This window comes from Phyllobates terribilis, unplaced genomic scaffold (assembly GCF_046119375.1).
Source record: "Phyllobates terribilis strain yellow unplaced genomic scaffold, ASM4611937v1 Scaffold_118__1_contigs__length_5260490, whole genome shotgun sequence".
NCBI classification, from domain to species: domain Eukaryota; kingdom Metazoa; phylum Chordata; class Amphibia; order Anura; family Dendrobatidae; genus Phyllobates; species Phyllobates terribilis.
The window spans coordinates 325238-469416 of NW_027362878.1; positions in this window are offsets into that span (position 1 = coordinate 325238).

Sequence of the window (144179 nt, forward strand, 5' to 3'; positions counted from 1 at the left end):
TTATTAAATTGTATTTATGTTGTTTTAACCTATGCTTTATTAAATTGTATTTATGTTGTTTTATCCTATGCTTTACTAAATTGTATTTATGTTTTTTTATCCTATGCTTTATTAAATTTTATTTATCTTGTTTTATCCTATGCTTTATTAAATTTTATTTATGTTGTTTTATCCTATGCTTTACTAAATTGAATTTATGTTGTTTTATCCTATGCTTTATTAAATTGTATTTATGTTGTTTTAACCTATGCTTTATTAAATTGTATTTATGTTGTTTTATCCTATGCTTTATTAAATTGTATTTATGTTTTTTTATCCTATGATTTATTAAATTTTATTTATGTTGTTTTATCCTATGCTTTATTAAATTGTATTTATGTTGTTTTATCCTATGCTTTATTAAATTTTATTTATCTTGTTTTATCCTATGCTTTATTAAATTGTATTTATGTTGTTTTATCCTATGCTTTATTAAATTGTATTTATGTTGTTTTATCCTATGCTTTATTAAATTGCATTTATGTTGTTTTATCCTATGCTTTATTAAATTGTATTTATGTTGTTTTATCCTATGCTTTATTAAATTTGATTTATGTTGTTTTATCCTATGCTTTATTAAATTGTATTTTTGTTGTTTTATCCTATGCTTTAATAAATTGAATTTATGTTGTTTTATCCTATGCTTTATTAAATGTTATTTATGTTGTTTTATCCTATGCTTTATTAAATTGTATTTATGTTGTTTTATCCTATGCTTTATTAAATTGTATTTATGTTATTTTGACCTATGCTTTACTAAATTTTATTTATGTTGTTGTATCCTATGCTTTATTAAATTTTATTTATGTTGTTTTGTCCTATGCTTTATTATATTGTATTTATGTTGTTTTATCCTATGCTTTATTAAATTGTATTTCTGTGGTTTTAACCTATGCTTTATTAAATTGTATTTATGTTGTTTTAAACTATGCTTTATTAAATTGTATTTATGTTGTTTTGTCCTATGCTTTATTACATTGTATTTATGTTGCTTTAACCTATGCTTTATTAAATTTGATTTATGTTGTTTTATCCTATGCTTTATTAAATTGTATTTATGTTGTTTTATCCTATGCTTTATTAAATTGTATTTATGTTGTTTTATCCTATGCTTTATTAAATTGTATTTATGTTGTTTTATCCTATGCTTTATTAAATTGTATTTATGTTGTTTTATCCTATGCTTTATTAAATTTTATTTATGTTGTTTTATCCTATGCTTTATTAAATTGTATTTATGTTGTTTTATCCTATGCTTTATTAAATTGTATTTATGTTGTTTTAACCTATGCTTTATTAAATTGTATTTATGTTGTTTTATCCTATGCTTTATTAAATTGTATTTATGTTGTTTTATCCTATGCTTTATTAAATTTTATTTATGTTGTTTTATCCTATGCTTTATTAAATTGTATTTATGTTGTTTTATCCTATGCTTTATTAAATTGTATTTATGTTGTTTTAACCTATGCTTTATTAAATTGTATTTATGTTGTTTTAACCTATGCTTTATTAAATTGTATTTATGTTGTTTTATCCTATGCTTTACTAAATTGTATTTATGTTTTTTTATCCTATGCTTTATTAAATTTTATTTATCTTGTTTTATCCTATGCTTTATTAAATTTTATTTATGTTGTTTTATCCTATGCTTTACTAAATTGAATTTATGTTGTTTTATCCTATGCTTTATTAAATTGTATTTATGTTGTTTTAACCTATGCTTTATTAAATTGTATTTATGTTGTTTTATCCTATGCTTTATTAAATTGTATTTATGTTTTTTTATCCTATGATTTATTAAATTTTATTTATGTTGTTTTATCCTATGCTTTATTAAATTGTATTTATGTTGTTTTATCCTATGCTTTATTAAATTTTATTTATCTTGTTTTATCCTATGCTTTATTAAATTGTATTTATGTTGTTTTATCCTATGCTTTATTAAATTGTATTTATGTTGTTTTAACCTATGCTTTATTAAATTGTATTTATGTTGTTTTAACCTATGCTTTATTAAATTGTATTTATGTTGTTTTATCCTATGCTTTATTAAATTGTATTTATGTTTTTTTATCCTATGCTTTATTAAATTTTATTTATCTTGTTTTATCCTATGCTTTATTAAATTTTATTTATGTTGTTTTATCCTATGCTTTACTAAATTGAATTTATGTTGTTTTATCCTATGCTTTATTAAATTGTATTTATGTTGTTTTAACCTATGCTTTATTAAATTGTATTTATGTTGTTTTATCCTATGCTTTATTAAATTGTATTTATGTTTTTTTATCCTATGCTTTATTAAATTTTATTTATGTTGTTTTATCCTATGCTTTATTAAATTGTATTTATGTTGTTTTATCCTATGCTTTATTAAATTTTATTTATCTTGTTTTATCCTATGCTTTATTAAATTGTATTTATGTTGTTTTATCCTATGCTTTATTAAATTGTATTTATGTTGTTTTAACCTATGCTTTATTAAATTGTATTTATGTTGTTTTAACATATGCTTTATTAAATTTGATTTATGTTGTTTTATCCTATGCTTTATTAAATTGTATTTATGTTGTTTTATCCTATGCTTTATTAAATTGAATTTATGTTGTTTTATCCTATGCTTTATTAAATTTTATTTATGTTGTTTTATCCTATGCTTTATTACATTGTATTTATGTTGTTTTATCCTATGCTTTATTAAATTGTATTTATGTTATTTTGACCTATGCTTTACTAAATTTTATTTATGTTGTTGTATCCTATGCTTTATTAAATTTTATTTATGTTGTTTTGTCCTATGCTTTATTATATTGTATTTATGTTGTTTTATCCTATGCTCTATTAAATTGTATTTATGTTGTTTTAACCTATGCTTTATTAAATTGTATTTATGTTGCTTTAACATATGCTTCATTAAATTGTATTTATGTTGTTTTGTCTTATGCTTTATTAAATTGTATTTATGTTGTTTTAACCTATGCTTTATTAAATTGTATTTATGTTGTTTTGTCTTATGCTTTATTAAATTGTATTTATGTTGTTTTAACCTATGCTTTATTAAATTGTATTTATGTTGTTTTATCCTATGCTTTATTAAATTGTATTTATGTTGTTTTAACCTATGCTTTATTAAATTGTATTCATGTTGTTTTATCTTATGCTTTATTAAATTGTATTTATGTTGCTTTATCCTATGCTTTATTAAATTGTATTTCTGTGGTTTTATCCTACGCTTTATTAAATTGTATTTATGTTGTTTTATCCTATGCTTTATTAAATAGTAATTCTGTGGTTTTATACTATGCTTTATTAAATTGTTTTTATGTTGTTTTGTCCTATGCTTTATTAAATTGTATTTATGTTATTTTAACCTATGCTTTATTAAATTTTATTTATGTTGTTTTATCCTATGCTTTATTAAATTGTATTTATGTTGTTTTATCCTATGCTTTATTAAATTGTATTTATGTTGTTTTGTCCTATGCTTTATTAAATTGTATTTATGTTGTTTTATCTATGCTTTATTAAATTGTATTTCTGTGGTTTTATCCTATGCTTTATTAAATTGTATTTATGTTGTTTTAAACTATGCTTTATTAAATTGTATTTATGTTGTTTTATCCTATGCTTTATTAAATTGTATTTATGTTGTTTTATCCTATGCTTTATTAAATTGTATTTATGTTGTTTTGTCCTATGCTTTATTAAATTTTATTTATGTTGTTTTATCCTATGCTTTATTAAATTGTATTTCTGTGGTTTTATCCTATGCTTTATTAAATTGTATTTATGCTGTTTTAAACTATGCTTTATTAAATTGTATTTATGTTGTTTTGTCCTATGCTTTATTAAATTGTATTTATGTTGTTTTAACCTATGCTTTATTAAATTTGATTTATGTTGTTCTATCCTATGCTTTATTAAATTGTATTTATGTTGTTTTATCCTATGCTTTATTAAATTTTATTTATCTTGTTTTATCCTATGCTTTATTAAATTGTATTTATGTTGTTTTATCCTATGCTTTATTAAATTGTATTTATGTTGTTTTAACCTATGCTTTATTAAATTGTATTTATGTTGTTTTATCCTATGCTTTATTAAATTGTATTTATGTTTTTTTATCCTATGCTTTATTAAATTTTATTTATGTTGTTTTATCCTATGCTTTATTAAATTGTATTTATGTTGTTTTATCCTATGCTTTATTAAATTTTATTTATCTTGTTTTATCCTATGCTTTATTAAATTGTATTTATGTTGTTTTATCCTATGCTTTATTAAATTGTATTTATGTTGTTTTAACCTATGCTTTATTAAATTGTATTTATGTTGTTTTAACATATGCTTTATTAAATTTGATTTATGTTGTTTTATCCTATGCTTTATTAAATTGTATTTATGTTGTTTTATCCTATGCTTTATTAAATAGAATTTATGTTGTTTTATCCTATGCTTTATTAAATTTTATTTATGTTGTTTTATCCTATGCTTTATTAAATTGTATTTATGTTGTTTTATCCTATGCTTTATTAAATTGTATTTATGTTATTTTGACCTATGCTTTACTAAATTTTATTTATGTTGTTGTATCCTATGCTTTATTAAATTTTATTTATGTTGTTTTGTCCTATGCTTTATTATATTGTATTTATGTTGTTTTATCCTATGCTTTATTAAATTGTATTTCTGTGGTTTTATCCTATGCTTTATTAAATTGTATTTATGTTGTTTTAAACTAAGCTTTATTAAATTGTATTTATGTTGTTTTAAACTATGCTTTATTACATTGTATTTATGTTGTTTTAACCTATGCTTTATTAAATTTGATTTATGTTGTTTTAACCTATGCTTTATTAAATTGTATTTATGTTGTTTTATCCTATGCTTTATTAAATTGTATTTATGTTGTTTTATCCTATGCTTTATTAAATTGCATTTATGTTGTTTTATCCTATGCTTTATTAAATTGTATTTATGTTGTTTTATCCTATGCTTTATTAAATTTGATTTATGTTGTTTTATCCTATGCTTTATTAAATTGTATTTTTGTTGTTTTATCCTATGCTTTAATAAATTGAATTTATGTTGTTTTATCCTATGCTTTATTAAATGTTATTTATGTTGTTTTATCCTATGCTTTATTAAATTGTATTTATGTTGTTTTATCCTATGCTTTATTAAATTGTATTTATGTTATTTTGACCTATGCTTTACTAAATTTTATTTATGTTGTTGTATCCTATGCTTTATTAAATTTTATTTATGTTGTTTTGTCCTATGCTTTATTATATTGTATTTATGTTGTTTTATCCTATGCTTTATTAAATTGTATTTCTGTGGTTTTAACCTATGCTTTATTAAATTGTATTTATGTTGTTTTAAACTATGCTTTATTAAATTGTATTTATGTTGTTTTGTCCTATGCTTTATTACATTGTATTTATGTTGCTTTAACCTATGATTTATTAAATTTGATTTATGTTGTTTTATCCTATGCTTTATTAAATTGTATTTATGTTGTTTTATCCTATGCTTTATTAAATTGTATTTATGTTGTTTTATCCTATGCTTTATTAAATTGTATTTATGTTGTTTTATCCTATGCTTTATTAAATTGTATTTATGTTGTTTTATCCTATGCTTTATTAAATTTTATTTATGTTGTTTTATCCTATGCTTTATTAAATTGTATTTATGTTGTTTTATCCTATGCTTTATTAAATTGTATTTATGTTGTTTTAACCTATGCTTTATTAAATTGTATTTATGTTGTTTTATCCTATGCTTTATTAAATTGTATTTATGTTGTTTTATACTATGCTTTATTAAATTTTATTTATGTTGTTTTATCCTATGCTTTATTAAATTGTATTTATGTTGTTTTATCCTATGCTTTATTAAATTGTATTTATGTTGTTTTAACCTATGCTTTATTAAATTGTATTTATGTTGTTTTAACCTATGCTTTATTAAATTGTATTTATGTTGTTTTATCCTATGCTTTATTAAATTGTATTTATGTTTTTTTATCCTATGCTTTATTAAATTTTATTTATCTTGTTTTATCCTATGCTTTATTAAATTTTATTTATGTTGTTTTATCCTATGCTTTACTAAATTGAATTTATGTTGTTTTATCCTATGCTTTATTAAATTGTATTTATGTTGTTTTAACCTATGCTTTATTAAATTGTATTTATGTTGTTTTATCCTATGCTTTATTAAATTGTATTTATGTTTTTTTATCCTATGCTTTATTAAATTTTATTTATGTTGTTTTATCCTATGCTTTATTAAATTGTATTTATGTTGTTTTATCCTATGCTTTATTAAATTTTATTTATCTTGTTTTATCCTATGCTTTATTAAATTGTATTTATGTTGTTTTATCCTATGCTTTATTAAATTGTATTTATGTTGTTTTAACCTATGCTTTATTAAATTGTATTTATGTTGTTTTAACATATGCTTTATTAAATTTGATTTATGTTGTTTTATCCTATGCTTTATTAAATTGTATTTATGTTGTTTTATCCTATGCTTTATTAAATTGAATTTATGTTGTTTTATCCTATGCTTTATTAAATTTTATTTATGTTGTTTTATCCTATGCTTTATTACATTGTATTTATGTTGTTTTATCCTATGCTTTATTAAATTGTATTTATGTTATTTTGACCTATGCTTTACTAAATTTTATTTATGTTGTTGTATCCTATGCTTTATTAAATTTTATTTATGTTGTTTTGTCCTATGCTTTATTATATTGTATTTATGTTGTTTTATCCTATGCTTTATTAAATTGAATTTCTGTGGTTTTATCCTATGCTTTATTAAATTGTATTTATGTTGTTGTATCCTATGCTTTATTAAATTTTATTTATGTTGTTTTGTCCTATGCTTTATTATATTGTATTTATGTTGTTTTATCCTATGCTTTATTAAATTGTATTTATGTTGTTTTATCCTATGCTTTATTAAATTGTATTTATGTTGTTTTATCCTATGCTTTATTAAATTGTATTTATGTTGTTTTATCCTATGCTTTATTAAATTTGATTTATGTTGTTTTATCCTATGCTTTATTAAATTGTATTTTTGTTGTTTTATCCTATGCTTTATTAAATTGAATTTATGTTGTTTTATCCTATGCTTTATTAAATGTTATTTATGTTGTTTTATCCTATGCTTTATTAAATTGTATTTTTGTTGTTTTATCCTATGCTTTATTAAATTGAATTTATGTTGTTTTATCCTATGCTTTATTAAATGTTATTTATGTTGTTTTATCCTATGCTTTATTAAATTGTATTTATGTTGTTTTATCCTATGCTTTATTAAATTGTATTTATGTTATTTTGACCTATGCTTTACTAAATTTTATTTATGTTGTTGTATCCTATGCTTTATTAAATGTTATTTATGTTGTTTTATCCTGTGCTTTATTAAATTGTATTTATGTTGTTTTAAACTATGCTTTATTAAATTGTATTTATGTTGTTTTGTCCTATGCTTTATTACATTGTATTTATGTTGTTTTAACCTATGCTTTATTAAATTTGATTTATGTTGTTTTATCCTATGCTTTATTAAATTGTATTTATGTTGTTTTATCCTATGCTTTATTAAATTGTATTTATGTTGTTTTATCCTATGCTTTATTAAATTGTATTTATGTTGTTTTATCCTATGCTTTATTAAATTGTATTTATGTTGTTTTATCCTATGCTTTATTAAATTTTATTTATGTTGTTTTATCCTATGCTTTATTAAATTGTATTTATGTTGTTTTATCCTATGCTTTATTAAATTGTATTTATGTTGTTTTAACCTATGCTTTATTAAATTGTATTTATGTTGTTTTATCCTATGCTTTATTAAATTTTATTTATGTTGTTTTATCCTATGCTTTATTAAATTGTATTTATGTTGTTTTATCCTATGCTTTATTAAATTGTATTTATGTTGTTTTAACCTATGCTTTATTAAATTGTATTTATGTTGTTTTAACCTATGCTTTATTAAATTGTATTTATGTTGTTTTATCCTATGCTTTATTAAATTGTATTTATGTTTTTTTATCCTATGCTTTATTAAATGTTATTTATGTTGTTTTATCCTATGCTTTATTAAATTGTATTTATGTTGTTTTATCCTATGCTTTATTAAATTTTATTTATCTTGTTTTATCCTATGCTTTATTAAATTTTATTTATGTTGTTTTATCCTATGCTTTACTAAATTGAATTTATGTTGTTTTATCCTATACTTTATTAAATTGTATTTATGTTGTTTTAACCTATGCTTTATTAAATTGTATTTATGTTGTTTTATCCTATGCTTTATTAAATTGTATTTATGTTTTTTTATCCTATGCTTTATTAAATTTTATTTATGTTGTTTTATCCTATGCTTTATTAAATTGTATTTATGTTGTTTTATCCTATGCTTTATTAAATTTTATTTATCTTGTTTTATCCTATGCTTTATTAAATTGTATTTATGTTGTTTTATCCTATGCTTTATTAAATTGTATTTATGTTGTTTTAACCTATGCTTTATTAAATTGTATTTATGTTGTTTTAACATATGCTTTATTAAATATGATTTATGTTGTTTTATCCTATGCTTTATTAAATTGTATTTATGTTGTTTTATCCTATGCTTTATTAAATTGAATTTATGTTGTTTTATCCTATGCTTTATTAAATTTTATTTATGTTGTTTTATCCTATGCTTTATTACATTGTATTTATGTTGTTTTATCCTATGCTTTATTAAATTGTATTTATGTTATTTTGACCTATGCTTTACTAAATTTTATTTATGTTGTTGTATCCTATGCTTTATTAAATTTTATTTATGTTGTTTTGTCCTATGCTTTATTATATTGTATTTATGTTGTTTTATCCTATGCTTTATTAAATTGTATTTCTGTGGTTTTATCCTATGCTTTATTAAATTGTATTTATGTTGTTTTAAACTATGCTTTATTAAATTGTATTTATGTTGTTTTGTCCTATGCTTTATTACATTGTATTTATGTTGTTTTAACCTATGCTTTATTAAATTTGATTTATGTCGTTTTATCCTATGCTTTATTAAATTGTATTTATGTTGTTTTATCCTATGCTTTATTAAATTGTATTTATGTTGTTTTATCCTATGCTTTATTAAATTGTATTTATGTTGTTTTATCCTATGCTTTATTAAATTGTATTTATGTTGTTTTATCCTATGCTTTATTAAATTGTATTTATGTTGTTTTATCCTATGCTTTATTAAATTGTATTTATGTTGTTTTATCCTATGCTTTATTAAATTGTATTTATGTTGTTTTAACCTATGCTTTATTAAATTGTATTTATGTTGTTTTATCCTATGCTTTATTAAATTGTATTTATGTTGTTTTATCCTATGCTTTATTAAATTGTATTTATGTTGTTTTATCCTATGCTTTATTAAATTGTATTTATGTTGTTTTATCCTATGCTTTATTAAATTTTATTTATCTTGTTTTATCCTATGCTTTATTAAATTTTATTTATGTTGTTTTATCCTATGCTTTACTAAATTGAATTTATGTTGTTTTATCCTATGCTTTATTAAATTGTATTTATGTTGTTTTAACCTATGCTTTATTAAATTGTATTTATGTTGTTTTATCCTAAGCTTTATTAAATTGTATTTATGTTTTTTTATCCTATGCTTTATTAAATTTTATTTATGTTGTTTTATCCTATGCTTTATTAAATTGTATTTATGTTGTTTTATCCTATGCTTTATTAAATTTTATTTTTCTTGTTTTATCCTATGCTTTATTAAATTTTATTTATGTTGTTTTATCCTGTGCTTTATTAAATTGTATTTATGTTGTTTTATCCTATGCTTTATTAAATTGAATTTATGTTGTTTTATCCTATGCTTTATTAAATTGTATTTATGTTGTTTTAACCTATCCTTTATTAAATTGTATTTATGTTGTTTTAACCTATGCTTTATTAAATTGTATTTATGTTGTTTTATCCCATGCTTTATTAAATTGTATTTATGTTGTTTTATCATACGCTTTATTAAATTGTATTTATGTTGTTTTATCCTATGCTTTATTAACTTGTATTTATGTTGTTTTATCCTATGCTTTATTAAATTGTATTTATGTTGTTTTAACCTATGCTTTATTAAATTGTATTTATGTTCTTTTATCCTATGCTTTATTAAATTGAATTTATGTTGTTTTATCCTATGCTTTATTAAATTTTATTTATGTTGTTTTATCCTATGCTTTATTAAATTGTATTTATGTTGTTTTATCCTATGCTTTATTAAATTGTATTTATGTTATTTTGACCTATGCTTTACTAAATTGTATTTATGTTGTTGTATCCTATGCTTTATTAAATTTTATTTATGTTGTTTTATCCTGTGCTTTATTAAATTGTATTTATGTGGTTTTATCCTATGCTTTATTAAATAGTATTTATGTTGTTTAATCCTATGCTTTATTAAATTGTATTTATGTTGTTTTATCCTATGCTTTATTAAATTGTATTTATGTTGTTTTATCCTATGCTTTATAAATTGTATTTATGTTGTTTTAGCCTATGCTCTACTAAATTGTATTTATGTTGTTTTATCCTATGCTTTATTAAATTGTATTTATGTTGTTTTATCCTATGCTTTATTAAATTGTATTTATGCTGTTTTATCCTAAGCTTTATTAAATTGTATTTAGGTTGTTTTATCCTATGCTTTATTAAATTGTATTTATGTTGTTTTAACCTATGCTTTATTAAATTGTATTTGTGTTGCTTTAACATATGCTTTATTAAATTGTATTTATGTTTTTTTGTCTTATGCTTTATTAAATTGTATTTATGTTGTTTTATCCTGTGCTTTATTAAATTGTATTTATGTTGTTTTAACCTATGCTTTATTAAATTGGATTTATGTTGTTTTATCCTATGCTTTATTAAATTGTATTTATGTTGTTTTAACCTATGCTTTATTAAATTGTATTCATGTTGTTTTATCTTATGCTTTATTAAATTGTATTTATGTTGTTTTATCCTATGCTTTATTAAATTGAATTTATGTTGTTTTATCCTATGCTTTATTATATTGTATTTAATTTGTTTTATCCTAAGCTTTATTAAATTGTATTTATGTAGTTTTAGCCTATGCTTTATTAAATTGTATTTATGTTGTTTATCCTATGCTTTATTAAATTGTATTTATGTTGTTTATCCTATGTTTCATTAAATTGTATTTATGTTGTTTTATCCTATGCTTTATTAAATTGTATTTATGTTGTTTTGTCCTATGCTTTATTAAATTGTATTTATGTTGTTTTATCCTATGCTTTATTAAATTGTAATTCTGTGGTTTTATCCTATGCTTTATTAAATTGTATTTATGTTGTTTTAAACTTTGCTTTATTAAATTGTATTTATGTTGTTTTGTCCTATGCTTTATTAAATTGTATTTATGTTGTTTTAACCTATGCTTTATTAAATTTTATTTATGTTGTTTTATCCTATGCTTTATTAAAATGTATTTATGTAGTTTTATCCTATGCTTTCTTAAATTGTACTTATGTTGTTTTAACCTATGCTTTATTAAATTGTATTCATGTTGTTTTATCTTATGCTTTACTAAATTATATTCATGTTGTTATATCTTATGCTTTATTAAATTGTATTTATGTTGTTATAACACATGCTTTATTAAATTGTATTTATGTTGTTTTGTCCTATGCTTTATTAAATTGTATTTATGTTGTTTATCCTATGTTTCATTAAATTGTATTTATGTTGTTTTGTCCTATGCTTTATTAAATTGTATTTATGTTGTTTTATCCTATGCTTTATTAAATTGTATTTATGTTGTTTTATCCTATGCTTTATTAAATTGTATTTATGTTGTTTTATCCTATGCTTTATTAAATTTTATTTATGTTGTTTTATCCTATGCTTTATTAAATTGTATTTATGTTGTTTTATCCTATGCTTTATTAAATTGTATTTATGTTGTTTTAACCTATGCTTTATTAAATTGTATTTATGTTGTTTTATCCTATGCTTTATTAAATTGTATTTATGTTGTTTTATCCTATGCTTTATTAAATTGTATTTATGTTGTTTTATCCTATGCTTTATTAAATTGTATTTATGTTGTTTTATCCTATGCTTTATTAAATTGTATTTATCTTGTTTTATCCTATGCTTTATTAAATTTTATTTATGTTGTTTTATCCTGTGCTTTATTAAATTTTATTTATGTTGTTTTATCCTATGCTTTATTAAATTGTATTTATGTTGTTTTATCCTATGCTTTATTAAATTTTATTTATCTTGTTTTATCCTATGCTTTATTAAATTTTATTTATGTTGTTTTATCCTGTGCTTTATTAAATTGTATTTATGTTGTTTTATCCTATGCTTTATTAAATTGAATTTATGTTGTTTTATCCTATGCTTTATTAAATTGTATTTATGTTGTTTTAACCTATGCTTTATTAAATTGTATTTATGTTGTTTTAACCTATGCTTTATTAAATTGTATTTATGTTGTTTTATCCTATGCTTTATTAAATTGTATTCATGTTGTTTTATCCTATGCTTTATTAAATTGTATTTATGTTGTTTTATCCTATGCTTTATTAAATTGAATTTATGTTGTTTTATCCTATGCTTTATTAAATTGTATTTATGTTGTTTTATCCTATGCTTTATTAAATTTTATTTATCTTGTTTTATCCTATGCTTTATTAAATTTTATTTATGTTGTTTTATCCTGTGCTTTATTAAATTGTATTTATGTTGTTTTATCCTATGCTTTATTAAATTGAATTTATGTTGTTTTATCCTATGCTTTATTAAATTGAATTTATGTTGTTTTATCCTATGCTTTATTAAATTGTATTTATGTTGTTTTAACCTATGCTTTATTAAATTGTATTTATGTTGTTTTAACCTATGCTTTATTAAATTGTATTTATGTTGTTTTATCCTATGCTTTATTAAATTGTATTCATGTTGTTTTATCCTATGCTTTATTAAATTGTATTTATGTTGTTTTATCCTATGCTTTATTAAATTGAATTTATGTTGTTTTATCCTATGCTTTATTAAATTTTATTTATGTTGTTTTATCCTATGCTTTATTAAATTGTATTTATGTTGTTTTATCCTATGCTTTATTAAATTGTATTTATGTTATTTTGACCTATGCTTTAATAAATTTTATTTATGTTGTTTTATCCTATGCTTTATTAAATTGTATTTATGTTGTTTTATCCTATGCTTTATTAAATTGTATTTATGTTATTTTGACCTATGCTTTATTAAATTTTATTTATGTTGTTTTATCCTGTGCTTTATTAAATTGTATTTATGTGGTTTTATCCTATGCTTTATTAAATAGTATTTATGTTGTTTAATCCTATGCTTTATTAAATTGTATTTATGTTGTTTTATCCTATGCTTTATTAAATTGTATTTATGTTGTTTTATCCTATGCTTTATAAATTGTATTTATGTTGTTTTATCCTATGCTCTATTAAATTGTATTTATGTTGTTTTATCCTATGCTTTATTAAATTGTATTTATGTTGTTTTATCCTATGCTTTATTAAATTGTATTTATGTTGTTTTATCCTAAGCTTTATTAAATTGTATTTATGTTGTTTTATCCTATGCTCTATTAAATTGTATTTATGTTGTTTTAACCTATGCTTTATTAAATTGTATTTATGTTGCTTTAACATATGCTTCATTAAATTGTATTTATGTTGTTTTGTCTTATGCTTTATTAAATTGTTTTTATGTTGTTTTGTCCTATGCTTTATTAAATTGTATTTATGTTGTTTTAAACTATGCTTTATTAAATTGTATTTATGTTGTTTTGTCCTATGCTTTATTAAATTGTATTTATGTTGTTTTAACCTATGCTTTATTAAATTGTATTTATGTTGTTTTATCCTATGCTTTATTAAATTGTATTTATGTTGTTTTATCCTATGCTTTATTAAATTGTATTTATGTTGTTTTATCCTATGCTTTATTAAATTGTATTTATGTTGTTTTATCCTATGCTTTATTAAATTTTATTTATCTTGTTTTATCCTATGCTTTATTAAATTTTATTTATGTTGTTTTATCCTGTGCTTTATTAAATTGCATTTATGTTGTTTTATCCTATGCTTTATTAAAGTGAATTTATGTTGTTTTATCCTATGCTTTATTAAATTGTATTTATGTTGTTTTAACCTATGCTTTATTAAATTGTATTTATGTTGTTTTATCCTATGCTTTATTAAATTGTATTTATGTTGTTTTATCCTATGCTTTATTAAATTTTATTTATGTTGTTTTATCCTATGCTTTATTAAATTGTATTTATGTTGTTTTATCCTATGCTTTATTAAATTTTATTTATCTTGTTTTATCCTATGCTTTATTAAATTTTATTTATGTTGTTTTATCCTGTGCTTTATTAAATTGTATTTATGTTGTTTTATCCTATGCTTTATTAAATTGAATTTATGTTGTTTTATCCTATGCTTTATTAAATTGTATTTATGTTGTTTTAACCTATGCTTTATTAAATTGTATTTATGTTGTTTTAACCTATGCTTTATTAAATTGTATTTATGTTGTTTTATCCTATGCTTTATTAAATTGTATTCATGTTGTTTTATCCTATGCTTTATTAAATTGTATTTATGTTGTTTTATCCTATGCTTTATTAAATTGAATTTATGTTGTTTTATCCTATGCTTTATTAAATTTTATTTATGTTGTTTTATCCTATGCTTTATTAAATTGTATTTATGTTGTTTTATCCTATGCTTTATTAAATTGTATTTATGTTATTTTGACCTATGCTTTACTAAATTTTATTTATGTTGTTGTATCCTATGCTTTATTAAATTTTATTTATGTTGTTTTATCCTGTGCTTTATTAAATTGTATTTATCTGGTTTTATCCTATGCTTTATTAAATAGTATTTATGTTGTTTAATCCTATGCTTTATTAAATTGTATTTATGTTGTTTTATCCTATGCTTTATTAAATTGTATTTATGTTGTTTTATCCTATGCTTTATAAATTGTATTTATGTTGTTTTATCCTATGCTTTATTAAATTGTATTTATGTTGTTTTATCCTAAGCTTTATTAAATTGTATTTATGTTGTTTTATCCTATGCTCTATTAAATTGTATTTATGTTGTTTTAACCTATGCTTTATTAAATTGTATTTATGTTGCTTTAACATATGCTTCATTAAATTGTATTTATGTTGTTTTGTCTTATGCTTTATTAAATTGTATTTATGTTGTTTTACCCTATGCTTTATTAAATTGTATTTATGTTGTTTTATCCTATGCTTTATTAAATTGTATTTATGTTGTTTTAACCTATGCTTTATTAAATTGTATTCATGTTGTTTTATCTTATGCTTTATTAAATTGTATTTATGTTGCTTTATCCTATGCTTTATTAAATTGTATTTCTGTGGTTTTATCCTATGCTTTATTAAATTGTATTTATGTTGTTTTATCCTATGCTTTATTAAATAGTAATTCTGTGGTTTTATACTATGCTTTATTAAATTGTTTTTATGTTGTTTTGTCCTATGCTTTATTAAATTGTATTTATGTTATTTTAACCTATGCTTTATTAAATTTTATTTATGTTGTTTTATCCTATGCTTTATTAAATTGTATTTATGTTGTTTTATCCTATGCTTTATTAAATTGTATTTATGTTGTTTTGTCCTATGCTTTATTAAATTGTATTTATGTTGTTTTATCCTATGCTTTATTAAATTGTATTTCTGTGGTTTTATCCTATGCTTTATTAAATTGTATTTATGTTGTTTTAAACTATACTTTATTAAATTGTATTTATGTTGTTTTGTCCTATGCTTTATTAAATTGTATTTATGTTGTTTTAACCTATGCTTTATTAAATTTGATTTATGTTGTTTTATCCTATGCTTTATTAAATTGTATTTATGTTGTTTTATCCTATGCTTTATTAAATTGTATTTATGTTGTTTTATCCTATGCTTTATTAAATTGTATTTATGTTGTTTTGTCCTATGCTTTATTAAATTGTATTTATGTTGTTTTATCCTATGCTTTATTAAATTGTATTTCTGTGGTTTTATCCTATGCTTTATTAAATTGTATTTATGCTGTTTTAAACTATGCTTTATTAAATTGTATTTATGTTGTTTTGTCCTATGCTTTATTAAATTGTATTTATGTTGTTTTAACCTATGCTTTATTAAATTTGATTTATGTTGTTCTATCCTATGCTTTATTAAATTGTATTTATGTTGTTTTAAACTATGCTTTATTAAATTGTATTTATGTTGTTTTATCCTATGCTTTATTAAATTGTATTTATGTTGTTTTATCCTATGCTTTATTAAATTTTATTTACGTTGTTTTATACTATGCTTTATTAAATTGTATTTATGTTGTTTTATCCTATGCTTTATTAAATGTTATTTATGTTGTTTTATCGTATGCTTTATTAAATTGTATTTATGTTGTTTTATCCTATGCTTTATTAAATTGTATTTATGTTGTTTTAACCTATGCTTTATTAAATTGTATTTATGTTGTTTTAACATATGCTTTATTAAATTTGATTTATGTTGTTTTATCCTATGCTTTATTAAATTGTATTTATGTTGTTTTATCCTATGCTTTATTAAATTGAATTTATGTTGTTTTATCCTATGCTTTATTAAATTTTATTTATGTTGTTTTATCCTATGCTTTATTAAATTTTATTTATGTTGTTTTATCCTATGCTTTATTAAATTGTATTTATGTTTTTTTATCCTATGCTTTATTAAATTTTATTTATGTTGTTTTATCCTATACTTTATTAAATTGTATTTATGTTGTTTTATCCTATGCTTTATTAAATTTTATTTATCTTGTTTTATCCTATTCTTTATTAAATTGTATTTATGTTGTTTTAACCTATGCTTTATTAAATTTGATTTATGTTGTTTTAACCTATGCTTTATTAAATTGTATTTATGTTGTTGTATCCTATGCTTTATTAAATTGTATTTATGTTGTTTTATCCTATGCTTTATTAAATTGTATTTATGTTGTTTTATCCTATGCTTTATTAAATTTGATTTATGTTGTTTTATGATATGCTTTATTAAATTGTATTTTTGTTGTTTTATCCTATGCTTTATTAAATTGAATTTATGTTGTTTTATCCTATGCTTTATTAAATGTTATTTATGTTGTTTTATCCTATGCTTTATTAAATTGTATTTATTTTGTTTTATCCTATGCTTTATTAAATTGTATTTAGGTTATTTTGACCTATGCTTTACTAAATTTTATTTATGTTGTTGTATCCTATGCTTTATTAAATTTTATTTATGTTGTTTTGTCCTATGCTTTATTATATTGTATTTATGTTGTTTTATCCTATGCTTTATTAAATTGTATTTCTGTGGTTTTATCCTATGCTTTATTAAATTGTATTTATGTTGTTTAAACTATGCTTTATTAAATTGTATTTATGTTGTTTTGTCCTATGCTTTATTACATTGTATTTATGTTGTTTTAACCTATGCTTTATTAAATTTGATTTATGTTGTTTTATCCTATGCTTTATTAAATTGTATTTATGTTGTTTTATCCTATGCTTTATTAAATTGTATTTATGTTGTTTTATCCTATGCTTTATTAAATTGTATTTATGTTGTTTTATCCTATGCTTTATTAAATTGTATTTATGTTGTTTTATCCTATGCTTTATTAAATTGTATTTATGTTGTTTTAAACTATGCTTTATTAAATTGTATTTATGTTGTTTTGTCCTATGCTTTATTAAATTGTATTTATGTTGTTTTAACCTATGCTTTATTAAATTTGATTTATGTTGTTTTATCCTATGCTTTATTAAATTGTATTTATGTTGTTTTATCCTATGCTTTATTAAATTGTATTCATGTTGTTTTATCCTATGCTTTATTAAATTGTATTTATGTTGTTTTGTCCTATGCTTTATTAAATTGTATTTATGTTGTTTTATCCTATGCTTTATTAAATTGTATTTCTGTGGTTTTATCCTATGCTTTATTAAATTGTATTTATGCTGTTTTAAACTATGCTTTATTAAATTGTATTTATGTTGTTTTGTCCTATGCTTTATTAAATTGTATTTATGTTGTTTTAACCTATGCTTTATTAAATTTGATTTATGTTGTTCTATCCTATGCTTTATTAAATTGTATTTATGTTGTTTTAAACTATGCTTTATTAAATTGTATTTATGTTGTTTTATCCTATGCTTTATTAAATTTTATTTACGTTGTTTTATACTATGCTTTATTAAATTGTATTTATGTTGTTTTATCCTATGCTTTATTAAATGTTATTTATGTTGTTTTATCCTATGCTTTATTAAATTGTATTTATGTTGTTTTATCCTATGCTTTATTAAATTGTATTTATGTTGTTTTAACCTATGCTTTATTAAATTGTATTTATGTTGTTTTAACATATGCTTTATTAAATTTGATTTATGTTGTTTTATCCTATGCTTTATTAAATTGTATTTATGTTCTTTTATCCTATGCTTTATTAAATTGAATTTATGTTGTTTTATCCTATGCTTTATTAAATTTTATTTATGTTGTTTTATCCTATGCTTTATTAAATTGTATTTATGTTGTTTTATCCTATGCTTTATTAAATTTTATTTATCTTGTTTTATCCTATGCTTTATTAAATTTTATTTATGTTGTTTTATCCTATGCTTTACTAAATTGAATTTATGTTGTTTTATCCTATGCTTTATTAAATTGTATTTATGTTGTTTTAACCTATGCTTTATTAAATTGTATTTATGTTGTTTTATCCTATGCTTTATTAAATTGTATTTATGTTTTTTTATCCTATGCTTTATTAAATTTTATTTATGTTGTTTTATCCTATACTTTATTAAATTGTATTTATGTTGTTTTATCCTATGCTTTATTAAATTTTATTTATCTTGTTTTATCCTATGCTTTATTAAATTGTATTTATGTTGTTTTAACCTATGCTTTATTAAATTTGATTTATGTTGTTTTAACCTATGCTTTATTAAATTGTATTTATGTTGTTGTATCCTATGCTTTATTAAATTGTATTTATGTTGTTTTATCCTATGCTTTATTAAATTGTATTTATGTTGTTTTATCCTATGCTTTATTAAATTGTATTTATGTTGTTTTATCTTATGCTTTATTAAATTTGATTTATGTTGTTTTATGATATGCTTTATTAAATTGTATTTATGTTGTTTTATCCTATGCTTTATTAAATTGTATTTATGTTGTTTTATCCTATGCTTTATTAAATTGTATTTATGTTGTTTTATCCTATGCTTTATTAAATTGTATTTATGTTGTTTTATCCTATGCTTTATTAAATTTTATTTATGTTGTTTTATCCTATGCTTTATTAAATTGTATTTATGTTGTTTTATCCTATGCTTTATTAAATTGTATTTATGTTGTTTTAACCTATGCTTTATTAAATTATATTTATGTTGTTTTATCCTATGCTTTATTAAATTGTATTTATGTTGTTTTATCCTATGCTTTATTAAATTTTATTTATGTTGTTTTATCCTATGCTTTATTAAATTGTATTTATGTTGTTTTATCCTATGCTTTATTAAATTGTATTTATGTTGTTTTAACCTATGCTTTATTAAATTGTATTTATGTTGTTTTAACCTATGCTTTATTAAATTGTATTTATGTTGTTTTATCCTATGCTTTATTAAATTGTATTTATGTTTTTTTATCCTATGCTTTATTAAATGTTATTTATGTTGTTTTATCCTATGCTTTATTAAATTGTATTTATGTTGTTTTATCCTATGCTTTATTAAATTTTATTTATCTTGTTTTATCCTATGCTTTATTAAATTTTATTTATGTTGTTTTATCCTATGCTTTACTAAATTGAATTTATGTTGTTTTATCCTATGCTTTATTAAATTGTATTTATGTTGTTTTAACCTATGCTTTATTAAATTGTATTTATGTTGTTTTATCCTATGCTTTATTAAATTGTATTTATGTTGTTTTATCCTTTGCTTTATTAAATTGTATTTATGTTGTTTTAACCTATGCTTTATTAAATTTTATTTGTGTTGTTTTATCCTATGCTTTATTAAATTGTATTCATGTTGTTTTATCCTATGCTTTATTAAATTGTATTTATGTTGTTTTAACCTATGCTTTATTAAATTGTATTTATGTAGTTTTTGCCTATGCTTTATTAAATTGTATTTATGTTGTTTTAACCTATGCTTTATTAAATTGTATTTATGTTGTTTTATCCTATGCTTTATTAAATTGTATTTATGTTGTTTTAACCTATGCTTTATTAAATTGTATTTATGTTGTTTTATCCTATGCTTTATTAAATTGTATTTATGTTGTTTTAACCTATGCTTTATTAAATTGTATTCATGTTGTTTATCTTATGCTTTATTAAATTGTATTTATGTTGCTTTATCCTATGCTTTATTAAATTGTATTTCTGTGGTTTTATCCTATGCTTTATTAAATTGTATTTATGTTGTTTTATCCTATGCTTTATTAAATAGTAATTCTGTGGTTTTATACTATGCTTTATTAAATTGTATTTATGTTGTTTTATCCTATGCTTTATTAAATTGTATTTATGTTGTTTTAACCTATGCTTTATTAAATTGTATTTATGTTGTTTTATCCTATGCTTTATTAAATTGTATTTATGTTGTTTTAACCTATGCTTTATTAAATTGTATTCATGTTGTTTTATCTTATGCTTTATTAAATTGTATTTATGTTGCTTTATCCTATGCTTTATTAAATTGTATTTCTGTGGTTTTATCCTATGCTTTATTAAATTGTATTTATGTTGTTTTATCCTATGCTTTATTAAATAGTAATTCTGTGGTTTTATACTATGCTTTATTAAATTGTTTTTATGTTGTTTTGTCCTATGCTTTATTAAATTGTATTTATGTTATTTTAACCTATGCTTTATTAAATTTTATTTATGTTGTTTTATCCTATGCTTTATTAAATTGTATTTATGTTGTTTTATCCTATGCTTTATTAAATTGTATTTATGTTGTTTTGTCCTATGCTTTATTAAATTGTATTTATGTTGTTTTATCCTATGCTTTATTAAATTGTATTTCTGTGGTTTTATCCTATGCTTTATTAAATTGTATTTATGTTGTTTTAAACTATGCTTTATTAAATTGTATTTATGTTGTTTTGTCCTATGCTTTATTAAATTGTATTTATGTTGTTTTAACCTATGCTTTATTAAATTTGATTTATGTTGTTTTATCCTATGCTTTATTAAATTGTATTTATGTTGTTTTATCCTATGCTTTATTAAATTGTATTTATGTTGTTTTATCCTATGCTTTATTAAATTGTATTTATGTTGTTTTGTCCTATGCTTTATTAAATTGTATTTATGTTGTTTTATCCTATGCTTTATTAAATTGTATTTCTGTGGTTTTATCCTATGCTTTATTAAATTGTATTTATGCTGTTTTAAACTATGCTTTATTAAATTGTATTTATGTTGTTTTGTCCTATGCTTTATTAAATTGTATTTATGTTGTTTTAACCTATGCTTTATTAAATTTGATTTATGTTGTTTTATCCTATACTTTATTAAATTGTATTTATGTTGTTTTATCCTATGCTTTATTAAATTTTATTTATCTTGTTTTATCCTATGCTTTATTAAATTGTATTTATGTTGTTTTAACCTATGCTTTATTAAATTTGATTTATGTTGTTTTAACCTATGCTTTATTAAATTGTATTTATGTTGTTGTATCCTATGCTTTATTAAATTGTATTTATGTTGTTTTATCCTATGCTTTATTAAATTGTATTTATGTTGTTTTATCCTATGCTTTATTAAATTGTATTTATGTTGTTTTATCTTATGCTTTATTAAATTTGATTTATGTTGTTTTATGATATGCTTTATTAAATTGTATTTTTGTTGTTTTATCCTATGCTTTATTAAATTGAATTTATGTTGTTTTATCCTATGCTTTATTAAATGTTATTTATGTTGTTTTATCCTATGCTTTATTAAATTGTATTTATTTTGTTTTATCCTATGCTTTATTAAATTGTATTTATGTTGTTTTATCCTATGCTTTATTAAATTGTATTTATGTTGTTTTATCCTATGCTTTATTAAATTTGATTTATGTTGTTTTATCCTATGCTTTATTAAATTGTATTTATGTTGTTTTATCCTATGCTTTATTAAATTGTATTTATGTTGTTTTATCCTATGCTTTATTAAATTGTATTTATGTTGTTTTATCCTATGCTTTATTAAATTTTATTTATGTTGTTTTATCCTATGCTTTATTAAATTGTATTTATGTTGTTTTATCCTATGCTTTATTAAATTGTATTTATGTTGTTTTAACCTATGCTTTATTAAATTATATTTATGTTGTTTTATCCTATGCTTTATTAAATTGTATTTATGTTGTTTTATCCTATGCTTTATTAAATTTTATTTATGTTGTTTTATCCTATGCTTTATTAAATTGTATTTATGTTGTTTTATCCTATGCTTTATTAAATTGTATTTATGTTGTTTTAACCTATGCTTTATTAAATTGTATTTATGTTGTTTTAACCTATGCTTTATTAAATTGTATTTATGTTGTTTTATCCTATGCTTTATTAAATTGTATTTATGTTTTTTTATCCTATGCTTTATTAAATGTTATTTATGTTGTTTTATCCTATGCTTTATTAAATTGTATTTATGTTGTTTTATCCTATGCTTTATTAAATTTTATTTATCTTGTTTTATCCTATGCTTTATTAAATTTTATTTATGTTGTTTTATCCTATGCTTTACTAAATTGAATTTATGTTGTTTTATCCTATGCTTTATTAAATTGTATTTATGTTGTTTTAACCTATGCTTTATTAAATTGTATTTATGTTGTTTTATCCTATGCTTTATTAAATTGTATTTATGTTGTTTTATCCTTTGCTTTATTAAATTGTATTTATGTTGTTTTAACCTATGCTTTATTAAATTTTATTTGTGTTGTTTTATCCTATGCTTTATTAAATTGTATTCATGTTGTTTTATCCTATGCTTTATTAAATTGTATTTATGTTGTTTTAACCTATGCTTTATTAAATTGTATTTATGTTGTTTTATCCTATGCTTTATTAAATTGTATTTATGTAGTTTTTGCCTATGCTTTATTAAATTGTATTTATGTTGTTTTAACCTATGCTTTATTAAATTGTATTTATGTTGTTTTATCCTATGCTTTATTAAATTGTATTTATGTTGTTTTAACCTATGCTTTATTAAATTGTATTTATGTTGTTTTATCCTATGCTTTATTAAATTGTATTTATGTTGTTTTAACCTATGCTTTATTAAATTGTATTTATGTTGTTTTATCCTATGCTTTATTAAATTGTATTTCTGTGGTTTTATCCTATGCTTTATTAAATTGTATTTATGCTGTTTTAAACTATGCTTTATTAAATTGTATTTATGTTGTTTTGTCCTATGCTTTATTAAATTGTATTTATGTTGTTTTAACCTATGCTTTATTAAATTTGATTTATGTTGTTTTATCCTATACTTTATTAAATTGTATTTATGTTGTTTTATCCTATGCTTTATTAAATTTTATTTATCTTGTTTTATCCTATGCTTTATTAAATTGTATTTATGTTGTTTTAACCTATGCTTTATTAAATTTGATTTATGTTGTTTTAACCTATGCTTTATTAAATTGTATTTATGTTGTTGTATCCTATGCTTTATTAAATTGTATTTATGTTGTTTTATCCTATGCTTTATTAAATTGTATTTATGTTGTTTTATCCTATGCTTTATTAAATTGTATTTATGTTGTTTTATCTTATGCTTTATTAAATTTGATTTATGTTGTTTTATGATATGCTTTATTAAATTGTATTTTTGTTGTTTTATCCTATGCTTTATTAAATTGAATTTATGTTGTTTTATCCTATGCTTTATTAAATGTTATTTATGTTGTTTTATCCTATGCTTTATTAAATTGTATTTATTTTGTTTTATCCTATGCTTTATTAAATTGTATTTATGTTGTTTTATCCTATGCTTTATTAAATTGTATTTATGTTGTTTTATCCTATGCTTTATTAAATTTGATTTATGTTGTTTTATCCTATGCTTTATTAAATTGTATTTATGTTGTTTTATCCTATGCTTTATTAAATTGTATTTATGTTGTTTTATCCTATGCTTTATTAAATTGTATTTATGTTGTTTTATCCTATGCTTTATTAAATTTTATTTATGTTGTTTTATCCTATGCTTTATTAAATTGTATTTATGTTGTTTTATCCTATGCTTTATTAAATTGTATTTATGTTGTTTTAACCTATGCTTTATTAAATTATATTTATGTTGTTTTATCCTATGCTTTATTAAATTGTATTTATGTTGTTTTATCCTATGCTTTATTAAATTTTATTTATGTTGTTTTATCCTATGCTTTATTAAATTGTATTTATGTTGTTTTATCCTATGCTTTATTAAATTGTATTTATGTTGTTTTAACCTATGCTTTATTAAATTGTATTTATGTTGTTTTAACCTATGCTTTATTAAATTGTATTTATGTTGTTTTATCCTATGCTTTATTAAATTGTATTTATGTTTTTTTATCCTATGCTTTATTAAATGTTATTTATGTTGTTTTATCCTATGCTTTATTAAATTGTATTTATGTTGTTTTATCCTATGCTTTATTAAATTTTATTTATCTTGTTTTATCCTATGCTTTATTAAATTTTATTTATGTTGTTTTATCCTATGCTTTACTAAATTGAATTTATGTTGTTTTATCCTATGCTTTATTAAATTGTATTTATGTTGTTTTAACCTATGCTTTATTAAATTGTATTTATGTTGTTTTATCCTATGCTTTATTAAATTGTATTTATGTTGTTTTATCCTTTGCTTTATTAAATTGTATTTATGTTGTTTTAACCTATGCTTTATTAAATTTTATTTGTGTTGTTTTATCCTATGCTTTATTAAATTGTATTCATGTTGTTTTATCCTATGCTTTATTAAATTGTATTTATGTTGTTTTAACCTATGCTTTATTAAATTGTATTTATGTTGTTTTATCCTATGCTTTATTAAATTGTATTTATGTAGTTTTTGCCTATGCTTTATTAAATTGTATTTATGTTGTTTTAACCTATGCTTTATTAAATTGTATTTATGTTGTTTTATCCTATGCTTTATTAAATTGTATTTATGTTGTTTTAACCTATGCTTTATTAAATTGTATTTATGTTGTTTTATCCTATGCTTTATTAAATTGTATTTATGTTGTTTTATCCTATGCTTTATTAAATTTTATTTATCTTGTTTTATCCTATGCTTTATTAAATTGTATTTATGTTGTTTTAACCTATGCTTTATTAAATTTGATTTATGTTGTTTTAACCTATGCTTTATTAAATTGTATTTATGTTGTTGTATCCTATGCTTTATTAAATTGTATTTATGTTGTTTTATCCTATGCTTTATTAAATTGTATTTATGTTGTTTTATCCTATGCTTTATTAAATTGTATTTATGTTGTTTTATCTTATGCTTTATTAAATTTGATTTATGTTGTTTTATGATATGCTTTATTAAATTGTATTTTTGTTGTTTTATCCTATGCTTTATTAAATTGAATTTATGTTGTTTTATCCTATGCTTTATTAAATGTTATTTATGTTGTTTTATCCTATGCTTTATTAAATTGTATTTATTTTGTTTTATCCTATGCTTTATTAAATTGTATTTATGTTGTTTTATCCTATGCTTTATTAAATTGTATTTATGTTGTTTTATCCTATGCTTTATTAAATTTGATTTATGTTGTTTTATCCTATGCTTTATTAAATTGTATTTATGTTGTTTTATCCTATGCTTTATTAAATTGTATTTATGTTGTTTTATCCTATGCTTTATTAAATTGTATTTATGTTGTTTTATCCTATGCTTTATTAAATTTTATTTATGTTGTTTTATCCTATGCTTTATTAAATTGTATTTATGTTGTTTTATCCTATGCTTTATTAAATTGTATTTATGTTGTTTTAACCTATGCTTTATTAAATTATATTTATGTTGTTTTATCCTATGCTTTATTAAATTGTATTTATGTTGTTTTATCCTATGCTTTATTAAATTTTATTTATGTTGTTTTATCCTATGCTTTATTAAATTGTATTTATGTTGTTTTATCCTATGCTTTATTAAATTGTATTTATGTTGTTTTAACCTATGCTTTATTAAATTGTATTTATGTTGTTTTAACCTATGCTTTATTAAATTGTATTTATGTTGTTTTATCCTATGCTTTATTAAATTGTATTTATGTTTTTTTATCCTATGCTTTATTAAATGTTATTTATGTTGTTTTATCCTATGCTTTATTAAATTGTATTTATGTTGTTTTATCCTATGCTTTATTAAATTTTATTTATCTTGTTTTATCCTATGCTTTATTAAATTTTATTTATGTTGTTTTATCCTATGCTTTACTAAATTGAATTTATGTTGTTTTATCCTATGCTTTATTAAATTGTATTTATGTTGTTTTAACCTATGCTTTATTAAATTGTATTTATGTTGTTTTATCCTATGCTTTATTAAATTGTATTTATGTTGTTTTATCCTTTGCTTTATTAAATTGTATTTATGTTGTTTTAACCTATGCTTTATTAAATTTTATTTGTGTTGTTTTATCCTATGCTTTATTAAATTGTATTCATGTTGTTTTATCCTATGCTTTATTAAATTGTATTTATGTTGTTTTAACCTATGCTTTATTAAATTGTATTTATGTTGTTTTATCCTATGCTTTATTAAATTGTATTTATGTAGTTTTTGCCTATGCTTTATTAAATTGTATTTATGTTGTTTTAACCTATGCTTTATTAAATTGTATTTATGTTGTTTTATCCTATGCTTTATTAAATTGTATTTATGTTGTTTTAACCTATGCTTTATTAAATTGTATTTATGTTGTTTTATCCTATGCTTTATTAAATTGTATTTATGTTGTTTTAACCTATGCTTTATTAAATTGTATTTATGTTGTTTTATCCTATGCTTTATTAAATTGTATTTCTGTGGTTTTATCCTATGCTTTATTAAATTGTATTTATGCTGTTTTAAACTATGCTTTATTAAATTGTATTTATGTTGTTTTGTCCTATGCTTTATTAAATTGTATTTATGTTGTTTTAACCTATGCTTTATTAAATTTGATTTATGTTGTTTTATCCTATACTTTATTAAATTGTATTTATGTTGTTTTATCCTATGCTTTATTAAATTTTATTTATCTTGTTTTATCCTATGCTTTATTAAATTGTATTTATGTTGTTTTAACCTATGCTTTATTAAATTTGATTTATGTTGTTTTAACCTATGCTTTATTAAATTGTATTTATGTTGTTGTATCCTATGCTTTATTAAATTGTATTTATGTTGTTTTATCCTATGCTTTATTAAATTGTATTTATGTTGTTTTATCCTATGCTTTATTAAATTGTATTTATGTTGTTTTATCTTATGCTTTATTAAATTTGATTTATGTTGTTTTATGATATGCTTTATTAAATTGTATTTTTGTTGTTTTATCCTATGCTTTATTAAATTGAATTTATGTTGTTTTATCCTATGCTTTATTAAATGTTATTTATGTTGTTTTATCCTATGCTTTATTAAATTGTATTTATTTTGTTTTATCCTATGCTTTATTAAATTGTATTTATGTTGTTTTATCCTATGCTTTATTAAATTGTATTTATGTTGTTTTATCCTATGCTTTATTAAATTTGATTTATGTTGTTTTATCCTATGCTTTATTAAATTGTATTTATGTTGTTTTATCCTATGCTTTATTAAATTGTATTTATGTTGTTTTATCCTATGCTTTATTAAATTGTATTTATGTTGTTTTATCCTATGCTTTATTAAATTTTATTTATGTTGTTTTATCCTATGCTTTATTAAATTGTATTTATGTTGTTTTATCCTATGCTTTATTAAATTGTATTTATGTTGTTTTAACCTATGCTTTATTAAATTATATTTATGTTGTTTTATCCTATGCTTTATTAAATTGTATTTATGTTGTTTTATCCTATGCTTTATTAAATTTTATTTATGTTGTTTTATCCTATGCTTTATTAAATTGTATTTATGTTGTTTTATCCTATGCTTTATTAAATTGTATTTATGTTGTTTTAACCTATGCTTTATTAAATTGTATTTATGTTGTTTTAACCTATGCTTTATTAAATTGTATTTATGTTGTTTTATCCTATGCTTTATTAAATTGTATTTATGTTTTTTTATCCTATGCTTTATTAAATGTTATTTATGTTGTTTTATCCTATGCTTTATTAAATTGTATTTATGTTGTTTTATCCTATGCTTTATTAAATTTTATTTATCTTGTTTTATCCTATGCTTTATTAAATTTTATTTATGTTGTTTTATCCTATGCTTTACTAAATTGAATTTATGTTGTTTTATCCTATGCTTTATTAAATTGTATTTATGTTGTTTTAACCTATGCTTTATTAAATTGTATTTATGTTGTTTTATCCTATGCTTTATTAAATTGTATTTATGTTGTTTTATCCTTTGCTTTATTAAATTGTATTTATGTTGTTTTAACCTATGCTTTATTAAATTTTATTTGTGTTGTTTTATCCTATGCTTTATTAAATTGTATTCATGTTGTTTTATCCTATGCTTTATTAAATTGTATTTATGTTGTTTTAACCTATGCTTTATTAAATTGTATTTATGTTGTTTTATCCTATGCTTTATTAAATTGTATTTATGTAGTTTTTGCCTATGCTTTATTAAATTGTATTTATGTTGTTTTAACCTATGCTTTATTAAATTGTATTTATGTTGTTTTATCCTATGCTTTATTAAATTGTATTTATGTTGTTTTAACCTATGCTTTATTAAATTGTATTTATGTTGTTTTATCCTATGCTTTATTAAATTGTATTTATGTTGTTTTAACCTATGCTTTATTAAATTGTATTCATGTTGTTTTATCTTAAGCTTTATTAAATTGTATTTATGTTGCTTTATCCTATGCTTTATTAAATTGTATTTCTGTGGTTTTATCCTATGCTTTATTAAATTGTATTTATGTTGTTTTATCCTATGCTTTATTAAATAGTAATTCTGTGGTTTTATACTATGCTTTATTAAATTGTTTTTATGTTGTTTTGTCCTATGCTTTATTAAATTGTATTTATGTTATTTTAACCTATGCTTTATTAAATTTTATTTATGTTGTTGTATCCTATGCTTTATTAAATTGTATTTATGTTGTTTTATCCTATGCTTTATTAAATTGTATTTATGTTGTTTTGTCCTATGCTTTATTAAATTGTATTTATGTTGTTTTATCCTATGCTTTATTAAATTGTATTTCTGTGGTTTTATCCTATGCTTTATTAAATTGTATTTATGATGTTTTAAACTATGCTTTATTAAATTGTATTTATGTTGTTTTGTCCTATGCTTTATTAAATTGTATTTATGTTGTTTTAACCTATGCTTTATTAAATTTGATTTATGTTGTTTTATCCTATGCTTTATTAAATTGTATTTATGTTGTTTTATCCTATGCTTTATTAAATTGTATTTATGTTGTTTTATCCTATGCTTTATTAAATTGTATTTATGTTGTTTTGTCCTATGCTTTATTAAATTGTATTTATGTTGTTTTATCCTATGCTTTATTAAATTGTATTTCTGTGGTTTTATCCTATGCTTTATTAAATTGTATTTATGCTGTTTTAAACTATGCTTTATTAAATTGTATTTATGTTGTTTTGTCCTATGCTTTATTAAATTGTATTTATGTTGTTTTAACCTATGCTTTATTAAATTTGATTTATGTTGTTCTATCCTATGCTTTATTAAATTGTATTTATGTTGTTTTAAACTATGCTTTATTAAATTGTATTTATGTTGTTTTATCCTATGCTTTATTAAATTTTATTTACGTTGTTTTATACTATGCTTTATTAAATTGTATTTATGTTGTTTTATCCTATGCTTTATTAAATGTTATTTATGTTGTTTTATCCTATGCTTTATTAAATTGTATTTATGTTGTTTTATCCTATGCTTTATTAAATTGTATTTATGTTGTTTTAACCTATGCTTTATTAAATTGTATTTATGTTGTTTTAACATATGCTTTATTAAATTTGATTTATGTTGTTTTATCCTATGCTTTATTAAATTGTATTTATGTTGTTTTATCCTATGCTTTATTAAATTGAATTTATGTTGTTTTATCCTATGCTTTATTAAATTTTATTTATGTTGTTTTATCCTATGCTTTATTAAATTGTATTTATGTTGTTTTATCCTATGCTTTATTAAATTTTATTTATCTTGTTTTATCCTATGCTTTATTAAATTTTATTTATGTTGTTTTATCCTATGCTTTACTAAATTGAATTTATGTTGTTTTATCCTATGCTTTATTAAATTGTATTTATGTTGTTTTAACCTATGCTTTATTAAATTGTATTTATGTTGTTTTATCCTATGCTTTATTAAATTGTATTTATGTTTTTTTATCCTATGCTTTATTAAATTTTATTTATGTTGTTTTATCCTATACTTTATTAAATTGTATTTATGTTGTTTTATCCTATGCTTTATTAAATTTTATTTATCTTGTTTTATCCTATGCTTTATTAAATTGTATTTATGTTGTTTTAACCTATGCTTTATTAAATTTGATTTATGTTGTTTTAACCTATGCTTTATTAAATTGTATTTATGTTGTTGTATCCTATGCTTTATTAAATTGTATTTATGTTGTTTTATCCTATGCTTTATTAAATTGTATTTATGTTGTTTTATCCTATGCTTTATTAAATTGTATTTATGTTGTTTTATCCTATGCTTTATTAAATTTGATTTATGTTGTTTTATGATATGCTTTATTAAATTGTATTTTTGTTGTTTTATCCTATGCTTTATTAAATTGAATTTATGTTGTTTTATCCTATGCTTTATTAAATGTTATTTATGTTGTTTTATCCTATGCTTTATTAAATTGTATTTATTTTGTTTTATCCTATGCTTTATTAAATTGTATTTAGGTTATTTTGACCTATGCTTTACTAAATTTTATTTATGTTGTTGTATCCTATGCTTTATTAAATTTTATTTATGTTGTTTTGTCCTATGCTTTATTATATTGTATTTATGTTGTTTTATCCTATGCTTTATTAAATTGTATTTCTGTGGTTTTATCCTATGCTTTATTAAATTGTATTTATGTTGTTTTAAACTATGCTTTATTAAATTGTATTTATGTTGTTTTGTCATATGCTTTATTACATTGTATTTATGTTGTTTTAACCTATGCTTTATTAAATTTGATTTATGTTGTTTTATCCTATGCTTTATTAAATTGTATTTATGTTGTTTTATCCTATGCTTTATTAAATTGTATTTATGTTGTTTTATCCTATGCTTTATTAAATTGTATTTATGTTGTTTTATCCTATGCTTTATTAAATTGTATTTATGTTGTTTTATCCTATGCTTTATTAAATTGTATTTATGTTGTTTTATCCTATGCTTTATTAAATTTTATTTATGTTGTTTTATCCTATGCTTTATTAAATTGTATTTATGTTGTTTTATCCTATGCTTTATTAAATTGTATTTATGTTGTTTTAACCTATGCTTTATTAAATTGTATTTATGTTGTTTTATCCTATGCTTTATTAAATTGTATTTATGTTGTTTTATCCTATGCTTTATTAAATTTTATTTATGTTGTTTTATCCTATGCTTTATTAAATTGTATTTATGTTGTTTTATCCTATGCTTTATTAAATTGTATTTATGTTGTTTTAACCTATGCTTTATTAAATTGTATTTATGTTGTTTTAACCTATGCTTTATTAAATTGTATTTATGTTGTTTTATCCTATGCTTTATTAAATTGTATTTATGTTGTTTTATCCTATGCTTTATTAAATTGTATTTATGTTGTTTTATCCTATGCTTTATTAAATTGTATTTATGTTGTTTTATCCTATGCTTTATTAAATTGTATTTATGTTGTTTTATCCTATGCTTTATTAAATTTTATTTATGTTGTTTTATCCTATGCTTTATTAAATTGTATTTATGTTGTTTTATCCTATGCTTTATTAAATTGTATTTATGTTGTTTTAACCTATGCTTTATTAAATTGTATTTATGTTGTTTTATCCTATGCTTTATTAAATTGTATTTATGTTGTTTTATCCTATGCTTTATTAAATTTTATTTATGTTGTTTTATCCTATGCTTTATTAAATTGTATTTATGTTGTTTTATCCTATGCTTTATTAAATTGTATTTATGTTGTTTTATCCTATGCTTTATTAAATTGTATTTATGTTGTTTTAACCTATGCTTTATTAAATTGTATTTATGTTGTTTTATCCTATGCTTTATTAAATTGTATTTATGTTGTTTTATCCTATGCTTTATTAAATTTTATTTATGTTGTTTTATCCTATGCTTTATTAAATTGTATTTATGTTGTTTTATCCTATGCTTTATTAAATTGTATTTATGTTGTTTTAACCTATGCTTTATTAAATTGTATTTATGTTGTTTTAACCTATGCTTTATTAAATTGTATTTATGTTGTTTTATCCTATGCTTTATTAAATTGTATTTATGTTTTTTTATCCTATGCTTTATTAAATGTTATTTATGTTGTTTTATCCTATGCTTTATTAAATTGTATTTATGTTTTTTTTATCCTATGCTTTATTAAATTTTATTTATCTTGTTTTATCCTATGCTTTATTAAATTTTATTTATGTTGTTTTATCCTATGCTTTACTAAATTGAATTTATGTTGTTTTATCCTATGCTTTATTAAATTGTATTTATGTTGTTTTAACCTATGCTTTATTAAATTGTATTTATGTTGTTTTATCCTATGCTTTATTAAATTGTATTTATGTTTTTTTATCCTATGCTTTATTAAATTGTATTTATGTTGTTTTATCCTATGCTTTATTAAATTATATTTATGTTGTTTTATCCTATGCTTTATTAAATTGTATTTATGTTGTTTTATCCTATGCTTTATTAAATTTTATTTATGTTGTTTTATCCTATGCTTTATTAAATTGTATTTATGTTGTTTTATCCTATGCTTTATTAAATTGTATTTATGTTGTTTTAACCTATGCTTTATTAAATTGTATTTATGTTGTTTTAACCTATGCTTTATTAAATTGTATTTATGTTGTTTTATCCTATGCTTTATTAAATTGTATTTATGTTTTTTTATCCTATGCTTTATTAAATGTTATTTATGTTGTTTTATCCTATGCTTTATTAAATTGTATTTATGTTGTTTTATCCTATGCTTTATTAAATTTTATTTATCTTGTTTTATCCTATGCTTTATTAAATTTTATTTATGTTGTTTTATCCTATGCTTTACTAAATTGAATTTATGTTGTTTTATCCTATGCTTTATTAAATTGTATTTATGTTGTTTTAACCTATGCTTTATTAAATTGTATTTATGTTGTTTTATCCTATGCTTTATTAAATTGTATTTATGTTGTTTTATCCTTTGCTTTATTAAATTGTATTTATGTTGTTTTAACCTATGCTTTATTAAATTTTATTTGTGTTGTTTTATCCTATGCTTTATTAAATTGTATTCATGTTGTTTTATCCTATGCTTTATTAAATTGTATTTATGTTGTTTTAACCTATGCTTTATTAAATTGTATTTATGTTGTTTTATCCTATGCTTTATTAAATTGTATTTATGTAGTTTTTGCCTATGCTTTATTAAATTGTATTTATGTTGTTTTAACCTATGCTTTATTAAATTGTATTTATGTTGTTTTATCCTATGCTTTATTAAATTGTATTTATGTTGTTTTAACCTATGCTTTATTAAATTGTATTTATGTTGTTTTATCCTATGCTTTATTAAATTGTATTTATGTTGTTTTAACCTATGCTTTATTAAATTGTATTCATGTTGTTTTATCTTATGCTTTATTAAATTGTATTTATGTTGCTTTATCCTATGCTTTATTAAATTGTATTTCTGTGGTTTTATCCTATGCTTTATTAAATTGTATTTATGTTGTTTTATCCTATGCTTTATTAAATAGTAATTCTGTGGTTTTATACTATGCTTTATTAAATTGTTTTTATGTTGTTTTGTCCTATGCTTTATTAAATTGTATTTATGTTATTTTAACCTATGCTTTATTAAATTTTATTTATGTTGTTGTATCCTATGCTTTATTAAATTGTATTTATGTTGTTTTATCCTATGCTTTATTAAATTGTATTTATGTTGTTTTGTCCTATGCTTTATTAAATTGTATTTATGTTGTTTTATCCTATGCTTTATTAAATTGTATTTCTGTGGTTTTATCCTATGCTTTATTAAATTGTATTTATGTTGTTTTAAACTATGCTTTATTAAATTGTATTTATGTTGTTTTGTCCTATGCTTTATTAAATTGTATTTATGTTGTTTTAACCTATGCTTTATTAAATTTGATTTATGTTGTTTTATCCTATGCTTTATTAAATTGTATTTATGTTGTTTTATCCTATGCTTTATTAAATTGTATTTATGTTGTTTTATCCTATGCTTTATTAAATTGTATTTATGTTGTTTTGTCCTATGCTTTATTAAATTGTATTTATGTTGTTTTATCCTATGCTTTATTAAATTGTATTTCTGTGGTTTTATCCTATGCTTTATTAAATTGTATTTATGCTGTTTTAAACTATGCTTTATTAAATTGTATTTATGTTGTTTTGTCCTATGCTTTATTAAATTGTATTTATGTTGTTTTAACCTATGCTTTATTAAATTTGATTTATGTTGTTCTATCCTATGCTTTATTAAATTGTATTTATGTTGTTTTAAACTATGCTTTATTAAATTGTATTTATGTTGTTTTATCCTATGCTTTATTAAATTGTATTTATGTTGTTTTAACCTATGCTTTATTAAATTGTATTTATGTTGTTTTATCCTATGCTTTATTAAATTGTATTTATGTTTTTTTATCCTATGCTTTATTAAATTTTATTTATGTTGTTTTATCCTATACTTTATTAAATTGTATTTATGTTGTTTTATCCTATGCTTTATTAAATTTTATTTATCTTGTTTTATCCTATGCTTTATTAAATTGTATTTATGTTGTTTTAACCTATGCTTTATTAAATTTTATTTATCTTGTTTTATCCTATGCTTTATTAAATTGTATTTATGTTGTTTTAAACTATGCTTTATTAAATTGTATTTATGTTGTTTTGTCATATGCTTTATTACATTGTATTTATGTTGTTTTAACCTATGCTTTATTAAATTTGATTTATGTTGTTTTATCCTATGCTTTATTAAATTGTATTTATGTTGTTTTATCCTATGCTTTATTAAATTGTATTTATGTTGTTTTATCCTATGCTTTATTAAATTGTATTTATGTTGTTTTATCCTATGCTTTATTAAATTGTATTTATGTTGTTTTATCCTATGCTTTATTAAATTGTATTTATGTTGTTTTATCCTATGCTTTATTAAATTTTATTTATGTTGTTTTATCCTATGCTTTATTAAATTGTATTTATGTTGTTTTATCCTATGCTTTATTAAATTGTATTTATGTTGTTTTAACCTATGCTTTATTAAATTGTATTTATGTTGTTTTATCCTATGCTTTATTAAATTGTATTTATGTTGTTTTATCCTATGCTTTATTAAATTTTATTTATGTTGTTTTATCCTATGCTTTATTAAATTGTATTTATGTTGTTTTATCCTATGCTTTATTAAATTGTATTTATGTTGTTTTAACCTATGCTTTATTAAATTGTATTTATGTTGTTTTAACCTATGCTTTATTAAATTGTATTTATGTTGTTTTATCCTATGCTTTATTAAATTGTATTTATGTTTTTTTATCCTATGCTTTATTAAATGTTATTTATGTTGTTTTATCCTATGCTTTATTAAATTGTATTTATGTTTTTTTTATCCTATGCTTTATTAAATTTTATTTATCTTGTTTTATCCTATGCTTTATTAAATTTTATTTATGTTGTTTTATCCTATGCTTTACTAAATTGAATTTATGTTGTTTTATCCTATGCTTTATTAAATTGTATTTATGTTGTTTTAACCTATGCTTTATTAAATTGTATTTATGTTGTTTTATCCTATGCTTTATTAAATTGTATTTATGTTTTTTTATCCTATGCTTTATTAAATTGTATTTATGTTGTTTTATCCTATGCTTTATTAAATTATATTTATGTTGTTTTATCCTATGCTTTATTAAATTGTATTTATGTTGTTTTATCCTATGCTTTATTAAATTTTATTTATGTTGTTTTATCCTATGCTTTATTAAATTGTATTTATGTTGTTTTATCCTATGCTTTATTAAATTGTATTTATGTTGTTTTAACCTATGCTTTATTAAATTGTATTTATGTTGTTTTAACCTATGCTTTATTAAATTGTATTTATGTTGTTTTATCCTATGCTTTATTAAATTGTATTTATGTTTTTTTATCCTATGCTTTATTAAATGTTATTTATGTTGTTTTATCCTATGCTTTATTAAATTGTATTTATGTTGTTTTATCCTATGCTTTATTAAATTTTATTTATCTTGTTTTATCCTATGCTTTATTAAATTTTATTTATGTTGTTTTATCCTATGCTTTACTAAATTGAATTTATGTTGTTTTATCCTATGCTTTATTAAATTGTATTTATGTTGTTTTAACCTATGCTTTATTAAATTGTATTTATGTTGTTTTATCCTATGCTTTATTAAATTGTATTTATGTTGTTTTATCCTTTGCTTTATTAAATTGTATTTATGTTGTTTTAACCTATGCTTTATTCAATTTTATTTGTGTTGTTTTATCCTATGCTTTATTAAATTGTATTCATGTTGTTTTATCCTATGCTTTATTAAATTGTATTTATGTTGTTTTAACCTATGCTTTATTAAATTGTATTTATGTTGTTTTATCCTATGCTTTATTAAATTGTATTTATGTAGTTTTTGCCTATGCTTTATTAAATTGTATTTATGTTGTTTTAACCTATGCTTTATTAAATTGTATTTATGTTGTTTTATCCTATGCTTTATTAAATTGTATTTATGTTGTTTTAACCTATGCTTTATTAAATTGTATTTATGTTGTTTTATCCTATGCTTTATTAAATTGTATTTATGTTGTTTTAACCTATGCTTTATTAAATTGTATTCATGTTGTTTTATCTTATGCTTTATTAAATTGTATTTATGTTGCTTTATCCTATGCTTTATTAAATTGTATTTCTGTGGTTTTATCCTATGCTTTATTAAATTGTATTTATGTTGTTTTATCCTATGCTTTATTAAATAGTAATTCTGTGGTTTTATACTATGCTTTATTAAATTGTTTTTATGTTGTTTTGTCCTATGCTTTATTAAATTGTATTTATGTTATTTTAACCTATGCTTTATTAAATTTTATTTATGTTGTTGTATCCTATGCTTTATTAAATTGTATTTATGTTGTTTTATCCTATGCTTTATTAAATTGTATTTATGTTGTTTTGTCCTATGCTTTATTAAATTGTATTTATGTTGTTTTATCCTATGCTTTATTAAATTGTATTTCTGTGGTTTTATCCTATGCTTTATTAAATTGTATTTATGTTGTTTTAAACTATGCTTTATTAAATTGTATTTATGTTGTTTTGTCCTATGCTTTATTAAATTGTATTTATGTTGTTTTAACCTATGCTTTATTAAATTTGATTTATGTTGTTTTATCCTATGCTTTATTAAATTGTATTTATGTTGTTTTATCCTATGCTTTATTAAATTGTATTTATGTTGTTTTATCCTATGCTTTATTAAATTGTATTTATGTTGTTTTGTCCTATGCTTTATTAAATTGTATTTATGTTGTTTTATCCTATGCTTTATTAAATTGTATTTCTGTGGTTTTATCCTATGCTTTATTAAATTGTATTTATGCTGTTTTAAACTATGCTTTATTAAATTGTATTTATGTTGTTTTGTCCTATGCTTTATTAAATTGTATTTATGTTGTTTTAACCTATGCTTTATTAAATTTGATTTATGTTGTTCTATCCTATGCTTTATTAAATTGTATTTATGTTGTTTTAAACTATGCTTTATTAAATTGTATTTATGTTGTTTTATCCTATGCTTTATTAAATTGTATTTATGTTGTTTTAACCTATGCTTTATTAAATTGTATTTATGTTGTTTTATCCTATGCTTTATTAAATTGTATTTATGTTTTTTTATCCTATGCTTTATTAAATTTTATTTATGTTGTTTTATCCTATACTTTATTAAATTGTATTTATGTTGTTTTATCCTATGCTTTATTAAATTTTATTTATCTTGTTTTATCCTATGCTTTATTAAATTGTATTTATGTTGTTTTAACCTATGCTTTATTAAATTTGATTTATGTTGTTTTAACCTATGCTTTATTAAATTGTATTTATGTTGTTGTATCCTATGCTTTATTAAATTGTATTTATGTTGTTTTATCCTATGCTTTATTAAATTGTATTTATGTTGTTTTATCCTATGCTTTATTAAATTGTATTTATGTTGTTTTATCCTATGCTTTATTAAATTTGATTTATGTTGTTTTATGATATGCTTTATTAAATTGTATTTTTGTTGTTTTATCCTATGCTTTATTAAATTGTATTTATGTTGTTTTAACCTATGCTTTATTAAATTTGATTTATGTTGTTCTATCCTATGCTTTATTAAATTGTATTTATGTTGTTTTAAACTATGCTTTATTAAATTGTATTTATGTTGTTTTATCCTATGCTTTATTAAATTGTATTTATGTTGTTTTAACCTATGCTTTATTAAATTGTATTTATGTTGTTTTATCCTATGCTTTATTAAATTGTATTTATGTTTTTTTATCCTATGCTTTATTAAATTTTATTTATGTTGTTTTATCCTATACTTTATTAAATTGTATTTATGTTGTTTTATCCTATGCTTTATTAAATTTTATTTATCTTGTTTTATCCTATGCTTTATTAAATTGTATTTATGTTGTTTTAACCTATGCTTTATTAAATTTGATTTATGTTGTTTTAACCTATGCTTTATTAAATTGTATTTATGTTGTTGTATCCTATGCTTTATTAAATTGTATTTATGTTGTTTTATCCTATGCTTTATTAAATTGTATTTATGTTGTTTTATCCTATGCTTTATTAAATTGTATTTATGTTGTTTTATCCTATGCTTTATTAAATTTGATTTATGTTGTTTTATGATATGCTTTATTAAATTGTATTTTTGTTGTTTTATCCTATGCTTTATTAAATTGAATTTATGTTGTTTTATCCTATGCTTTATTAAATGTTATTTATGTTGTTTTATCCTATGCTTTATTAAATTGTATTTATTTTGTTTTATCCTATGCTTTATTAAATTGTATTTAGGTTATTTTGACCTATGCTTTACTAAATTTTATTTATGTTGTTGTATCCTATGCTTTATTAAATTTTATTTATGTTGTTTTGTCCTATGCTTTATTATATTGTATTTATGTTGTTTTATCCTATGCTTTATTAAATTGTATTTCTGTGGTTTTATCCTATGCTTTATTAAATTGTATTTATGTTGTTTTAAACTATGCTTTATTAAATTGTATTTATGTTGTTTTGTCATATGCTTTATTACATTGTATTTATGTTGTTTTAACCTATGCTTTATTAAATTTGATTTATGTTGTTTTATCCTATGCCTTATTAAATTGTATTTATGTTGTTTTATCCTATGCTTTATTAAATTGTATTTATGTTGTTTTATCCTATGCTTTATTAAATTGTATTTATGTTGTTTTATCCTATGCTTTATTAAATTGTATTTATGTTGTTTTATCCTATGCTTTATTAAATTGTATTTATGTTGTTTTATCCTATGCTTTATTAAATTTTATTTATGTTGTTTTATCCTATGCTTTATTAAATTGTATTTATGTTGTTTTATCCTATGCTTTATTAAATTGTATTTATGTTGTTTTAACCTATGCTTTATTAAATTGTATTTATGTTGTTTTATCCTATGCTTTATTAAATTGTATTTATGTTGTTTTATCCTATGCTTTATTAAATTTTATTTATGTTGTTTTATCCTATGCTTTATTAAATTGTATTTATGTTGTTTTATCCTATGCTTTATTAAATTGTATTTATGTTGTTTTAACCTATGCTTTATTAAATTGTATTTATGTTGTTTTAACCTATGCTTTATTAAATTGTATTTATGTTGTTTTATCCTATGCTTTATTAAATTGTATTTATGTTTTTTTATCCTATGCTTTATTAAATGTTATTTATGTTGTTTTATCCTATGCTTTATTAAATTGTATTTATGTTTTTTTTATCCTATGCTTTATTAAATTTTATTTATCTTGTTTTATCCTATGCTTTATTAAATTTTATTTATGTTGTTTTATCCTATGCTTTACTAAATTGAATTTATGTTGTTTTATCCTATGCTTTATTAAATTGTATTTATGTTGTTTTAACCTATGCTTTATTAAATTGTATTTATGTTGTTTTATCCTATGCTTTATTAAATTGTATTTATGTTTTTTTATCCTATGCTTTATTAAATTGTATTTATGTTGTTTTATCCTATGCTTTATTAAATTATATTTATGTTGTTTTATCCTATGCTTTATTAAATTGTATTTATGTTGTTTTATCCTATGCTTTATTAAATTTTATTTATGTTGTTTTATCCTATGCTTTATTAAATTGTATTTATGTTGTTTTATCCTATGCTTTATTAAATTGTATTTATGTTGTTTTAACCTATGCTTTATTAAATTGTATTTATGTTGTTTTAACCTATGCTTTATTAAATTGTATTTATGTTGTTTTATCCTATGCTTTATTAAATTGTATTTATGTTTTTTTATCCTATGCTTTATTAAATGTTATTTATGTTGTTTTATCCTATGCTTTATTAAATTGTATTTATGTTGTTTTATCCTATGCTTTATTAAATTTTATTTATCTTGTTTTATCCTATGCTTTATTAAATTTTATTTATGTTGTTTTATCCTATGCTTTACTAAATTGAATTTATGTTGTTTTATCCTATGCTTTATTAAATTGTATTTATGTTGTTTTAACCTATGCTTTATTAAATTGTATTTATGTTGTTTTATCCTATGCTTTATTAAATTGTATTTATGTTGTTTTATCCTTTGCTTTATTAAATTGTATTTATGTTGTTTTAACCTATGCTTTATTAAATTTTATTTGTGTTGTTTTATCCTATGCTTTATTAAATTGTATTCATGTTGTTTTATCCTATGCTTTATTAAATTGTATTTATGTTGTTTTAACCTATGCTTTATTAAATTGTATTTATGTTGTTTTATCCTATGCTTTATTAAATTGTATTTATGTAGTTTTTGCCTATGCTTTATTAAATTGTATTTATGTTGTTTTAACCTATGCTTTATTAAATTGTATTTATGTTGTTTTATCCTATGCTTTATTAAATTGTATTTATGTTGTTTTAACCTATGCTTTATTAAATTGTATTTATGTTGTTTTATCCTATGCTTTATTAAATTGTATTTATGTTGTTTTAACCTATGCTTTATTAAATTGTATTCATGTTGTTTTATCTTATGCTTTATTAAATTGTATTTATGTTGCTTTATCCTATGCTTTATTAAATTGTATTTCTGTGGTTTTATCCTATGCTTTATTAAATTGTATTTATGTTGTTTTATCCTATGCTTTATTAAATAGTAATTCTGTGGTTTTATACTATGCTTTATTAAATTGTTTTTATGTTGTTTTGTCCTATGCTTTATTAAATTGTATTTATGTTATTTTAACCTATGCTTTATTAAATTTTATTTATGTTGTTGTATCCTATGCTTTATTAAATTGTATTTATGTTGTTTTATCCTATGCTTTATTAAATTGTATTTATGTTGTTTTGTCCTATGCTTTATTAAATTGTATTTATGTTGTTTTATCCTATGCTTTATTAAATTGTATTTCTGTGGTTTTATCCTATGCTTTATTAAATTGTATTTATGTTGTTTTAAACTATGCTTTATTAAATTGTATTTATGTTGTTTTGTCCTATGCTTTATTAAATTGTATTTATGTTGTTTTAACCTATGCTTTATTAAATTTGATTTATGTTGTTTTATCCTATGCTTTATTAAATTGTATTTATGTTGTTTTATCCTATGCTTTATTAAATTGTATTTATGTTGTTTTATCCTATGCTTTATTAAATTGTATTTATGTTGTTTTGTCCTATGCTTTATTAAATTGTATTTATGTTGTTTTATCCTATGCTTTATTAAATTGTATTTCTGTGGTTTTATCCTATGCTTTATTAAATTGTATTTATGCTGTTTTAAACTATGCTTTATTAAATTGTATTTATGTTGTTTTGTCCTATGCTTTATTAAATTGTATTTATGTTGTTTTAACCTATGCTTTATTAAATTTGATTTATGTTGTTCTATCCTATGCTTTATTAAATTGTATTTATGTTGTTTTAAACTATGCTTTATTAAATTGTATTTATGTTGTTTTATCCTATGCTTTATTAAATTGTATTTATGTTGTTTTATCCTATGCTTTATTAAATTTTATTTACGTTGTTTTATACTATGCTTTATTAAATTGTATTTATGTTGTTTTATCCTATGCTTTATTAAATGTTATTTATGTTGTTTTATCCTATGCTTTATTAAATTGTATTTATGTTGTTTTATCCTATGCTTTATTAAATTGTATTTATGTTGTTTTAACCTATGCTTTATTAAATTGTATTTATGTTGTTTTAACATATGCTTTATTAAATTTGATTTATGTTGTTTTATCCTATGCTTTATTAAATTGTATTTATGTTGTTTTATCCTATGCTTTATTAAATTGAATTTATGTTGTTTTATCCTATGCTTTATTAAATTTTATTTATGTTGTTTTATCCTATGCTTTATTAAATTGTATTTATGTTGTTTTATCCTATGCTTTATTAAATTTTATTTATCTTGTTTTATCCTATGCTTTATTAAATTTTATTTATGTTGTTTTATCCTATGCTTTACTAAATTGAATTTATGTTGTTTTATCCTATGCTTTATTAAATTGTATTTATGTTGTTTTAACCTATGCTTTATTAAATTGTATTTATGTTGTTTTATCCTATGCTTTATTAAATTGTATTTATGTTTTTTTATCCTATGCTTTATTAAATTTTATTTATGTTGTTTTATCCTATACTTTATTAAATTGTATTTATGTTGTTTTATCCTATGCTTTATTAAATTTTATTTATCTTGTTTTATCCTATGCTTTATTAAATTGTATTTATGTTGTTTTAACCTATGCTTTATTAAATTTGATTTATGTTGTTTTAACCTATGCTTTATTAAATTGTATTTATGTTGTTGTATCCTATGCTTTATTAAATTGTATTTATGTTGTTTTATCCTATGCTTTATTAAATTGCATTTATGTTGTTTTATCCTATGCTTTATTAAATTGTATTTATGTTGTTTTATCCTATGCTTTATTAAATTTGATTTATGTTGTTTTATGATATGCTTTATTAAATTGTATTTTTGTTGTTTTATCCTATGCTTTATTAAATTGAATTTATGTTGTTTTATCCTATGCTTTATTAAATGTTATTTATGTTGTTTTATCCTATGCTTTATTAAATTGTATTTATTTTGTTTTATCCTATGCTTTATTAAATTGTATTTAGGTTATTTTGACCTATGCTTTACTAAATTTTATTTATGTTGTTGTATCCTATGCTTTATTAAATTTTATTTATGTTGTTTTGTCCTATGCTTTATTATATTGTATTTATGTTGTTTTATCCTATGCTTTATTAAATTGTATTTCTGTGGTTTTATCCTATGCTTTATTAAATTGTATTTATGTTGTTTTAAACTATGCTTTATTAAATTGTATTTATGTTGTTTTGTCATATGCTTTATTACATTGTATTTATGTTGTTTTAACCTATGCTTTATTAAATTTGATTTATGTTGTTTTATCCTATGCTTTATTAAATTGTATTTATGTTGTTTTATCCTATGCTTTATTAAATTGTATTTATGTTGTTTTATCCTATGCTTTATTAAATTGTATTTATGTTGTTTTATCCTATGCTTTATTAAATTGTATTTATGTTGTTTTATCCTATGCTTTATTAAATTGTATTTATGTTGTTTTATCCTATGCTTTATTAAATTTTATTTATGTTGTTTTATCCTATGCTTTATTAAATTGTATTTATGTTGTTTTATCCTATGCTTTATTAAATTGTATTTATGTTGTTTTAACCTATGCTTTATTAAATTGTATTTATGTTGTTTTATCCTATGCTTTATTAAATTGTATTTATGTTGTTTTATCCTATGCTTTATTAAATTTTATTTATGTTGTTTTATCCTATGCTTTATTAAATTGTATTTATGTTGTTTTATCCTATGCTTTATTAAATTGTATTTATGTTGTTTTAACCTATGCTTTATTAAATTGTATTTATGTTGTTTTAACCTATGCTTTATTAAATTGTATTTATGTTGTTTTATCCTATGCTTTATTAAATTGTATTTATGTTTTTTTATCCTATGCTTTATTAAATGTTATTTATGTTGTTTTATCCTATGCTTTTCTAAATTGTATTTATGTTTTTTTTATCCTATGCTTTATTAAATTTTATTTATCTTGTTTTATCCTATGCTTTATTAAATTTTATTTATGTTGTTTTATCCTATGCTTTACTAAATTGAATTTATGTTGTTTTATCCTATGCTTTATTAAATTGTATTTATGTTGTTTTAACCTATGCTTTATTAAATTGTATTTATGTTGTTTTATCCTATGCTTTATTAAATTGTATTTATGTTTTTTTATCCTATGCTTTATTAAATTTTATTTATGTTGTTTTATCCTATGCTTTATTAAATTGTATTTATGTTGTTTTATCCTATGCTTTATTAAATTTTATTTATCTTGTTTTATCCTATGCTTTATTAAATTTTATTTATGTTGTTTTATCCTATGCTTTATTAAATTGTATTTATGTTGTTTTAACCTATGCTTTATTAAATTGTATTTATGTTGTTTTAACATATGCTTTATTAAATTTGATTTATGTTGTTTTATCCTATGCTTTATTAAATTGTATTTATGTTGTTTTATCCTATGCTTTATTAAATTGAATTTATGTTGTTTTATCCTATGCTTTATTAAATTTTATTTATGTTGTTTTATCCTATGCTTTATTACATTGTATTTATGTTGTTTTATCCTATGCTTTATTAAATTGTATTTATGTTATTTTGACCTATGCTTTACTAAATTTTATTTATGTTGTTGTATCCTATGCTTTATTAAATTTTATTTATGTTGTTTTGTCCTATGCTTTATTATATTGTATTTATGTTGTTTTATCCTATGCTTTATTAAATTGTATTTCTGTGGTTTTATCCTATGCTTTATTAAATTGTATTTATGTTGTTTTAAACTATGCTTTATTAAATTGTATTTATGTTGTTTTGTCCTATGCTTTATTACATTGTATTTATGTTGTTTTAACCTATGCTTTATTAAATTTGATTTATGTTGTTTTAACCTATGCTTTATTAAATTTTATTTATGTTGTTTTATCCTATGCTTTATTAAATTGTATTTATGTTGTTTTATCCTATGCTTTATTAAATTGTATTTATGTTGTTTTATCCTATGCTTTATTAAATTGTATTTATGTTGTTTTATCCTATGCTTTATTAAATTTGATTTATGTTGTTTTATCCTATGCTTTATTAAATTGTATTTTTGTTGTTTTATCCTATGCTTTATTAAATTGAATTTATGTTGTTTTATCCTATGCTTTATTAAATTTTATTTATGTTGTTTTATCCTATGCTTTATTAAATTGTATTTATGTTGTTTTATCCTATGCTTTATTAAATTGTATTTATGTTATTTTGACCTATGCTTTACTAAATTTTTTTTATGTTGTTGTATCCTATGCTTTATTAAATTTTATTTATGTTGTTTTGTCCTATGCTTTATTATATTGTATTTATGTTGTTTTATCCTATGCTTTATTAAATTGTATTTCTGTGGTTTTATCCTATGCTTTATTAAATTGTATTTATGTTGTTTTAAACTATGCTTTATTAAATTGTATTTATGTTGTTTTGTCCTATGCTTTATTACATTGTATTTATGTTGTTTTAACCTATGCTTTATTAAATTTGATTTATGTTGTTTTATCCTATGCTTTATTAAATTGTATTTATGTTGTTTTATCCTATGCTTTATTAAATTGTATTTATGTTGTTTTATCCTATGCTTTATTAAATTGTATTTATGTTGTTTTATCCTATGCTTTATTAAATTGTATTTATGTTGTTTTATCCTATGCTTTATTAAATTTTATTTATGTTGTTTTATCCTATGCTTTATTAAATTGTATTTATGTTGTTTTATCCTATGCTTTATTAAATTGTATTTATGTTGTTTTATCCTATGCTTTATTAAATTGTATTTATGTTGTTTTAACCTATGCTTTATTAAATTGTATTTATGTTGTTTTATCCTATGCTTTATTAAATTGTATTTATGTTGTTTTATCCTATGCTTTATTAAATTGTATTTATGTTGTTTTATCCTATGCTTTATTAAATTGTATTTATGTTGTTTTATCCTATGCTTTATTAAATTTTATTTATCTTGTTTTATCCTATGCTTTATTAAATTGTATTTATGTTGTTTTAAACTATGCTTTATTAAATTGTATTTATGTTGTTTTGTCCTATGCTTTATTACATTGTATTTATGTTGTTTTAACCTATGCTTTATTAAATTTGATTTATGTTGTTTTATCCTATGCTTTATTAAATTGTATTTATGTTGTTTTATCCTATGCTTTATTAAATTGTATTTATGTTATTTTGACCTATGCTTTACTAAATTTTTTTTATGTTGTTGTATCCTATGCTTTATTAAATTTTATTTATGTTGTTTTGTCCTATGCTTTATTATATTGTATTTATGTTGTTTTATCCTATGCTTTATTAAATTGTATTTCTGTGGTTTTATCCTATGCTTTATTAAATTGTATTTATGTTGTTTTAAACTATGCTTTATTAAATTGTATTTATGTTGTTTTGTCCTATGCTTTATTACATTGTATTTATGTTGTTTTAACCTATGCTTTATTAAATTTGATTTATGTTGTTTTATCCTATGCTTTATTAAATTGTATTTATGTTGTTTTATCCTATGCTTTATTAAATTGTATTTATGTTGTTTTATCCTATGCTTTATTAAATTGTATTTATGTTGTTTTATCCTATGCTTTATTAAATTTTATTTATGTTGTTTTATCCTATGCTTTATTAAATTGTATTTATGTTGTTTTATCCTATGCTTTATTAAATTGTATTTATGTTGTTTTATCCTATGCTTTATTAAATTGTATTTATGTTGTTTTATCCTATGCTTTATTAAATTGTATTTATGTTGTTTTATCCTATGCTTTATTAAATTGTATTTATGTTGTTTTATCCTATGCTTTATTAAATTGTATTTATGTTGTTTTATCCTATGCTTTATTAAATTTTATTTATCTTGTTTTATCCTATGCTTTATTAAATTTTATTTATGTTGTTTTATCCTATGCTTTACTAAATTGAATTTATGTTGTTTTATCCTATGCTTTATTAAATTGTATTTATGTTGTTTTAACCTATGCTTTATTAAATTGTATTTATGTTGTTTTATCCTATGCTTTATTAAATTGTATTTATGTTTTTTTATCCTATGCTTTATTAAATTTTATTTATGTTGTTTTATCCTATGCTTTATTAATTTGTATTTATGTTGTTTTATCCTATGCTTTATTAAATTTTATTTATCTTGTTTTATCCTATGCTTTATTAAATTTTATTTATGTTGTTTTATCCTGTGCTTTATTAAATTGTATTTATGTTGTTTTATCCTATGCTTTATTAAATTGAATTTATGTTGTTTTATCCTATGCTTTACTAAATTGAATTTATGTTGTTTTATCCTATGCTTTACTAAATTGTATTTATGTTGTTTTAACCTATGCTTTATTAAATTGTATTTATGTTGTTTTATCCCATGCTTTATTAAATTGTATTTATGTTGTTTTATCCCATGCTTTATTAAATTGTATTTATGTTGTTTTATCATACGCTTTATTAAATTGTATTTATGTTGTTTTATCCTATGCTTTATTAACTTGTATTTATGTTGTTTTATCCTATGCTTTATTAAATTGTATTTATGTTGTTTTAACCTATGCTTTATTAAATTGTATTTATGTTGTTTTATCCTATGCTTTATTAAATTGAATTTATGTTGTTTTATCCTATGCTTTATTAAATTTTATTTAAGTTGTTTTATCCTATGCTTTATTAAATTGTATTTATGTTGTTTTATCCTATGCTTTATTAAATTGTATTTATGTTATTTTGACCTATGCTTTACTAAATTGTATTTATGTTGTTGTATCCTATGCTTTATTAAATTTTATTTATGTTGTTTTATCCTGTGCTTTATTAAATTGTATTTATGTGGTTTTATCCTATGCTTTATTAAATAGTATTTATGTTGTTTAATCCTATGCTTTATTAAATTGTATTTATGTTGTTTTATCCTATGCTTTATTAAATTGTATTTATGTTGTTTTATCCTATGCTTTATAAATTGTATTTATGTTGTTTTAGCCTATGCTCTACTAAATTGTATTTATGTTGTTTTATCCTATGCTTTATTAAATTGTATTTATGTTGTTTTATCCTATGCTTTATTAAATTGTATTTATGTTGTTTTATCCTAAGCTTTATTAAATTGTATTTAGGTTGTTTTATCCTATGCTTTATTAAATTGTATTTATGTTGTTTTAACCTATGCTTTATTAAATTTGATTTATGTTGTTCTATCCTATGCTTTATTAAATTGTATTTATGTTGTTTTATCCTATGCTTTATTAAATTTTATTTACGTTGTTTTATACTATGCTTTATTAAATTGTATTTATGTTGTTTTGTCCTATGCTTTATTAAATTGTATTTATGTTGTTTTAACCTATGCTTTATTAAATTTGATTTATGTTGTTCTATCCTATGCTTTATTAAATTGTATTTATGTTGTTTTAAACTATGCTTTATTAAATTGTATTTATGTTGTTTTATCCTATGCTTTATTAAATTGTATTTATGTTGTTTTATCCTATGCTTTATTAAATTTTATTTACGTTGTTTTATACTATGCTTTATTAAATTGTATTTATGTTGTTTTATCCTATGCTTTATTAAATGTTATTTATGTTGTTTTATCCTATGCTTTATTAAATTGTATTTATGTTGTTTTATCCTATGCTTTATTAAATTGTATTTATGTTATTTTGACCTATGCTTTACTAAATTTTATTTATGTTGTTGTATCCTATGCTTTATTAAATTTTATTTATGTTGTTTTGTCCTATGCTTTATTATATTGTATTTATGTTGTTTTATCCTATGCTTTATTAAATTGTATTTCTGTGGTTTTATCCTATGCTTTATTAAATTGTATTTATGTTGTTTTAAACTATGCTTTATTAAATTGTATTTATGTTGTTTTGTCCTATGCTTTATTACATTGTATTTATGTTGTTTTAACCTATGCTTTATTAAATTTGATTTATGTTGTTTTATCCTATGCTTTATTAAATTGTATTTATGTTGTTTTATCCTATGCTTTATTAAATTGTATTTATGTTGTTTTATCCTATGCTTTATTAAATTGTATTTATGTTGTTTTATCCTATGCTTTATTAAATTGTATTTATGTTGTTTTATCCTATGCTTTATTAAATTTTATTTATGTTGTTTTATCCTATGCTTTACTAAATTGTATTTATGTTGTTTTATCCTATGCTTTATTAAATTGTATTTATGTTGTTTTAACCTATGCTTTATTAAATTGTATTTATGTTGTTTTATCCTATGCTTTATTAAATTGTATTTATGTTGTTTTATCCTATGCTTTATTAAATTGTATTTATGTTGTTTTATCCTATGCTTTATTAAATTGTATTTATGTTGTTTTATCCTATGCTTTATTAAATTTTATTTATCTTGTTTTATCCTATGCTTTATTAAATTTTATTTATGTTGTTTTATCCTATGCTTTACTAAATTGAATTTATGTTGTTTTATCCTATGCTTTATTAAATTGTATTTATGTTGTTTTAACCTATGCTTTATTAAATTGTATTTATGTTGTTTTATCCTATGCTTTATTAAATTGTATTTATGTTTTTTTATCCTATGCTTTATTAAATTTTATTTATGTTGTTTTATCCTATGCTTTATTAAATTGTATTTATGTTGTTTTATCCTATGCTTTATTAAATTTTATTTATCTTGTTTTATCCTATGCTTTATTAAATTTTATTTATCTTGTTTTATCCTGTGCTTTATTAAATTGTATTTATGTTGTTTTATCCTATGCTTTATTAAATTGAATTTATGTTGTTTTATCCTATGCTTTATTAAATTGTAATTATGTTGTTTTAACCTATCCTTTATTAAATTGTATTTATGTTGTTTTAACCTATGCTTTATTAAATTGTATTTATGTTGTTTTATCCCATGCTTTATTAAATTGTATTTATGTTGTTTTATCATACGCTTTATTAAATTGTATTTATGTTGTTTTATCCTATGCTTTATTAACTTGTATTTATGTTGTTTTATCCTATGCTTTATTAAATTGTATTTATGTTGTTTTAACCTATGCTTTATTAAATTGTATTTATGTTGTTTTATCCTATGCTTTATTAAATTGAATTTATGTTGTTTTATCCTATGCTTTATTAAATTTTATTTATGTTGTTTTATCCTATGCTTTATTAAATTGTATTTATGTTGTTTTATCCTATGCTTTATTAAATTGTATTTATGTTATTTTGACCTATGCTTTACTAAATTGTATTTATGTTGTTGTATCCTATGCTTTATTAAATTTTATTTATGTTGTTTTATCCTATGCTTTATTAAATTGTATTTATGTTGTTTTATCCTATGCTTTATAAATTGTATTTATGTTGTTTTAGCCTATGCTCTACTAAATTGTATTTATGTTGTTTTATCCTATGCTTTATTAAATTGTATTTATGTTGTTTTATCCTATGCTTTATTAAATTGTATTTATGTTGTTTTATCCTAAGCTTTATTAAATTGTATTTAGGTTGTTTTATCCTATGCTTTATTAAATTGTATTTATGTTGTTTTAACCTATGCTTTATTAAATTGTATTTATGTTGCTTTAACATATGCTTTATTAAATTGTATTTATGTTTTTTTGTCTTATGCTTTATTAAATTGTATTTATGTTGTTTTATCCTGTGCTTTATTAAATTGTATTTATGTTGTTTTAACCTATGCTTTATTAAATTGTATTTATGTTGTTTTATCCTATGCTTTATTAAATTGTATTTATGTTGTTTTAACCTATGCTTTATTAAATTGTATTCATGTTGTTTTATCTTATGCTTTATTAAATTGTATTTATGTTGCTTTATCCTATGCTTTATTAAATTGTATTTCTGTGGTTTTATCCTATGCTTTATTAAATTGTATTTATGTTGTTTTATCCTATGCTTTATTAAATAGTAATTCTGTGGTTTTATACTATGCTTTATTAAATTGTTTTTATGTTGTTTTGTCCTATGCTTTATTAAATTGTATTTATGTTATTTTAACCTATGCTTTATTAAATTTTATTTATGTTGTTTTATCCTATGCTTTATTAAATTGTATTTATGTTGTTTTATCCTATGCTTTATTAAATTGTATTTATGTTGTTTTGTCCTATGCTTTATTAAATTGTATTTATTTTGTTTTATCCTATGCTTTATTAAATTGTATTTCTGTGGTTTTATCCTATGCTTTATTAAATTGTATTTATGTTGTTTTAAACTATGCTTTATTAAATTGTATTTATGTTGTTTTGTCCTATGCTTTATTAAATTGTATTTATGTTGTTTTAATCTATGCTTTATTAAATTGTATTTATGTTGTTTTATCCTTTGCTTTTTTAAATTGTATTTATGTTGTTTTATCCTATGCTTTATTAAATTGTATTTATGTTGCTTTATCCTATGCTTTATTAAATTGTATTTATGTTGTTTTATCCTATGCTTTATTAAATTTTATTTATCTTGTTTTATCCTATGCTATATTAAATTTTATTTATGTTGTTTTATCCTGTGCTTTATTAAATTGCATTTATGTTGTTTTATCCTATGCTTTATTAAAGTGAATTTATGTTGTTTTATCCTATGCTTTATTAAATTGTATTTATGTTGTTTTAACCTATGCTTTATTAAATTGTATTTATGTTGTTTTATCCTATGCTTTATTAAATTGTATTTATGTTGTTTTATCCTATGCTTTATTAAATTGAATTTATGTTGTTTTATCCTATGCTTTATTAAATTTTATTTATGTTGTTTTATCCTATGCTTTATTAAATTGTATTTATGTTGTTTTATCCTATGCTTTATTAAATTGTATTTATGTTATTTTGACCTATGCTTTACTAAATTTTATTTATGTTGTTGTATCCTATGCTTTATTAAATTTTATTTATGTTGTTTTATCCTGTGCTTTATTAAATTGTATTTATGTGGTTTTATCCTATGCTTTATTAAATAGTATTTATGTTGTTTAATCCTATGCTTTATTAAATTGTATTTATGTTGTTTTATCCTATGCTTTATTAAATTGTATTTATGTTGTTTTATCCTATGCTTTATAAATTGTATTTATGTTGTTTTATCCTATGCTCTATTAAATTGTATTTATGTTGTTTTATCCTATGCTTTATTAAATTGTATTTATGTTGTTTTATCCTATGCTTTATTAAATTGTATTTATGTTGTTTTATCCTAAGCTTTATTAAATTGTATTTATGTTGTTTTATCCTATGCTCTATTAAATTGTATTTATGTTGTTTTAACCTATGCTTTATTAAATTGTATTTATGTTGCTTTAACATATGCTTCATTAAATTGTATTTATGTTGTTTTGTCTTATGCTTTATTAAATTGTATTTATGTTGTTTTAACCTATGCTTTATTAAATTGTATTTATGTTGTTTTATCCTATGCTTTATTAAATTGTATTTATGTTGTTTTAACCTATGCTTTATTAAATTGTATTCATGTTGTTTTATCTTATGCTTTATTAAATTGTATTTATGTTGCTTTATCCTATGCTTTATTAAATTGTATTTCTGTGGTTTTATCCTATGCTTTATTAAATTGTATTTATGTTGTTTTATCCTATGCTTTATTAAATAGTAATTCTGTGGTTTTATACTATGCTTTATTAAATTGTTTTTATGTTGTTTTGTCCTATGCTTTATTAAATTGTATTTATGTTATTTTAACCTATGCTTTATTAAATTTTATTTATGTTGTTTTGTCCTATGCTTTATTATATTGTATTTATGTTGTTTTATCCTATGCTTTATTAAATTGTATTTCTGTGGTTTTATCCTATGCTTTATTAAATTGTATTTATGTTGTTTTAAACTATGCTTTATTAAATTGTATTTATGTTGTTTTGTCCTATGCTTTATTACATTGTATTTATGTTGTTTTAACCTATGCTTTATTAAATTTGATTTATGTTGTTTTATCCTATGCTTTATTAAATTGTATTTATGTTGTTTTATCCTATGCTTTATTAAATTGTATTTATGTTGTTTTATCCTATGCTTTATTAAATTGTATTTATGTTGTTTTATCCTATGCTTTATTAAATTGTATTTATGTTGTTTTATCCTATGCTTTATTAAATTTTATTTATGTTGTTTTATCCTATGCTTTATTAAATTGTATTTATGTTGTTTTATCCTATGCTTTATTAAATTGTATTTATGTTGTTTTAACCTATGCTTTATTAAATTGTATTTATGTTGTTTTATCCTATGCTTTATTAAATTGTATTTATGTTGTTTTATCCTATGCTTTATTAAATTGTATTTATGTTGTTTTATCCTATGCTTTATTAAATTGTATTTATGTTGTTTTATCCTATGCTTTATTAAATTTTATTTATCTTGTTTTATCCTATGCTTTATTAAATTTTATTTATGTTGTTTTATCCTATGCTTTACTAAATTGAATTTATGTTGTTTTATCCTATGCTTTATTAAATTGTATTTATGTTGTTTTAACCTATGCTTTATTAAATTGTATTTATGTTGTTTTATCCTATGCTTTATTAAATTGTATTTATGTTTTTTTATCCTATGCTTTATTAAATTTTATTTATGTTGTTTTATCCTATGCTTTATTAAATTGTATTTATGTTGTTTTATCCTATGCTTTATTAAATTTTATTTATGTTGTTTTATCCTGTGCTTTATTAAATTGTATTTATGTTGTTTTATCCTATGCTTTATTAAATTGAATTTATGTTGTTTTATCCTATGCTTTATTAAATTGTATTTATGTTGTTTTAACCTATCCTTTATTAAATTGTATTTATGTTGTTTTAACCTATGCTTTATTAAATTGTATTTATGTTGTTTTATCCCATGCTTTATTAAATTGTATTTATGTTGTTTTATCATACGCTTTATTAAATTGTATTTATGTTGTTTTATCCTATGCTTTATTAACTTGTATTTATGTTGTTTTATCCTATGCTTTATTAAATTGTATTTATGTTGTTTTAACCTATGCTTTATTAAATTGTATTTATGTTGTTTTATCCTATGCTTTATTAAATTGAATTTATGTTGTTTTATCCTATGCTTTATTAAATTTTATTTATGTTGTTTTATCCTATGCTTTATTAAATTGTATTTATGTTGTTTTATCCTATGCTTTATTAAATTGTATTTATGTTATTTTGACCTATGCTTTACTAAATTGTATTTATGTTGTTGTATCCTATGCTTTATTAAATTTTATTTATGTTGTTTTATCCTGGGCTTTATTAAATTGTATTTATGTGGTTTTATCCTATGCTTTATTAAATAGTATTTATGTTGTTTAATCCTATGCTTTATTAAATTGTATTTATGTTGTTTTATCCTATGCTTTATTAAATTGTATTTATGTTGTTTTATCCTATGCTTTATAAATTGTATTTATGTTGTTTTAGCCTATGCTCTACTAAATTTTATTTATGTTGTTGTATCCTATGCTTTATTAAATTTTATTTATGTTGTTTTGTCCTATGCTTTATTATATTGTATTTATGTTGTTTTATCCTATGCTTTATTAAATTGTATTTCTGTGGTTTTATCCTATGCTTTATTAAATTGTATTTATGTTGTTTTAAACTATGCTTTATTAAATTGTATTTATGTTGTTTTGTCCTATGCTTTATTACATTGTATTTATGTTGTTTTAACCTATGCTTTATTAAATTTGATTTATGTTGTTTTATCCTATGCTTTATTAAATTGTATTTATGTTGTTTTATCCTATGCTTTATTAAATTGTATTTATGTTGTTTTATCCTATGCTTTATTAAATTGTATTTATGTTGTTTTATCCTATGCTTTATTAAATTGTATTTATGTTGTTTTATCCTATGCTTTATTAAATTTTATTTATGTTGTTTTATCCTATGCTTTATTAAATTGTATTTATGTTGTTTTATCCTATGCTTTATTAAATTGTATTTATGTTGTTTTAACCTATGCTTTATTAAATTGTATTTATGTTGTTTTATCCTACGCTTTATTAAATTGTATTTATGTTGTTTTATCCTATGCTTTATTAAATTTTATTTATGTTGTTTTATCCTATGCTTTATTAAATTGTATTTATGTTGTTTTATCCTATGCTTTATTAAATTGTATTTATGTTGTTTTAACCTATGCTTTATTAAATTGTATTTATGTTGTTTTAACCTATGCTTTATTAAATTGTATTTATGTTGTTTTATCCTATGCTTTATTAAATTGTATTTATGTTTTTTTATCCTATGCTTTATTAAATGTTATTTATGTTGTTTTATCCTATGCTTTATTAAATTGTATTTATGTTGTTTTATCCTATGCTTTATTAAATTTTATTTATCTTGTTTTATCCTATGCTTTATTAAATTTTATTTATGTTGTTTTATCCTATGCTTTACTAAATTGAATTTATGTTGTTTTATCCTATGCTTTATTAAATTGTATTTATGTTTTTTTATCCTATGCTTTATTAAATTTTATTTATGTTGTTTTATCCTATGCTTTATTAAATTGTATTTATGTTGTTTTATCCTATGCTTTATTAAATTTTATTTATCTTGTTTTATCCTATGCTTTATTAAATTGTATTTATGTTGTTTTATCCTATGCTTTATTAAATTGTATTTATGTTGTTTTAACCTATGCTTTATTAAATTGTATTTATGTTGTTTTAACATATGCTTTATTAAATTTGATTTATGTTGTTTTATCCTATGCTTTATTAAATTGTATTTATGTTGTTTTAAACTATGCTTTATTAAATTGTATTTATGTTGTTTTGTCCTATGCTTTATTACATTGTATTTATGTTGTTTTAACCTATGCTTTATTAAATTTGATTTATGTTGTTTTAACCTATGCTTTATTAAATTTTATTTATGTTGTTTTATCCTATGCTTTATTAAATTGTATTTATGTTGTTTTATCCTATGCTTTATTAAATTGTATTTATGTTGTTTTATCCTAGGCTTTATTAAATTGTATTTATGTTGTTTTATCCTATGCTTTATTAAATTTGATTTATGTTGTTTTATCCTATGCTTTATTAAATTGTATTTTTGTTGTTTTATCCTATGCTTTATTAAATTGAATTTATGTTGTTTTATCCTATGCTTTATTAAATTTTATTTATGTTGTTTTATCCTATGCTTTATTAAATTGTATTTATGTTGTTTTATCCTATGCTTTATTAAATTGTATTTATGTTATTTTGACCTATGCTTTACTAAATTTTATTTATGTTGTTGTATCCTATGCTTTATTAAATTTTATTTATGTTGTTTTGTCCTATGCTTTATTATATTGTATTTATGTTGTTTTATCCTATGCTTTATTAAATTGTATTTCTGTGGTTTTATCCTATGCTTTATTAAATTGTATTTATGTTGTTTTAAACTATGCTTTATTAAATTGTATTTATGTTGTTTTGTCCTATGCTTTATTACATTGTATTTATGTTGTTTTATCCTATGCTTTATTAAATTGTATTTATGTTGTTTTATCCTATGCTTTATTAAATTTTATTTATCTTGTTTTATCCTATGCTTTATTAAATTGTATTTATGTTGTTTTATCCTATGCTTTATTAAATTGTATTTATGTTGTTTTATCCTATGCTTTATTAAATTTTATTTATCTTGTTTTATCCTATGCTTTATTAAATTTTATTTATGTTGTTTTATCCTGTGCTTTATTAAATTGCATTTATGTTGTTTTATCCTATGCTTTATTAAAGTGAATTTATGTTGTTTTATCCTATGCTTTATTAAATTGTATTTATGTTGTTTTAACCTATGCTTTATTAAATTGTATTTATGTTGTTTTATCCTATGCTTTATTAAATTGTATTTATGTTGTTTTATCCTATGCTTTATTAAATTGAATTTATGTTGTTTTATCCTATGCTTTATTAAATTTTATTTATGTTGTTTTATCCTATGCTTTATTAAATTGTATTTATGTTGTTTTATCCTATGCTTTATTAAATTGTATTTATGTTATTTTGACCTATGCTTTACTAAATTTTATTTATGTTGTTGTATCCTATGCTTTATTACATTTTATTTATGTTGTTTTATCCTGTGCTTTATTAAATTGTATTTATGTGGTTTTATCCTATGCTTTATTAAATAGTATTTATGTTGTTTAATCCTATGCTTTATTAGATTGTATTTATGTTGTTTTATCCTATGCTTTATTAAATTGTATTTATGTTGTTTTATCCTATGCTTTATAAATTGTATTTATGTTGTTTTATCCTATGCTCTATTAAATTGTATTTATGTTGTTTTATCCTATGCTTTATTAAATTGTATTTATGTTGTTTTATCCTATGCTTTATTAAATTGTATTTATGTTGTTTTATCCTAAGCTTTATTAAATTGTATTTATGTTGTTTTATCCTATGCTCTATTAAATTGTATTTATGTTGTTTTAACCTATGCTTTATTAAATTGTATTTATGTTGTTTTGTCCTATGCTTTATTAAATTGTATTTATGTTGTTTTAATCTATGCTTTATTAAATTGTATTTATGTTGTTTTATCCTTTGCTTTTTTAAATTGTATTTATGTTGTTTTATCCTATGCTTTATTAAATTGTATTTATGTTGTTTTATCCTATGCTTTATTAAATTGTATTTATGTTGTTTTATCCTATGCTTTATTAAATTTTATTTATCTTGTTTTATCCTATGCTTTATTAAATTTTATTTATGTTGTTTTATCCTGTGCTTTATTAAATTGCATTTATGTTGTTTTATCCTATGCTTTATTAAAGTGAATTTATGTTGTTTTATCCTATGCTTTATTACATTGTATTTATGTTGTTTTAACCTATGCTTTATTAAATTGTATTTATGTTGTTTTATCCTATGCTTTATTAAATTGTATTTATGTTGTTTTATCCTATGCTTTATTAAATTGAATTTATGTTGTTTTATCCTATGCTTTATTAAATTTTATTTATGTTGTTTTATCCTATGCTTTATTAAATTGTATTTATGTTGTTTTATCCTATGCTTTATTAAATTGTATTTATGTTATTTTGACCTATGCTTTACTAAATTTTATTTATGTTGTTGTATCCTATGCTTTATTAAATTTTATTTATGTTGTTTTATCCTGTGCTTTATTAAATTGTATTTATGTGGTTTTATCCTATGCTTTATTAAATAGTATTTATGTTGTTTAATCCTATGCTTTATTAAATTGTATTTATGTTGTTTTATCCTATGCTTTATTAAATTGTATTTATGTTGTTTTATCCTATGCTTTATAAATTGTATTTATGTTGTTTTATCCTATGCTCTATTAAATTGTATTTATGTTGTTTTATCCTATGCTTTATTAAATTGTATTTATGTTGTTTTATCCTATGCTTTATTAAATTGTATTTATGTTGTTTTATCCTAAGCTTTATTAAATTGTATTTATGTTGTTTTATCCTATGCTCTATTAAATTGTATTTATGTTGTTTTAACCTATGCTTTATTAAATTGTATTTATGTTGCTTTAACATATGCTTCATTAAATTGTATTTATGTTGTTTTGTCTTATGCTTTATTAAATTGTATTTATGTTGTTTTAACCTATGCTTTATTAAATTGAATTTATGTTGTTTTATCCTATGCTTTATTAAATTTTATTTATGTTGTTTTATCCTATGCTTTATTAAATTGTATTTATGTTGTTTTATCCTATGCTTTATTAAATTGTATTTATGTTATTTTGACCTATGCTTTACTAAATTGTATTTATGTTGTTGTATCCTATGCTTTATTAAATTTTATTTATGTTGTTTTATCCTGTGCTTTATTAAATTGTATTTATGTGGTTTTATCCTATGCTTTATTAAATAGTATTTATGTTGTTTAATCCTATGCTTTATTAAATTGTATTTATGTTGTTTTATCCTATGCTTTATTAAATTGTATTTATGTTGTTTTATCCTATGCTTTATAAATTGTATTTATGTTGTTTTAGCCTATGCTCTACTAAATTTTATTTATGTTGTTGTATCCTATGCTTTATTAAATTTTATTTATGTTGTTTTGTCCTATGCTTTATTATATTGTATTTATGTTGTTTTATCCTATGCTTTATTAAATTGTATTTCTGTGGTTTTATCCTATGCTTTATTAAATTGTATTTATGTTGTTTTAAACTATGCTTTATTAAATTGTATTTATGTTGTTTTGTCCTATGCTTTATTACATTGTATTTATGTTGTTTTAACCTATGCTTTATTAAATTTGATTTATGTTGTTTTATCCTATGCTTTATTAAATTGTATTTATGTTGTTTTATCCTATGCTTTATTAAATTGTATTTATGTTGTTTTATCCTATGCTTTATTAAATTGTATTTATGTTGTTTTATCCTATGCTTTATTAAATTTTATTTATGTTGTTTTATCCTATGCTTTATTAAATTGTATTTATGTTGTTTTATCCTATGCTTTATTAAATTGTATTTATGTTGTTTTAACCTATGCTTTATTAAATTGTATTTATGTTGTTTTATCCTATGCTTTATTAAATTGTATTTATGTTGTTTTATCCTATGCTTTATTAAATTTTATTTATGTTGTTTTATCCTATGCTTTATTACATTGTATTTATGTTGTTTTATCCTATGCTTTATTAAATTGTATTTATGTTGTTTTAACCTATGCTTTATTAAATTGTATTTATGTTGTTTTAACCTATGCTTTATTAAATTGTATTTATGTTGTTTTATCCTATGCTTTATTAAATTGTATTTATGTTTTTTTATCCTATGCTTTATTAAATGTTATTTATGTTGTTTTATCCTATGCTTTATTAAATTGTATTTATGTTGTTTTATCCTATGCTTTATTAAATTTTATTTATCTTGTTTTATCCTATGCTTTATTAAATTTTATTTATGTTGTTTTATCCTATGCTTTACTAAATTGAATTTATGTTGTTTTATCCTATGCTTTATTAAATTGTATTTATGTTTTTTTATCCTATGCTTTATTAAATTTTATTTATGTTGTTTTATCCTATGCTTTATTAAATTGTATTTATGTTGTTTTATCCTATGCTTTATTAAATTTTATTTATCTTGTTTTATCCTATGCTTTATTAAATTGTATTTATGTTGTTTTATCCTATGCTTTATTAAATTGTATTTATGTTGTTTTATCCTATGCTTTATTAAATTTTATTTATCTTGTTTTATCCTATGCTTTATTAAATTTTATTTATGTTGTTTTATCCTATGCTTTACTAAATTGAATTTATGTTGTTTTATCCTATGCTTTATTAAATTGTATTTATGTTTTTTTATCCTATGCTTTATTAAATTTTATTTATGTTGTTTTATCCTATGCTTTATTAAATTGTATTTATGTTGTTTTATCCTATGCTTTATTAAATTTTATTTATCTTGTTTTATCCTATGCTTTATTAAATTGTATTTATGTTGTTTTATCCTATGCTTTATTAAATTGTATTTATGTTGTTTTAACCTATGCTTTATTAAATTGTATTTATGTTGTTTTAACATATGCTTTATTAAATTTGATTTATGTTGTTTTATCCTATGCTTTATTAAATTGTATTTATGTTGTTTTAAACTATGCTTTATTAAATTGTATTTATGTTGTTTTGTCCTATGCTTTATTACATTGTATTTATGTTGTTTTAACCTATGCTTTATTAAATTTGATTTATGTTGTTTTAACCTATGCTTTATTAAATTTTATTTATGTTGTTTTATCCTATGCTTTATTAAATTGTATTTATGTTGTTTTATCCTATGCTTTATTAAATTGTATTTATGTTGTTTTATCCTAGGCTTTATTAAATTGTATTTATGTTGTTTTATCCTATGCTTTATTAAATTTGATTTATGTTGTTTTATCCTATGCTTTATTAAATTGTATTTTTGTTGTTTTATCCTATGCTTTATTAAATTGAATTTATGTTGTTTTATCCTATGCTTTATTAAATTTTATTTATGTTGTTTTATCCTATGCTTTATTAAATTGTATTTATGTTGTTTTATCCTATGCTTTATTAAATTGTATTTATGTTATTTTGACCTATGCTTTACTAAATTTTATTTATGTTGTTGTATCCTATGCTTTATTAAATTTTATTTATGTTGTTTTGTCCTATGCTTTATTATATTGTATTTATGTTGTTTTATCCTATGCTTTATTAAATTGTATTTCTGTGGTTTTATCCTATGCTTTATTAAATTGTATTTATGTTGTTTTAAACTATGCTTTATTAAATTGTATTTATGTTGTTTTGTCCTATGCTTTATTACATTGTATTTATGTTGTTTTATCCTATGCTTTATTAAATTGTATTTATGTTGTTTTATCCTATGCTTTATTAAATTTTATTTATCTTGTTTTATCCTATGCTTTATTAAATTGTATTTATCTTGTTTTATCCTATGCTTTATTAAATTGTATTTATGTTGTTTTATCCTATGCTTTATTAAATTTTATTTATCTTGTTTTATCCTATGCTTTATTAAATTTTATTTATGTTGTTTTATCCTGTGCTTTATTAAATTGCATTTATGTTGTTTTATCCTATGCTTTATTAAAGTGAATTTATGTTGTTTTATCCTATGCTTTATTAAATTGTATTTATGTTGTTTTAACCTATGCTTTATTAAATTGTATTTATGTTGTTTTATCCTATGCTTTATTAAATTGTATTTATGTTGTTTTATCCTATGCTTTATTAAATTGAATTTATGTTGTTTTATCCTATGCTTTATTAAATTTTATTTATGTTGTTTTATCCTATGCTTTATTAAATTGTATTTATGTTGTTTTATCCTATGCTTTATTAAATTGTATTTATGTTATTTTGACCTATGCTTTACTAAATTTTATTTATGTTGTTGTATCCTATGCTTTATTACATTTTATTTATGTTGTTTTATCCTGTGCTTTATTAAATTGTATTTATGTGGTTTTATCCTATGCTTTATTAAATAGTATTTATGTTGTTTAATCCTATGCTTTATTAGATTGTATTTATGTTGTTTTATCCTATGCTTTATTAAATTGTATTTATGTTGTTTTATCCTATGCTTTATAAATTGTATTTATGTTGTTTTATCCTATGCTCTATTAAATTGTATTTATGTTGTTTTATCCTATGCTTTATTAAATTGTATTTATGTTGTTTTATCCTATGCTTTATTAAATTGTATTTATGTTGTTTTATCCTAAGCTTTATTAAATTGTATTTATGTTGTTTTATCCTATGCTCTATTAAATTGTATTTATGTTGTTTTAACCTATGCTTTGTTAAATTGTATTTATGTTGCTTTAACATATGCTTCATTAAATTGTATTTATGTTGTTTTGTCTTATGCTTTATTAAATTGTATTTATGTTGTTTTAACATATGCTTTATTAAATTGTATTTATGTTGTTTTATCCTATGCTTTATTAAATTGTATTTATGTTGTTTTAACCTATGCTTTATTAAATTGTATTCATGTTGTTTTATCTTATGCTTTATTAAATTGTATTTATGTTGCTTTATCCTATGCTTTATTAAATTGTATTTCTGTGGTTTTATCCTATGCTTTATTAAATTGTATTTATGTTGTTTTATCCTATGCTTTATTAAATAGTAATTCTGTGGTTTTATACTATGCTTTATTAAATTGTTTTTATGTTGTTTTGTCCTATGCTTTATTAAATTGTATTTATGTTATTTTAACCTATGCTTTATTAAATTTTATTTATGTTGTTTTGTCCTATGCTTTATTATATTGTATTTATGTTGTTTTATCCTATGCTTTATTAAATTGTATTTCTGTGGTTTTATCCTATGCTTTATTAAATTGTATTTATGTTGTTTTAAACTATGCTTTATTAAATTGTATTTATGTTGTTTTGTCCTATGCTTTATTACATTGTATTTATGTTGTTTTAACCTATGCTTTATTAAATTTGATTTATGTTGTTTTATCCTATGCTTTATTAAATTGTATTTATGTTGTTTTATCCTATGCTTTATTAAATTGTATTTATGTTGTTTTATCCTATGCTTTATTAAATTGTATTTATGTTGTTTTATCCTATGCTTTATTAAATTGTATTTATGTTGTTTTATCCTATGCTTTATTAAATTTTATTTATGTTGTTTTATCCTATGCTTTATTAAATTGTATTTATGTTGTTTTATCCTATGCTTTATTAAATAGTAATTCTGTGGTTTTATACTATGCTTTATTAAATTGTTTTTATGTTGTTTTGTCCTATGCTTTATTAAATTGTATTTATGTTATTTTAACCTATGCTTTATTAAATTTTATTTATGTTGTTTTATCCTATGCTTTATTAAATTGTATTTATGTTGTTTTATCCTATGCTTTATTAAATTGTATTTATGTTGTTTTGTCCTATGCTTTATTAAATTGTATTTATGTTGTTTTATCCTATGCTTTATTAAATTGTATTTCTGTGGTTTTATCCTATGCTTTATTAAATTGTATTTATGTTGTTTTAAACTATGCTTTATTAAATTGTATTTATGTTGTTTTGTCCTATGCTTTATTAAATTGTATTTATGTTGTTTTAATCTATGCTTTATTAAATTGTATTTATGTTGTTTTATCCTTTGCTTTTTTAAATTGTATTTATGTTGTTTTATCCTATGCTTTATTAAATTGTATTTATGTTGTTTTATCCTATGCTTTATTAAATTGTATTTATGTTGTTTTATCCTATGCTTTATTAAATTTTATTTATCTTGTTTTATCCTATGCTTTATTAAATTTTATTTATGTTGTTTTATCCTGTGCTTTATTAAATTGCATTTATGTTGTTTTATCCTATGCTTTATTAAAGTGAATTTATGTTGTTTTATCCTATGCTTTATTACATTGTATTTATGTTGTTTTAACCTATGCTTTATTAAATTGTATTTATGTTGTTTTATCCTATGCTTTATTAAATTGTATTTATGTTGTTTTATCCTATGCTTTATTAAATTGAATTTATGTTGTTTTATCCTATGCTTTATTAAATTTTATTTATGTTGTTTTATCCTATGCTTTATTAAATTGTATTTATGTTGTTTTATCCTATGCTTTATTAAATTGTATTTATGTTATTTTGACCTATGCTTTACTAAATTTTATTTATGTTGTTGTATCCTATGCTTTATTAAATTTTATTTATGTTGTTTTATCCTGTGCTTTATTAAATTGTATTTATGTGGTTTTATCCTATGCTTTATTAAATAGTATTTATGTTGTTTAATCCTATGCTTTATTAAATTGTATTTATGTTGTTTTATCCTATGCTTTATTAAATTGTATTTATGTTGTTTTATCCTATGCTTTATAAATTGTATTTATGTTGTTTTATCCTATGCTCTATTAAATTGTATTTATGTTGTTTTATCCTATGCTTTATTAAATTGTATTTATGTTGTTTTATCCTATGCTTTATTAAATTGTATTTATGTTGTTTTATCCTAAGCTTTATTAAATTGTATTTATGTTGTTTTATCCTATGCTCTATTAAATTGTATTTATGTTGTTTTAACCTATGCTTTATTAAATTGTATTTATGTTGCTTTAACATATGCTTTATTAAATTGTATTTATGTTGTTTTATCCTATGCTTTATTAAATTGTATTTATGTTGTTTTAACCTATGCTTTATTAAATTGTATTCATGTTGTTTTATCTTATGCTTTATTAAATTGTATTTATGTTGCTTTATCCTATGCTTTATTAAATTGTATTTCTGTGGTTTTATCCTATGCTTTATTAAATTGTATTTATGTTGCTTTATCCTATGCTTTATTAAATTGTATTTCTGTGGTTTTATCCTATGCTTTATTAAATTGTATTTATGTTGTTTTATCCTATGCTTTATTAAATAGTAATTCTGTGTTTTTATACTATGCTTTATTAAATTGTTTTTATGTTGTTTTGTCCTATGCTTTATTAAATTGTATTTATGTTATTTTAACCTATGCTTTATTAAATTTTATTTATGTTGTTTTGTCCTATGCTTTATTATATTGTATTTATGTTGTTTTATCCTATGCTTTATTAAATTGTATTTCTGTGGTTTTATCCTATGCTTTATTAAATTGTATTTATGTTGTTTTAAACTATGCTTTATTAAATTGTATTTATGTTGTTTTGTCCTATGCTTTATTACATTGTATTTATGTTGTTTTAACCTATGCTTTATTAAATTTGATTTATGTTGTTTTATCCTATGCTTTATTAAATTGTATTTATGTTGTTTTATCCTATGCTTTATTAAATTGTATTTATGTTGTTTTATCCTATGCTTTATTAAATTGTATTTATGTTGTTTTATCCTATGCTTTATTAAATTGTATTTATGTTGTTTTATCCTATGCTTTATTAAATTTTATTTATGTTGTTTTATCCTATGCTTTATTAAATTGTATTTATGTTGTTTTATCCTATGCTTTATTAAATTGTATTTATGTTGTTTTAACCTATGCTTTATTAAATTGTATTTATGTTGTTTTATCCTATGCTTTATTAAATTGTATTTATGTTGTTTTATCCTATGCTTTATTAAATTGTATTTATGTTGTTTTATCCTATGCTTTATTAAATTGTATTTATGTTGTTTTATCCTATGCTTTATTAAATTTTATTTATCTTGTTTTATCCTATGCTTTATTAAATTTTATTTATGTTGTTTTATCCTATGCTTTACTAAATTGAATTTATGTTGTTTTATCCTATGCTTTATTAAATTGTATTTATGTTGTTTTAACCTATGCTTTATTAAATTGTATTTATGTTGTTTTATCCTATGCTTTATTAAATTGTATTTATGTTTTTTTATCCTATGCTTTATTAAATTTTATTTATGTTGTTTTATCCTATGCTTTATTAAATTTTATTTATGTTGTTTTATCCTGTGCTTTATTAAATTGTATTTATGTTGTTTTATCCTATGCTTTATTAAATTGAATTTATGTTGTTTTATCCTATGCTTTATTAAATTGTATTTATGTTGTTTTAACCTATCCTTTATTAAATTGTATTTATGTTGTTTTAACCTATGCTTTATTAAATTGTATTTATGTTGTTTTATCCCATGCTTTATTAAATTGTATTTATGTTGTTTTATCATACGCTTTATTAAATTGTATTTATGTTGTTTTATCCTATGCTTTATTAACTTGTATTTATGTTGTTTTATCCTATGCTTTATTAAATTGTATTTATGTTGTTTTAACCTATGCTTTATTAAATTGTATTTATGTTGTTTTATCCTATGCTTTATTAAATTGAATTTATGTTGTTTTATCCTATGCTTTATTAAATTTTATTTATGTTGTTTTATCCTATGCTTTATTAAATTGTATTTATGTTGTTTTATCCTATGCTTTATTAAATTGTATTTATGTTATTTTGACCTATGCTTTACTAAATTGTATTTATGTTGTTGTATCCTATGCTTTATTAAATTTTATTTATGTTGTTTTATCCTGTGCTTTATTAAATTGTATTTATGTGGTTTTATGCTATGCTTTATTAAATAGTATTTATGTTGTTTAATCCTATGCTTTATTAAATTGTATTTATGTTGTTTTATCCTATGCTTTATTAAATTGTATTTATGTTGTTTTATCCTATGCTTTATAAATTGTATTTATGTTGTTTTAGCCTATGCTCTACTAAATTTTATTTATGTTGTTGTATCCTATGCTTTATTAAATTTTATTTATGTTGTTTTGTCCTATGCTTTATTATATTGTATTTATGTTGTTTTATCCTATGCTTTATTAAATTGTATTTCTGTGGTTTTATCCTATGCTTTATTAAATTGTATTTATGTTGTTTTAAACTATGCTTTATTAAATTGTATTTATGTTGTTTTGTCCTATGCTTTATTACATTGTATTTATGTTGTTTTAACCTATGCTTTATTAAATTTGATTTATGTTGTTTTATCCTATGCTTTATTAAATTGTATTTATGTTGTTTTATCCTATGCTTTATTAAATTGTATTTATGTTGTTTTATCCTATGCTTTATTAAATTGTATTTATGTTGTTTTATCCTATGCTTTATTAAATTGTATTTATGTTGTTTTATCCTATGCTTTATTAAATTTTATTTATGTTGTTTTATCCTATGCTTTATTAAATTGTATTTATGTTGTTTTATCCTATGCTTTATTAAATTGTATTTATGTTGTTTTAACCTATGCTTTATTAAATTGTATTTATGTTGTTTTATCCTATGCTTTATTAAATTGTATTTATGTTGTTTTATCCTATGCTTTATTAAATTTTATTTATGTTGTTTTATCCTATGCTTTATTAAATTGTATTTATGTTGTTTTATCCTATGCTTTATTAAATTGTATTTATGTTGTTTTAACCTATGCTTTATTAAATTGTATTTATGTTGTTTTAACCTATGCTTTATTAAATTGTATTTATGTTGTTTTATCCTATGCTTTATTAAATTGTATTTATGTTTTTTTATCCTATGCTTTATTAAATGTTATTTATGTTGTTTTATCCTATGCTTTATTAAATTGTATTTATGTTGTTTTATCCTATGCTTTATTAAATTTTATTTATCTTGTTTTATCCTATGCTTTATTAAATTTTATTTATGTTGTTTTATCCTATGCTTTACTAAATTGAATTTATGTTGTTTTATCCTATGCTTTATTAAATTGTATTTATGTTTTTTTATCCTATGCTTTATTAAATTTTATTTATGTTGTTTTATCCTATGCTTTATTAAATTGTATTTATGTTGTTTTATCCTATGCTTTATTAAATTTTATTTATCTTGTTTTATCCTATGCTTTATTAAATTGTATTTATGTTGTTTTATCCTATGCTTTATTAAATTGTATTTATGTTGTTTTAACCTATGCTTTATTAAATTGTATTTATGTTGTTTTAACATATGCTTTATTAAATTTGATTTATGTTGTTTTATCCTATGCTTTATTAAATTGTATTTATGTTGTTTTAAACTATGCTTTATTAAATTGTATTTATGTTGTTTTGTCCTATGCTTTATTACATTGTATTTATGTTGTTTTAACCTATGCTTTATTAAATTAGATTTATGTTGTTTTAACCTATGCTTTATTAAATTTTATTTATGTTGTTTTATCCTATGCTTTATTAAATTGTATTTATGTTGTTTTATCCTATGCTTTATTAAATTGTATTTATGTTGTTTTATCCTAGGCTTTATTAAATTGTATTTATGTTGTTTTATCCTATGCTTTATTAAATTTGATTTATGTTGTTTTATCCTATGCTTTATTAAATTGTATTTTTGTTGTTTTATCCTATGCTTTATTAAATTGAATTTATGTTGTTTTATCCTATGCTTTATTAAATTTTATTTATGTTGTTTTATCCTATGCTTTATTAAATTGTATTTATGTTGTTTTATCCTATGCTTTATTAAATTGTATTTATGTTATTTTGACCTATGCTTTACTAAATTTTATTTATGTTGTTGTATCCTATGCTTTATTAAATTTTATTTATGTTGTTTTGTCCTATGCTTTATTATATTGTATTTATGTTGTTTTATCCTATGCTTTATTAAATTGTATTTCTGTGGTTTTATCCTATGCTTTATTAAATTGTATTTATGTTGTTTTAAACTATGCTTTATTAAATTGTATTTATGTTGTTTTGTCCTATGCTTTATTACATTGTATTTATGTTGTTTTATCCTATGCTTTATTAAATTGTATTTATGTTGTTTTATCCTATGCTTTATTAAATTTTATTTATCTTGTTTTATCCTATGCTTTATTAAATTGTATTTATGTTGTTTTATCCTATGCTTTATTAAATTGTATTTATGTTGTTTTATCCTATGCTTTATTAAATTTTATTTATCTTGTTTTATCCTATGCTTTATTAAATTTTATTTATGTTGTTTTATCCTGTGCTTTATTAAATTGCATTTATGTTGTTTTATCCTATGCTTTATTAAAGTGAATTTATGTTGTTTTATCCTATGCTTTATTAAATTGTATTTATGTTGTTTTAACCTATGCTTTATTAAATTGTATTTATGTTGTTTTATCCTATGCTTTATTAAATTGTATTTATGTTGTTTTATCCTATGCTTTATTAAATTGAATTTATGTTGTTTTATCCTATGCTTTATTAAATTTTATTTATGTTGTTTTATCCTATGCTTTATTAAATTGTATTTATGTTGTTTTATCCTATGCTTTATTAAATTGTATTTATGTTATTTTGACCTATGCTTTACTAAATTTTATTTATGTTGTTGTATCCTATGCTTTATTAAATTTTATTTATGTTGTTTTATCCTGTGCTTTATTAAATTGTATTTATGTGGTTTTATCCTATGCTTTATTAAATAGTATTTATGTTGTTTAATCCTATGCTTTATTAGATTGTATTTATGTTGTTTTATCCTATGCTTTATTAAATTGTATTTATGTTGTTTTATCCTATGCTTTATAAATTGTATTTATGTTGTTTTATCCTATGCTCTATTAAATTGTATTTATGTTGTTTTATCCTATGCTTTATTAAATTGTATTTATGTTGTTTTATCCTATGCTTTATTAAATTGTATTTATGTTGTTTTATCCTAAGCTTTATTAAATTGTATTTATGTTGTTTTATCCTATGCTCTATTAAATTGTATTTATGTTGTTTTAACCTATGCTTTATTAAATTGTATTTATGTTGCTTTAACATATGCTTCATTAAATTGTATTTATGTTGTTTTGTCTTATGCTTTATTAAATTGTATTTATGTTGTTTTAACATATGCTTTATTAAATTGTATTTATGTTGTTTTATCCTATGCTTTATTAAATTGTATTTATGTTGTTTTAACCTATGCTTTATTAAATTGTATTCATGTTGTTTTATCTTATGCTTTATTAAATTGTATTTATGTTGCTTTATCCTATGCTTTATTAAATTGTATTTCTGTGGTTTTATCCTATGCTTTATTAAATTGTATTTATGTTGTTTTATCCTATGCTTTATTAAATAGTAATTCTGTGGTTTTATACTATGCTTTATTAAATTGTTTTTATGTTGTTTTGTCCTATGCTTTATTAAATTGTATTTATGTTATTTTAACCTATGCTTTATTAAATTTTATTTATGTTGTTTTGTCCTATGCTTTATTATATTGTATTTATGTTGTTTTATCCTATGCTTTATTAAATTGTATTTCTGTGGTTTTATCCTATGCTTTATTAAATTGTATTTATGTTGTTTTAAACTATGCTTTATTAAATTGTATTTATGTTGTTTTGTCCTATGCTTTATTACATTGTATTTATGTTGTTTTAACCTATGCTTTATTAAATTTGATTTATGTTGTTTTATCCTATGCTTTATTAAATTGTATTTATGTTGTTTTATCCTATGCTTTATTAAATTGTATTTATGTTGTTTTATCCTATGCTTTATTAAATTTTATTTATGTTGTTTTATCCTGTGCTTTATTAAATTGTATTTATGTTGTTTTATCCTATGCTTTATTAAATTGAATTTATGTTGTTTTATCCTATGCTTTATTAAATTGTATTTATGTTGTTTTAACCTATCCTTTATTAAATTGTATTTATGTTGTTTTAACCTATGCTTTATTAAATTGTATTTATGTTGTTTTATCCCATGCTTTATTAAATTGTATTTATGTTGTTTTATCATACGCTTTATTAAATTGTATTTATGTTGTTTTATCCTATGCTTTATTAACTTGTATTTATGTTGTTTTATCCTATGCTTTATTAAATTGTATTTATGTTGTTTTAACCTATGCTTTATTAAATTGTATTTATGTTGTTTTATCCTATGCTTTATTAAATTGAATTTATGTTGTTTTATCCTATGCTTTATTAAATTTTATTTATGTTGTTTTATCCTATGCTTTATTAAATTGTATTTATGTTGTTTTATCCTATGCTTTATTAAATTGTATTTATGTTATTTTGACCTATGCTTTACTAAATTGTATTTATGTTGTTGTATCCTATGCTTTATTAAATTTTATTTATGTTGTTTTATCCTGTGCTTTATTAAATTGTATTTATGTGGTTTTATCCTATGCTTTATTAAATAGTATTTATGTTGTTTAATCCTATGCTTTATTAAATTGTATTTATGTTGTTTTATCCTATGCTTTATTAAATTGTATTTATGTTGTTTTATCCTATGCTTTATAAATTGTATTTATGTTGTTTTAGCCTATGCTCTACTAAATTTTATTTATGTTGTTGTATCCTATGCTTTATTAAATTTTATTTATGTTGTTTTGTCCTATGCTTTATTATATTGTATTTATGTTGTTTTATCCTATGCTTTATTAAATTGTATTTCTGTGGTTTTATCCTATGCTTTATTAAATTGTATTTATGTTGTTTTAAACTATGCTTTATTAAATTGTATTTATGTTGTTTTGTCCTATGCTTTATTACATTGTATTTATGTTGTTTTAACCTATGCTTTATTAAATTTGATTTATGTTGTTTTATCCTATGCTTTATTAAATTGTATTTATGTTGTTTTATCCTATGCTTTATTAAATTGTATTTATGTTGTTTTATCCTATGCTTTATTAAATTGTATTTATGTTGTTTTATCCTATGCTTTATTAAATTGTATTTATGTTGTTTTATCCTATGCTTTATTAAATTTTATTTATGTTGTTTTATCCTATGCTTTATTAAATTGTATTTATGTTGTTTTATCCTATGCTTTATTAAATTGTATTTATGTTGTTTTAACCTATGCTTTATTAAATTGTATTTATGTTGTTTTATCCTATGCTTTATTAAATTGTATTTATGTTGTTTTATCCTATGCTTTATTAAATTTTATTTATGTTGTTTTATCCTATGCTTTATTAAATTGTATTTATGTTGTTTTATCCTATGCTTTATTAAATTGTATTTATGTTGTTTTAACCTATGCTTTATTAAATTGTATTTATGTTGTTTTAACCTATGCTTTATTAAATTGTATTTATGTTGTTTTATCCTATGCTTTATTAAATTGTATTTATGTTTTTTTATCCTATGCTTTATTAAATGTTATTTATGTTGTTTTATCCTATGCTTTATTAAATTGTATTTATGTTGTTTTATCCTATGCTTTATTAAATTTTATTTATCTTGTTTTATCCTATGCTTTATTAAATTTTATTTATGTTGTTTTATCCTATGCTTTACTAAATTGAATTTATGTTGTTTTATCCTATGCTTTATTAAATTGTATTTATGTTGTTTTAACCTATGCTTTATTAAATTGTATTTATGTTGTTTTATCCTATGCTTTATTAAATTGTATTTATGTTTTTTATCCTATGCTTTATTAAATTTTATTTATGTTGTTTTATCCTATGCTTTATTAAATTGTATTTATGTTGTTTTATCCTATGCTTTATTAAATTTTATTTATCTTGTTTTATCCTATGCTTTATTAAATTGTATTTATGTTGTTTTATCCTATGCTTTATTAAATTGTATTTATGTTGTTTTAACCTATGCTTTATTAAATTGTATTTATGTTGTTTTAACATATGCTTTATTAAATTTGATTTATGTTGTTTTATCCTATGCTTTATTAAATTGTATTTATGTTGTTTTATCCTATGCTTTATTAAATTGTATTTATGTTGTTTTAACCTATGCTTTATTAAATTGTATTTATGTTGTTTTAACCTATGCTTTATTAAATTGTATTTATGTTGTTTTATCCTATGCTTTATTAAATTGTATTTATGTTTTTTTATCCTATGCTTTATTAAATGTTATTTATGTTGTTTTATCCTATGCTTTATTAAATTGTATTTATGTTGTTTTATCCTATGCTTTATTAAATTTTATTTATCTTGTTTTATCCTATGCTTTATTAAATTTTATTTATGTTGTTTTATCCTATGCTTTACTAAATTGAATTTATGTTGTTTTATCCTATGCTTTATTAAATTGTATTTATGTTTTTTTATCCTATGCTTTATTAAATTTTATTTATGTTGTTTTATCCTATGCTTTATTAAATTGTATTTATGTTGTTTTATCCTATGCTTTATTAAATTTTATTTATCTTGTTTTATCCTATGCTTTATTAAATTGTATTTATGTTGTTTTATCCTATGCTTTATTAAATTGTATTTATGTTGTTTTAACCTATGCTTTATTAAATTGTATTTATGTTGTTTTAACATATGCTTTATTAAATTTGATTTATGTTGTTTTATCCTATGCTTTATTAAATTGTATTTATGTTGTTTTAAACTATGCTTTATTAAATTGTATTTATGTTGTTTTGTCCTATGCTTTATTACATTGTATTTATGTTGTTTTAACCTATGCTTTATTAAATTTGATTTATGTTGTTTTAACCTATGCTTTATTAAATTTTATTTATGTTGTTTTATCCTATGCTTTATTAAATTGTATTTATGTTGTTTTATCCTATGCTTTATTAAATTGTATTTATGTTGTTTTATCCTAGGCTTTATTAAATTGTATTTATGTTGTTTTATCCTATGCTTTATTAAATTTGATTTATGTTGTTTTATCCTATGCTTTATTAAATTGTATTTTTGTTGTTTTATCCTATGCTTTATTAAATTGAATTTATGTTGTTTTATCCTATGCTTTATTAAATTTTATTTATGTTGTTTTATCCTATGCTTTATTAAATTGTATTTATGTTGTTTTATCCTATGCTTTATTAAATTGTATTTATGTTATTTTGACCTATGCTTTACTAAATTTTATTTATGTTGTTGTATCCTATGCTTTATTAAATTTTATTTATGTTGTTTTGTCCTATGCTTTATTATATTGTATTTATGTTGTTTTATCCTATGCTTTATTAAATTGTATTTCTGTGGTTTTATCCTATGCTTTATTAAATTGTATTTATGTTGTTTTAAACTATGCTTTATTAAATTGTATTTATGTTGTTTTGTCCTATGCTTTATTACATTGTATTTATGTTGTTTTATCCTATGCTTTATTAAATTGTATTTATGTTGTTTTATCCTATGCTTTATTAAATTGTATTTATCTTGTTTTATCCTATGCTTTATTAAATTGTATTTATGTTGTTTTATCCTATGCTTTATTAAATTGTATTTATGTTGTTTTATCCTATGCTTTATTAAATTTTATTTATCTTGTTTTATCCTATGCTTTATTAAATTTTATTTATGTTGTTTTATCCTGTGCTTTATTAAATTGCATTTATGTTGTTTTATCCTATGCTTTATTAAAGTGAATTTATGTTGTTTTATCCTATGCTTTATTAAATTGTATTTATGTTGTTTTAACCTATGCTTTATTAAATTGTATTTATGTTGTTTTATCCTATGCTTTATTAAATTGTATTTATGTTGTTTTATCCTATGCTTTATTAAATTGAATTTATGTTGTTTTATCCTATGCTTTATTAAATTTTATTTATGTTGTTTTATCCTATGCTTTATTAAATTGTATTTATGTTGTTTTATCCTATGCTTTATTAAATTGTATTTATGTTATTTTGACCTATGCTTTACTAAATTTTATTTATGTTGTTGTATCCTATGCTTTATTAAATTTTATTTATGTTGTTTTATCCTGTGCTTTATTAAATTGTATTTATGTGGTTTTATCCTATGCTTTATTAAATAGTATTTATGTTGTTTAATCCTATGCTTTATTAGATTGTATTTATGTTGTTTTATCCTATGCTTTATTAAATTGTATTTATGTTGTTTTATCCTATGCTTTATTAAATGTTATTTATGTTGTTTTATCCTATGCTTTATTAAATTGTATTTATGTTGTTTTATCCTATGCTTTATTAAATTGTATTTATGTTGTTTTATCCTATGCTTTATTAAATTGTATTTATGTTGTTTTATCCTATGCTTTATTAAATTTTATTTATGTTGTTTTATCCTATGCTTTATTAAATTGTATTTATGTTGTTTTATCCTATGCTTTATTAAATTTTATTTATCTTGTTTTATCCTATGCTTTATTAAATTGTATTTATGTTGTTTTAACATATGCTTTATTAAATTTGATTTATGTTGTTTTATCCTATGCTTTATTAAATTGTATTTATGTTGTTTTAAACTATGCTTTATTAAATTGTATTTATGTTGTTTTATCCTATGCTTTATTAAATTGTATTTATGTTGTTTTAACCTATGCTTTATTAAATTGTATTTATGTTGTTTTAACATATGCTTTATTAAATTTGATTTATGTTGTTTTATCCTATGCTTTATTAAATTGTATTTATGTTGTTTTAAACTATGCTTTATTAAATTGTATTTATGTTGTTTTGTCCTATGCTTTATTACATTGTATTTATGTTGTTTTAACCTATGCTTTATTAAATTTGATTTATGTTGTTTTAACCTATGCTTTATTAAATTTTATTTATGTTGTTTTATCCTATGCTTTATTAAATTGTATTTATGTTGTTTTATCCTATGCTTTATTAAATTGTATTTATGTTGTTTTATCCTAGGCTTTATTAAATTGTATTTATGTTGTTTTATCCTATGCTTTATTAAATTTGATTTATGTTGTTTTATCCTATGCTTTATTAAATTGTATTTTTGTTGTTTTATCCTATGCTTTATTAAATTGAATTTATGTTGTTTTATCCTATGCTTTATTAAATTTTATTTATGTTGTTTTATCCTATGCTTTATTAAATTGTATTTATGTTGTTTTATCCTATGCTTTATTAAATTGTATTTATGTTATTTTGACCTATGCTTTACTAAATTTTATTTATGTTGTTGTATCCTATGCTTTATTAAATTTTATTTATGTTGTTTTGTCCTATGCTTTATTATATTGTATTTATGTTGTTTTATCCTATGCTTTATTAAATTGTATTTCTGTGGTTTTATCCTATGCTTTATTAAATTGTATTTATGTTGTTTTAAACTATGCTTTATTAAATTGTATTTATGTTGTTTTGTCCTATGCTTTATTACATTGTATTTATGTTGTTTTATCCTATGCTTTATTAAATTGTATTTATGTTGTTTTATCCTATGCTTTATTAAATTGTATTTATCTTGTTTTATCCTATGCTTTATTAAATTGTATTTATGTTGTTTTATCCTATGCTTTATTAAATTGTATTTATGTTGTTTTATCCTATGCTTTATTAAATTTTATTTATCTTGTTTTATCCTATGCTTTATTAAATTTTATTTATGTTGTTTTATCCTGTGCTTTATTAAATTGCATTTATGTTGTTTTATCCTATGCTTTATTAAAGTGAATTTATGTTGTTTTATCCTATGCTTTATTAAATTGTATTTATGTTGTTTTAACCTATGCTTTATTAAATTGTATTTATGTTGTTTTATCCTATGCTTTATTAAATTGTATTTATGTTGTTTTATCCTATGCTTTATTAAATTGAATTTATGTTGTTTTATCCTATGCTTTATTAAATTTTATTTATGTTGTTTTATCCTATGCTTTATTAAATTGTATTTATGTTGTTTTATCCTATGCTTTATTAAATTGTATTTATGTTATTTTGACCTATGCTTTACTAAATTTTATTTATGTTGTTGTATCCTATGCTTTATTAAATTTTATTTATGTTGTTTTATCCTGTGCTTTATTAAATTGTATTTATGTGGTTTTATCCTATGCTTTATTAAATAGTATTTATGTTGTTTAATCCTATGCTTTATTAGATTGTATTTATGTTGTTTTATCCTATGCTTTATTAAATTGTATTTATGTTGTTTTATCCTATGCTTTATAAATTGTATTTATGTTGTTTTATCCTATGCTCTATTAAATTGTATTTATGTTGTTTTATCCTATGCTTTATTAAATTGTATTTATGTTGTTTTATCCTATGCTTTATTAAATTGTATTTATGTTGTTTTATCCTAAGCTTTATTAAATTGTATTTATGTTGTTTTATCCTATGCTCTATTAAATTGTATTTATGTTGTTTTAACCTATGCTTTATTAAATTGTATTTATGTTGCTTTAACATATGCTTCATTAAATTGTATTTATGTTGTTTTGTCTTATGCTTTATTAAATTGTATTTATGTTGTTTTAACATATGCTTTATTAAATTGTATTTATGTTGTTTTATCCTATGCTTTATTAAATTGTATTTATGTTGTTTTAACCTATGCTTTATTAAATTGTATTCATGTTGTTTTATCTTATGCTTTATTAAATTGTATTTATGTTGCTTTATCCTATGCTTTATTAAATTGTATTTCTGTGGTTTTATCCTATGCTTTATTAAATTGTATTTATGTTGTTTTATCCTATGCTTTATTAAATAGTAATTCTGTGGTTTTATACTATGCTTTATTAAATTGTTTTTATGTTGTTTTGTCCTATGCTTTATTAAATTGTATTTATGTTATTATAACCTATGCTTTATTAAATTTTATTTATGTTGTTTTGTCCTATGCTTTATTATATTGTATTTATGTTGTTTTATCCTATGCTTTATTAAATTGTATTTCTGTGGTTTTATCCTATGCTTTATTAAATTGTATTTATGTTGTTTTAAACTATGCTTTATTAAATTGTATTTATGTTGTTTTGTCCTATGCTTTATTACATTGTATTTATGTTGTTTTAACCTATGCTTTATTAAATTTGATTTATGTTGTTTTATCCTATGCTTTATTAAATTGTATTTATGTTGTTTTATCCTATGCTTTATTAAATTGTATTTATGTTGTTTTATCCTATGCTTTATTAAATTGTATTTATGTTGTTTTATCCTATGCTTTATTAAATTGTATTTATGTTGTTTTATCCTATGCTTTATTAAATTTTATTTATGTTGTTTTATCCTATGCTTTATTAAATTGTATTTATGTTGTTTTATCCTATGCTTTATTAAATTGTATTTATGTTGTTTTAACCTATGCTTTATTAAATTGTATTTATGTTGTTTTATCCTATGCTTTATTAAATTGTATTTATGTTGTTTTATCCTATGCTTTATTAAATTGTATTTATGTTGTTTTATCCTATGCTTTATTAAATTGTATTTATGTTGTTTTATCCTATGCTTTATTAAATTTTATTTATCTTGTTTTATCCTATGCTTTATTAAATTTTATTTATGTTGTTTTATCCTATGCTTTACTAAATTGAATTTATGTTGTTTTATCCTATGCTTTATTAAATTGTATTTATGTTGTTTTAACCTATGCTTTATTAAATTGTATTTATGTTGTTTTATCCTATGCTTTATTAAATTGTATTTATGTTTTTTTATCCTATGCTTTATTAAATTTTATTTATGTTGTTTTATCCTATGCTTTATTAAATTGTATTTATGTTGTTTTATCCTATGCTTTATTAAATTTTATTTATGTTGTTTTATCCTGTGCTTTATTAAATTGTATTTATGTTGTTTTATCCTATGCTTTATTAAATTGAATTTATGTTGTTTTATCCTATGCTTTATTAAATTGTATTTATGTTGTTTTAACCTATCCTTTATTAAATTGTATTCATGTTGTTTTATCTTATGCTTTATTAAATTGTATTTATGTGGTTTTATCCTATGCTTTATTAAATAGTATTTATGTTGTTTAATCCTATGCTTTATTAAATTGTATTTATGTTGTTTTATCCTATGCTTTATTAAATTGTATTTATGTTGTTTTATCCTATGCTTTATAAATTGTATTTATGTTGTTTTAGCCTATGCTCTACTAAATTTTATTTATGTTGTTGTATCCTATGCTTTATTAAATTTTATTTATGTTGTTTTGTCCTATGCTTTATTATATTGTATTTATGTTGTTTTATACTATGCTTTATTAAATTGTATTTCTGTGGTTTTATCCTATGCTTTATTAAATTGTATTTATGTTGTTTTAAACTATGCTTTATTAAATTGTATTTATGTTGTTTTGTCCTATGCTTTATTACATTGTATTTATGTTGTTTTAACCTATGCTTTATTAAATTTGATTTATGTTGTTTTATCCTATGCTTTATTAAATTGTATTTATGTTGTTTTATCCTATGCTTTATTAAATTGTATTTATGTTGTTTTATCCTATGCTTTATTAAATTGTATTTATGTTGTTTTATCCTATGCTTTATTAAATTGTATTTATGTTGTTTTATCCTATGCTTTATTAAATTTTATTTATGTTGTTTTATCCTATGCTTTATTAAATTGTATTTATGTTGTTTTATCCTATGCTTTATTAAATTGTATTTATGTTGTTTTAACCTATGCTTTATTAAATTGTATTTATGTTGTTTTATCCTATGCTTTATTAAATTGTATTTATGTTGTTTTATCCTATGCTTTATTAAATTTTATTTATGTTGTTTTATCCTATGCTTTATTAAATTGTATTTATGTTGTTTTATCCTATGCTTTATTAAATTGTATTTATGTTGTTTTATCCTATGCTTTATTAAATTGTATTTATGTTGTTTTATCCTATGCTTTATTAAATTTTATTTATCTTGTTTTATCCTATGCTTTATTAAATTTTATTTATGTTGTTTTATCCTATGCTTTACTAAATTGAATTTATGTTGTTTTATCCTATGCTTTATTAAATTGTATTTATGTTGTTTTAACCTATGCTTTATTAAATTGTATTTATGTTGTTTTATCCTATGCTTTATTAAATTGTATTTATGTTTTTTTATCCTATGCTTTATTAAATTTTATTTATGTTGTTTTATCCTATGCTTTATTAAATTGTATTTATGTTGTTTTATCCTATGCTTTATTAAATTTTATTTATGTTGTTTTATCCTGTGCTTTATTAAATTGTATTTATGTTGTTTTATCCTATGCTTTATTAAATTGAATTTATGTTGTTTTATCCTATGCTTTATTAAATTGTATTTATGTTGTTTTAACCTATCCTTTATTAAATTGTATTCATGTTGTTTTATCTTATGCTTTATTAAATTGTATTTATGTGGTTTTATCCTATGCTTTATTAAATAGTATTTATGTTGTTTAATCCTATGCTTTATTAAATTGTATTTATGTTGTTTTATCCTATGCTTTATTAAATTGTATTTATGTTGTTTTATCCTATGCTTTATAAATTGTATTTATGTTGTTTTAGCCTATGCTCTACTAAATTTTATTTATGTTGTTGTATCCTATGCTTTATTAAATTTTATTTATGTTGTTTTGTCCTATGCTTTATTATATTGTATTTATGTTGTTTTATACTATGCTTTATTAAATTGTATTTCTGTGGTTTTATCCTATGCTTTATTAAATTGTATTTATGTTGTTTTAAACTATGCTTTATTAAATTGTATTTATGTTGTTTTGTCCTATGCTTTATTACATTGTATTTATGTTGTTTTAACCTATGCTTTATTAAATTTGATTTATGTTGTTTTATCCTATGCTTTATTAAATTGTATTTATGTTGTTTTATCCTATGCTTTATTAAATTGTATTTATGTTGTTTTATCCTATGCTTTATTAAATTGTATTTATGTTGTTTTATCCTATGCTTTATTAAATTGTATTTATGTTGTTTTATCCTATGCTTTATTAAATTTTATTTATGTTGTTTTATCCTATGCTTTATTAAATTGTATTTATGTTGTTTTATCCTATGCTTTATTAAATTGTATTTATGTTGTTTTAACCTATGCTTTATTAAATTGTATTTATGTTGTTTTATCCTATGCTTTATTAAATTGTATTTATGTTGTTTTATCCTATGCTTTATTAAATTTTATTTATGTTGTTTTATCCTATGCTTTATTAAATTGTATTTATGTTGTTTTATCCTATGCTTTATTAAATTGTATTTATGTTGTTTTAACCTATGCTTTATTAAATTGTATTTATGTTGTTTTAACCTATGCTTTATTAAATTGTATTTATGTTGTTTTATCCTATGCTTTATTAAATTGTATTTATGTTTTTTTATCCTATGCTTTATTAAATGTTATTTATGTTGTTTTATCCTATGCTTTATTAAATTGTATTTATGTTGTTTTATCCTATGCTTTATTAAATTTTATTTATCTTGTTTTATCCTATGCTTTATTAAATTTTATTTATGTTGTTTTATCCTATGCTTTACTAAATTGAATTTATGTTGTTTTATCCTATGCTTTATTAAATTGTATTTATGTTGTTTTAACCTATGCTTTATTAAATTGTATTTATGTTGTTTTATCCTATGCTTTATTAAATTGTATTTATGTTTTTTATCCTATGCTTTATTAAATTTTATTTATGTTGTTTTATCCTATGCTTTATTAAATTGTATTTATGTTGTTTTATCCTATGCTTTATTAAATTTTATTTATCTTGTTTTATCCTATGCTTTATTAAATTGTATTTATGTTGTTTTATCCTATGCTTTATTAAATTGTATTTATGTTGTTTTATCCTATGCTTTATTAAATTGAATTTATGTTGTTTTATCCTATGCTTTATTAAATTTTATTTATGTTGTTTTATCCTATGCTTTATTACATTGTATTTATGTTGTTTTATCCTATGCTTTATTAAATTGTATTTATGTTATTTTGACCTATGCTTTACTAAATTTTATTTATGTTGTTGTATCCTATGCTTTATTAAATTTTATTTATGTTGTTTTGTCCTATGCTTTATTATATTGTATTTATGTTGTTTTATCCTATGCTTTATTAAATTGTATTTCTGTGGTTTTATCCTATGCTTTATTAAATTGTATTTATGTTGTTTTAAACTATGCTTTATTAAGTTGTATTTATGTTGTTTTGTCCTATGCTTTATTACATTGTATTTATGTTGTTTTAACCTATGCTTTATTAAATTTGATTTATGTTGTTTTAACCTATGCTTTATTAAATTTTATTTATGTTGTTTTATCCTATGCTTTATTAAATTGTATTTATGTTGTTTTATCCTATGCTTTATTAAATTGTATTTATGTTGTTTTATCCTAGGCTTTATTAAATTGTATTTATGTTGTTTTATCCTATGCTTTATTAAATTTGATTTATGTTGTTTTATCCTATGCTTTATTAAATTGTATTTTTGTTGTTTTATCCTATGCTTTATTAAATTGAATTTATGTTGTTTTAACCTATGCTTTATTAAATTGTATTTATGTTGTTTTATCCTATGCTTTATTAAATTGAATTTATGTTGTTTTATCCTATGCTTTATTAAATTTTATTTATGTTGTTTTATCCTATGCTTTATTAAATTGTATTTATGTTGTTTTATCCTATGCTTTATTAAATTGTATTTATGTTATTTTGACCTATGCTTTACTAAATTGTATTTATGTTGTTGTATCCTATGCTTTATTAAATTTTATTTATGTTGTTTTATCCTGTGCTTTATTAAATTGTATTTATGTGGTTTTATCCTATGCTTTATTAAATAGTATTTATGTTGTTTAATCCTATGCTTTATTAAATTGTATTTATGTTGTTTTATCCTATGCTTTATTAAATTGTATTTATGTTGTTTTATCCTATGCTTTATAAATTGTATTTATGTTGTTTTAGCCTATGCTCTACTAAATTGTATTTATGTTGTTTTATCCTATGCTTTATTAAATTGTATTTATGTTGTTTTATCCTATGCTTTATTAAATTGTATTTATGTTGTTTTATCCTAAGCTTTATTAAATTGTATTTAGGTTGTTTTATCCTATGCTTTATTAAATTGTATTTATGTTGTTTTAACATATGCTTTATTAAATTGTATTTATGTTGCTTTAACATATGCTTTATTAAATTGTATTTATGTTTTTTTGTCTTATGCTTTATTAAATTGTATTTATGTTGTTTTATCCTGTGCTTTATTAAATTGTATTTATGTTGTTTGAACCTATGCTTTATTAAATTGTATTTATGTTGTTTTATCCTATGCTTTATTAAATTGTATTTATGTTGTTTTAACCTATGCTTTATTAAATTGTATTCATGTTGTTTTATCTTATGCTTTATTAAATTGTATTTATGTTGTTTTATCCTATGCTTTATTAAATTGTATTTATGTTGTTTTGTCCTATGCTTTATTAAATTGTATTTATGTTGTTTTATACTATGCTTCATTAAATTGTAATTCTGTGGTTTTATCCTATGCTTTATTAAATTGTATTTATGTTGTTTTAAACTATGCTTTATTAAATTGTATTTATGTTGTTTTGTCCTATGCTTTATTAAATTGTATTCATGTTGTTTTAACCTTTGCTTTATTAAATTTGATTTATGTTGTTTTATCCTATGCTTTATTAAATTGTATTTATGTTGTTTTGTCCTATGCTTTATTAAATTGTATTTATGTTGTTTTAACCTATGCTTTATTAAATTGTATTTATGTTGTTTTATCCTATGCTTTATTAAAATGTATTTATGTAGTTTTATCCTATGCTTTCTTAAATTGTACTTATGTTGTTTTAACCTATGCTTTATTAAATTGTATTCATGTTGTTTTATCTTATGCTTTACTAAATTATATTCATGTTGTTATATCTTATGCTTTATTAAATTGTATTTATGTTGTTATAACATATGCTTTATTAAATTGTATTTATGTTGTTTTGTCCTATGCTTTATTAAATTGTATTTATGTTGTTTATCCTATGTTTCATTAAATTGTATTTATGTTGTTTTGTCCTATGCTTAATTAAATTGTATTTATGTTGTTTTGTCCTATGCTTTATTAAATTGTATTTATGTTGTTTTATCCTATGCTTTATTAAATTGTATTTCTGTGGTTTTATCCTATGCTTTATTAAATTGTATTTATGTTGTTTTAAACTATGCTTTATTAAATTGTATTTATGTTGTTTTGTCCTATGCTTTATTAAATTGTATTTATGTTGTTTTAACCTATGCTTTATTAAATTTGATTTATGTTGTTTTATCCTATGCTTTATTAAATTGTATTTATGTTGTTTTATCCTATGCTTTATTAAATTGTATTTATGTTGTTTTATCCTATGCTTTATTAAATTGTATTTATATTGTTTTATCCTATGCTTTATTAAATTGTATTTATGTTGTTTTATCCTATGCTTTATTAAATTTTATTTATGTTGTTTTATCCTATGCTTTATTAAATTGTATTTATGTTGTTTTATCCTATGCTTTATTAAATTGTATTTATGTTGTTTTAACCTATGCTTTATTAAATTGTATTTATGTTGTTTTATCCTATGCTTTATTAAATTGTATTTATGTTGTTTTATCCTATGCTTTATTAAATTTTATTTATCTTTTTTTATCCTATGCTTTATTAAATTTTATTTATGTTGTTTTATCCTGTGCTTTACTAAATTATATTCATGTTGTTATATCTTATGCTTTATTAAATTGTATTTATGTTGTTATAACATATGCTTTATTAAATTGTATTTATGTTGTTTTGTCCTATGCTTTATTAAATTGTATTTATGTTGTTTATCCTATGTTTCATTAAATTGTATTTATGTTGTTTTGTCCTATGCTTAATTAAATTGTATTCATGTTGTTTTGTCCTATGCTTTATTAAATTGTATTTATGTTGTTTTATCCTATGCTTTATTAAATTGTATTTCTGTGGTTTTATCCTATGCTTTATTAAATTGTATTTATGTTGTTTTAAACTATGCTTTATTAAATTGTATTTATGTTGTTTTGTCCTATGCTTTATTAAATTGTATTTATGATGTTTTAACCTATGCTTTATTAAATTTGATTTATGTTGTTTTATCCTATGCTTTATTAAATTGTATTTATGTTGTTTTATCCTATGCTTTATTAAATTGTATTTATGTTGTTTTGTCCTATGCTTTATTAAATTGTATTTATGTTGTTTTATCCTATGCTTTATTAAATTGTATTTCTGTGGTTTTATCCTATGCTTTATTAAATTGTATTTATGTTGTTTTAAACTATGCTTTATTAAATTGTATTTATGTTGTTTTGTCCTATGCTTTATTAAATTGTATTTATGTTGTTTTAACCTATGCTTTATTAAATTTGATTTATGTTGTTCTATCCTATGCTTTATTAAATTGTATTTATGTTGTTTTAAACTATGCTTTATTAAATTGTATTTATGTTGTTTTATCCTATGCTTTATTAAATTGTATTTATGTTGTTTTATCCTATGCTTTATTAAATTGTATTTATGTTGTTTTATCCTATGCTTTATTAAATTTTATTTATGTTGTTTTATCCTATGCTTTATTAAATTGTATTTATGTTGTTTTATCCTATGCTTTATTAAATTTGATTTATGTTGTTTTATCCTATGCTTTATTAAATTGTATTTATGTTGTTTTATCCTATGCTTTATTAAATTGAATTTATGTTGTTTTATCCTATGCTTTATTAAATTTTATTTATGTCGTTTTATCCTATGCTTTATTAAATTGTATTTATGTTGTTTTATCCTATGCTTTATTAAATTGTATTTATGTTATTTTGACCTATGCTTTACTAAATTTTATTTATGTTGTTGTATCCTATGCTTTATTAAATTGTATTTATGTTGTTTTAAACTATGCTTTATTAAATTGTATTTATGTTGTTTTGTCCTATGCTTTATTAAATTGTATTTATGTTGTTTTAACCTATGCTTTATTAAATTTGATTTATGTTGTTCTATCCTATGCTTTATTAAATTGTATTTATGTTGTTTTAAACTATGCTTTATTAAATTGTATTTACGTTGTTTTGTCCTATGCTTTATTAAATTGTATTTATGTTGTTTTAACCTATGCTTTATTAAATTGTATTTATGTTGTTTTATCCTATGCTTTATTAAATTGTATTTATGTTGTTTTATCCTATGCTTTATTAAATTGTATTTATGTTGTTTTATCCTATGCTTTATTAAATTTTATTTATCTTGTTTTATCCTATGCTTTATTAAATTGTATTTATGTTGTTTTATCCTATGCTTTATTAAATTGTATTTATGTTGTTTTAACCTATGCTTTATTAAATTGTATTTATGTTGTTTTAACATATGCTTTATTAAATTTGATTTATGTTGTTTTATCCTATGCTTTATTAAATTGTATTTATGTTGTTTTAAACTATGCTTTATTAAATTGTATTTATGTTGTTTTGTCCTATGCTTTATTACATTGTATTTATGTTGTTTTAACCTATGCTTTATTAAATTTGATTTATGTTGTTTTAACCTATGCTTTATTAAATTTTATTTATGTTGTTTTATCCTATGCTTTATTAAATTGTATTTATGTTGTTTTATCCTATGCTTTATTAAATTGTATTTATGTTGTTTTATCCTAGGCTTTATTAAATTGTATTTATGTTGTTTTATCCTATGCTTTATTAAATTTGATTTATGTTGTTTTATCCTATGCTTTATTAAATTGTATTTTTGTTGTTTTATCCTATGCTTTATTAAATTGAATTTATGTTGTTTTATCCTATGCTTTATTAAATTTTATTTATGTTGTTTTATCCTATGCTTTATTAAATTGTATTTATGTTGTTTTATCCTATGCTTTATTAAATTGTATTTATGTTATTTTGACCTATGCTTTACTAAATTTTATTTATGTTGTTGTATCCTATGCTTTATTAAATTTTAATTATGTTGTTTTGTCCTATGCTTTATTATATTGTATTTATGTTGTTTTATCCTATGCTTTATTAAATTGTATTTCTGTGGTTTTATCCTATGCTTTATTAAATTGTATTTATGTTGTTTTAAACTATGCTTTATTAAATTGTATTTATGTTGTTTTGTCCTATGCTTTATTACATTGTATTTATGTTGTTTTATCCTATGCTTTATTAAATTGTATTTATGTTGTTTTATCCTATGCTTTATTAAATTTTATTTATCTTGTTTTATCCTATGCTTTATTAAATTGTATTTATGTTGTTTTATCCTATGCTTTATTAAATTGTATTTATGTTGTTTTATCCTATGCTTTATTAAATTTTATTTATCTTGTTTTATCCTATGCTTTATTAAATTTTATTTATGTTGTTTTATCCTGTGCTTTATTAAATTGCATTTATGTTGTTTTATCCTATGCTTTATTAAAGTGAATTTATGTTGTTTTATCCTATGCTTTATTAAATTGTATTTATGTTGTTTTAACCTATGCTTTATTAAATTGTATTTATGTTGTTTTATCCTATGCTTTATTAAATTGTATTTATGTTGTTTTATCCTATGCTTTATTAAATTGAATTTATGTTGTTTTATCCTATGCTTTATTAAATTTTATTTATGTTGTTTTATCCTATGCTTTATTAAATTGTATTTATGTTGTTTTATCCTATGCTTTATTAAATTGTATTTATGTTATTTTGACCTATGCTTTACTAAATTTTATTTATGTTGTTGTATCCTATGCTTTATTAAATTTTATTTATGTTGTTTTATCCTGTGCTTTATTAAATTGTATTTATGTGGTTTTATCCTATGCTTTATTAAATAGTATTTATGTTGTTTAATCCTATGCTTTATTAGATTGTATTTATGTTGTTTTATCCTATGCTTTATTAAATTGTATTTATGTTGTTTTATCCTATGCTTTATAAATTGTATTTATGTTGTTTTATCCTATGCTCTATTAAATTGTATTTATGTTGTTTTATCCTATGCTTTATTAAATTGTATTTATGTTGTTTTATCCTATGCTTTATTAAATTGTATTTATGTTGTTTTATCCTAAGCTTTATTAAATTGTATTTATGTTGTTTTATCCTATGCTCTATTAAATTGTATTTATGTTGTTTTAACCTATGCTTTATTAAATTGTATTTATGTTGCTTTAACATATGCTTCATTAAATTGTATTTATGTTGTTTTGTCTTATGCTTTATTAAATTGTATTTATGTTGTTTTAACATATGCTTTATTAAATTGTATTTATGTTGTTTTATCCTATGCTTTATTAAATTGTATTTATGTTGTTTTAACCTATGCTTTATTAAATTGTATTCATGTTGTTTTATCTTATGCTTTATTAAATTGTATTTATGTTGCTTTATCCTATGCTTTATTAAATTGTATTTCTGTGGTTTTATCCTATGCTTTATTAAATTGTATTTATGTTGTTTTATCCTATGCTTTATTAAATAGTAATTCTGTGGTTTTATACTATGCTTTATTAAATTGTTTTTATGTTGTTTTGTCCTATGCTTTATTAAATTGTATTTATGTTATTTTAACCTATGCTTTATTAAATTTTATTTATGTTGTTTTGTCCTATGCTTTATTATATTGTATTTATGTTGTTTTATCCTATGCTTTATTAAATTGTATTTCTGTGGTTTTATCCTATGCTTTATTAAATTGTATTTATGTTGTTTTAAACTATGCTTTATTAAATTGTATTTATGTTGTTTTGTCCTATGCTTTATTACATTGTATTTATGTTGTTTTAACCTATGCTTTATTAAATTTGATTTATGTTGTTTTATCCTATGCTTTATTAAATTGTATTTATGTTGTTTTATCCTATGCTTTATTAAATTGTATTTATGTTGTTTTATCCTATGCTTTATTAAATTGTATTTATGTTGTTTTATCCTATGCTTTATTAAATTGTATTTATGTTGTTTTATCCTATGCTTTATTAAATTTTATTTATGTTGTTTTATCCTATGCTTTATTAAATTGTATTTATGTTGTTTTATCCTATGCTTTATTAAATTGTATTTATGTTGTTTTAACCTATGCTTTATTAAATTGTATTTATGTTGTTTTATCCTATGCTTTATTAAATTGTATTTATGTTGTTTTATCCTATGCTTTATTAAATTGTATTTATGTTGTTTTATCCTATGCTTTATTAAATTGTATTTATGTTGTTTTATCCTATGCTTTATTAAATTTTATTTATCTTGTTTTATCCTATGCTTTATTAAATTTTATTTATGTTGTTTTATCCTATGCTTTACTAAATTGAATTTATGTTGTTTTATCCTATGCTTTATTAAATTGTATTTATGTTGTTTTAACCTATGCTTTATTAAATTGTATTTATGTTGTTTTATCCTATGCTTTATTAAATTGTATTTATGTTTTTTTATCCTATGCTTTATTAAATTTTATTTATGTTGTTTTATCCTATGCTTTATTAAATTGTATTTATGTTGTTTTATCCTATGCTTTATTAAATTTTATTTATGTTGTTTTATCCTGTGCTTTATTAAATTGTATTTATGTTGTTTTATCCTATGCTTTATTAAATTGAATTTATGTTGTTTTATCCTATGCTTTATTAAATTGTATTTATGTTGTTTTAACCTATCCTTTATTAAATTGTATTTATGTTGTTTTAACCTATGCTTTATTAAATTGTATTTATGTTGTTTTATCCCATGCTTTATTAAATTGTATTTATGTTGTTTTATCATACGCTTTATTAAATTGTATTTATGTTGTTTTATCCTATGCTTTATTAACTTGTATTTATGTTGTTTTATCCTATGATTTATTAAATTGTATTTATGTTGTTTTAACCTATGCTTTATTAAATTGTATTTATGTTGTTTTATCCTATGCTTTATTAAATTGAATTTATGTTGTTTTATCCTATGCTTTATTAAATTTTATTTATGTTGTTTTATCCTATGCTTTATTAAATTGTATTTATGTTGTTTTATCCTATGCTTTATTAAATTGTATTTATGTTATTTTGACCTATGCTTTACTAAATTGTATTTATGTTGTTGTATCCTATGCTTTATTAAATTTTATTTATGTTGTTTTATCCTGTGCTTTATTAAATTGTATTTATGTGGTTTTATCCTATGCTTTATTAAATAGTATTTATGTTGTTTAATCCTATGCTTTATTAAATTGTATTTATGTTGTTTTATCCTATGCTTTATTAAATTGTATTTATGTTGTTTTATCCTATGCTTTATAAATTGTATTTATGTTGTTTTAGCCTATGCTCTACTAAATTTTATTTATGTTGTTGTATCCTATGCTTTATTAAATTTTATTTATGTTGTTTTGTCCTATGCTTTATTATATTGTATTTATGTTGTTTTATCCTATGCTTTATTAAATTGTATTTCTGTGGTTTTATCCTATGCTTTATTAAATTGTATTTATGTTGTTTTAAACTATGCTTTATTAAATTGTATTTATGTTGTTTTGTCCTATGCTTTATTACATTGTATTTATGTTGTTTTATCCTATGCTTTATTAAATTGTATTTATGTTGTTTTATCCTATGCTTTATTAAATTGTATTTATGTTGTTTTATCCTATGCTTTATTAAATTTTATTTATGTTGTTTTATCCTATGCTTTATTAAATTGTATTTATGTTGTTTTATCCTATGCTTTATTAAATTTTATTTATGTTGTTTTATCCTATGCTTTACTAAATTGAATTTATGTTGTTTTATCCTATGCTTTATTAAATTGTATTTATGTTGTTTTAACCTATGCTTTATTAAATTGTATTTATGTTGTTTTATCCTATGCTTTATTAAATTGTATTTATGTTTTTTATCCTATGCTTTATTAAATTTTATTTATGTTGTTTTATCCTATGCTTTATTAAATTGTATTTATGTTGTTTTATCCTATGCTTTATTAAATTTTATTTATCTTGTTTTATCCTATGCTTTATTAAATTGTATTTATGTTGTTTTATCCTATGCTTTATTAAATTGTATTTATGTTGTTTTAACCTATGCTTTATTAAATTGTATTTATGTTGTTTTAACATATGCTTTATTAAATTTGATTTATGTTGTTTTATCCTATGCTTTATTAAATTGTATTTATGTTGTTTTATCCTATGCTTTATTAAATTGAATTTATGTTGTTTTATCCTATGCTTTATTAAATTTTATTTATGTTGTTTTATCCTATGCTTTATTACATTGTATTTATGTTGTTTTATCCTATGCTTTATTAAATTGTATTTATGTTATTTTGACCTATGCTTTACTAAATTTTATTTATGTTGTTGTATCCTATGCTTTATTAAATTTTATTTATGTTGTTTTGTCCTATGCTTTATTATATTGTATTTATGTTGTTTTATCCTATGCTTTATTAAATTGTATTTCTGTGGTTTTATCCTATGCTTTATTAAATTGTATTTATGTTGTTTTAAACTATGCTTTATTAAATTGTATTTATGTTGTTTTGTCCTATGCTTTATTACATTGTATTTATGTTGTTTTAACCTATGCTTTATTAAATTTGATTTATGTTGTTTTAACCTATGCTTTATTAAATTTTATTTATGTTGTTTTATCCTATGCTTTATTAAATTGTATTTATGTTGTTTTATCCTATGCTTTATTAAATTGTATTTATGTTGTTTTATCCTAGGCTTTATTAAATTGTATTTATGTTGTTTTATCCTATGCTTTATTAAATTTGATTTATGTTGTTTTATCCTATGCTTTATTAAATTGTATTTTTGTTGTTTTATCCTATGCTTTATTAAATTGAATTTATGTTGTTTTATCCTATGCTTTATTAAATTTTATTTATGTTGTTTTATCCTATGCTTTATTAAATTGTATTTATGTTGTTTTATCCTATGCTTTATTAAATTGTATTTATGTTATTTTGACCTATGCTTTACTAAATTTTATTTATGTTGTTGTATCCTATGCTTTATTAAATTTTATTTATGTTGTTTTGTCCTATGCTTTATTATATTGTATTTATGTTGTTTTATCCTATGCTTTATTAAATTGTATTTCTGTGGTTTTATCCTATGCTTTATTAAATTGTATTTAGGTTGTTTTAACCTATCCTTTATTAAATTGTATTTATGTTGTTTTAACCTATGCTTTATTAAATTGTATTTATGTTGTTTTATCCCATGCTTTATTAAATTGTATTTATGTTGTTTTATCATACGCTTTATTAAATTGTATTTATGTTGTTTTATCCTATGCTTTATTAACTTGTATTTATGTTGTTTTATCCTATGCTTTATTAAATTGTATTTATGTTGTTTTAACCTATGCTTTATTAAATTGTATTTATGTTGTTTTATCCTATGCTTTATTAAATTGAATTTATGTTGTTTTATCCTATGCTTTATTAAATTTTATTTATGTTGTTTTATCCTATGCTTTATTAAATTGTATTTATGTTGTTTTATCCTATGCTTTATTAAATTGTATTTATGTTATTTTGACCTATGCTTTACTAAATTGTATTTATGTTGTTGTATCCTATGCTTTATTAAATTTTATTTATGTTGTTTTATCCTGTGCTTTATTAAATTGTATTTATGTGGTTTTATCCTATGCTTTATTAAATAGTATTTATGTTGTTTAATCCTATGCTTTATTAAATTGTATTTATGTTGTTTTATCCTATGCTTTATTAAATTGTATTTATGTTGTTTTATCCTATGCTTTATAAATTGTATTTATGTTGTTTTAGCCTATGCTCTACTAAATTGTATTTATGTTGTTTTATCCTATGCTTTATTAAATTGTATTTATGTTGTTTTATCCTATGCTTTATTAAATTGTATTTATGTTGTTTTATCCTAAGCTTTATTAAATTGTATTTAGGTTGTTTTATCCTATGCTTTATTAAATTGTATTTATGTTGTTTTAACCTATGCTTTATTAAATTGTATTTATGTTGCTTTAACATATGCTTTATTAAATTGTATTTATGTTTTTTTGTCTTATGCTTTATTAAATTGTATTTATGTTGTTTTATCCTGTGCTTTATTAAATTGTATTTATGTTGTTTTAACCTATGCTTTATTAAATTGTATTTATGTTGTTTTATCCTATGCTTTATTAAATTGTATTTATGTTGTTTTAACATATGCTTTATTAAATTTGATTTATGTTGTTTTATCCTATGCTTTATTAAATTGTATTTATGTTGTTTTATCCTATGCTTTATTAAATTGAATTTATGTTGTTTTATCCTATGCTTTATTAAATTTTATTTATGTTGTTTTATCCTATGCTTTATTACATTGTATTTATGTTGTTTTATCCTATGCTTTATTAAATTGTATTTATGTTATTTTGACCTATGCTTTACTAAATTTTATTTATGTTGTTGTATCCTATGCTTTATTAAATTTTATTTATGTTGTTTTGTCCTATGCTTTATTATATTGTATTTATGTTGTTTTATCCTATGCTTTATTAAATTGTATTTCTGTGGTTTTATCCTATGCTTTATTAAATTGTATTTATGTTGTTTTAAACTATGCTTTATTAAATTGTATTTATGTTGTTTTGTCCTATGCTTTATTACATTGTATTTATGTTGTTTTAACCTATGCTTTATTAAATTTGATTTATGTTGTTTTAACCTATGCTTTATTAAATTTTATTTATGTTGTTTTATCCTATGCTTTATTAAATTGTATTTATGTTGTTTTATCCTATGCTTTATTAAATTGTATTTATGTTGTTTTATCCTAGGCTTTATTAAATTGTATTTATGTTGTTTTATCCTATGCTTTATTAAATTTGATTTATGTTGTTTTATCCTATGCTTTATTAAATTGTATTTTTGTTGTTTTATCCTATGCTTTATTAAATTGAATTTATGTTGTTTTATCCTATGCTTTATTAAATTTTATTTATGTTGTTTTATCCTATGCTTTATTAAATTGTATTTATGTTGTTTTATCCTATGCTTTATTAAATTGTATTTATGTTATTTTGACCTATGCTTTACTAAATTTTATTTATGTTGTTGTATCCTATGCTTTATTAAATTTTATTTATGTTGTTTTGTCCTATGCTTTATTATATTGTATTTATGTTGTTTTATCCTATGCTTTATTAAATTGTATTTCTGTGGTTTTATCCTATGCTTTATTAAATTGTATTTAGGTTGTTTTAACCTATCCTTTATTAAATTGTATTTATGTTGTTTTAACCTATGCTTTATTAAATTGTATTTATGTTGTTTTATCCCATGCTTTATTAAATTGTATTTATGTTGTTTTATCATACGCTTTATTAAATTGTATTTATGTTGTTTTATCCTATGCTTTATTAACTTGTATTTATGTTGTTTTATCCTATGCTTTATTAAATTGTATTTATGTTGTTTTAACCTATGCTTTATTAAATTGTATTTATGTTGTTTTATCCTATGCTTTATTAAATTGAATTTATGTTGTTTTATCCTATGCTTTATTAAATTTTATTTATGTTGTTTTATCCTATGCTTTATTAAATTGTATTTATGTTGTTTTATCCTATGCTTTATTAAATTGTATTTATGTTATTTTGACCTATGCTTTACTAAATTGTATTTATGTTGTTGTATCCTATGCTTTATTAAATTTTATTTATGTTGTTTTATCCTGTGCTTTATTAAATTGTATTTATGTGGTTTTATCCTATGCTTTATTAAATAGTATTTATGTTGTTTAATCCTATGCTTTATTAAATTGTATTTATGTTGTTTTATCCTATGCTTTATTAAATTGTATTTATGTTGTTTTATCCTATGCTTTATAAATTGTATTTATGTTGTTTTAGCCTATGCTCTACTAAATTGTATTTATGTTGTTTTATCCTATGCTTTATTAAATTGTATTTATGTTGTTTTATCCTATGCTTTATTAAATTGTATTTATGTTGTTTTATCCTAAGCTTTATTAAATTGTATTTAGGTTGTTTTATCCTATGCTTTATTAAATTGTATTTATGTTGTTTTAACCTATGCTTTATTAAATTGTATTTATGTTGCTTTAACATATGCTTTATTAAATTGTATTTATGTTTTTTTGTCTTATGCTTTATTAAATTGTATTTATGTTGTTTTATCCTGTGCTTTATTAAATTGTATTTATGTTGTTTTAACCTATGCTTTATTAAATTGTATTTATGTTGTTTTATCCTATGCTTTATTAAATTGTATTTATGTTGTTTTAACCTATGCTTTATTAAATTGTATTCATGTTGTTTTATCTTATGCTTTATTAAATTGTATTTATGTTGTTTTATCCTATGCTTTATTAAATTGTATTTCTGTTGTTTTGTCCTATGCTTTATTAAATTGTATTTATGTTGTTTTATACTATGCTTCATTAAATTGTAATTCTGTGGTTTTATCCTATGCTTTATTAAATTGTATTTATGTTGTTTTAAACTATGCTTTATTAAATTGTATTTATGTTGTTTTGTCCTATGCTTTATTAAATTGTATTTATGTTGTTTTAACCTTTGCTTTATTAAATTTGATTTATGTTGTTTTATCCTATGCTTTATTAAATTGTATTTATGTTGTTTTGTCCTATGCTTTATTAAATTGTATTTATGTTGTTTTAACCTATGCTTTATTAAATTGTATTTATGTTGTTTTATCCTATGCTTTATTAAAATGTATTTATGTAGTTTTATCCTATGCTTTCTTAAATTGTACTTATGTTGTTTTAACCTATGCTTTATTAAATTGTATTCATGTTGTTTTATCTTATGCTTTACTAAATTATATTCATGTTGTTATATCTTATGCTTTATTAAATTGTATTTATGTTGTTATAACATATGCTTTATTAAATTGTATTTATGTTGTTTTGTCCTATGCTTTATTAAATTGTATTTATGTTGTTTATCCTATGTTTCATTAAATTGTATTTATGTTGTTTTGTCCTATGCTTAATTAAATTGTATTTATGTTGTTTTGTCCTATGCTTTATTAAATTGTATTTATGTTGTTTTATCCTATGCTTTATTAAATTGTATTTCTGTGGTTTTATCCTATGCTTTTTTAAATTGTATTTATGTTGTTTTAAACTATGCTTTATTAAATTGTATTTATGTTGTTTTGTCCTATGCTTTATTAAATTGTATTTATGTTGTTTTAACCTATGCTTTATTAAATTTGATTTATGTTGTTTTATCCTATGCTTTATTAAATTGTATTTATGTTGTTTTATCCTATGCTTTATTAAATTGTATTTATGTTGTTTTATCCTATGCTTTATTAAATTGTATTTATATTGTTTTATCCTATGCTTTATTAAATTGTATTTATGTTGTTTTATCCTATGCTTTATTAAATTTTATTTATGTTGTTTTATCCTATGCTTTATTAAATTGTATTTATGTTGTTTTATCCTATGCTTTATTAAATTGTATTTATGTTGTTTTAACCTATGCTTTATTAAATTGTATTTATGTTGTTTTATCCTATGCTTTATTAAATTGTATTTATGTTGTTTTATCCTATGCTTTATTAAATTTTATTTATCTTTTTTTATCCTATGCTTTATTAAATTTTATTTATGTTGTTTTATCCTGTGCTTTACTAAATTATATTCATGTTGTTATATCTTATGCTTTATTAAATTGTATTTATGTTGTTATAACATATGCTTTATTAAATTGTATTTATGTTGTTTTGTCCTATGCTTTATTAAATTGTATTTATGTTGTTTATCTTATGTTTCATTAAATTGTATTTATGTTGTTTTGTCCTATGCTTAATTAAATTGTATTCATGTTGTTTTGTCCTATGCTTTATTAAATTGTATTTATGTTGTTTTATCCTATGCTTTATTAAATTGTATTTCTGTGGTTTTATCCTATGCTTTATTAAATTGTATTTATGTTGTTTTAAACTATGCTTTATTAAATTGTATTTATGTTGTTTTTTCCTATGCTTTATTAAATTGTATTTATGTTGTTTTAACCTATGCTTTATTAAATTTGATTTATGTTGTTTTATCCTATGCTTTATTAAATTGTATTTATGTTGTTTTATCCTATGCTTTATTAAATTGTATTTATGTTGTTTTATCCTATGCTTTATTAAATTGTATTTATGTTGTTTTGTCCTATGCTTTATTAAATTGTATTTATGTTGTTTTATCCTATGCTTTATTAAATTGTATTTCTGTGGTTTTATCCTATGCTTTATTAAATTGTATTTATGTTGTTTTAAACTATGCTTTATTAAATTGTATTTATGTTGTTTTGTCCTATGCTTTATTAAATTGTATTTATGTTGTTTTAACCTATGCTTTATTAAATTTGATTTATGTTGTTCTATCCTATGCTTTATTAAATTGTATTTATGTTGTTTTAAACTATGCTTTATTAAATTGTATTTATGTTGTTTTATCCTATGCTTTATTAAATTGTATTTATGTTGTTTTATCCTATGCTTTATTAAATTGTATTTATGTTGTTTTATCCTATGCTTTATTAAATTTTATTTATGTTGTTTTATCCTATGCTTTATTAAATTGTATTTATGTTGTTTTATCCTATGCTTTATTAAATTTGATTTATGTTGTTTTATCCTATGCTTTATTAAATTGTATTTATGTTGTTTTATCCTATGCTTTATTAAATTGAATTTATGTTGTTTTATCCTATGCTTTATTAAATTTTATTTATGTCGTTTTATCCTATGCTTTATTAAATTGTATTTATGTTGTTTTATCCTATGCTTTATTAAATTGTATTTATGTTATTTTGACCTATGCTTTACTAAATTTTATTTATGTTGTTGTATCCTATGCTTTATTAAATTGTATTTATGTTGTTTTAAACTATGCTTTATTAAATTGTATTTATGTTGTTTTGTCCTATGCTTTATTAAATTGTATTTATGTTGTTTTAACCTATGCTTTATTAAATTTGATTTATGTTGTTCTATCCTATGCTTTATTAAATTGTATTTATGTTGTTTTAAACTATGCTTTATTAAATTGTATTTACGCTGTTTTGTCCTATGCTTTATTAAATTGTATTTATGTTGTTTTAACCTATGCTTTATTAAATTTGATTTATGTTGTTTTATCCTATGCTTTATTAAATTGTATTTATGTTGTTTTATCCTATGCTTTATTAAATTGTATTTATGTTGTTTTATCCTATGCTTTATTAAATTGTATTTATGTTGTTTTATCCTATGCTTTATTAAATTGTATTTATGTTGTTTTATCCTATGCTTTATTAAATTGTATTTATGTTGTTTTAACCTATGCTTTATTAAATTGTATTTATGTTGTTTTATCCTATGCTTTATTAAATTGTATTTATGTTGTTTTATCCTATGCTTTATTAAATTGTATTTATGTTGTTTTATCCTATGCTTTATTAAATTGTATTTATGTTGTTTTATCCTATGCTTTATTAAGTTTTATTTATCTTGTCTTATCCTATGCTTTATTAAATTTTATTTATGTTGTTTTATCCTGTGCTTTATTAAATTGTATTTATGTTGTTTTAACCTATGCTTTATTAAATTGTATTTATGTTGTTTTATCCTATGCTTTATTAAATTGTATTTATGTTGTTTTAACCTATGCTTTATTAAATTGTATTCATGTTGTTTTATCTTATGCTTTATTAAATTGTATTTATGTTGTTTTATCCTATGCTTTATTAAATTGTATTTATGTTGTTTTGTCCTATGCTTTATTAAATTGTATTTATGTTGTTTTATACTATGCTTCATTAAATTGTAATTCTGTGGTTTTATCCTATGCTTTATTAAATTGTATTTATGTTGTTTTAAACTATGCTTTATTAAATTGTATTTATGTTGTTTTGTCCTATGCTTTATTAAATTGTATTTATGTTGTTTTAACCTTTGCTTTATTAAATTTGATTTATGTTGTTTTATCCTATGCTTTATTAAATTGTATTTATGTTGTTTTGTCCTATGCTTTATTAAATTGTATTTATGTTGTTTTAACCTATGCTTTATTAAATTGTATTTATGTTGTTTTATCCTATGCTTTATTAAAATGTATTTATGTAGTTTTATCCTATGCTTTCTTAAATTGTACTTATGTTGTTTTAACCTATGCTTTATTAAATTGTATTCATGTTGTTTTATCTTATGCTTTACTAAATTATATTCATGTTGTTATATCTTATGCTTTATTAAATTGTATTTATGTTGTTATAACATATGCTTTATTAAATTGTATTTATGTTGTTTTGTCCTATGCTTTATTAAATTGTATTTATGTTGTTTATCCTATGTTTCATTAAATTGTATTTATGTTGTTTTGTCCTATGCTTAATTAAATTGTATTTATGTTGTTTTGTCCTATGCTTTATTAAATTGTATTTATGTTGTTTTATCCTATGCTTTATTAAATTGTATTTCTGTGGTTTTATCCTATGCTTTTTTAAATTGTATTTATGTTGTTTTAAACTATGCTTTATTAAATTGTATTTATGTTGTTTTGTCCTATGCTTTATTAAATTGTATTTATGTTGTTTTAACCTATGCTTTATTAAATTTGATTTATGTTGTTTTATCCTATGCTTTATTAAATTGTATTTATGTTGTTTTATCCTATGCTTTATTAAATTGTATTTATGTTGTTTTATCCTATGCTTTATTAAATTGTATTTATATTGTTTTATCCTATGCTTTATTAAATTGTATTTATGTTGTTTTATCCTATGCTTTATTAAATTTTATTTATGTTGTTTTATCCTATGCTTTATTAAATTGTATTTATGTTGTTTTATCCTATGCTTTATTAAATTGTATTTATGTTGTTTTAACCTATGCTTTATTAAATTGTATTTATGTTGTTTTATCCTATGCTTTATTAAATTGTATTTATGTTGTTTTATCCTATGCTTTATTAAATTTTATTTATCTTTTTTTATCCTATGCTTTATTAAATTTTATTTATGTTGTTTTATCCTGTGCTTTACTAAATTATATTCATGTTGTTATATCTTATGCTTTATTAAATTGTATTTATGTTGTTATAACATATGCTTTATTAAATTGTATTTATGTTGTTTTGTCCTATGCTTTATTAAATTGTATTTATGTTGTTTATCTTATGTTTCATTAAATTGTATTTATGTTGTTTTGTCCTATGCTTAATTAAATTGTATTCATGTTGTTTTGTCCTATGCTTTATTAAATTGTATTTATGTTGTTTTATCCTATGCTTTATTAAATTGTATTTCTGTGGTTTTATCCTATGCTTTATTAAATTGTATTTATGTTGTTTTAAACTATGCTTTATTAAATTGTATTTATGTTGTTTTTTCCTATGCTTTATTAAATTGTATTTATGTTGTTTTAACCTATGCTTTATTAAATTTGATTTATGTTGTTTTATCCTATGCTTTATTAAATTGTATTTATGTTGTTTTATCCTATGCTTTATTAAATTGTATTTATGTTGTTTTATCCTATGCTTTATTAAATTGTATTTATGTTGTTTTGTCCTATGCTTTATTAAATTGTATTTATGTTGTTTTATCCTATGCTTTATTAAATTGTATTTCTGTGGTTTTATCCTATGCTTTATTAAATTGTATTTATGTTGTTTTAAACTATGCTTTATTAAATTGTATTTATGTTGTTTTGTCCTATGCTTTATTAAATTGTATTTATGTTGTTTTAACCTATGCTTTATTAAATTTGATTTATGTTGTTCTATCCTATGCTTTATTAAATTGTATTTATGTTGTTTTAAACTATGCTTTATTAAATTGTATTTATGTTGTTTTATCCTATGCTTTATTAAATTGTATTTATGTTGTTTTATCCTATGCTTTATTAAATTGTATTTATGTTGTTTTATCCTATGCTTTATTAAATTTTATTTATGTTGTTTTATCCTATGCTTTATTAAATTGTATTTATGTTGTTTTATCCTATGCTTTATTAAATTTGATTTATGTTGTTTTATCCTATGCTTTATTAAATTGTATTTATGTTGTTTTCTCCTATGCTTTATTAAATTGAATTTATGTTGTTTTATCCTATGCTTTATTAAATTTTATTTATGTCGTTTTATCCTATGCTTTATTAAATTGTATTTATGTTGTTTTATCCTATGCTTTATTATATTGTATTTATGTTATTTTGACCTATGCTTTACTAAATTTTATTTATGTTGTTGTATCCTATGCTTTATTAAATTGTATTTATGTTGTTTTAAACTATGCTTTATTAAATTGTATTTATGTTGTTTTGTCCTATGCTTTATTAAATTGTATTTATGTTGTTTTAACCTATGCTTTATTAAATTTGATTTATGTTGTTCTATCCTATGCTTTATTAAATTGTATTTATGTTGTTTTAAACTATGCTTTATTAAATTGTATTTACGTTGTTTTGTCCTATGCTTTATTAAATTGTATTTATGTTGTTTTAACCTATGCTTTATTAAATTTGATTTATGTTGTTTTATCCTATGCTTTATTAAATTGTATTTATGTTGTTTTATCCTATGCTTTATTAAATTGTATTTATGTTGTTTTATCCTATGCTTTATTAAATTGTATTTATGTTGTTTTATCCTATGCTTTATTAAATTGTATTTATGTTGTTTTATCCTATGCTTTATTAAATTGTATTTATGTTGTTTTAACCTATGCTTTATTAAATTGTATTTATGTTGTTTTATCCTATGCTTTATTAAATTGTATTTATGTTGTTTTATCCTATGCTTTATTAAATTGTATTTATGTTGTTTTATCCTATGCTTTATTAAATTGTATTTATGTTGTTTTATCCTATGCTTTATTAAGTTTTATTTATCTTGTCTTATCCTATGCTTTATTAAATTTTATTTATGTTGTTTTATCCTGTGCTTTATTAAATTGTATTTATGTTGTTTTATCCTATGCTTTATTAAATTGAATTTATGTTGTTTTATCCTATGCTTTATTAAATTGTATTTATGTTGTTTTAACCTATGCTTTATTAAATTGTATTTATGTTGCTTTAACATATGCTTTATTAAATTGTATTTATGTTGTTTTGTCTTATGCTTTATTAAATTGTATTTATGTTGTTTTAACCTATGCTTTATTAAATTGTATTTATGTTGTTTTATCCTATGCTTTATTAAATTGTATTTATGTTGTTTTAACCTATGCTTTATTAAATTGTATTCATGTTGTTTTATCTTATGCTTTATTAAATTTTATTTATGTTGTTTTATCCTATGCTTTATTAAATTGAATTTATGTTGTTTTATCCTATGCTTTATTATATTGTATTTAATTTGTTTTATCCTAAGCTTTATTAAATTGTATTTATGTAGTTTTAGCCTATGCTTTATTAAATTGTATTTATGTTGTTTATCCTATGCTTTATTAAATTGTATTTATGTTGTTTATCCTATGTTTCATTAAATTGTATTTATGTTGTTTTATCCTATGCTTTATTAAATTGTATTTATGTTGTTTTGTCCTATGCTTTATTAAATTGTATTTATGTTGTGTTATCCTATGCTTTATTAAATTGTATTTATGTGGTTTTAACCTATGCTTTATTAAATTGTATTCATGTTGTTTTATCTTATGCTTTATTAAATTTGATTTATGTTGTTTTATCCTATGCTTTATTAAATTGTGCTTATGTTGTTTTGTCCTATGCTTTATTAAATTGTATTTATGTTGTTTTAACCTATGCTTTATTAAATTGTATTTATGTTGTTTTATCCTATGCTTTATTAAAATGTATTTATGTAGTTTTATCCTATGCTTTCTTAAATTGTATTTATGTTGTTTTAACCTATGCTTTATTAAATTGTATTCATGTTGTTTTATCTTATGCTTTACTAAATTATATTCATGTTGTTATATCTTATGCTTTATTAAATTGTATTTATGTTGTTATAACATATGCTTTATTAAATTGTATTTATGTTGTTTTGTCCTATGCTTTATTAAATTGTATTTATGTTGTTTATCCTATGTTTCATTAAATTGTATTTATGTTGTTTTGTCCTATGCTTAATTAAATTGTATTCATGTTGTTTTGTCCTATGCTTTATTAAATTGTATTTATGTTGTTTTATCCTATGCTTTATTAAATTGTATTTCTGTGGTTTTATCCTATGCTTTATTAAATTGTATTTATGTTGTTTTAAACTATGCTTTATTAAATTGTATTTATGCTGTTTTGTCCTATGCTTTATTAAATTGTATTTATGTTGTTTTAACCTATGCTTTATTAAATTTGATTTATGTTGTTTTATCCTATGCTTTACTAAATTGTATTTATGTTGTTTTATCCTATGCTTTATTAAATTGTATTTATGTTGTTTTGTCCTATGCTTTATTAAATTGTATTTATGTTGTTTTATCCTATGCTTTATTAAATTGTATTTATGTTGTTTTATCCTATGCTTTATTAAATTGTATTTATGTTATTTTGACCTATGCTTTACTAAATTTTATTTATGTTGTTGTATCCTATGCTTTATTAAATTGTATTTATGTTGTTTTAAACTATGCTTTATTAAATTGTATTTATGTTGTTTTGTCCTATGCTTTATTAAATTGTATTTATGTTGTTTTAACCTATGCTTTATTAAATTGTATTTATGTTGTTTTATCCTATGCTTTATTAAATTGTATTTATGCTGTTTTATCCTATGCTTTATTAAATTGTATTTATGTTGTTTTAACCTATGCTTTATTAAATTGTATTTATGTTGTTTTATCCTATGCTTTATTAAATTGTATTTATGTTGTTTTATCCTATGCTTTATTAAATTGTATTTATGTTGTTTTATCCTATGCTTTATTAAATTGTATTTATGTTGTTTTATCCTATGCTTTATTAAGTTTTATTTATCTTGTCTTATCCTATGCTTTATTAAATTTTATTTATGTTGTTTTATCCTGTGCTTTATTAAATTGTATTTATGTTGTTTTATCCTATGCTTTATTAAATTGAATTTATGTTGTTTTATCCTATGCTTTATTAAATTGTATTTATGTTGTTTTAACCTATGCTTTATTAAATTGTATTTATGTTGCTTTAACATATGCTTTATTAAATTGTATTTATGTTGTTTTGTCTTATGCTTTATTAAATTGTATTTATGTTGTTTTAACCTATGCTTTATTAAATTGTATTTATGTTGTTTTATCCTATGCTTTATTAAATTGTATTTATGTTGTTTTAACCTATGCTTTATTAAATTGTATTCATGTTGTTTTATCTTATGCTTTATTAAATTGTATTTATGTTGTTTTATCCTATGCTTTATTAAATTGAATTTATGTTGTTTTATCCTATGCTTTATTATATTGTATTTAATTTGTTTTATCCTAAGCTTTATTAAATTGTATTTATGTAGTTTTAGCCTATGCTTTATTAAATTGTATTTATGTTGTTTATCCTATGCTTTATTAAATTGTATTTATGTTGTTTATCCTATGTTTCATTAAATTGTATTTATGTTGTTTTATCCTATGCTTTATTAAATTGTATTTATGTTGTTTTGTCCTATGCTTTATTAAATTGTATTTATGTTGTTTTATCCTATGCTTTATTAAATTGTAATTCTGTGGTTTTATACTATGCTTTATTAAATTGTTTTTATGTTGTTTTGTCGTATGCTTTATTAAATTGTATTTATGTTATTTTAACCTATGCTTTATTAAATTTTATTTATGTTGTTTTATCCTATGCTTTATTAAATTGTATTTATGTTGTTTTATCCTATGCTTTATTAAATTGTATTTATGTTGTTTTGTCCTATGCTTTATTAAATTGTATTTATGTTGTTTTATCCTATGCTTTATTAAATTGTATTTCTGTGGTTTTATCCTATGCTTTATTAAATTGTATTTATGTTGTTTTAAACTATGCTTTATTAAATTGTATTTATGTTGTTTTGTCCTATGCTTTATTAAATTGTATTTATGTTGTTTTCACCTATGCTTTATTAAATTTGATTTATGTTGTTTTATCCTATGCTTTATTAAATTGTATTTATGTTGTTTTATCCTATGCTTTATTAAATTGTATTTATGTTGTTTTATCCTATGCTTTATTAAATTGTATTTATGTTGTTTTATCCTATGCTTTATTAAATTGTATTTATGTTGTTTTGTCCTATGCTTTATTAAATTGTATTTATGTTGTTTTATCCTATGCTTTATTAAATTGTATTTCTGTGGTTTTATCCTATGCTTTATTAAATTGTATTTATGTTGTTTTAAACTATGCTTTATTAAATTGAATTTATGTTGTTTTGTCCTATGCTTTATTAAATTGTATTTATGTTGTTTTAACCTATGCTTTATTAAATTTGATTTATGTTGTTCTATCCTATGCTTTATTAAATTGTATTTATGTTGTTTTAAACTATGCTTTATTAAATTGTATTTATGTTGTTTTATCCTATGCTTTATTAAATTGTATTTATGTTGTTTTATCCTATGCTTTATTAAATTGTATTTATGTTGTTTTATCCTATGCTTTATTAAATTTTATTTATGTTGTTTTATCCTATGCTTTAATAAATTGTATTTATGTTGTTTTATCCTATGCTTTATTAAATTTGATTTATGTTGTTTTATCCTATGCTTTATTAAATTGTATTTATGTTGTTTTATCCTATGCTTTATTAAATTGAATTTATGTTGTTTTATCCTATGCTTTATTAAATTTTATTTATGTTGTTTTATCCTATGCTTTATTAAATTGTATTTATGTTGTTTTATCCTATGCTTTATTAAATTGTATTTATGTTATTTTGACCTATGCTTTACTAAATTTTATTTATGTTCTTGTATCCTATGCTTTATTAAATTGTATTTATGTTGTTTTAAACTATGCTTTATTAAATTGTATTTATGTTGTTTTGTCCTATGCTTTATTAAATTGTATTTATGTTGTTTTAACCTATGCTTTATTAAATTTGATTTATGTTGTTCTATCCTATGCTTTATTAAATTGTATTTATGTTGTTTTATACTATGCTTTATTAAATTGTATTTATGTTGTTTTATCCTATGCTTTATTAAATTGTATTTATGTTGTTTTATCCTATGCTTTATTAAATTGTATTTATGTTGTTTTATCCTATGCTTTATTAAATTTTATTTATGTTGTTTTATCCTATGCTTTATTAAATTGTATTTATGTTGTTTTATCCTATGCTTTATTAAATTTGATTTATGTTGTTTTATCCTATGCTTTATTAAATTTGATTTATGTTGTTTTATCCTATGCTTTATTAAATTGTATTTATGTTGTTTTATCCTATGCTTTATTAAATTGAATTTATGTTGTTTTATCCTATGCTTTATTAAATTTTATTTATGTTGTTTTATCCTATGCTTTATTAAATTGTATTTATGTTGTTTTATCCTATGCTTTATTAAATTGTATTTATGTTGTTTTATCCTATGCTTTATTAAATTGTATTTATGTTGTTTTATCCTATGCTTTATTAAATTGAATTTATGTTGTTTTAACCTATGCTTTATTAAATTGTATTTATGTTGTTTTATCCTATGCTTTATTAAAATGTATTTATGTAGTTTTATCCTATGCTTTCTTAAATTGTATTTATGTTGTTTTAACCTATGCTTTATTAAATTGTATTCATGTTGTTTTATCTTATGCTTTACTAAATTATATTCATGTTGTTATATCTTATGCTTTATTAAATTGTATTTATGTTGTTATAACATATGCTTTATTAAATTGTATTTATGTTGTTTTGTCCTATGCTTTATTAAATTGTATTTATGTTGTTTATCCTATGTTTCATTAAATTGTATTTATGTTGTTTTGTCCTATGCTTAATTAAATTGTATTCATGTTGTTTTGTCCTATGCTTTATTAAATTGTATTTATGTTGTTTTATCCTATGCTTTATTAAATTGTATTTCTGTGGTTTTATCCTATGCTTTATTAAATTGTATTTATGTTGTTTTAAACTATGCTTTATTAAATTGTATTTATGTTGTTTTGTCCTATGCTTTATTAAATTGTATTTATGTTGTTTTAACCTATGCTTTATTAAATTTGATTTATGTTGTTTTATCCTATGCTTTATTAAATTGTATTTATGTTGTTTTATCCTATGCTTTATTAAATTGTATTTATGTTGTTTTATCCTATGCTTTATTAAATTGTATTTATGTTGTTTTATCCTATGCTTTATTAAATTGTATTTATGTTGTTTTATCCTATGCTTTATTAAATTGTATTTATGTTGTTTTAACCTATGCTTTATTAAATTGTATTTATGTTGTTTTATCCTATGCTTTATTAAATTGTATTTATGTTGTTTTATCCTATGCTTTATTAAATTGTATTTATGTTGTTTTATCCTATGCTTTATTAAATTGTATTTATGTTGTTTTATCCTATGCTTTATTAAATTTTATTTATCTTGTCTTATCCTATGCTTTATTAAATTTTATTTATGTTGTTTTATCCTGTGCTTTATTAAATTGTATTTATGTTGTTTTATCCTATGCTTTATTAAATTGAATTTATGTTGTTTTATCCTATGCTTTATTAAATTGTATTTATGTTGTTTTAACCTATGCTTTATTAAATTGTATTTATGTTGTTTTATCCTATGCTTTATTAAATTGTATTTATGTTGTTTTATCCTATGCTTTATTAAATTTTATTTATGTTGTTTTATCCTATGCTTTTTTAAATTGTATTTATGTTGTTTTATCCTATGCTTTATTAAATTTTATTTATCTTGTTTTATCCTATGCTTTATTAAATTTTATTTATGTTGTTTTATCCTGTGCTTTATTAAATTGTATTTATGTTGTTTTTTCCTATGCTTTATTAAATTGAATTTATGTTGTTTTATCCTATGCTTTATTAAATTGTATTTATGTTGTTTTAACCTATGCTTTATTAAATTGTATTTATGTTGTTTTAACCTATGCTTTATTAAATTGTATTTATGTTGTTTTATCCTATGCTTTATTAAATTGTATTTATGTTGTTTTAACCTATGCTTTATTAAATTGTATTTATGTTGCTTTAACATATGCTTTATTAAATTGTATTTATGTTGTTTTAACCTATGCTTTATTAAATTGTATTTATGTTGTTTTATCCTATGCTTTATTAAATTGTATTTATGTTGTTTTAACCTATGCTTTATTAAATTGTATTCATGTTGTTTTATCTTATGCTTTATTAAATTTTATTTATGTTGTTTTATCCTATGCTTTATTAAATTGAATTTATGTTGTTTTATCCTATGCTTTATTATATTGTATTTAATTTGTTTTATCCTAAGCTTTATTAAATTGTATTTATGTAGTTTTAGCCTATGCTTTACTAAATTGTATTTATGTTGTTTATCCTATGCTTTATTAAATTTTATTTATGTTGTTTTATCCTATGCTTTATTAAATTGAATTTATGTTGTTTTATCCTATGCTTTATTAAATTGTAATTCTGTGGTTTTATACTATGCTTTATTAAATTGTTTTTATGTTGTTTTGTCGTATGCTTTATTAAATTGTATTTATGTTATTTTAACCTATGCTTTATTAAATTGTATTTATGTTGTTTTATCCTATGCTTTATTAAATTGTATTTATGTTGTTTTATCCTATGCTTTATTAAATTGTATTTCTGTGGTTTTATCCTATGCTTTATTAAATTGTATTTATGTTGTTTTAAACTATGCTTTATTAAATTGTATTTATGTTGTTTTGTCCTATGCTTTATTAAATTGTATTTATGTTGTTTTCACCTATGCTTTATTAAATTTGATTTATGTTGTTTTATCCTATGCTTTATTAAATTGTATTTATGTTGTTTTATCCTATGCTTTATTAAATTGTATTTATGTTGTTTTATCCTATGCTTTATTAAATTGTATTTATGTTGTTTTATCCTATGCTTTATTAAATTGTATTTATGTTGTTTTGTCCTATGCTTTATTAAATTGTATTTATGTTGTTTTATCCTATGCTTTATTAAATTGTATTTCTGTGGTTTTATCCTATGCTTTATTAAATTGTATTTATGTTGTTTTAAACTATGCTTTATTAAATTGTATTTATGTTGTTTTGTCCTATGCCTTATTAAATTGTATTTATGTTGTTTTAACCTATGCTTTATTAAATTTGATTTATGTTGTTCTATCCTATGCTTTATTAAATTGTATTTATGTTGTTTTAAACTATGCTTTATTAAATTGTATTTATGTTGTTTTATCCTATGCTTTATTAAATTGTATTTATGTTGTTTTATCCTATGCTTTATTAAATTGTATTTATGTTGTTTTATCCTATGCTTTATTAAATTTTATTTATGTTGTTTTATCCTATGCTTTATTAAATTGTATTTATGTTGTTTTATCCTATGCTTTATTAAATTTGATTTATGTTGTTTTATCCTATGCTTTATTAAATTGTATTTATGTTGTTTTATCCTATGCTTTATTAAATTGAATTTATGTTGTTTTATCCTATGCTTTATTAAATTTTATTTATGTTGTTTTATCCTATGCTTTATTAAATTGTATTTATGTTGTTTTATCCTATGCTTTATTAAATTGTATTTATGTTATTTTGACCTATGCTTTACTAAATTTTATTTATGTTGTTGTATCCTATGCTTTATTAAATTGTATTTATGTTGTTTTAAACTATGCTTTATTAAATTGTATTTATGTTGTTTTGTCCTATGCTTTATTAAATTGTATTTATGTTGTTTTAACCTATGCTTTATTAAATTTGATTTATGTTGTTCTATCCTATGCTTTATTAAATTGTATTTATGTTGTTTTAAACTATGCTTTATTAAATTGTATTTACGTTGTTTTGTCCTATGCTTTATTAAATTGTATTTATGTTGTTTTAACCTATGCTTTATTAAATTTGATTTATGTTGTTTTATCCTATGCTTTATTAAATTGTATTTATGTTGTTTTATCCTATGCTTTATTAAATTGTATTTATGTTGTTTTATCCTATGCTTTATTAAATTGTATTTATGTTGTTTTATCCTATGCTTTATTAAATTGTATTTATGTTGTTTTATCCTATGCTTTATTAAATTGTATTTATGTTGTTTTAACCTATGCTTTATTAAATTGTATTTATGTTGTTTTATCCTATGCTTTATTAAATTGTATTTATGTTGTTTTATCCTATGCTTTATTAAATTGTATTTATGTTGTTTTATACTATGCTTTATTAAATTGTATTTATGTTGTTTTATCCTATGCTTTATTAAGTTTTATTTATCTTGTCTTATCCTATGCTTTATTAAATTTTATTTATGTTGTTTTATCCTGTGCTTTATTAAATTGTATTTATGTTGTTTTATCCTATGCTTTATTAAATTGTATTTATGTTGTTTTGTCCTATGCTTTATTAAATTGTATTTATGTTGTTTTATCCTATGCTTTATTAAATTGTAATTCTGTGGTTTTATACTATGCTTTATTAAATTGTTTTTATGTTGTTTTGTCGTATGCTTTATTAAATTGTATTTATGTTATTTTAACCTATGCTTTATTAAATTTTATTTATGTTGTTTTATCCTATGCTTTATTAAATTGTATTTATGTTGTTTTATCCTATGCTTTATTAAATTGTATTTATGTTGTTTTATCCTATGCTTTATTAAATTGTATTTATGTTGTTTTATCCTATGCTTTATTAAATTTTATTTATGTTGTTTTATCCTATGCTTTATTAAATTGTATTTATGTTGTTTTATCCTATGCTTTATTAAATTTTATTTATCTTGTTTTATCCTATGCTTTATTAAATTTTATTTATGTTGTTTTATCCTGTGCTTTATTAAATTGTATTTATGTTGTTTTATCCTATGCTTTATTAAATTGTATTTATGTTGTTTTGTCCTATGCTTTATTAAATTGTATTTATGTTGTTTTATCCTATGCTTTATTAAATTGTAATTCTGTGGTTTTATACTATGCTTTATTAAATTGTTTTTATGTTGTTTTGTCGTATGCTTTATTAAATTGTATTTATGTTATTTTAACCTATGCTTTATTAAATTTTATTTATGTTGTTTTATCCTATGCTTTATTAAATTGTATTTATGTTGTTTTATCCTATGCTTTATTAAATTGTATTTATGTTGTTTTATCCTATGCTTTATTAAATTGTATTTATGTTGTTTTATCCTATGCTTTATTAAATTTTATTTATGTTGTTTTATCCTATGCTTTATTAAATTGTATTTATGTTGTTTTATCCTATGCTTTATTAAATTTTATTTATCTTGTTTTATCCTATGCTTTATTAAATTTTATTTATGTTGTTTTATCCTGTGCTTTATTAAATTGTATTTATGTTGTTTTATCCTATGCTTTATTAAATTGTATTTATGTTATTTTGACCTATGCTTTACTAAATTTTATTTATGTTGTTGTATCCTATGCTTTATTAAATTGTATTTATGTTGTTTTAAACTATGCTTTATTAAATTGTATTTATGTTGTTTTGTCCTATGCTTTATTAAATTGTATTTATGTTGTTTTAACCTATGCTTTATTAAATTTGATTTATGTTGTTCTATCCTATGCTTTATTAAATTGTATTTATGTTGTTTTAAACTATGCTTTATTAAATTGTATTTATGTTGTTTTAAACTATGCTTTATTAAATTGTATTTACGTTGTTTTGTCCTATGCTTTATTAAATTGTATTTATGTTGTTTTAACCTATGCTTTATTAAATTGTATTCATGTTGTTTTATCTTATGCTTTATTAAATTTTATTTATGTTGTTTTATCCTATGCTTTATTAAATTGAATTTATGTTGTTTTATCCTATGCTTTATTATATTGTATTTAATTTGTTTTATCCTAAGCTTTATTAAATTGTATTTATGTAGTTTTAGCCTATGCTTTATTAAATTGTATTTATGTTGTTTATCCTATGCTTTATTAAATTGTATTTATGTTGTTTATCCTATGTTTCATTAAATTGTATTTATCTTGTTTTATCCTATGCTTTATTAAATTGTATTTATGTTGTTTTGTCCTATGCTTTATTAAATTGTATTTATGTTGTTTTATCCTATGCTTTATTAAATTGTAATTCTGTGGTTTTATACTATGCTTTATTAAATTGTTTTTATGTTGTTTTGTCGTATGCTTTATTAAATTGTATTTATGTTATTTTAACCTATGCTTTATTAAATTTTATTTATGTTGTTTTATCCTATGCTTTATTAAATTGTATTTATGTTGTTTTATCCTATGCTTTATTAAATTGTATTTATGTTGTTTTGTCCTATGCTTTATTAAATTGTATTTATGTTGTTTTATCCTATGCTTTATTAAATTGTATTTCTGTGGTTTTATCCTATGCTTTATTAAATTGTATTTATGTTGTTTTAAACTATGCTTTATTAAATTGTATTTATGTTGTTTTGTCCTATGCTTTATTAAATTGTATTTATGTTGTTTTCACCTATGCTTTATTAAATTTGATTTATGTTGTTTTATCCTATGCTTTATTAAATTGTATTTATGTTGTTTTATCCTATGCTTTATTAAATTGTATTTATGTTGTTTTATCCTATGCTTTATTAAATTGTATTTATGTTGTTTTATCCTATGCTTTATTAAATTGTATTTATGTTGTTTTGTCCTATGCTTTATTAAATTGTATTTATGTTGTTTTATCCTATGCTTTATTAAATTGTATTTCTGTGGTTTTATCCTATGCTTTATTAAATTGTATTTATGTTGTTTTAAACTATGCTTTATTAAATTGAATTTATGTTGTTTTGTCCTATGCTTTATTAAATTGTATTTATGTTGTTTTAACCTATGCTTTATTAAATTTGATTTATGTTGTTCTATCCTATGCTTTATTAAATTGTATTTATGTTGTTTTAAACTATGCTTTATTAAATTGTATTTATGTTGTTTTATCCTATGCTTTATTAAATTGTATTTATGTTGTTTTATCCTATGCTTTATTAAATTGTGTTTATGTTGTTTTATCCTATGCTTTATTAAATTTTATTTATGTTGTTTTATCCTATGCTTTAATAAATTGTATTTATGTTGTTTTATCCTATGCTTTATTAAATTTGATTTATGTTGTTTTATCCTATGCTTTATTAAATTGTATTTATGTTGTTTTATCCTATGCTTTATTAAATTGAATTTATGTTGTTTTATCCTATGCTTTATTAAATTTTATTTATGTTGTTTTATCCTATGCTTTATTAAATTGTATTTATGTTGTTTTATCCTATGCTTTATTAAATTGTATTTATGTTATTTTGACCTATGCTTTACTAAATTTTATTTATGTTGTTGTATCCTATGCTTTATTAAATTGTATTTATGTTGTTTTAAACTATGCTTTATTAAATTGTATTTATGTTGTTTTGTCCTATGCTTTATTAAATTGTATTTATGTTGTTTTAACCTATGCTTTATTAAATTTGATTTATGTTGTTCTATCCTATGCTTTATTAAATTGTATTTATGTTGTTTTAAACTATGCTTTATTAAATTGTATTTATGTTGTTTTATCCTATGCTTTATTAAATTGTATTTATGTTGTTTTATCCTATGCTTTATTAAATTGTATTTATGTTGTTTTATCCTATGCTTTATTAAATTTTATTTATGTTGTTTTATCCTATGCTTTATTAAATTGTATTTATGTTGTTTTATCCTATGCTTTATTAAATTTGATTTATGTTGTTTTATCCTATGCTTTATTAAATTTGATTTATGTTGTTTTATCCTATGCTTTATTAAATTGTATTTATGTTGTTTTATCCTATGCTTTATTAAATTGAATTTATGTTGTTTTATCCTATGCTTTATTAAATTTTATTTATGTTGTTTTATCCTATGCTTTATTAAATTGTATTTATGTTGTTTTATCCTATGCTTTATTAAATTGTATTTATGTTGTTTTATCCTATGCTTTATTAAATTGTATTTATGTTGTTTTATCCTATGCTTTATTAAATTGAATTTATGTTGTTTTAACCTATGTTTTATTAAATTGTATTTATGTTGTTTTATCCTATGCTTTATTAAAATGTATTTATGTAGTTTTATCCTATGCTTTCTTAAATTGTATTTATGTTGTTTTAACCTATGCTTTATTAAATTGTATTCATGTTGTTTTATCTTATGTTTTACTAAATTATATTCATGTTGTTATATCTTATGCTTTATTAAATTGTATTTATGTTGTTATAACATATGCTTTATTAAATTGTATTTATGTTGTTTTGTCCTATGCTTTATTAAATTGTATTTATGTTGTTTATCCTATGTTTCATTAAATTGTATTTATGTTGTTTTGTCCTATGCTTAATTAAATTGTATTCATGTTGTTTTGTCCTATGCTTTATTAAATTGTATTTATGTTGTTTTATCCTATGCTTTATTAAATTGTATTTCTGTGGTTTTATCCTATGCTTTATTAAGTTGTATTTATGTTGTTTTAAACTATGCTTTATTAAATTGTATTTATGTTGTTTTGTCCTATGCTTTATTAAATTGTATTTATGTTGTTTTAACCTATGCTTTATTAAATTTGATTTATGTTGTTTTATCCTATGCTTTATTAAATTGTATTTATGTTGTTTTATCCTATGCTTTATTAAATTGTATTTATGTTGTTTTATCCTATGCTTTATTAAATTGTATTTATGTTGTTTTAAACTATGCTTTATTAAATTGTATTTATGTTGTTTTGTCCTATGCTTTATTAAATTGTATTTATGTTGTTTTCACCTATGCTTTATTAAATTTGATTTATGTTGTTTTATCCTATGCTTTATTAAATTGTATTTATGTTGTTTTATCCTATGCTTTATTAAATTGTATTTATGTTGTTTTATCCTATGCTTTATTAAATTGTATTTATGTTGTTTTATCCTATGCTTTATTAAATTGTATTTATGTTGTTTTGTCCTATGCTTTATTAAATTGTATTTATGTTGTTTTATCCTATGCTTTATTAAATTGTATTTCTGTGGTTTTATCCTATGCTTTATTAAATTGTATTTATGTTGTTTTAAACTATGCTTTATTAAATTGAATTTATGTTGTTTTGTCCTATGCTTTATTAAATTGTATTTATGTTGTTTTAACCTATGCTTTATTAAATTTGATTTATGTTGTTCTATCCTATGCTTTATTAAATTGTATTTATGTTGTTTTAAACTATGCTTTATTAAATTGTATTTATGTTGTTTTATCCTATGCTTTATTAAATTGTATTTATGTTGTTTTATCCTATGCTTTATTAAATTGTGTTTATGTTGTTTTATCCTATGCTTTATTAAATTTTATTTATGTTGTTTTATCCTATGCTTTAATAAATTGTATTTATGTTGTTTTATCCTATGCTTTATTAAATTTGATTTATGTTGTTTTATCCTATGCTTTATTAAATTGTATTTATGTTGTTTTATCCTATGCTTTATTAAATTGAATTTATGTTGTTTTATCCTATGCTTTATTAAATTTTATTTATGTTGTTTTATCCTATGCTTTATTAAATTGTATTTATGTTGTTTTATCCTATGCTTTATTAAATTGTATTTATGTTATTTTGACCTATGCTTTACTAAATTTTATTTATGTTGTTGTATCCTATGCTTTATTAAATTGTATTTATGTTGTTTTAAACTATGCTTTATTAAATTGTATTTATGTTGTTTTGTCCTATGCTTTATTAAATTGTATTTATGTTGTTTTAACCTATGCTTTATTAAATTTGATTTATGTTGTTCTATCCTATGCTTTATTAAATTGTATTTATGTTGTTTTAAACTATGCTTTATTAAATTGTATTTATGTTGTTTTATCCTATGCTTTATTAAATTGTATTTATGTTGTTTTATCCTATGCTTTATTAAATTGTATTTATGTTGTTTTATCCTATGCTTTATTAAATTTTATTTATGTTGTTTTATCCTATGCTTTATTAAATTGTATTTATGTTGTTTTATCCTATGCTTTATTAAATTTGATTTATGTTGTTTTATCCTATGCTTTATTAAATTTGATTTATGTTGTTTTATCCTATGCTTTATTAAATTGTATTTATGTTGTTTTATCCTATGCTTTATTAAATTGAATTTATGTTGTTTTATCCTATGCTTTATTAAATTTTATTTATGTTGTTTTATCCTATGCTTTATTAAATTGTATTTATGTTGTTTTATCCTATGCTTTATTAAATTGTATTTATGTTGTTTTATCCTATGCTTTATTAAATTGTATTTATGTTGTTTTATCCTATGCTTTATTAAATTGAATTTATGTTGTTTTAACCTATGTTTTATTAAATTGTATTTATGTTGTTTTATCCTATGCTTTATTAAAATGTATTTATGTAGTTTTATCCTATGCTTTCTTAAATTGTATTTATGTTGTTTTAACCTATGCTTTATTAAATTGTATTCATGTTGTTTTATCTTATGTTTTACTAAATTATATTCATGTTGTTATATCTTATGCTTTATTAAATTGTATTTATGTTGTTATAACATATGCTTTATTAAATTGTATTTATGTTGTTTTGTCCTATGCTTTATTAAATTGTATTTATGTTGTTTATCCTATGTTTCATTAAATTGTATTTATGTTGTTTTGTCCTATGCTTAATTAAATTGTATTCATGTTGTTTTGTCCTATGCTTTATTAAATTGTATTTATGTTGTTTTATCCTATGCTTTATTAAATTGTATTTCTGTGGTTTTATCCTATGCTTTATTAAGTTGTATTTATGTTGTTTTAAACTATGCTTTATTAAATTGTATTTATGTTGTTTTGTCCTATGCTTTATTAAATTGTATTTATGTTGTTTTAACCTATGCTTTATTAAATTTGATTTATGTTGTTTTATCCTATGCTTTATTAAATTGTATTTATGTTGTTTTATCCTATGCTTTATTAAATTGTATTTATGTTGTTTTATCCTATGCTTTATTAAATTGTATTTATGTTGTTTTATCCTATGCTTTATTAAATTGTATTTATGTTGTTTTATCCTATGCTTTATTAAATTGTATTTATGTTGTTTTAACCTATGCTTTATTAAATTGTATTTATGTTGTTTTATCCTATGCTTTATTAAATTGTATTTATGTTGTTTTATCCTATGCTTTATTAAATTGTATTTATGTTGTTTTATCCTATGCTTTATTAAATTGTATTTATGTTGTTTTATCCTATGCTTTATTAAATTGTATTTATGTTGTTTTATCCTATGCTTTATTAAATTTTATTTATCTTGTCTTATCCTATGCTTTATTAAATTTTATTTATGTTGTTTTATCCTGTGCTTTATTAAATTGTATTTATGTTGTTTTATCCTATGCTTTATTAAATTGAATTTATGTTGTTTTATCCTATGCTTTATTAAATTGTATTTATGTTGTTTTAACCTATGCTTTATTAAATTGTATTTATGTTGTTTTATCCTATGCTTTATTAAATTGTATTTATGTTGTTTTATCCTATGCTTTATTAAATTTTATTTATGTTGTTTTATCCTATGCTTTTTTAAATTGTATTTATGTTGTTTTATCCTATGCTTTATTAAATTTTATTTATCTTGTTTTATCCTATGCTTTATTAAATTTTATTTATGTTGTTTTATCCTGTGCTTTATTAAATTGTATTTATGTTGTTTTATCCTATGCTTTATTAAATTGAATTTATGTTGTTTTATCCTATGCTTTATTAAATTGTATTTATGTTGTTTTAACCTATGCTTTATTAAATTGTATTTATGTTGTTTTAACCTATGCTTTATTAAATTGTATTTATGTTGTTTTATCCTATGCTTTATTAAATTGTATTTATGTTGTTTTAACCTATGCTTTATTAAATTGTATTTATGTTGCTTTAACATATGCTTTATTAAATTGTATTTATGTTGTTTTAACCTATGCTTTATTAAATTGTATTTATGTTGTTTTATCCTATGCTTTATTAAATTGTATTTATGTTGTTTTAACCTATGCTTTATTAAATTGTATTCATGTTGTTTTATCTTATGCTTTATTAAATTTTATTTATGTTGTTTTATCCTATGCTTTATTAAATTGAATTTATGTTGTTTTATCCTATGCTTTATTATATTGTATTTAATTTGTTTTATCCTAAGCTTTATTAAATTGTATTTATGTAGTTTTAGCCTATGCTTTATTAAATTGTATTTATGTTGTTTATCCTATGCTTTATTAAATTGTATTTATGTTGTTTATCCTATGCTTTATTAAATTGTATTTATGTTGTTTATCCTATGTTTCATTAAATTGTATTTATGTTGTTTTATCCTATGCTTTATTAAATTGTATTTATGTTGTTTTGTCCTATGCTTTATTAAATTGTATTTATGTTGTTTTATCCTATGCTTTTTTAAATTGTAATTCTGTGGTTTTATACTATGCTTTATTAAATTGTTTTTATGTTGTTTTGTCGTATGCTTTATTAAATTGTATTTATGTTATTTTAACCTATGCTTTATTAAATTTTATTTATGTTGTTTTATCCTATGCTTTATTAAATTGTATTTATGTTGTTTTATCCTATGCTTTATTAAATTGTATTTATGTTGTTTTGTCCTATGCTTTATTAAATTGTATTTATGTTGTTTTATCCTATGCTTTATTAAATTGTATTTCTGTGGTTTTATCCTATGCTTTATTAAATTGTATTTATGTTGTTTTAAACTATGCTTTATTAAATTGTATTTATGTTGTTTTGTCCTATGCTTTATTAAATTGTATTTATGTTGTTTTCACCTATGCTTTATTAAATTTGATTTATGTTGTTTTATCCTATGCTTTATTAAATTGTATTTATGTTGTTTTATCCTATGCTTTATTAAATTGTATTTATGTTGTTTTATCCTATGCTTTATTAAATTGTATTTATGTTGTTTTATCCTATGCTTTATTAAATTGTATTTATGTTGTTTTCTCCTATGCTTTATTAAATTGTATTTATGTTGTTTTATCCTATGCTTTATTAAATTGTATTTCTGTGGTTTTATCCTATGCTTTATTAAATTGTATTTATGTTGTTTTAAACTATGCTTTATTAAATTGAATTTATGTTGTTTTGTCCTATGCTTTATTAAATTGTATTTATGTTGTTTTAACCTATGCTTTATTAAATTTGATTTATGTTGTTCTATCCTATGCTTTATTAAATTGTATTTATGTTGTTTTAAACTATGCTTTATTAAATTGTATTTATGTTGTTTTATCCTATGCTTTATTAAATTGTATTTATGTTGTTTTATCCTATGCTTTATTAAATTGTATTTATGTTGTTTTATCCTATGCTTTATTAAATTTTATTTATGTTGTTTTATCCTGTGCTTTATTAAATTGTATTTATGTTGTTTTATCCTATGCTTTATTAAATTGAATTTATGTTGTTTTATCCTATGCTTTATTAAATTGTATTTATGTTGTTTTATCCTATGCTTTATTAAATTTTATTTATGTTGTTTTATCCTATGCTTTATTAAATTGTATTTATGTTGTTTTATCCTATGCTTTATTAAATTTGATTTATGTTGTTTTATCCTATGCTTTATTAAATTTGATTTATGTTGTTTTATCCTATGCTTTATTAAATTGTATTTATGTTGTTTTATCCTATGCTTTATTAAATTGAATTTATGTTGTTTTATCCTATGCTTTATTAAATTTTATTTATGTTGTTTTATCCTATGCTTTATTAAATTGTATTTATGTTGTTTTATCCTATGCTTTATTAAATTGTATTTATGTTGTTTTATCCTATGCTTTATTAAATTGTATTTATGTTGTTTTATCCTATGCTTTATTAAATTGAATTTATGTTGTTTTAACCTATGTTTTATTAAATTGTATTTATGTTGTTTTATCCTATGCTTTATTAAAATGTATTTATGTAGTTTTATCCTATGCTTTCTTAAATTGTATTTATGTTGTTTTAACCTATGCTTTATTAAATTGTATTCATGTTGTTTTATCTTATGTTTTACTAAATTATATTCATGTTGTTATATCTTATGCTTTATTAAATTGTATTTATGTTGTTATAACATATGCTTTATTAAATTGTATTTATGTTGTTTTGTCCTATGCTTTATTAAATTGTATTTATGTTGTTTATCCTATGTTTCATTAAATTGTATTTATGTTGTTTTGTCCTATGCTTAATTAAATTGTATTCATGTTGTTTTGTCCTATGCTTTATTAAATTGTATTTATGTTGTTTTATCCTATGCTTTATTAAATTGTATTTCTGTGGTTTTATCCTATGCTTTATTAAGTTGTATTTATGTTGTTTTAAACTATGCTTTATTAAATTGTATTTATGTTGTTTTGTCCTATGCTTTATTAAATTGTATTTATGTTGTTTTAACCTATGCTTTATTAAATTTGATTTATGTTGTTTTATCCTATGCTTTATTAAATTGTATTTATGTTGTTTTATCCTATGCTTTATTAAATTGTATTTATGTTGTTTTATCCTATGCTTTATTAAATTGTATTTATGTTGTTTTATCCTATGCTTTATTAAATTGTATTTATGTTGTTTTATCCTATGCTTTATTAAATTGTATTTATGTTGTTTTAACCTATGCTTTATTAAATTGTATTTATGTTGTTTTATCCTATGCTTTATTAAATTGTATTTATGTTGTTTTATCCTATGCTTTATTAAATTGTATTTATGTTGTTTTATCCTATGCTTTATTAAATTGTATTTATGTTGTTTTATCCTATGCTTTATTAAATTGTATTTATGTTGTTTTATCCTATGCTTTATTAAATTTTATTTATCTTGTCTTATCCTATGCTTTATTAAATTTTATTTATGTTGTTTTATCCTGTGCTTTATTAAATTGTATTTATGTTGTTTTATCCTATGCTTTATTAAATTGAATTTATGTTGTTTTATCCTATGCTTTATTAAATTGTATTTATGTTGTTTTAACCTATGCTTTATTAAATTGTATTTATGTTGTTTTATCCTATGCTTTATTAAATTGTATTTATGTTGTTTTATCCTATGCTTTATTAAATTTTATTTATGTTGTTTTATCCTATGCTTTTTTAAATTGTATTTATGTTGTTTTATCCTATGCTTTATTAAATTTTATTTATCTTGTTTTATCCTATGCTTTATTAAATTTTATTTATGTTGTTTTATCCTGTGCTTTATTAAATTGTATTTATGTTGTTTTATCCTATGCTTTATTAAATTGAATTTATGTTGTTTTATCCTATGCTTTATTAAATTGTATTTATGTTGTTTTAACCTATGCTTTATTAAATTGTATTTATGTTGTTTTAACCTATGCTTTATTAAATTGTATTTATGTTGTTTTATCCTATGCTTTATTAAATTGTATTTATGTTGTTTTAACCTATGCTTTATTAAATTGTATTTATGTTGCTTTAACATATGCTTTATTAAATTGTATTTATGTTGTTTTAACCTATGCTTTATTAAATTGTATTTATGTTGTTTTATCCTATGCTTTATTAAATTGTATTTATGTTGTTTTAACCTATGCTTTATTAAATTGTATTCATGTTGTTTTATCTTATGCTTTATTAAATTTTATTTATGTTGTTTTATCCTATGCTTTATTAAATTGAATTTATGTTGTTTTATCCTATGCTTTATTATATTGTATTTAATTTGTTTTATCCTAAGCTTTATTAAATTGTATTTATGTAGTTTTAGCCTATGCTTTATTAAATTGTATTTATGTTGTTTATCCTATGCTTTATTAAATTGTATTTATGTTGTTTATCCTATGCTTTATTAAATTGTATTTATGTTGTTTATCCTATGTTTCATTAAATTGTATTTATGTTGTTTTATCCTATGCTTTATTAAATTGTATTTATGTTGTTTTGTCCTATGCTTTATTAAATTGTATTTATGTTGTTTTATCCTATGCTTTTTTAAATTGTAATTCTGTGGTTTTATACTATGCTTTATTAAATTGTTTTTATGTTGTTTTGTCGTATGCTTTATTAAATTGTTTTTATGTTATTTTAACCTATGCTTTATTAAATTTTATTTATGTTGTTTTATCCTATGCTTTATTAAATTGTATTTATGTTGTTTTATCCTATGCTTTATTAAATTGTATTTATGTTGTTTTGTCCTATGCTTTATTAAATTGTATTTATGTTGTTTTATCCTATGCTTTATTAAATTGTATTTCTGTGGTTTTATCCTATGCTTTATTAAATTGTATTTATGTTGTTTTAAACTATGCTTTATTAAATTGTATTTATGTTGTTTTGTCCTATGCTTTATTAAATTGTATTTATGTTGTTTTCACCTATGCTTTATTAAATTTGATTTATGTTGTTTTATCCTATGCTTTATTAAATTGTATTTATGTTGTTTTATCCTATGCTTTATTAAATTGTATTTATGTTGTTTTATCCTATGCTTTATTAAATTGTATTTATGTTGTTTTATCCTATGCTTTATTAAATTGTATTTATGTTGTTTTCTCCTATGCTTTATTAAATTGTATTTATGTTGTTTTATCCTATGCTTTATTAAATTGTATTTCTGTGGTTTTATCCTATGCTTTATTAAATTGTATTTATGTTGTTTTAAACTATGCTTTATTAAATTGAATTTATGTTGTTTTGTCCTATGCTTTATTAAATTGTATTTATGTTGTTTTAACCTATGCTTTATTAAATTTGATTTATGTTGTTCTATCCTATGCTTTATTAAATTGTATTTATGTTGTTTTAAACTATGCTTTATTAAATTGTATTTATGTTGTTTTATCCTATGCTTTATTAAATTGTATTTATGTTGTTTTATCCTATGCTTTATTAAATTGTATTTATGTTGTTTTATCCTATGCTTTATTAAATTTTATTTATGTTGTTTTATCCTATGCTTTAATAAATTGTATTTATGTTGTTTTATCCTATGCTTTATTAAATTTGATTTATGTTGTTTTATCCTATGCTTTATTAAATTGTATTTATGTTGTTTTATCCTATGCTTTATTAAATTGAATTTATGTTGTTTTATCCTATGCTTTATTAAATTTTATTTATGTTGTTTTATCCTATGCTTTATTAAATTGTATTTATGTTGTTTTATCCTATGCTTTATTAAATTGTATTTATGTTATTTTGACCTATGCTTTACTAAATTTTATTTATGTTGTTGTATCCTATGCTTTATTAAATTGTATTTATGTTGTTTTAAACTATGCTTTATTAAATTGTATTTATGTTGTTTTGTCCTATGCTTTATTAAATTGTATTTATGTTGTTTTAACCTATGCTTTATTAAATTTGATTTATGTTGTTCTATCCTATGCTTTATTAAATTGTATTTATGTTGTTTTAAACTATGCTTTATTAAATTGTATTTATGTTGTTTTATCCTATGCTTTATTAAATTGTATTTATGTTGTTTTATCCTATGCTTTATTAAATTGTATTTATGTTGTTTTATCCTATGCTTTATTAAATTGTATTTATGTTGTTTTATCCTATGCTTTATTAAATTTTATTTATGTTGTTTTATCCTATGCTTTATTAAATTGTATTTATGTTGTTTTATCCTATGCTTTATTAAATTTGATTTATGTTGTTTTATCCTATGCTTTATTAAATTTGATTTATGTTGTTTTATCCTATGCTTTATTAAATTGTATTTATGTTGTTTTATCCTATGCTTTATTAAATTGAATTTATGTTGTTTTACCCTATGCTTTATTAAATTTTATTTATGTTGTTTTATCCTATGCTTTATTAAATTGTATTTATCTTGTTTTATCCTATGCTTTATTAAATTTTATTTATGTTGTTTTATCCTGTGCTTTATTAAATTGTATTTATGTTGTTTTATCCTATGCTTTATTAAATTGAATTTATGTTGTTTTATCCTATGCTTTATTAAATTGTATTTATGTTGTTTTAACCTATGCTTTATTAAATTTTATTTATGTTGTTTTAACCTATGCTTTATTAAATTGTATTTATGTTGTTTTATCCTATGCTTTATTAAATTGAATTTATGTTGTTTTATCCTATGCTTTATTAAATTGTATTTATGTTGTTTTAACCTATGCTTTATTAAATTGTATTTATGTTGTTTTAACCTATGCTTTATTAAATTGTATTTATGTTGTTTTATCCTATGCTTTATTAAATTGTATTTATGTTGTTTTAACCTATGCTTTATTAAATTGTATTTATGTTGCTTTAACATATGCTTTATTAAATTGTATTTATGTTGCTTTAACCTATGCTTTATTAAATTGTATTTATGTTGTTTTATCCTATGCTTTATTAAATTGTATTTATGTTGTTTTAACCTATGCTTTATTAAATTGTATTCATGTTGTTTTATCTTATGCTTTATTAAATTTTATTTATGTTGTTTTATCCTATGCTTTATTAAATTGTATTTATGTTGTTTTATCCTATGCTTTATTAAATTGAATTTATGTTGTTTATCCTATGCTTTATTAAATTTTATTTATGTTGTTTTATCCTATGCTTTATTAAATTGTATTTATGTTGTTTTATCCTATGCTTTATTAAATTGTATTTATGTTATTTTGACCTATGCTTTACTAAATTTTATTTATGTTGTTGTATCCTATGCTTTATTAAATTGTATTGATGTTGTTTTATCCTATGCTTTATAAATTGTATTTATGTTGTTTTATCCTATGCTCTATTAAATTGTATTTATGTTGTTTTATCTTATGCTTTATTAAATTTTATTTATGTTGTTTTATCCTATGCTTTATTAAATTGAATTTATGTTGTTTTATCCTATGCTTTATTATATTGTATTTAATTTGTTTTATCCTAAGCTTTATTAAATTGTATTTATGTAGTTTTAGCCTATGCTTTATTAAATTGTATTTATGTTGTTTATCCTATGCTTTATTAAATTGTATTTATGTTGTTTATCCTATGTTTCATTAAATTGTATTTATGTTGTTTTATCCTATGCTTTATTAAATTGTATTTATGTTGTTTTGTCCTATGCTTTATTAAATTGTATTTATGTTGTTTTATCCTATGCTTTATTAAATTGTAATTCTGTGGTTTTATACTATGCTTTATTAAATTGTTTTTATGTTGTTTTGTCGTATGCTTTATTAAATTGTATTTATGTTATTTTAACCTATGCTTTATTAAATTTTATTTATGTTGTTTTATCCTATGCTTTATTAAATTGTATTTATGTTGTTTTATCCTATGCTTTATTAAATTGTATTTATGTTGTTTTATCCTATGCTTTATTAAATTGTATTTATGTTGTTTTATCCTATGCTTTATTAAATTTTATTTATGTTGTTTTATCCTATGCTTTATTAAATTGTATTTATGTTGTTTTATCCTATGCTTTATTAAATTTTATTTATCTTGTTTTATCCTATGCTTTATTAAATTTTATTTATGTTGTTTTATCCTGTGCTTTACTAAATTGTATTTATGTTGTTTTAACCTATGCTTTATTAAATTGTATTTATGTTGTTTTAACCTATGCTTTATTAAATTGTATTTAGGTTGTTTTATCCTATGCTTTATTAAATTGAATTTATGTTGTTTATCCTATGCTTTATTAAATTTTATTTATGTTGTTTTATCCTATGCTTTATTAAATTGTATTTATGTTGTTTTATCCTATGCTTTATTAAATTGTATTTATGTTATTTTGACCTATGCTTTACTAAATTTTATTTATGTTGTTGTATCCTATGCTTTATTAAATTTTATTTATGTTGTTTTATCCTGTGCTTTATTAAATTGTATTTATGTGGTTTTATCCTATGCTTTATTAAATAGTATTTATGTTGTTTAATCCTATGCTTTATTAAATTGTATTTATGTTGTTTTATCCTATGCTTTATTAAATTGTATTGATGTTGTTTTATCCTATGCTTTATAAATTGTATTTATGTTGTTTTATCCTATGCTCTATTAAATTGTATTTATGTTGTTTTATCCTATGCTTTATTAAATTGTATTTATGTTGTTTTATCCTATGCTTTTTAAATTGTATTTATATTGTTTTATCCTAAGCTTTATTAAATTGTATTTATGTTGTTTTATCCTATGCTTTATTAAATTGTATTTATGTTGTTTTATCCTATGCTTTATTAAATTGTATTTATGTTGTTTTAACCTATGCTTTATTAAATTGTATTTATGTTGTTTTAACCTATGCTTTATTAAATTGTATTTATGTTGTTTTATCCTATGCTTTATTAAATTGTATTTATGTTGTTTTAACCTATGCTTTATTAAATTGTATTTATGTTGCTTTAACATATGCTTTATTAAATTGTATTTATGTTGTTTTAACCTATGCTTTATTAAATTGTATTTATGTTGTTTTATCCTATGCTTTATTAAATTGTATTTATGTTGTTTTAACCTATGCTTTATTAAATTGTATTCATGTTGTTTTATCTTATGCTTTATTAAATTTTATTTATGTTGTTTTATCCTATGCTTTATTAAATTGAATTTATGTTGTTTAATCCTATGCTTTATTATATTGTATTTAATTTGTTTTATCCTAAGCTTTATTAAATTGTATTTATGTAGTTTTAGCCTATGCTTTATTAAATTGTATTTATGTTGTTTATCCTATGCTTTATTAAATTGTATTTATGTTGTTTATCCTATGCTTTATTAAATTGTATTTATGTTGTTTATCCTATGTTTCATTAAATTGTATTTATGTTGTTTTATCCTATGCTTTATTAAATTGTATTTATGTTGTTTTGTCCTATGCTATATTAAATTGTATTTATGTTGTTTTATCCTATGCTTTTTTAAATTGTAATTCTGTGGTTTTATACTATGCTTTATTAAATTGTTTTTATGTTGTTTTGTCGTATGCTTTATTAAATTGTATTTATGTTATTTTAACCTATGCTTTATTAAATTTTATTTATGTTGTTTTATCCTATGCTTTATTAAATTGTATTTATGTTGTTTTATCCTATGCTTTATTAAATTGTATTTATGTTGTTTTGTCCTATGCTTTATTAAATTGTATTTATGTTGTTTTATCCTATGCTTTATTAAATTGTATTTCTGTGGTTTTATCCTATGCTTTATTAAATTGTATTTATGTTGTTTTAAACTATGCTTTATTAAATTGTATTTATGTTGTTTTGTCCTATGCTTTATTAAATTGTATTTATGTTGTTTTCACCTATGCTTTATTAAATTTGATTTATGTTGTTTTATCCTATGCTTTATTAAATTGTATTTATGTTGTTTTATCCTATGCTTTATTAAATTGTATTTATGTTGTTTTATCCTATGCTTTATTAAATTGTATTTATGTTGTTTTATCCTATGCTTTATTAAATTGTATTTATGTTGTTTTCTCCTATGCTTTATTAAATTGTATTTATGTTGTTTTATCCTATGCTTTATTAAATTGTATTTCTGTGGTTTTATCCTATGCTTTATTAAATTGTATTTATGTTGTTTTAAACTATGCTTTATTAAATTGAATTTATGTTGTTTTGTCCTATGCTTTATTAAATTGTATTTATGTTGTTTTAACCTATGCTTTATTAAATTTGATTTATGTTGTTCTATCCTATGCTTTATTAAATTGTATTTATGTTGTTTTAAACTATGCTTTATTAAATTGTATTTATGTTGTTTTATCCTATGCTTTATTAAATTGTATTTATGTTGTTTTATCCTATGCTTTATTAAATTGTATTTATGTTGTTTTATCCTATGCTTTATTAAATTTTATTTATGTTGTTTTATCCTATGCTTTAATAAATTGTATTTATGTTGTTTTATCCTATGCTTTATTAAATTTGATTTATGTTGTTTTATCCTATGCTTTATTAAATTGTATTTATGTTGTTTTATCCTATGCTTTATTAAATTGAATTTATGTTGTTTTATCCTATGCTTTATTAAATTTTATTTATGTTGTTTTATCCTATGCTTTATTAAATTGTATTTATGTTGTTTTATCCTATGCTTTATTAAATTGTATTTATGTTATTTTGACCTATGCTTTACTAAATTTTATTTATGTTGTTGTATCCTATGCTTTATTAAATTGTATTTATGTTGTTTTAAACTATGCTTTATTAAATTGTATTTATGTTGTTTTGTCCTATGCTTTATTAAATTGTATTTATGTTGTTTTAACCTATGCTTTATTAAATTTGATTTATGTTGTTCTATCCTATGCTTTATTAAATTGTATTTATGTTGTTTTAAACTATGCTTTATTAAATTGTATTTATGTTGTTTTATCCTATGCTTTATTAAATTGTATTTATGTTGTTTTATCCTATGCTTTATTAAATTGTATTTATGTTGTTTTATCCTATGCTTTATTAAATTGTATTTATGTTGTTTTATCCTATGCTTTATTAAATTTTATTTATGTTGTTTTATCCTATGCTTTATTAAATTGTATTTATGTTGTTTTATCCTATGCTTTATTAAATTTGATTTATGTTGTTTTATCCTATGCTTTATTAAATTTGATTTATGTTGTTTTATCCTATGCTTTATTAAATTGTATTTATGTTGTTTTATCCTATGCTTTATTAAATTGAATTTATGTTGTTTTATCCTATGCTTTATTAAATTTTATTTATGTTGTTTTATCCTATGCTTTATTAAATTTTATTTATCTTGTTTTATCCTATGCTTTATTAAATTTTATTTATGTTGTTTTATCCTGTGCTTTATTAAATTGTATTTATGTTGTTTTATCCTATGCTTTATTAAATTGAATTTATGTTGTTTTATCCTATGCTTTATTAAATTGTATTTATGTTGTTTTAACCTATGCTTTATTAAATTGTATTTATGTTGTTTTAACCTATGCTTTATTAAATTGTATTTATGTTGTTTTATCCTATGCTTTATTAAATTGAATTTATGTTGTTTTATCCTATGATTTATTAAATTGTATTTATGTTGTTTTAACCTATGCTTTATTAAATTGTATTTATGTTGTTTTAACCTATGCTTTATTAAATTGTATTTATGTTGTTTTATCCTATGCTTTATTAAATTGTATTTATGTTGTTTTAACCTATGCTTTATTAAATTGTATTTATGTTGCTTTAACATATGCTTTATTAAATTGTATTTATGTTGCTTTAACCTATGCTTTATTAAATTGTATTTATGTTGTTTTATCCTATGCTTTATTAAATTGTATTTATGTTGTTTTAACCTATGCTTTATTAAATTGTATTCATGTTGTTTTATCTTATGCTTTATTAAATTTTATTTATGTTGTTTTATCCTATGCTTTATTAAATTGAATTTATGTTGTTTTATCCTATGCTTTATTATATTGTATTTAATTTGTTTTATCCTAAGCTTTATTAAATTGTATTTATGTAGTTTTAGCCTATGCTTTATTAAATTGTATTTATGTTGTTTATCCTATGCTTTATTAAATTGTATTTATGTTGTTTATCCTATGTTTCATTAAATTGTATTTATGTTGTTTTATCCTATGCTTTATTAAATTGTATTTATGTTGTTTTGTCCTATGCTTTATTAAATTGTATTTATGTTGTTTTATCCTATTCTTTATTAAATTGTAATTCTGTGGTTTTATACTATGCTTTATTAAATTGTTTTTATGTTGTTTTGTCGTATGCTTTATTAAATTGTATTTATGTTATTTTAACCTATGCTTTATTAAATTTTATTTATGTTGTTTTATCCTATGCTTTATTAAATTGTATTTATGTTGTTTTATCCTATGCTTTATTAAATTGTATTTATGTTGTTTTATCCTATGCTTTATTAAATTGTATTTATGTTGTTTTATCCTATGCTTTATTAAATTTTATTTATGTTGTTTTATCCTATGCTTTATTAAATTGTATTTATGTTGTTTTATCCTATGCTTTATTAAATTTTATTTATCTTGTTTTATCCTATGCTTTATTAAATTTTATTTATGTTGTTTTATCCTGTGCTTTATTAAATTGTATTTATGTTGTTTTAACCTATGCTTTATTAAATTGTATTTATGTTGTTTTAACCTATGCTTTATTAAATTGTATTTAGGTTGTTTTATCCTATGCTTTATTAAATTGTATTCATGTTGTTTTATCCTATGCTTTATTAAATTGAATTTATGTTGTTTATCCTATGCTTTATTAAATTTTATTTATGTTGTTTTATCCTATGCTTTATTAAATTGTATTTATGTTGTTTTATCCTATGCTTTATTAAATTGTATTTATGTTATTTTGACCTATGCTTTACTAAATTTTATTTATGTTGTTGTATCCTATGCTTTATTAAATTTTATTTATGTTGTTTTATCCTGTGCTTTATTATATTGTATTTATGTGGTTTTATCCTATGCTTTATTAAATAGTATTTATGTTGTTTTATCCTATGCTTTATTAAATTGTATTTATGTTGTTTTATCCTATGCTTTATTAAATTGTATTGATGTTGTTTTATCCTATGCTTTATAAATTTGTATTTATGTTGTTTTATCCTATGCTCTATTAAATTGTATTTATGTTGTTTTATCTTATGCTTTATTAAATTTTATTTATGTTGTTTTATCCTATGCTTTATTAAATTGAATTTATGTTGTTTTATCCTATGCTTTATTATATTGTATTTAATTTGTTTTATCCTAAGCTTTATTAAATTGTATTTATGTAGTTTTAGCCTATGCTTTATTAAATTGTATTTATGTTGTTTATCCTATGCTTTATTAAATTGTATTTATGTTGTTTATCCTATGTTTCATTAAATTGTATTTATGTTGTTTTATCCTATGCTTTATTAAATTGTATTTATGTTGTTTTGTCCTATGCTTTATTAAATTGTATTTATGTTGTTTTAGCCTATGCTTTATTAAATTGTATTTATGTTGTTTATCCTATGCTTTATTAAATTGTATTTATGTTGTTTATCCTATGTTTCATTAAATTGTATTTATGTTGTTTTATCCTATGCTTTATTAAATTGTATTTATGTTGTTTTGTCCTATGCTTTATTAAATTTTATTTATCTTGTTTTATCCTATGCTTTATTAAATTTTATTTATGTTGTTTTATCCTATGCTTTATTAAATTGTATTTATGTTGTTTTATCCTATGCTTTATTAAATTTTATTTATCTTGTTTTATACTATGCTTTATTAAATTTTATTTATGTTGTTTTATCCTGTGCTTTACTAAATTGTATTTATGTTGTTTTAACCTATGCTTTATTAAATTGTATTTATGTTGTTTTAACCTATGCTTTATTAAATTGTATTTAGGTTGTTTTATCCTATGCTTTATTAAATTGTATTCATGTTGTTTTATCCTATGCTTTATTAAATTGAATTTATGTTGTTTATCCTATGCTTTATTAAATTTTATTTATGTTGTTTTATCCTATGCTTTATTAAATTGTATTTATGTTGTTTTATCCTATGCTTTATTAAATTGTAATTCTGTGGTTTTATACTATGCTTTATTAAATTGTTTTTATGTTGTTTTGTCGTATGCTTTATTAAATTGTTTTTATGTTGTTTTGTCGTATGCTTTATTAAATTGTATTTATGTTATTTTAACCTATGCTTTATTAAATTTTATTTATGTTGTTTTATCCTATGCTTTATTAAATTGTATTTATGTTGTTTTATCCTATGCTTTATTAAATTGTATTTATGTTGTTTTATCCTATGCTTTATTAAATTGTATTTATGTTGTTTTATCCTATGCTTTATTAAATTTTATTTATGTTGTTTTATCCTATGCTTTATTAAATTGTATTTATGTTGTTTTATCCTATGCTTTATTAAATTTTATTTATCTTGTTTTATACTATGCTTTATTAAATTTTATTTATGTTGTTTTATCCTGTGCTTTACTAAATTGTATTTATGTTGTTTTAACCTATGCTTTATTAAATTGTATTTATGTTGTTTTAACCTATGCTTTATTAAATTGTATTTAGGTTGTTTTATCCTATGCTTTATTAAATTGTATTCATGTTGTTTTATCCTATGCTTTATTAAATTGAATTTATGTTGTTTATCCTATGCTTTATTAAATTTTATTTATGTTGTTTTATCCTATGCTTTATTAAATTGTATTTATGTTGTTTTATCCTATGCTTTATTAAATTGTATTTATGTTATTTTGACCTATGCTTTACTAAATTTTATTTATGTTGTTGTATCCTATGCTTTATTAAATTTTATTTATGTTGTTTTATCCTGTGCTTTATTAAATTGTATTTATGTGGTTTTATCCTATGCTTTATTAAATAGTATTTATGTTGTTTAATCCTATGCTTTATTAAATTGTATTTATGTTGTTTTATCCTATGCTTTATTAAATTGTATTTATGTTGTTTTATCCTATGCTTTATTAAATTGTATTTATGTTGTTTTATCCTATGCTTTTTAAATTGTATTTATATTGTTTTATCCTAAGCTTTATTAAATTGTATTTATGTTGTTTTATCCTATGCTTTATTAAATTGTATTTATGTTGTTTTAACCTATGCTTTATTAAATTGTATTTATGTTGCTTTAACATATGCTTTATTAAATTGTATTTATGTTGTTTTAACCTATGCTTTATTAAATTGTATTTATGTTGTTTTATCCTATGCTTTATTAAATTGTATTTATGTTGTTTTAACCTATGCTTTATTAAATTGTATTCATGTTGTTTTATCTTATGCTTTATTAAATTTTATTTATGATGTTTTATCCTATGCTTTATTAAATTGTATTTATGTTGTTTTGTCCTATGCTTTATTAAATTGTATTTATGTTGTTTTATCCTATGCTTTATTAAATTGTAATTCTGTGGTTTTATACTATGCTTTATTAAATTGTTTTTATGTTGTTTTGTCGTATGCTTTATTAAATTGTATTTATGTTATTTTAACCTATGCTTTATTAAATTTTATTTATGTTGTTTTATCCTATGCTTTATTAAATTGTATTTATGTTGTTTTATCCTATGCTTTATTAAATTGTATTTATGTTGTTTTGTCCTATGCTTTATTAAATTGTATTTATGTTGTTTTATCCTATGCTTTATTAAATTGTATTTCTGTGATTTTATCCTATGCTTTATTAAATTGTATTTATGTTGTTTTAAACTATGCTTTATTAAATTGTATTTATGTTGTTTTGTCCTATGCTTTATTAAATTGTATTTATGTTGTTTTCACCTATGCTTTATTAAATTTGATTTATGTTGTTTTATCCTATGCTTTATTAAATTGTATTTATGTTGTTTTATCCTATGCTTTATTAAATTGTATTTATGTTGTTTTATCCTATGCTTTATTAAATTGTATTTATGTTGTTTTATCCTATGCTTTATTAAATTGTATTTATGTTGTTTTGTCCTATGCTTTATTAAATTGTATTTATGTTGTTTTATCCTATGCTTTATTAAATTGTATTTCTGTGGTTTTATCCTATGCTTTATTAAATTGTATTTATGTTGTTTTAAACTATGCTTTATTAAATTGTATTTATGTAGTTTTGTCCTATGCTTTATTAAATTGTATTTATGTTGTTTTAACCTATGCTTTATTAAATTTGATTTATGTTGTTCTATCCTATGCTTTATTAAATTGTATTTATGTTGTTTTAAACTATGCTTTATTAAATTGTATTTATGTTGTTTTATCCTATGCTTTATTAAATTGTATTTATGTTGTTTTATCCTATGCTTTATTAAATTGTATTTATGTTGTTTTATCCTATGCTTTATTAAATTTTATTTATGTTGTTTTATCCTATGCTTTATTAAATTGTATTTATGTTGTTTTATCCTATGCTTTTATAAATTTGATTTATGTTGTTTTATCCTATGCTTTATTAAATTGTATTTATGTTGTTTTAAACTATGCTTTATTAAATTGTATTTACGTTGTTTTGTCCTATGCTTTATTAAATTGTATTTATGTTGTTTTAACCTATGCTTTATTAAATTTGATTTATGTTGTTTTATCCTATGCTTTATTAAATTGTATTTATGTTGTTTTATCCTATGCTTTATTAAATTGTATTTATGTTGTTTTATCCTATGCTTTATTAAATTGTATTTATGTTGTTTTATCCTATGCTTTATTAAATTGTATTTATGTTGTTTTATCCTATGCTTTATTAAATTGTATTTATGTTGTTTTAACCTATGCTTTATTAAATTGTATTTATGTTGTTTTATCCTATGCTTTATTAAATTGTATTTATGTTGTTTTATCCTATGCTTTATTAAATTGTATTTATGTTGTTTTATCCTATGCTTTATTAAATTTTATTTATGTTGTTTTATCATATGCTTTATTAAATTTTATTTATGTTGTTTTATCCTATGCTTTATTAAATTGAATTTATGTTGTTTTATCCTATGCTTTATTAAATTTTATTTATGTTGTTTTATCCTATGCTTTATTAAATTGTATTTATGTTGTTTTATCCTATGCTTTATTAAATTGTATTTATGTTATTTTGACCTATGCTTTACTAAATTTTATTTATGTTGTTGTATCCTATGCTTTATTAAATTGTATTTATGTTGTTTTAAACTATGCTTTATTAAATTGTATTTATGTTGTTTTGTCCTATGCTTTATTAAATTGTATTTATGTTGTTTTAACCTATGCTTTATTAAATTTGATTTATGTTGTTCTATCCTATGCTTTATTAAATTGTTTTTATGTTGTTTTAAACTATGCTTTATTAAATTGTATTTACGTTGTTTTGTCCTATGCTTTATTAAATTGTATTTATGTTGTTTTAACCTATGCTTTATTAAATTTGATTTATGTTGTTTTATCCTATGCTTTATTAAATTGTATTTATGTTGTTTTAACCTATGCTTTATTAAATTGTATTTATGTTGTTTTATCCTATGCTTTATTAAATTGTATTTATGTTGTTTTATCCTATGCTTTATTAAATTGTATTTATGTTGTTTTATCCTATGCTTTATTAAATTGTATTTATGTTGTTTTATCCTATGCTTTATTAAATTTTATTTATCTTGTCTTATCCTATGCTTTATTAAATTTTATTTATGTTGTTTTATCCTGTGCTTTATTAAATTGTATTTATGTTGTTTTATCCTATGCTTTATTAAATTGAATTTATGTTGTTTTATCCTATGCTTTATTAAATTGTATTTATGTTGTTTTAACCTATGCTTTATTAAATTGTATTTATGTTGCTTTAACATATGTTTTATTAAATTGTATTTATGTTGTTTTGTCTTATGCTTTATTAAATTGTATTTATGTTGTTTTAACCTATGCTTTATTAAATTGTATTTATGTTGTTTTATCCTATGCTTTATTAAATTGTATTTATGTTGTTTTAATCTATGCTTTATTAAATTGTATTCATGTTGTTTTATCTTATGCTTTATTAAATTTTATTTATGTTGTTTTATCCTATGCTTTATTAAATTGAATTTATGTTGTTTTATCCTATGCTTTATTATATTGTATTTAATTTGTTTTATCCTAAGCTTTATTAAATTGTGTTTATGTAGTTTTAGCCTATGCTTTATTAAATTGTATTTATGTTGTTTATCCTATGCTTTATTAAATTGTATTTATGTTGTTTATCCTATGTTTCATTAAATTGTATTTATGTTGTTTTATCCTATGCTTTATTAAATTGTATTTATGTTGTTTTGTCCTATGCTTTATTAAATTGTATTTATGTTGTTTTATCCTATGCTTTATTAAATTGTAATTCTGTGGTTTTATACTATGCTTTATTAAATTGTTTTTATGTTGTTTTGTCGTATGCTTTATTAAATTGTATTTATGTTATTTTAACCTATGCTTTATTAAATTTTATTTATGTCGTTTTATCCTATGCTTTATTAAATTGTATTTATGTTGTTTTATCCTATGCTTTATTAAATTGTATTTATGTTGTTTTGTCCTATGCTTTATTAAATTGTATTTATGTTGTTTTATCCTATGCTTTATTAAATTGTATTTCTGTGGTTTTATCCTATGCTTTATTAAATTGTATTTATGTTGTTTTAAACTATGCTTTATTAAATTGTATTTATGTTGTTTTATCCTATGCTTTATTAAATTTTATTTATGTTGTTTTATCCTGTGCTTTATTAAATTGTATTTATGTGGTTTTATCCTATGCTTTATTAAATAGTATTTATGTTGTTTAATCCTATGCTTTATTAAATTGTATTTATGTTGTTTTATCCTATGCTTTATTAAATTGTATTGATGTTGTTTTATCCTATGCTTTATAAATTGTATTTATGTTGTTTTATCCTATGCTCTATTAAATTGTATTTATGTTGTTTTATCCTATGCTTTATTAAATTGTATTTATGTTGTTTTATCCTATGCTTTTTAAATTGTATTTATATTGTTTTATCCTAAGCTTTATTAAATTGTATTTATGTTGTTTTATCCTATGCTTTATTAAATTGTATTTATGTTGTTTTAACCTATGCTTTTTTAAATTGTATTTATGTTGCTTTAACATATGCTTTATTAAATTGTATTTATGTTGTTTTAACCTATGCTTTATTAAATTGTATTTATGTTGTTTTATCCTATGCTTTATTAAATTGTATTTATGTTGTTTTAACCTATGCTTTATTAAATTGTATTCATGTTGTTTTATCTTATGCTTTATTAAATTTTATTTATGTTGTTTTATCCTATGCTTTATTAAATTGAATTTATGTTGTTTTATCCTATGCTTTATTATATTGTATTTAATTTGTTTTATCCTAAGCTTTATTAAATTGTATTTATGTAGTTTTAGCCTATGCTTTATTAAATTGCATTTTTGTTGTTTATCCTATGCTTTATTAAATTGTATTTATGTTGTTTATCCTATGTTTCATTAAATTGTATTTATGTTGTTTTATCCTATGCTTTATTAAATTGTATTTATGTTGTTTTGTCCTATGCTTTATTAAATTGTATTTATGTTGTTTTATCCTATGCTTTATTAAATTGTAATTCTGTGGTTTTATACTATGCTTTATTAAATTGTTTTTATGTTGTTTTGTCGTATGCTTTATTAAATTGTATTTATGTTATTTTAACCTATGCTTTATTAAATTTTATTTATGTTGTTTTATCCTATGCTTTATTAAATTGTATTTATGTTGTTTTATCCTATGCTTTATTAAATTGTATTTATGTTGTTTTGTCCTATGCTTTATTAAATTGTATTTATGTTGTTTTATCCTATGCTTTATTAAATTGTATTTCTGTGATTTTATCCTATGCTTTATTAAATTGTATTTATGTTGTTTTAAACTATGCTTTATTAAATTGTATTTATGTTGTTTTGTCCTATGCTTTATTAAATTGTATTTATGTTGTTTTCACCTATGCTTTATTAAATTTGATTTATGTTGTTTTATCCTATGCTTTATTAAATTGTATTTATGTTGTTTTATCCTATGCTTTATTAAATTGTATTTATGTTGTTTTATCCTATGCTTTATTAAATTGTATTTATGTTGTTTTGTCCTATGCTTTATTAAATTGTATTTATGTTGTTTTATCCTATGCTTTATTAAATTGTATTTCTGTGGTTTTATCCTATGCTTTATTAAATTGTATTTATGTTGTTTTAAACTATGCTTTATTAAATTGTATTTATGTTGTTTTGTCCTATGCTTTATTAAATTGTATTTATGTTGTTTTAACCTATGCTTTATTAAATTTGATTTATGTTGTTCTATCCTATGCTTTATTAAATTGTATTTATGTTGTTTTAAACTATGCTTTATTAAATTGTATTTATGTTGTTTTATCCTATGCTTTATTAAATTGTATTGATGTTGTTTTATCCTATGCTTTATTAAATTGTATTTATGTTGTTTTATCCTATGCTTTATTAAATTTTATTTATGTTGTTTTATCCTGTGCTTTATTAAATTGTATTTATGTGGTTTTATCCTATGCTTTATTAAATAGTATTTATGTTGTTTAATCCTATGCTTTATTAAATTGTATTTATGTTGTTTTAACCTATGCTTTATTAAATTTGATTTATGTTGTTCTATCCTATGCTTTATTAAATTGTATTTATGTTGTTTTAAACTATGCTTTATTAAATTGTATTTATGTTTTTTTATCCTATGCTTTATTAAATTGTATTGATGTTGTTTTATCCTATGCTTTATAAATTGTATTTATGTTGTTTTATCCTATGCTCTATTAAATTGTATTTATGTTGTTTTATCCTATGCTTTATTAAATTGTATTTATGTTGTTTTATCCTATGCTTTTTAAATTGTATTTATATTGTTTTATCCTAAGCTTTATTAAATTGTATTTATGTTGTTTTATCCTATGCTTTATTAAATTGTATTTATGTTGTTTTAACCTATGCTTTATTAAATTGTATTTATGTTGCTTTAACATATGCTTTATTAAATTGTATTTATGTTGTTTTAACCTATGCTTTATTAAATTGTATTTATGTTGTTTTATCCTATGCTTTATTAAATTGTATTTATGTTGTTTTAACCTATGCTTTATTAAATTGTATTCATGTTTTTTTTATCTTATACTTTATTAAATTTTATTTATGTTGTTTTATCCTATGCTTTATTAAATTGAATTTATGTTGTTTTATCCTATGCTTTATTATATTGTATTTAATTTGTTTTATCCTAAGCTTTATTAAATTGTATTTATGTAGTTTTAGCCTATGCTTTATTAAATTGTATTTTTGTTGTTTATCCTATGCTTTATTAAATTGTATTTATGTTGTTTATCCTATGTTTCATTAAATTGTATTTATGTTGTTTTATCCTATGCTTTATTAAATTGTATTTATGTTGTTTTGTCCTATGCTTTATTAAATTGTATTTATGTTGTTTTATCCTATGCTTTATTAAATTGTAATTCTGTGGTTTTATACTATGCTTTATTAAATTGTTTTTATGTTGTTTTGTCGTATGCTTTATTAAATTGTATTTATGTTATTTTAACCTATGCTTTATTAAATTTTATTTATGTTGTTTTATCCTATGCTTTATTAAATTGTATTTATGTTGTTTTATCCTATGCTTTATTAAATTGTATTTATGTTGTTTTGTCCTATGCTTTATTAAATTGTATTTATGTTGTTTTATCCTATGCTTTATTAAATTGTATTTCTGTGATTTTATCCTATGCTTTATTAAATTGTATTTATGTTGTTTTAAACTATGCTTTATTAAATTGTATTTATGTTGTTTTGTCCTATGCTTTATTAAATTGTATTTATGTTGTTTTCACCTATGCTTTATTAAATTTGATTTATGTTGTTTTATCCTATGCTTTATTAAATTGTATTTATGTTGTTTTATCCTATGCTTTATTAAATTGTATTTATGTTGTTTTATCCTATGCTTTATTAAATTGTATTTATGTTGTTTTATCCTATGCTTTATTAAATTGTATTTATGTTGTTTTGTCCTATGCTTTATTAAATTGTATTTATGTTGTTTTATCCTATGCTTTATTAAATTGTATTTCTGTGGTTTTATCCTATGCTTTATTAAATTGTATTTATGTTGTTTTAAACTATGCTTTATTAAATTGTATTTATGTTGTTTTGTCCTATGCTTTATTAAATTGTATTTATGTTGTTTTAACCTATGCTTTATTAAATTTGATTTATGTTGTTCTATCCTATGCTTTATTAAATTGTATTTCTGTGATTTTATCCTATGCTTTATTAAATTGTATTTATGTTGTTTTAAACTATGCTTTATTAAATTGTATTTATGTTGTTTTGTCCTATGCTTTATTAAATTGTATTTATGTTGTTTTCACCTATGCTTTATTAAATTTGATTTATGTTGTTTTATCCTAAGCTTTATTAAATTGTATTTATGTTGTTTTATCCTATGCTTTATTAAATTGTATTTATGTTGTTTTATCCTATGCTTTATTAAATTGTATTTATGTTGTTTTATCCTATGCTTTATTAAATTGTATGTATGTTGTTTTGTCCTATGCTTTATTAAATTGTATTTATGTTGTTTTATCCTATGCTTTATTAAATTGTATTTCTGTGGTTTTATCCTATGCTTTATTAAATTGTATTTATGTTGTTTTAAACTATGCTTTATTAAATTGTATTTATGTTGTTTTGTCCTATGCTTTATTAAATTGTATTTATGTTGTTTTAACCTATGCTTTATTAAATTTGATTTATGTTGTTCTATCCTATGCTTTATTAAATTGTATTTATGTTGTTTTAAACTATGCTTTATTAAATTGTATTTATGTTGTTTTATCCTATGCTTTATTAAATTGTATTTATGTTGTTTTATCCTATGCTTTATTAAATTGTATTTATGTTGTTTATCCTATGCTTTATTAAATTTTATTTATGTTGTTTTATCCTATGCTTTATTAAATTGTATTTATGTTGTTTTATCCTATGCTTTTATAAATTTGATTTATGTTGTTTTATCCTATGCTTTATTAAATTGTATTTATGTTGTTTTATCCTATGCTTTATTAAATTGTATTTATGTTGTTTTAACCTATGCTTTATTAAATTTGATTTATGTTGTTCTATCCTATGCTTTATTAAATTGTATTTATGTTGTTTTAAACTATGCTTTATTAAATTGTATTTACGTTGTTTTGTCCTATGCTTTATTAAATTGTATTTATGTTGTTTTAACCTATGCTTTATTAAATTTGATTTATGTTGTTTTATCCTATGCTTTATTAAATTGTATTTATGTTGTTTTATCCTATGCTTTATTAAATTGTATTTATGTTGTTTTATCCTATGCTTTATTAAATTGTATTTATGTTGTTTTATCCTATGCTTTATTAAATTGTATTTATGTTGTTTTATCCTATGCTTTATTAAATTGTATTTATGTTGTTTTAACCTATGCTTTATTAAATTGTATTTATGTTGTTTTATCCTATGCTTTATTAAATTTTATTTATGTTGTTTTATCCTATGCTTTATTAAATTGTATTTATGTTGTTTTATCCTATGCTTTATTAAATTGTATTTATGTTGTTTTATCCTATGCTTTATTAAATTTTATTTATCTTGTCTTATCCTATGCTTTATTAAATTTTATTTATGTTGTTTTATCCTGTGCTTTATTAAATTGTATTTATGTTGTTTTATCCTATGCTTTATTAAATTGAATTTATGTTGTTTTATCCTATGCTTTATTAAATTGTATTTATGTTGTTTTAACCTATGCTTTATTAAATTGTATTTATGTTGCTTTAACATATGCTTTATTAAATTGTATTTATGTTGTTTTGTCTTATGCTTTATTAAATTGTATTTATGTTGTTTTAACCTATGCTTTATTAAATTGTATTTATGTTGTTTTATCCTATGCTTTATTAAATTGTATTTATGTTGTTTTAACCTATGCTTTATTAAATTGTATTCATGTTGTTTTATCTTATGCTTTATTAAATTTTATTTATGTTGTTTTATCCTATGCTTTATTAAATTGAATTTATGTTGTTTTATCCTATGCTTTATTATATTGTATTTAATTTGTTTTATCCTAAGCTTTATTAAATTGTATTTATGTTGTTTTATCCTATGCTTTATTAAATTGTATTTATGTTGTTTTATCCTATGCTTTATTAAATTGTATTTATGTTATTTTGACCTATGCTTTACTAAATTTTATTTATGTTGTTGTATCCTATGCTTTATTAAATTGTATTTATGTTGTTTTAAACTATGCTTTATTAAATTGTATTTATGTTGTTTTGTCCTATGCTTTATTAAATTGTATTTATGTTGTTTTAACCTATGCTTTATTAAATTTGATTTATGTTGTTCTATCCTATGCTTTATTAAATTGTATTTATGTTGTTTTAAACTATGCTTTATTAAATTGTATTTACGTTGTTTTGTCCTATGCTTTATTAAATTGTATTTATGTTGTTTTAACCTATGCTTTATTAAATTTGATTTATGTTGTTTTATCCTATGCTTTATTAAATTGTATTTATGTTGTTTTATCCTATGCTTTATTAAATTGTATTTATGTTGTTTTATCCTATGCTTTATTAAATTGTATTTATGTTGTTTTAACCTATGCTTTATTAAATTGTATTTATGTTGTTTTATCCTATGCTTTATTAAATTGTATTTATGTTGTTTTATCCTATGCTTTATTAAATTGTATTTATGTTGTTTTATCCTATGCTTTATTAAATTGTATTTATGTTGTTTTATCCTATGCTTTATTAAATTTTATTTATCTTGTCTTATCCTATGCTTTATTAAATTTTATTTATGTTGTTTTATCCTGTGCTTTATTAAATTGTATTTATGTTGTTTTATCCTATGCTTTATTAAATTGAATTTATGTTGTTTTATCCTATGCTTTATTAAATTGTATTTATGTTGTTTTAACCTATGCTTTATTAAATTGTATTTATGTTGCTTTAACATATGCTTTATTAAATTGTATTTATGTTGTTTTGTCTTATGCTTTATTAAATTGTATTTATGTTGTTTTAACCTATGCTTTATTAAATTGTATTTATGTTGTTTTATCCTATGCTTTATTAAATTGTATTTATGTTGTTTTAACCTATGCTTTATTAAATTGTATTCATGTTGTTTTATCTTATGCTTTATTAAATTTTATTTATGTTGTTTTATCCTATGCTTTATTAAATTGAATTTATGTTGTTTTATCCTATGCTTTATTATATTGTATTTAATTTGTTTTATCCTAAGCTTTATTAAATTGTATTTATGTAGTTTTAGCCTATGCTTTATTAAATTGTATTTATGTTGTTTATCCTATGCTTTATTAAATTGTATTTATGTTGTTTATCCTATGTTTCATTAAATTGTATTTATGTTGTTTTATCCTATGCTTTATTAAATTGTATTTATGTTGTTTTGTCCTATGCTTTATTAAATTGTATTTATGTTGTTTTATCCTATGCTTTATTAAATTGTAATTCTGTGGTTTTATACTATGCTTTATTAAATTGTTTTTATGTTGTTTTGTCGTATGCTTTATTAAATTGTATTTATGTTATTTTGACCTATGCTTTACTAAATTTTATTTATGTTGTTGTATCCTATGCTTTATTAAATTGTATTTATGTTGTTTTAAACTATGCTTTATTAAATTGTATTTATGTTGTTTTATCCTATGCTTTATTAAATTGTATTTATGTTGTTTTATCCTATGCTTTATTAAATTTTATTTATGTTGTTTTATCCTATGCTTTATTAAATTGTATTTATGTTGTTTTATCCTATGCTTTATTAAATTTGATTTATGTTGTTTTATCCTATGCTTTATTAAATTG